Raw genomic sequence first — 141,221 nt, 5'->3', positions numbered from 1 at the left:
GAGAGAAAGAGAGAGAGAGAGAGAGGGAGGGAGAGAGAGTGAGAGAGAAAGAGGGAGTGTGTGACAGAGAGAGAGACATTTTTAAAAAAGAGAGCAAAAGGCCTTTGCAATGCCAATCATCTTCAAGGGGCTGAGAACTGGGTTTATGGCCTGAATATCATTTTACATTTTGACACAACAGAACACACAATTTTTATTTTTTATTTAACCTTCATTCAACTAGGCAAGTCATTTAAGAACAAATTCATATTTACAATGACGGCCTACCGGCCAAACGCTAACCCGGACGGCGCTGGGCTGTCCTATGGGACTCCCAATCACAGCCGGTTGCGATACATCCTGGACTCGAACTAGGGTCTGTAGTGACACCTCTAGCACTGAGATACAGTGCCTTAGACCGCTGCGCCATTCAGGAGCCCATAGTAAAGGACACACTGAGCAGTTAGACCCCTGCGACATTCAGGAGACCATAGTGAAGGACACACTGAGCAAATGTCAACCTACTGCTGTGCACTACTGTCAACTGGCTGGGAGGGTCTACTTGAGGGCATGGGAGCATATACCACATGCACACACACACACTGCACGCATGCACACACACACTGCACGCACACACACACACAATTGATACTCATTCAAAATCCTATTTTACCTAACCCCTAAACATTTTTCCTTGTGGGGACCGGCAGAATGTCCACACATTTTCCTTGTTTTACTATCATTGTGAGGACTCCACAAGGATATTAAAACCAAACATACACACACAGGAGCCAGCAAGGAAGGCTCTCACATACAGTGCATTCAGAAAGTATTCAGACCCCATGACTTTTTCCATATGATATTACATTACAGCCTTATTCTAAAATTAATGTTGTTTTTATTATCCTCAGCAATCTACACACAATACCCCATAATGACATCACACTACCCCATAATGACATCACAATACCTCATAATGACATCACAATACCTCATAATGACATCACAATACCTCATAATGATAAAGCAAAAACAGGTTGTTAGAAATGTTTGCTAATTTATAATACATTTAAAACATGAATACCTGATTTCCATAAGTATTCAGACCCTTTGCTATGAGACTTGAAGTTGAGCTCAGGTGCATCCTGTTTCCATTGATCATCCTTGATGATCTACAACTTGATTGGAGTCCACCTGTGGTAAAATCAATTGATTGGACATGATTTGGAAAGGCACACACCTGTCTATATAAGGTCCCACAGTTGACAGTGCATAAAAGAGAAAAACTAAACCATGAGGTCAAAGGAATCGTCCGTCGAGCTCCGAGACAGGATTGTGTCGAGGCACAGATCTGGGGAAGGCATACAAAAGCTGGCCTCCATCATTCTTAAATGGAAGAAGTTTGGAACCAAGTTTGGTTCTCCCCCTCTCAGTTTGGCCAGGCAGCCAGCTCTAGGAAGAGTGGTCAGGGAGATGACCAAGAGCCTTATGGTCACTAACAGAGCTCTAGAATTCCTCTGTGGATATGGGAGAACCTTCTAAAAGGACAACAACCTCTGCAGCACTCCGCCAATCAGGCCTTTATGTTAAGAGTGGCCTGATGGAAGCCACTCTTCAGTAAAAAGGCATATGACTGCCAACTTGGAGTTTGACAAAAGGCACCTAAATACTCTCAGGCCATGAGAAACAAGATTCTCTGGTCTGAAGAAATCAAGATTGAACTCTTTGGCCTGAATGCCAAGCGTCACGTCTGGAGGAAACCTGGCACCATCCCTACAGTGAAGCATGGTGGTGGCAGCATCATGCTGTGGGGATGTTTTTCAGCAGCAAGGACTTGGAGACTAGTCAGGATCGAAACAAAGATGGACGGAGCAAAGTACAGAGAGATCCTTAATGAAAACCTGCTCCAGAGCTCTCAGAGCCTTGAGTGGCCCAGCCAAAGCCCAGACTTGAACCCGATCGAACATCTCTGGAGAGACCTGAAAATAACTGTGCGGCAACGCTCCCCATCCAACCAGACTGAGCTTGAGACCATCTGCAGAGAAGAATGAGAGAAACTCCCCAAATACAGGTGTGCCAAGCTTGTAGTGTCATACCCAAGACGATTCGATGCTGTAATTGCTGCAAGGTACTTCAACAAAGGGTCTGAATACTTAGGTAAATGTGAAATTTCTGTTTTTATTTTTAATAAAAAATTAAATCTAAAACCCTTTTCTTGCTTTGTCATTATGGGATATTGTTTGTAGATTGATGGGGGGGGGGGGGAATTCAATCAATTTTAGAATAAGGCTGTAACGCAACAAATGTGGGAAAAGTCAGGCACCAAGATATTTCTCTTTTTTTTCATTCCCCTTGTGTTGATGCCAAATACAGCTCAGTTCGTTCCACCATCCGGCTAAAGTAAATGGGTCATTTGAGTTGTAAGTAATATGCTGATAGTAAAATATGTACACTTCCCGGTCTGTATGGTCCAAGTGTCATTCTGGGCCCAATCACACATCTTCGGCTGTCCCCTATTTGGTTCCCTTTTTCTCTAAGAGTGTATACACTTGTGGAGAACTGAGAAGATTTGATTGGTATAAGCATTATGGTAATACCTTCACCTAGCCAATCAGAAGACAAGGGGGGTGTATTATCATATTTGCTTATACCTGTCAAATCCTCTCAGATGTCCACAAGTACATAGGGAGTAGGAAGGATAGTAAGTATAGGGAGTAAGGGTAGATTTGGGATTGGGACATTGTTCCACTGGGAAACTCTGTGGAGTTAAGGTCAAAGGTCAGGCAACTCAAAACTCAATCTTGAGTTTAATACCAGTTGGTCATAGTTGCAGTCAGTGAAAGAGCCCATGCATGCTAAAACAAACTAAAATGGTCTGATTACTCTATCTGCTTCCATGATAATGGTCTGATTACTTTATCTGCGTCCATGATAATGGTCTGATTACTTTATCTGCTTCTAGGATAATGGTCTAATTACTGTATCTGCTTCCAGGATAATGGTGTAATTACTTGATCTGCTTCCAGGATAATGGTGTAATTACTGTCTGCTTCCAGGATAATGGTGTAATTACTTTATCTGCTTCCAGGATAATGGTGTAATTACTGTATCTGCTTCCAGGATTTTTTATTTTATTTTATTTCACCTTTATTTAACCAGGTAGGCTAGTTGAGAGCAAGTTCTCATTTACAACTGCGACCTGGCCAATATAAAGCATAGCAGTGTGAACAGACAACACAGAGTTACACATGGAGTAAACAATTAACAAGTCAATAATAACACAGTAGAGAAAAAAAAGAGTCTATATACATTGTGTGCAAAAGGATAATGGACGAATTACTGTATCTGCTCCCAGGATAATGGACGAATTACTTAACTGCACACAGGATAATGGTTGAATTACTTTATCGGCTTCCAGGGAAATGGTCTGATTACTTTAGCCGGGATGGGCAATTCCAGTCCTCGGGCCTGATTTTTGTCCCACTTTTTCCCCAGCCCTAGCTAACACACCTGACTCCAATAATCGACTAATCATGATCATCAGTTTAGTCCTACTGTTTAGGGGCAGTACTACTGTCCTACTGTTCAGTAGTACTGTCCTACTGTTCAAATCTACTGTCCTACTGTTCAGTTCTACTGTCCTACTGTTCAGTACTACCCTCCTACTGTTCAGTACTACAGTCCTACTGTTCAGGGGCAGTACTACTGTTCAGTACTACTTTCCTACTGTTCAGTCCTACTGTCCCATTGTTCAGTACTACTGTCCTACTGTTCAGTACTACTGTCCTACTGTTCAGGGATAGTACTACTGTTCAGTACTATTGTCCTACTGTTCAGTACTACAGTCCGACTGTTCAGGGGCAGTACTACTGTTCAGTCTTACTGTCCTATTGTTCAGTACTACTGTCCTACTGTTCAGGGGTAGTACTACTGTTCAGTACTATTGTCCTACTGTTCAGTACTACAGTCCGACTGTTCAGGGGCAGTACTACTGTTCAGTCTTACTGTCCTATTGTTCAGTACTACTGTCCTACTGTTCAGGGGTAGTACTACTGTTCAGTACTATTGTCCTACTGTTCAGTCAGTCAGTCAGTCTCACTACTCCCAGACAGTCTCCCTACTGTGAGAGATGTAGACTCAGTCAATCAGTCTCCCTACTGTGAGAGATGTAGACTCAGTCAGTCAGTCTCACTACTCCCAGACAGTCTCCCTACTGTGAGAGATGTAGACTCAGTCAATCAGTCTCCCTACTGTGAGAGATGGCTAAGTATTGTTTGCATATAAAGCATATTTCATGCTTCGTTTCCTCCATCTATTATCTGACCTTCCCAGTCTGAATGGTGAAATGGTTTTCAAAAGGCATCCCATCTGTCCAATATCAGCATGTCTTAAGTAGGGCTCAGTCAAGCCTGAAAAAAAGGAGGGGAACCAACTCATAGCTGGTTTCAGCACCAAGGATAGTGGCTGATGCTGTCGTTATGGATGAAGCCGGAGTGATCAGACCCCGATCAGAGCCTGTTTTCTGAACTGAATGACTATGAGTTAAAGCCTGAATAAAGTTTGTGAGGTGCATTCATGAACATAATCCAATGGTAATTGGTTATTTCACCTCAACATCAGCAAAAGGGAGAGACTTTTTCAGCTCCTAGAATACAAAGCGAAGCAAAACTAGGTGTCAAGCCTGTGGCCAACTATCTAACATTAGCTAGCTTAGCTCACGTTGCTTTCTTCAGCTGGCTAGTTATTCGCTAGTTGTTCCCAATGTGCGTAGCTCTCTAAACACTATATTTCTTAGCATAGTTAGCTAGCTTTCTTGAGTTGTTGTTGTAGGTTGTCTCGATGTCTTGGAGGTTTTTGGACTATTGCCAAACTTGAACTCCACTTGGATTTACTGTTCTGGACTCTGTGTAGCGCTTGCCACGTTCCCAGCTTTCCACCGGCCTGTACTAGAACCTACATCCCCTCCAAGGTGCTTCTCTCCTGGCTATCATACTGGCCCCCAGCATTTAATCTTATTGAGTAAATCACCACTCTCTCCTTGCTGTTGTTATGCTGGTGAGTTTTGTGCCTTGGTTGTGTTAATTGTGGGTCCTAGTGCTGGCTGGATCCTAGTCTCTAACCACCTTCAGAGACTACGGTGAACGATTCATCCCATGTAGGACCTGCACCTATTTTGCACAGTTCCAGGATAATATTGTACGGCCAAAATTCCAATATGGAAACTGTCAGCTTATTGAGGAATATATGTCTGAGCTGGGCGAGTAAGTAAATGGAGACATTGCAGTGTATCCCTGATAGGTCCCACTCTAAGAGCTTTTCCTTCTCTACTCCTCAGCCTGGTTGTCATGCCACTGCCTCAACACCGTGTTGCCACTCTCTGACTGACTGGCCAGGGCTGCCCTGAAAAGACCCCCTCCCTAGTGAAGTCACCTCTCCCCTCCCATCTCACTCATCCCTCCCATCCTACCCAAACCTCCTACCCCTGCCCCCTTTGGCGAATAAGGCAGCAAGGGCACTTTATGAGAGCTGGTGGATGCCATGGTTTTCGATCCTGCATCCCAGTGGAGGCTCGTCACACACCGTAAGCCCAGTGCAGGGCAGAGGCCTTTGGAGAATGGGACTGTAATGGCTTTGGGGCGGGGGGGGGGGATCTCATCCTGCTGACCAACAGTCTCCCCCACCTGCTTTCAGAGATTCCTGCAACCTTCTTCCTCTACCCTGTCTCTTGAGGGTCCAGATCAGGGGATCTCTACCACAAGCCCATAGCTCTCGGGCTCCCTCGCACATCAGGCCTAAGCCCTGCTCAGATAATCCCTACCATTGTGTCGCTGAGTTGTCGTAGTGCTGCAGCAGATGTACATTGTCCCAGGAGCGTTGGAAGTCATACTGTAAGTAACTTAATTTATGTCCCTCTAAGTCCCCTGAATACCTCTGTCGATCCAATAGCTATTATATGCAGTAATCGTGTGTCTATGAACCAGAGTCATACTGTTAGCATTGAGACGGTGTGCCCTAGTAGGAATATCTCTGTGTGTAGCTACAGGTTCATCTGCCTCACCTAAAGCCTGTTCTTGTAGGAAATTGCTATAGACCACCAAGTGCTAACAGTCAGTATCTGGGTAATATGTGTGAAATGCTTGATAATGTATGTGATTTCAACAGAGAGGTATATTTCCTGGATGACCTAAATATTGACTGGCTTTTATCAAGCTGCCCACTCAAGAAAAAGGTTCAAACTGTAACCAGTGCCATAAACCTGGTTCAGGTTATCAGTCAACCTACCAGAGTATTTACAAACAGCACGGGAATGAAATCACATATTTAAAAGAAAATCTGCTGTAAAGTAGTGTCCAATTACATTGGATGTAGTGATCACAATATGGTAGCCATATCTAGGAAAACCAACGTTCCAAAAGCTGGACCTAATATTGTATATAAGAGGTCCTACATGAGGTTTTGTAGTGATTTCTATGTTGATGATATTAGCTGGTCTGTGGTTTTTAATGAGCAACCAGACGCTGCAGTTGACACATTTAGGAAATTGCTTTCTCCAGTTACTAATAAGCACGCACTCATTAATAAAATGACTGTAAAAACGATTAAATCCCTCTGGATTGATGAGGAATTGAAATATGTTATGGTTGAGAGGGATGATGCAAAAGGAAAGCAAATAAGTCTGGCTGGATAACCGATAGCCAAACTGCAAATTGAGAAATCATGTGACTAAACACAGTGAGTGTGTAAGAGGTGAAAAAATATATTTATTGTTGTCACCTGGGTCTGACAACTTGGATGGAAAATGACTGAGGATCATAGTGGAAGATTTTGCCAGCACTATTTGCCATCTCTTCAATGTAAGGTTCAAAAAAGTGTGTGCTCTCAGAACTGGAGGAAAAAAAGTCATTATGTTACCCAAGAATAGTAAAACACCCTTTACTGGCTCAAATATCTGAACAATCAGTCTGTTACCAACACCTAGTAAACTTTTGGAAAAAGTTGTGTTTGACCAAATACAATGTTATTTTACAGTAAATAAATGAATAACAGACTTTCAGCACACTTATAGGGATTCAACATGCACAGCACCTACATAAATGACTGACGAATGGCTGAGAGAAATTGATCATAAAAAGATTGTGGGAGCTCCTTTGTTTGACTTCAGTGCAGCTTTAGACATTATCGATCTTAGTATGCTGCTGTAAAAACATATAGGTTATGGCTTACACCCCCTGCTATACTGTGAATTGAGAGTTACCTGTCTAACCCATCACAGAGGGTGTTCTTTGGGCTCCTGAGTGGCACAGCAGTCTAAGGCACTGCATCTCAGTGCAAGAGGGGTCACTACAGTCCCTGGTTAAAATCCAGGCTGTTTCACATCTGGCCGTGATTGGGAGTCCCATAGGGCGGCGCGCAATTGGCCCAGCGTTGTCTGGGTTTGGCTGGGGTAGGCCGTCATTGTAAATAAGAATTTGTTCTTAATTGACTTGCCTGGTTAAATAAATGTAATGATTTAATGGTAGCCTATACAAAAGAACACAGGTAGAATCAGGAATTCCCCAGGGCAGCTGTCTAGGCCCCTTACTTTTTCCAATCTTTTTCTAATGACCTGTCTGTCACTCACTCCGAGTAAAGCCTGTGTGTCTATGTATGCTGATGACTCAACACTATACACATCAGCTACTACAGCGAGTGAAATCACTGCAACACTTAACAAAGAGCTGCAGTCAGTTCCAGAATGGGAGGCAAGAAATAAGTTAGTCCTAAATATTTCAAAAACTAAAAGCATTTTACTTGGGACAAATCATTCACTAAACCCTAAACCTCAACTCCAATCCTGTAATGACTATTGTGGAGATTGAGCAAATTGAGGAAACTAAACTGCTTGGAGTAACAGTAGCTAAGATGGAGAGAGGTCTGTCCGTAATAAAATGCTGCTCTGCCTTAACAGCATTATTAACAAGGCAGGTCCTACAGGCCCTACTTTTGTCGCACCTGGACTACTTCCCAGTCGTGTGGTCAGGTGCCACAAAGACGGACTTTGATCAAATACAACTGGCTCAGAACAGGGCAGCACAGTTGGCTCTTAAATGTATATGTAGAGCTAACACTAATAATATGCATGTCAATCTCTCATGACTCAAAGTAGAGGACAGATTGACTTCATCACTACTTGTGTTATAAGAAGTATTGACATGTTGAATGCACACAGCTCGGACGCCCATGCATACCACACAAGACATGCCACCAGAGGCCTCTTCACAGTCCCCAGGTCCAGAACAGACTATGGGAGGTGCACAGTACTACATAGAGCCATGACTACATGGAACTCTACTCAACATCAAGTAACTGATGCAAACAGTGAATCTGAAATAAAACCCAGATAAAATAGCGAGGACAGTGAAGAGTCATACACATAGGGACAATCACACACATACAAACACACACCTGGATCACACACTAACATACACTATACATACACTCTACACACTCGTACACCTGGATAGTGTTGTAGTACAGTAGTGGCCAGAGGTTACACACTTAATGTATTATGAAATATGTTGTAAAATGTATTTTAATGTTTCAAAATTGTATTATAATGTATATTACTGCCTTAATTTTCGCTGCACCCCAGGAAGAGTAGCTACTGCCTTGACAGCAGCTAATGGGGAGCCAACATCTCCACCCCGCTGATCCTCAACACTGGGGCCCCACAAGGGTGCGTTCTGAGCCCTCTCCTGTACTCCCTGTTCACCCACGACTGCGTGGCCACGCACGCCTCCAACTCAATCATCAAGTTCGCGGACGACACAACAGTGGTAGGCTTGATTACCAACAACGACGAGACGGCCTACAGGGAGGAGGTGAGGGCCCTCGGAGTGTGGTGTCAGGAAAATAACCTCACACTCAACGTCAACAAAACTAAGGAGATGATTGTGGACTTCAGGAAACAGCAGAGGGAACACCCCCCTATCCACATCGATGGAACAGTAGTGGAGAGGGTAGTAAGTTTTAAGTTCCTCGGCATACACATCACAGACAAACTGAATTGGTCCACCCACACAGACAGCATCGTGAAGAAGGCGCAGCAGCGCCTCTTCAACCTCAGGAGGCTGAAGAAATTCGGCTTGTCACCAAAAGCACTCACAAACTTCTACAGATGCACAATCGAGAGCATCCTGTCGGGCTGTATCACCGCCTGGTACGGCAACTGCTCCGCCCACAACCGTAAGGCTCTCCAGAGGGTAGTGAGGTCTGCACAACAGATCACCGGGGGCAAACTACCTGCCCTCCTGGACACCTACACCACCCGATGTCACAGGAAGACCATAAAGATCATCAAGGACAACAACCACCCGAGCTACTGCCTGTTCACCCCGCTATCATCCAGAAGGCGAGGTCAGTACAGGTGCATCAAAGCTGGGACCGAGAGACTGAAAAACAGCTTCTATCTCAAGGCCATCAGACTGTTAAACAGCCACCACTAACATTGAGTGGCTGCTGCCAACACACTGACTCAACTCCAGCCACTTTAATAATGGGAATTGATGGGAAATTATGTAAAATATATCACTAGCCACTTTAAACAATGCTACCTAATATAATGTTTACATACCCTACATCATTAATCTCATATGTATACGTATATACTGTACTCTATATCATCTACTGCATCTTTATGTAATACATGTATCACTAGCCACTTTAACTATGCCACTTTGTTTACATACTCATCTCATATGTATATACTGCACTCAATAGCATCTACGGTATCTTGCCTATGCCGCTCTGTACCATCACTCATTCATATATCTTTATGTACATATTCTTTATCCCCTTACACTTGTGTCTATAAGGTAGTAGTTTTGGAATTGTTAGCTAGATTACTTGTTGGTTATTACTGCATTGTCGGAACTAGAAGCACAAGCATTTCGCTACACTCGCATTAACATCTGCTAACCATGTGACCATTAACATCTGCTAACCATGTGTACGTGACAAATAAAATAAAATTAGATTTGATTTGGATTTGATAATAAACCCCAGGAAGAGTAGCTACTGCCTTGGCAGCAACTAATGGGGAGCCATAATAAACCCCAGGAAGAGTAGCTATTAGCTGCGTTGGCAGCAGCTAATGGGGAGCCATAATAAACAGCAGGAAGAGTAGCTACTGCCTTGGCAGCAGCTAATGGGGATCCATAATAAACCCCAGGAAGAGTAGCTATTAGCTGCGTTGGCAGCAGCTAATGGGGAGCCATAATAAACCCCAGGAAGAGTAGCTACTAGCTGCCTTGGCAGCAGCTAATGGGGAGCCATAATAAACCCCAGGAAGAGTAGCTACTAGCTGCCTTGGCAGCAGCTAATGGGGAGCCATAATAAATACCAATTGAACAATTCACCCACCAATTAAACCCAGAGATGGCGGCTGGTTTCTGGACCACGGACATCGTCCAATGTTGTCAGTATGGAGGAGTCTGAGTAGATTAGGCCCTTGTTTAGTTATTTTGGAACTGAGTGGGTATTCAGCCCAGGTTGCCCATAAGCCTCTAAACCCCGTTAGCCCACTGAGCTAAAGGCCTCTGTAAATCAGATGAGGAATTTGTAAAGAGATCCTTTGGGTCATGCTTCAATGAGTCATGGTTTGACACCTGTAAATGTTTTTAACTTGTAAGTATCAATACAGATAGACAGATATAAATGATGTTTTTGAATGGTTATTGTCCATAGTTAGGCTATATCAGCTATCAGCCTGCAGATAGGTTGTGTGTTAAAGCTTCCAGTCTGTATGTCAAGGTCACATCATTAATCAAATGTATCATTAGGGGACCTGCAGAGACCTTCAGCATACATTTGCATATTGAATGACTGCAGAAAGCCCTCACACTCAAACACACACAGACACGATTTTAACTGAGCCTCTGCTTTAACTCCCTGAGATATCATGATTGGATTCCACAAAATACTGGTGCAGTGAGTGACTTCTTTCGGGAATTCCAAACAGTGAATAACAACATCAACAGTGTGAAAGTCTGCTTCCACTCAGTAGAAATGAGCTGGAACACTAAATGAGTAGAAATATTAGTTGGATTCATTCAATATCTGTCCAGCATCCTGTTATAGCCTATCGTAAACAGGTGAAAAAAAAGTGGCAGGAATTGTAAACAAAAATAACATGAAGTACACGGGAAAAAAAACTCCAAGCAAAGTTAAATTCTCACCTAGTTGAAAAGCAAAATCCCATCTCAAAGACCTGAAGACCACAGCAAGATCAAAGACAAGAAGAAGCAAATAAAACCACACCAAAATAAGACAAGAGAAAAGGAAAGAAAGAAAGAACGGGGGATAAGAGTGTCGGAGTACAACTGCTTCAAGGATGAAAAATATCAAGAGCTCCGCAAGCACGTATATTCCAGAGGCTGAATTCTGTGCATCCAACATTCCAATCATTGCATTCAGAAAATTAGAACACACCAGTAAAACCAAAATGTCTCATGTCTGAACACCAAGACAAGAAGGAAAAGAGGACAAAAATATGCTTAGGAAAATGCCATGAAGAAGGTACTCACCGAGTGGGAGAAAAATGTTTCAATTAAAAAATAAATTAGGCGTAAAGCGGAGGGAGGATGACGTTGTGTAGGTTTGAGTACCGAATAACTCTGCCTCCCTGGCGCGCGCTCTCGTTCCCTTTGCCGCTAGCTGGTCATGTGATAAGCATCGGCCCGTTTTTTTATTAATCCACTGCATTGGTAGCCTGTAGTTGTCAACTTTTATTGTGTTGTTCATTGCAATTATATATTCCTGAATTTGGAGCTGAACTAGACTCAAGCCAAATGTATTCGTAAAAGTGCCAAATAGTGTGGTTTGTGTTAGCCAAATCCATTGTAATGAACCAATGTCTTTGGAGGCTAAATAAACAGTGGATAACTTCTAAATATGGTTACATCTATCACACTGACCTCGGACTGTCCTTGTCTCCATAGCTCCATCTATGAATTAGAGAGTGGTTACATTCCTCTTGCCCAATTCCTCGACTTTATAACAAACCAAGAGATTGAGGCTGATTTCAGCACCAGAGACAGCAGCCAACACTGTCATTATGAAGGGAGCGTGATAGAAATGGGCTCTATCATTGATAGTCGCTCTCTGTTCAGTGCACACGGTCATTCTATGGTACTGCCTGGCAGGGCTCCTGAGAAATAAACTGATAAATGAATAGTAGCATGTCTGCCAAGCGGGGCTCATACTCTGTCTGACACCACATCAATGGCAATGTATCTAAGAAAGAGGGAGGCAAATCTAGTCTTATAGGGAGCAACAATGTCTGACGGTTTCTTTAAAAGAAAGTAATAATAATAATTTACTACTGATTGATACATGGGAAATAATTCCCTCTTTTCCCTTTCACCAGCCTCCTGTGTGCTGTGTTGTCCACAGAACCAGACACTGCTAAGACAAAATCATTGTAATTTAGATTCAAAGGATCCACTGTTGCCATATAAAGTAATGTTATAGTAAATTCCAGGCAATAACCAGTGGAAACAGGACAGTAAAATAAAGTGTTGCCAAAATGTCTTATTGATAGAATACAATAAAACAATAGAATACAATGCATTATATATGCATTATATACAGCAATAGGACACTTGGGCACTACTCTACTATCCTTGTTCAGTCAGTATGGGCCAGATTCAGATTCAGACTTGAGATAAGTTGACTTAACATGAACTAAAGTAGAACATTTAAAAAGATTTGACTTAAGTCCATTTTAAATCTACTTATCTCAAGTCTGAATCAGGCCCAAATTTTTTTTTAACCTTTATTTAACCAGGCAAGTCAGTTAAGAACATATTCTTATTTTCAATGACGGCCTGGGAACAGTGGGTTAACTGCCTGTTCAGGGGCAGAACGACAGATTTGTACCTTGTCAGCTCGGGGGTTTGAACTCGCAACCTTCCGGTTACTAGTCCAATGCTCTAACCACTAGGCCACCCTGCCGCCCCTATGTGAGGAGAATGGTTGATTCAGAGAGAGTTCAGATAGGTGTCTGGCCTTCTCCTGGTGGTGTGTGCATCCATCTGTTTAATTATTCTGTCGATCTGGTTGCCCATCTGGTCAGAGCTTTTAGTCTGCTCTCACATTAACCTGTTTCGAAACCTGGGTCTGTCACGGATCCAGCACTTACTTCCACCGCTGACACCCCGGTCAACCAGGTATGCGCCCAGGTAGGATGCCAGGTGGCGTCACGCCCTGATCTGTTTCACCTGTCCTTGTGCTTGTCTCCACCCCCCTCCAGGTGTTGCTTATTATCCCCTGTGTTTCCTGTCTCTCTGTGCCAGTTCGTCTTGTTTTGCGGACTTTACCAGCATTTTTCCTAACTCCTATTTTTCCCAGTCTCTGTTATTCTTAGCCCTCCTGGTTTTGGCCCTTGCCTGTCCTGATGCCAAACCCGCCTGCCTGACCACTCTGCTCATTCTGACCTCGAGCCTGTTCTGACCTCGAGCCTGCCTATCCCCTTGAACTGTTTGGACTCGGACCTGATCACTGAACCCCTCCCTGTCCTGACCTCAAGCCTGTCCTGACCTCGAGCCTGCCTATCCCCTTGTACTGTTTGGACTCGGACCTGATCACTGAACCCCTGCCTGTCCTGACCTCGAGCCTGCCTATCTCCTTGTACTGTTTGGACTCTGACCTGGTTTATGAACTCTCGCCTGTCCCCGACCTGCCTTTTGCCTACCCCTTTTTGTTATAATAAATATCGGAGCTCAACCGCCTGTGTCTGCATTTGGGTCTCACCCTTGTGCCGCTCCACAAGACTGTGTTAGCCCTCTGAGATAAAGCCTAGGCCTTCATGAGGATGTCTCCTGAGAGATACACATTTGACCTTGTGTTTGTGCTGTGATTAGAGTGCCAGTGTGTCAGCAGCATGTTGACGTTGCAGCAATCAAAATAATACTGAACCAAGTAAACAATTGAAGTTGCCAACATTCTGAAATAACACTTAAACACAAAATAAAACACATCTGTTCTTTCCTCTTGAGCCGTGTCCTCTTGGTTTTTCATTTGGGAAACGTTCATTCCAACCTCTGAGATATTGTTGTTCTCAATGTAAATCAGGTAGGAGTAGACAGTCTGTGAATCAATACAGTAGCCCAAGCGAAGTGGAATTAGCTGTCATGCCTTAGGGACTCTTAAATTACACTAGTTTATTACAAGAAGGAAGGACAGAGGTGTGGATTTCCTAGTGTCAAACTATTGGCTTGTTAAATTAGTATGCAAAGGACTTGCTTTAAGAGATCATTTGGCCAACTGGCCTTATTTTGCCCCTAGAAATAGTAGTTATAGAACGGATATCTCCATTTTATTTCTATGGTTTTGCCATCCATACCTTTTTAAATGTGTACAAAACAAGATCTTTCTGTACAAATATGCATGCATATTTATGTTGTGGGACATTTTCCTCAGGGAAGGGAAAGTTATTACTTAACTGCGATTCTTTCACCATTATGCATAAGTTTAATGGGGAAAGAGTGTTTAAAGTTCTATATGAAACCCATTGTGCCCCAGGACACATTAGTAGAGATGCACAGAGCTCTGCTCAACCCTGAAGAGTACTTAAGCTCTTGATTAATTTAAGTTCTGTAGAAGTTGGAAAATGAATTTTCTTTGCTTTGGCCTAGATACGAGGGAATTTAACAAAGTACACACATTGTAAAGAGAGAATGTTTTTAATGTTGTTCTTCACTGTGTTAAAGTAGTAACTATGAGCTGAGTAGTGAGTACAGCTATAATTATTTTAATATTAAAATGTTGCAAATGTACTAAAACACTAACAGACACAATGTATAGAATACATTTAAAATATATATGATCAAAGAGGTGGAATATAATGACAAAAACCAGTAGCTTTGAAAATCTGCTACATTCAGTAATTCCCTTCACAACACGCCTATAAAGTCCCAGTGTGTCATGTGACCAGAACAGAGAAAGACTCTTGAGTTCTGTATAAAAGGTGACAAAGTTATCCTGCATCCACTTGTCTGCACTTTGTATCTGCATCTAAAATACCATACAACCATTAGCATACTCTTTCAAAGAGTTTGGGTGTGCATACAGCAAACCATGGTTTCAAATAGTATTTGATTTTTGTTTTTAATATTTTGAGCATTTGATTGAGCATGCCTGGAGTGGCAGATGGGTTTGCAGTTTTTGGGAACTATTCCATTGGATTCCATTAAGCCAGGCAAGCCCAACAAACGCTGATAATGTATTTTCTTTAAATCACATCCTATTTGAACCCAGGTACTTTAAAGTGACCTTACATGTCGTTCTGTACAGGTTAGTATCGGAATTTCACAACCAGAATCTATTATTATTTTCTTCACCTCTTCTTTCCCTCTTGTCTCTCTCTCACTTCTCCTCTCCCATATGTCACAGATGAAAAGAACTGAGTTCATCTTTTATAGATTTCAAAAAGCAGCGAGCTGGAGCTCCATCTTAAATCGAATCTTGAAAATAATCATCTTCTTGGCAGCTGGCTCAATGGAAGTTGAGATGTTGATAGTTTCAGAGTGCTCCTCCATTCAGGGCAGGCTGATTCATGTTCTGTCACCATTCTCTTGAGACCTGTCACACACTGTGGTGTTTTATCAGACCTCAAACCCCACACTAAGTTCAGAACTGCTATACAGTATAACATTGAATATCATTTTCTTACCCATTGTTGAATGGAAATGTATTTTTTGCTGCCACGTTGCAGGCTATATGCAAATTACACACACACACACACACACACACACACACACACACACACACACACACACACACACACACACACACACACACACACACACACACACACACACACACACACACACACACACACAGAAAGATGTTTGTGTGTGTACGCAGTAGTGGTGGTGGGCGCGTCATCCAAACAAAACGCTAGGGACAGGGGCCACAGTTGCATGACCGTCTAGGACACACCTGTTAAAAAGAAAGTGACTTCCTCTGACAGTTGGTCAACGTCAAGAATGTTGTTAGCAGGACATCTGGCAAGCATCTGGTAGTCGATCATGACATCTGATGCTGAGCCTTTGTGCTGGGTAATATGTTTCTGAACAGACTATAAAAACACAGAAACAAACAAAATAACAGTAGGGATCAGTTTGCCTCCCTCCATCGGTGTATTCACAGTTTGTACAGAAAGTTTGTTTCACAGTTTACAACTTTTTTTTTGTGAGTAGCTAAATACACATGAACAAATGGAACATGAGTCAACACAAATTAATGGTAGTCTTCAGAGCAGATTCCACCTGTCCCATGTGGACAATTCTGTTATTATTATAATTTTTGTTGTTGTAATCTTACCCCCTTTTTCATGATTATGATCTTGTCCCATCACTGTAACTTCCCAATGGGAGTTAATCCAGAAGCCAGCTGCACCAATGTGTCGGAGGAAAAAATGTTCAACTGACGACAGATGTCAGCCTGCAGGCAAACGGTCCGCCACAAGGAGTCAGTAGAGTGTGATGAGCCAAGTAAAGCACCCCTGGCCAAACCCTCCCCTAACCCGGATGACGCCGTGCCAATTGTGCGCCGCCCTATGAGACTCCCGGCCTCAGCCGGTTGTGGGATCCAACCCCAGGCTGTAGCGATGCCGCAACACTGAGATGCCTTAGACCGCTGTGCCACTCAGGAGGCCCACTTATGTTACTTTAGATGGAGCTTTGGGAGACAGATAGTTTAGCAGTCTGCTGTCAGACTGTAGCTGTGTTGTTGACAGGCTGAGACAGACAGCTACTGTGAAGCACCGAGAAAACTCTAATCTCGGTCCACATTGACATTCTTGTTCTGTATCTGTTGGGATCCTTCGCTCCAAAAATGTAAACGTTTGAGATTGAAACAGCATCTTGTCAAAGTGAACCAAGAAACTTTGTTCACATTCTCTTGTTGAGGCTATGGGATTTTATCTTGTATTAAACTTTGATGAACAGATTTCTTGCCTTCCTCTACTCTCCACTTATTCGTGTACTGAATGTAAATGTACAGCACTGCATCTCAAACTGCAGAAACATTTAGACAGACACTGTTCAGCTCAAGTTGAAGTTAATATTGCCTTTTGATGAATGTATACAAAGGCTAATTTCAATTGGTTAATGTCACCGACCAGGGTTTGAAACCCAAGTATCCTGCTTTTTTTTTTAACACTGTGTTATCTCTATGAGCTGAAGCCTTTTACTTCCTGTGTTTAGCCTCATTACCAAACCTAGCTAGCCCTGTTTGAGCTAATTATATTCCTATAAGGTCTCATGGGGTGCTGAGGACTTGCAGAGGTAAAGTCAGCACAAATGCAGCCCCAATGCTGACTCAAGCACGCCTGGGCTAACGCTAGGTCTACTCCAGCCTCCAAGGCCATGACTTAGGGAGGAACGACCAATGCAAGTCAGCTAGAATCTGCACCACAATTCTTGATTGGAGTTGCCAAGTGAATAACAAGCTAAATTATTGGTCACACATGCACTAAAACATGCTCGTCCTAATATTTATTTCTATATTTCTTAATTCCATTCTTTTACTTTTTTAGATTTCTGTGTATTGTTGTGAAATTGTTAGATATTACTGCACTGTTGGAGCTAGGAACACAAGCTTTTCACTACACCTGCAATAATAACATGTATGTGACCAATAAAATTTGATTTGACTTGACACACACACATTTTCTTTCCCTCTTTCTCATCTGCTCTTTATACTATCTGATAGTGTTACTGTTACCCCTAAGTTGCCCATCATTGGCAGACAGGCGTACTGAAGTGGGATAGATCGATGACGAGGGCTGTCAGAGCGCCTCAATATTCCTCACAGCTTGATTGTGTTTAAAAGACTCTATGCCACGCAGCTAATGATTTGAAAGAAGTGCACAGTCAAGTCTGATCAGATGTCCTGACAGCCATCATCAATACTGTCTGCTAGAACAGGAGCGCTCCATTGGACAATGTGACGGGTGAGTCATGACAAATAGGTGCATATCTTTCTCATTCATTCTGGAGTTGGACCTACACAACATATTATGTGGGACACGGGACTCATCTCACCATAAGGTTACTGTTTTGGTCTGAAAACATTGGATGAACTTTAATTTTGGGGACTGTCTCAACTATATTTTGACAGACCAGCAACATTTACTCTCTATTATATTATGACAGAACTGCTTGATCTACTGTCTCTATTATATTATGACAGAACTGCTTGATCTACTGTCTCTATTATATTATGACAGACCAGGTATATCTAATGTCTCAATTATATTATGACAGACCAGGCTAGATCTACATTCTCTACTATATGATGACAGACCAGGCTAGATCTACATTCTCTACTATATGATGACAGACCAGCTAGATCTACTGTCTCTATTATAGTATAACAGACCCGCTACAACTACTGCCTCTACGATATTATGACAGAGAAGCTATAACTAGAATCTCTATTATGTTATGACAGAGCAGCTTGATCTACTGTCTATATTATATTATGACATACCAGCTAGATCTACTGTCTCTATTATATTACGACAGGCCAGCTAGATCGACTGTCTCTATTATGTAATGACAGAGCAGCTAGATCTACTTTCTCTACTATATTATGACAGGCCAGCTAAATATACTGTCTCTACTATATTATGACATACCAGCTCGATAAACAGTGTCTATTATATTATGACATACCTGAATGATCTACTGTCTCTATTATATTATGGAAGACCCACTAGATCTACAATCTCAATTATTTTATGACAGATCAGCAAGATCTACTGTCTCTTTTATATTATGACAGACCAGCTAGAGCTACTGTCTCTATTATATTATAACAGACCAGCTATATCTACCTTCTCTACTATAATATGACAGGCAGCCAGCTAGATCTACTGTCTCTATTATGTAATGACAGAACATCGAGATCTACTGTCTCCATAAAATTATGACAGAAAAGCTAGATCTACTGTCTCATTATATTTTGACAGACCAGCTAGATCTAGTGTCTCTATTATATTATGATAGACCAGCTACATCTACTGTCTCTACTATATTATGAAGAACCAGCTACACCTGTTGTCTTTATTATATTATGTCAGACCAGCTAGATCTACCGTCTATATTATATAATGACATACGTCCTAGATTAACTGTACGTTTTACATTATCACAGACAAGCTAGATCTACTATTATCACAGACAAGCTACATCTACTGTCTCTATTATATAATGACAGAGCAGCTACATCTACAGTCTCTACTATATTATGAAATAAAGGCTAGATCTATTATCTCTATAATCTTATGACCAGCTACATCGACTGTCGCTATTATATTATGACATACCTGAATGATCTACTGTCTCTATTATAATATGAAAGACCCACTAGATCTACAATCTCATTTATTTTATGACAGATCAGCAAGATCTACTGTCTCTTTTATATTTTGACAGATCAGCAAGATCTACTGTCTCTTTTATATTATGACAGACCAGCTAGAGCTACTGTCTCTATTATATTATAACAGACCAGCTATATCTACCTTCTCTACTATAATATGACAGGCAGCCAGCTAGATCTACTGTCTCATTATATTTTGACAGACCAGCTAGATCTAGTGTCTCTATTATATTATGATAGACCGGCTACATCTACTGTCTCTACTATATTATGAAGAACCAGCTACACCTGTTGTCTTTATTATATTATGACACACCAGCTAGATCTACTGTCTCTATTATAATATGACAGATCAGCTATCTCTACTGTCTCTATTATAATATGACTGACCAGCTAGCTCTACTGTCTATATTATATTATGACAGATCAGCTAGATCTACTATAATATGACAGACCAGGTAGATATTCTGTCTCTATTATATTATGACAGACCAGCTATATCTATTGTCTCTACTATATTATGACAGACCAGCTATATCTATTGTCTCTACTATATTATGACAGACCAGCTAGATCTACTGTCTCTATTATATTATGACAGACAAGCTAGATCTACTGTCTCTATTATAATATGACAGACCAGCTAGATCTACTGCCTCTATTACATTATGACAGACCAGCTATATCTACAGTCTCTATTATATTATGACAGTCCAGCTACATCTACAGTCTCTATTATATTATGACAGACCAGCTAGATCTAAAGTCTCTATTATATTATGACAGACCAGCTAGATCTACTGTCTCTATTATATTATGACAGACCACCTAGATCTACAGTCTCTATTTTATTATGACAGACCAGCTAGATCTACAGTCTCTATTTTATTATGACAGGCCAGCTAGATCTACTGTCTCTATTTTATTATGACAGGCCAGCTAGATCTACTGTCTCTATTTTATTATGACAGGCCAGCTAGATTTACTGTCTCTATTTTATTATGACAGACCAGCTTGATATACTCTCTCGATTATATTATGACACACCATCTATATCTACAGTCTCCTTTATAATTTGACAGACCAGCTAGATCTACTGTCTCTATTATAATTTGACAGACCAGCTAGATATACTCTCTCGATTATATTATGACACACCATCTATATCTACTGTCTCTATTATAATATGACAGACCAGCTAGATCTATTGTCTCTATTATAATATGACAGACCAGCTAGATCTACTGTCTCTATTATAATATGACAGACCAGCTAGATCTAATGTCTCTATTACATTATGACAGACCAGCTAGATTTTACTGTCTCTATTATATTATGACACACCAGCTAGATCTACTGTCTCTATTATATTGTGACAGACCAGCTATATCTACTGTCTCTATTATATTATGAAGGACCATATAGAACTACTGTCTATATTATATTATTACCGACCAGCTATATCTACTGTCTTTATTATATTATGACAGACCACCTAGATCTACTGTCTCTATTTTTTATGAAGGACCAGCTAGAACTACTGTCTCTATTTTATTATGACAGGCCAGCTAGATCGACTGTCTTTATTATATTATGACAAACCAGCTATATCTACTGTCTCTATTATACTGTGATAGACCAGCTAGATCTACTGTCTCTATTATATTATGACAGACCAGCTAGATCTAAAGTCTCTATTATATTATGACAGACCAGCTAGATCTACTGTCTCTATTATATTATGACAGACCAGCTAGATCTACAGTCTCTATTATATTATGACACACCAGCTAGATCTACTGTCTCCTTTATAATTTGACAGACCAGCTAGATCTTCTGTCTCTATTATAATTTGACAGACCAGCTAGATATACTCTCTCGATTATATTATGACACACCATCTATATCTACTGTCTCTATTATAATATGACAGACCAGCTAGATCTATTGTCTCTATTATATTATGACACACCAGCTAGATCTACTGTCTCTATTATATTATGACAGACCAGCTATATCTACTGTCTCTATTATATTATGAAGGACCATCTAGAACTACTGTCTATATTATATTATTACCGACCAGCTATATCTACTGTCTTTATTATATTATGACAGACCACCTAGATCTACTGTCTCTATTTTTTATGAAGGACCAGCTAGAACTACTGTCTTTATTATATTATGACAAACCAGCTATATCTACTGTCTCTATCATACTGTGATAGACCAGCTAGATCTACTGTCTCTATTAAATTATGACAGACCAGCTAGATTTACAGTCTCTAATATATTATGACAGACCAGCTAGATCTACTGTCTCTATTATATTATGACAGACCAGCCAGATCTACTGTCTCTATGTTATGAAGGTCCAGCTATATCTACTGCCTCTATTATATTATGATAGACCAGCTAAATCTACTGTCTCTATTATATTATGACAGACCAGGCAGATCTACTGTCTCTATGTTATGAAGGTCCAGCTAGATCTACTGTCTCCTTTATAATTTGACAGACCAGCTACAGTGGGGCTAAAAAGTATTTAGTCAGCCACCAATCGTGCAAGTTCTCCCACTTAAAAAGATGAGAGCGGCCTGTAATTTTCATCATAGGTACACTTCAATTATGACAGACAAATTGAGGGACAAAAAAATCCAGAAAATCACATTGTAGGATTTTTATTTATTTTATTTGCAAATTAAGTATTTGGTCACCTACAAACATGCAAGATTTCTGGCTCTCACAGACCTGTAACTTCTTCTTTAAGAGGCTCCTCTGTCCTCCACTCATTACCTGTATTAATGGCACCACAGTATAAAAGACACCTGTCCACAACCTCAAACAGTCACACTCCAAACTCCACATTGGCCAAGACCAAAGAGCTGTCAAAAGACACCAGAAACAAAATTGTAGACCTGCACCAGGCTGGGAAGACTGAATCTGCAATAGGTAAGCAGCTTGGTTTGAAGAAATCAACTGTGGGAGCAATTATTAGGAAATGGAAGACATACAAGACCACTGATAATCTCCCTCGATCTAGGGCTCCACGCAAGATCTCACCCTGTGGGGTCAAAATGATCACAAGAACGGTGAGCAAAAATCCCAGAATCACACGGGGGACCTAGTGAATGACCTGCAGAGAGCTGGGACCAAAGTAACAAAGCCTACCATCAGTAACACACTACGCCGCCAGGGACTCAAATCCTTCAGTGCCAGACGTGTCCCCCTGCTTAAGCCAGTACATGTCCAGGCCCGTCTGAAGTTTGATAGAGAGCATTTGGATGAATCAGAAGAAGATTGGGAGAATGTCATATGGTCAGATGAAACCAAAATATAAGTTTTTGGTAAAAAGTCAACTCGTCGTGTTTGGAGGACAAAGAATGCTGAGTTGCATCCAAAGCACACAATACCTACTGTGAAGCATGGGGGTGGAAACATCATGCTTTGGGGCTGTTTTTCTGCAAAGGGACCAGGACGACTGATCCGTTTAAAGGAAAGAATGAATGGGGCCATGTATCGTGAGATTTTGAGTGAAAACCTCCTTCCATCAGCAAGGGCATTGAAGATGAAACGTTGCTGGGTCTTTCTGCATGACAATGATCCCAAACACACCGCCCGGGCAACAAATGAGTGGCTTCGTAAGAAGCCTTTCAAGGTCCTGGAGTGGCCTAGCCAGTCTCCAGATCTCAACCTCATAGAAAATCTTTGGAGGGAGTTGAAAGTCCGTGTTGCCCAGCAACAGCCCCAAAACATCACTGCTCTAGAGGAGATCTGCATGGAGGAATGGGCCAAAATACCAGCAACAGTGTGTGAAAACCTTGTGAAGACTTACAGAAAACATTTGACCTCTGTCATTGCCAACAAAGGGTAAATAACAAAGTATTGAGATAAAATTTTGTTATTAACCAAATACTTATTTCCACCATAATTTGCAGTAGATATAGCTGGTCTGTCATAATATAAAATAGACCTATATATCTAGCTGGTCTGTCATAATATAATAGAGACAGTAGATCTAGCTGGTCTTTCATAATATAATAGAGACAGTAGATTTAGCTGGTCTGTCATATTATAATAGAGACAGTAGATCTAGCAGGTCTGTCATATTATAATAGAGACAGTAGTTCTAGCGGGTCTGTCATAATATAATAGAGACAGTAGATCTAGCTGGTCTGTCAAATTATAATAGAGACAGTAGATCTAGCTGGCTTGTCATATTATAATAGAGACAGTAGATCTAGCTGGTCTGTCATAATGTAATAGAGACAGTAGTTGTAGCTGGTCTGTTATAATATAATAGACAGTAGATCTAGCCGGCCTGTCATATTATAATAGAGACAGTAGATCTAGCTGGTCTGTCATAATGTAATAGAGACAGTAGATCTAGCTGGTCTGTCATAATATAGTAGAGACAATAGATCTAACTGGTCTGTCATAATATAATAGAGACAGTAGATCTAGCTGGTCTGTCATATTATAATAGAGACAGATCTTGTTGGCCTGTCATAATATAATAGAGACAGTAGATGTAGCTGGTCTGTTATAATATAATAGACAGTAGATCTAGCCGGCCTGTCATATTATAATAGAGACAGTAGATCTAGCTGGTCTGTCATAATATAATAAAGACAGTAGATCTAGCTGGTCTGTCATATTATAATAGAGACAATAGTTCTAGCTGGTCTGTCATATTATAATAGATCTAGCTGATCTGTCATAATATAATATAGACAGTAGCTCTAGCTGGTCTGTCATATTATAATAGAGACAGTAGATCTAGCTGGTCTGTCACAATATAATAGAGACAGTAGATCTAGCTGGTCTGTCATAATATAATAGAGACAACTGATCTAGCTGTTCTGTCAAAATATAATAGAGACAGTAGATCTAGCTGGTCTGTCATAATATAATAGAGACAATTGATCTAGCTGTTCTGTCAAAATATAATAGAGACAGTAGATCTAGCTGGTCTGTTATAATATAATAGACAGTAGATCTAGCCGGCCTGTCATATTATAATAGAGACAGTAGATCTAGCTGGTTTGTCATAATGTAATAGAGACAGTAGATCTAGCTTGTCTGTCATAATATAATAGACAGTAGATCTAGCCGGCTTGTCATATTACAATAGAGACAGTAGATCTAGCTGGTCTGTCATAATATAATAGACAGTAGATCTAGCCGGCTTGTCATATTACAATAGAGACAGTAGATCTAGCTGGTCTGTCATAATGTAATAGAGACAGTAGATCTAGCTTGTCTGTCATAATATAATAGAGACAGTAGATCTAGCTGGTCTGTCATAATGTAATAGAGACAGTAGATCTAGCTGGTCTGTCATAATATAATAGAGACAGTAGATCTAGCTGGTCTGTCATATTATAATAGAGACAGTAGATCTAGCTGGTTTGTCATAATATAATAGAGACAGTAGATCTAGCTGGTCTGTCATAATATAATAGAGACAGTAAATCTAGCTGGTCTGTCATAATGTAATAGAGACAATAGTTCTAGATGGTCTGTCATATTATAATAGAGACAGTGGATCTAGCTGGTTTTCATAATATAATAGAGACAGTAGATCTAGCTGGTCTGTCAAACTATAATAGAGACAGTAGACGTAGCTGGTCTGTCATATTATAATAGAGACAATAGTTCTAGCTAGTCTGACATATTATAATAGAGACAGTAGATCTAGCTGGTTTTCATAATATAATAGCGACATTAGATCTAGCTGGTCTGTCAAAATATAATAGAGACAGTAGGTAGCTGGTCTGTCATAATATAATAGACAGTAGATCTAGCCGGCTTGTCATATTACAATAGAGACAGTAGATCTAGCTGGTCTGTCATAATATAATAGAGACAGTAGATCTAGCTGGTCTGTCATAATATAGTAGAGACAGTAGATCTAGTTGGCCTGTCATAATATAATAGAGACAACAGATCTAACTGGTCTGTCATAATATAATAGAGACAGTAGATCTAGCTGGTCTGTCATAATATAATAGAGACAGTAGATCTAGCTGGTCTGTCATAATATAGTAGAGACAGTAGATCTAGTTGGCCTGTCATAATATAATAGAGACAGTAGATGTAGCTGGTCTGTTATAATATAATAGAGACAGTAGATCTAGCTGGTCTGTCATATTATAATAGAGACAGTAGATCTAGCTGGTCTGTCATAATATAGTAGAGACAGTAGATCTAGCTGGTCTGTCATATTATAATAGAGACAGTAGATGTAGCTGGTCTGTAAAATTATAATTGAGACAGAAGATCTACCCTGGACTGTCATATTATAGTAGATCTAGCTGATCTGTCATGATATAATATAGACAGTAGCTCTAGCTGGTCTGTCGTAGCTCTAGCAGGCTTGTTTTCGAGTTGCTGTGTTTTGCTGTGTTTTGTTGCCAACCTGTTTTGCTACCTGACAACTTTACGGTTTTCACTTTTTAATTACCGTTCATATATTTATTTATTTTTTCCTCAACTTTTTCACTCCGGACGCTTTATCTGGACACGATTCGTCAGGACCTCCAACAGCCGAAGCTAAGTAGTAACATTAACATGATGCCTTCTAATTGCAGCCGCTGTACTCGCCTTACGGCGAGGATAGCTGTGCTGCAAGCCCAGCTTCAGACGCAATCGTTAGGCAAGGGTCATTTCAGTGTAGGAAAGGATGAAACAGCGTCTGTGCCACCAGTAAGTACAGATAGTAGTGTAAATCCCCTGGCACAGTCCCCGCAGCCGGACAACTTTCTCACGGTTTCTGGAAGGAAATGCTGTAGGAACGCTCAACCGGTGTCGCTCATTCAGCCGACAGAAACTTTCAACCGGTTTTCCCCATTAAGCAGCGGGTCGGAGTCAGAGGCCGATTCTTCTCTGGTCTCTACTCCTCCCGTTACGGGGTCTGAGACGCCGAAGCTTCCCACCATTAGCTCTGACAAATTGAAAACTCTAGTCATTGGCGACTCCATTACCCGCAGTATTAGACTTAAAGCGAATCATCCAGCGATCATACACTGTTTACCCGGGGGCAGGGCTACCGACGTTAAGGCTAATCTGAAGATGGTGCTGGCTAAAGCTAAAACTGGCGAGTGTAGAGAGTATAGAGATATTGTTATCCACGTCGGCACCAACGATGTTAGGATGAAACAGTCAGAAATCACCAAGCGCAACATAGCTTCTGCGTGCATATCAGCTAGAAAGATGTGTCGGCATCGAGTAATTGTCTCTGGCCCCCTCCCAGTTAGGGGGAGTGATGAGCTCTACAGCAGAGTCTCACAACTCAATCGCTGGTTGAAAACTGTTTTCTGCCCCTCCCAAAAGTTAGAATTTGTAGATAATTGGCCCTCTTTCTGGGACTCACCCACAAACAGGACCAAGCCTGACCTGCTGAGGAGTGACAGACTCCATCCTAGCTGGAGGGGTGCTCTCATCTTATCTACCAACATAGACAGGGCTCTAACTCCTCTAGCTCCACAATGAAATAGGGTGCAGGCCAGGCAGCAGGCTGTTAGCCAGCCTGCCAGCATAGTGGAGTCTGCCACTAGCACAGTCAGTGTAGTCAGCTCAGCTATCACCATTGAGACCGTGTCTGTGCCTCGACCTAGGTTGGGCAAAACTAAACATGGCGGTGTTCGCCTTAGCAATCTCACTAGGATAAAGACCACCTCCATTCCTGTCATTACTGAAAGAGATTATGATACCTCACATCTCAAAATAGGGCTACTTAATGTTAGATCCCTTACTTCAAAGGCAATTATAGTCAATGAACTAATCACTGATCACAATCTTGATGTGATTGGCCTGACTGAAACATGGCTTAAGCCTGATGAATTTACTGTTTTAAATGAGGCCTCACCTCCTGGCTACACTAGTGACCATATCCCCCGTGCATCCCGCAAAGGCGGAGGTGTTGCTAACATTTACGATAGCAAATTTCAATTTACAAAAAAAAAGAAGACATTTTCGTCTTTTGAGCTTCTAGTCATGAAATCTATGCAGCCTACTCAATCACTTTTTATAGCTACTGTTTACAGGCCTCCTGGGCCATATACAGCGTTTCTCACTGAGTTCCCTGAATTCCTATCGGACCTTGTAGTCATAGCAGATAATATTCTAATCTTTGGTGACTTTAATATTCACATGGAAAAGTCCACAGACCCACTCCAAAAGGCTTTCGGAGCCATCATCGACTCAGTGGGTTTTGTCCAACATGTCTCTGGACCCACTCACTGTCACAGTCATACGCTGGACCTAGTTTTGTCCCATGGAATAAATGTGGTGGATCTTAATGTTTTTCCTCATAATCCTGGACTATCGGACCACCATTTTATTACGTTTGCAATTGCAACAAATAATCTGCTTAGACCCCAACCAAGGAACATCAAAAGTCGTGCTATAAATTCACAGACAACACAAAGATTCCTTGATGCCCTTCCAGACTCCCTCTGCCTACCCAAGGACGCCAGAGGACAAAAATCAGTTAACCACCTAACTGAGGATCTCAATTTAACCTTGCGCAATACCCTAGATGCAGTTGCACCCCTAAAAACTAAAAAAAATTCTCATAAGAAACTAGCTCCCTGGTACACAGAAATACCCGAGCTCTGAAGCAAGCTTCCAGAAAATTGGAACGGAAATGGCGCCACACCAAACTGGAAGTCTTCCGACTAGCTTGGAAGGACGGTACCGTGCAGTACCGTAGAGCCCTTACTGATGCTCGATCATCCTATTTTTCTAACTTAATTGAGGAAAATAAGAACAATCTGAAATTCCTTTTTAATACTGTCGCAAAGCTAACTAAAAAGCAGCATTCCCCAAGAGAGGATGACTTTCACTTTAGAAGTGATAAATTCATGAACTTCTTTGAGGAAAAGATTATGATTATTAGAAAGCAAATTACGGACTCCTCTTTAAACCTGTGTATTCCTCCAAACCTCAGTTGTCCTGAGTCTGCACAACTCTGCCAGGACCTAGGATCAAGAGAGACGCTCAAGTGTTTTAGTACTATATCTCTTGACACAATGATGAAAATAATCATGGCCTCTAAACCTTCAAGCTGCATACTGGACCCTATTCCAACTAAACTACTGAAAGAGCTGCTTCCTGTGCTTGGCCCTCCTATGTTGAACATAATAAACGGCTCTCTATCCACTGGATGTGTACCAAACTCACTAAAAGTGGCAGTAATAAAGCCTCTCTTGAAAAAGCCAAACCTTGACCCAGCAAATATAAAAAACTATCGGCCTATATCGAATCTTCCATTCCTCTCAAAAATGTTAGAGAAGGCTGTTGCGCAGCAACTCACTGCCTTCCTGAAGACAAACAATGTATACGAAATGCTTCAGTCTGGTTTTAGACCCCATCATAGCACTGAGACGGCACTTGTGAAGGTGGTAAATGACATTTTAATGGCATCGGACCGAGGCTCTGCATCTGTCCTCGTGCTCCTAGACCTTAGTGCTGCTTTTGATACCATCGATCACCACATTCTTTTGGAGAGATTGGAAACCCAAATTGGTCTACACGGACATGTTCTGGCCTGGTTTAGATCTTATCTGTCGGAAAGATATCAGTTTGTCTCTGTGAATGGTTTGTCCTCTGACAAATCAACTGTACATTTCGGTGTTCCTCAAGGTTCCGTTTTAGGACCACTATTGTTTTCACTATATATTTTACCTCTTGGGGATGTTATTCGAAAACATAATGTAAACTTTCACTGCTATGCGGATGACACACAGCTGTACATTTCAATGAAACATGGTGAAGCCCCAAAATTGCCCTCGCTAGAAGCATGTGTTTCAGACATAAGGAAGTGGATGGCTGCAAACTTTCTACTATTAAACTCGGACAAAACAGAGATGCTTGTTCTAGGTCCCAAGAAACAAAGAGATCTTCTGTTGAATCTGACAATTAATCTTAATGGTTGTACAGTCGTCTCAAATAAAACTGTGAAGGACCTCGGCGTTACTCTGGACCCTGATCTCTCTTTTGAAGAACATATCAAGACCATTTCGAGGACAGCTTTTTTCCATCTACGTAACATTGCAAAAATCAGAAACTTTCTGTCCAAAAATGATGCAGAAAAATTAATCCATGCTTTTGGCACTTCTAGGTTAGACTACTGCAATGCTCTATTTTCCGGCTACCCGGATAAAGCACTAAATAAACTTCAGTTAGTGCTAAATACGGCTGCTAGAATCCTGACTAGAACCAAAAAATTTGATCATATTACTCCAGTGCTAGCCTCTCTACACTGGTTTCCTGTCAAAGCAAGGGCTGATTTCAAGGTTTTACTGCTAACCTACAAAGCATTACATGGGCTTGCTCCTACCTATCTCTCTGATTTGGTCCTGCCGTACATACCTACACGTACGTTACGGTCACAAGACGCAGGCCTCCTAATTGTCCCTAGAATTTCTAAGCAAACAGCTGGAGGCAGGGCTTTCTCCTATAGAGCTCCATTTTTATGGAACGGTCTGCCTACCCATGTCAGAGACGCAAACTCGGTCTCAACCTTTAAGTCTTTACTGAAGACTCATCTCTTCAGTGGGTCATATGATTGAGTGTAGTCTGGCCCAGGAGTGGGAAGGTGAACGGAAAGGCTCTGGAGCAACGAACCACCCTTGCTGTCTCTGCCTGGCCGGTTCCCCTCTTTCCACTGGGATTCTCTGCCTCTAACCCTATTACAGGGGCTGAGTCACTGGCTTGCTGGGGCTCTCTCATGCCGTCCCTGGAGGGGGTGCGTCACCTGAGTGGGTTGATTCACTGTTGTGGTCATCCTGTCTGGGTTGGCGCCCCCCCCTTGGGTTGTGCCGTGGCGGAGATCTTTGTGGGCTATACTCAGCCTTGTCTCAGGATGGTAAGTTGGTGGTTGAAGATATCCCTCTAGTGGTGTGGGGGCTGTGCTTTGGCAAAGTGGGTGGGGTTATATCCTTCCTGTTTGGCCCTGTCCGGGGGTGTCCTCGGATGGGGCCACAGTGTCTCCTGACCCCTCCTGTCTCAGCCTCCAGTATTTATGCTGCAGTAGTTTATGTGTCGGGGGGCTGGGGTCAGTTATATCTGGAGTACTTCTCCTGTCCTATTCGGTGTCCTGTGTGAATCTAAGTGTGCGTTCTCTAATTCTCTCCTTCTCTCTTTCTTTCTCTCTCTCGGAGGACCTGAGCCCTAGGACCATGCCCCAGGACTACCTGACATGATGACTCCTTGCTGCTCCAGTTTCAACTTCCACCTGACTGTGCTGCTGCTCCAGTTTCAACTGTTCTGCCTTATTATTATTCGACCATGCTGGTCATTTATGAACATTTGAACATCTTGGCCATGTTCTGTTATAATCTCCACCCGGCACAGACAGAAGAGGACTGGCCACCCCACATAGCCTGGTTCCTCTCTAGGTTTCTTCCTAGGTATTGGCCTTTCTAGGGAGTTTTTCCTAGCCACCGTGCTTCTACACCTGCATTGCTTGCTGTTTGGGGTTTTAGGCTGGGTTTCTGTACAGCACTTTGAGATATCAGCTGATGTACGAAGGGCTATATAAATACATTTGATTTGATTTGATTTGTCATAATATAATAGAGACAGTAGATCTAGCTGGTCTGTCATAAAATAATAGAGACAGTAGATCTAGCTGGTCTGTCATATTATAATAGAGACAGTAGATCTAGCTGGTCTGTCATAATATAATAGAGAAGGTAGATTTAGCTGGTCTGTCATAATATAATAGAGACAGTAGATCTAGCTGGTCTGTCATAATATAATAGAGAAGGTAGATTTAGCTGGTCTGTCATAATATAATAGAGACAGTAGATCTAGCTGGTCTGTCACAATATAATAGAGACAGTAGATCTAGCTGGTCTGTCATAAAATAATAGAGACAGTAGATCTAGCTGGTCTGTCATAATATAATAGAGGAGGTAGATATAGCTGGTCTGTCATAATGTAATAGAGACAGTAGATCTAGCTTGTCTGTCATAATATAATAGAGACAGTAGATCTAGCTGGGCTGTCATAATATAGTAGAGACAACAGATCTAACTGGTCTGTCATATTATAATAGAGACAGTAGATCTAGCTGGTCTGTAATAATATAATAGAGACAGTAGATCTAGCTGGACTGTCAAAATATAATAGAGACTGTAGATCTAGCTGGTCTGTCATAATATAATAGAGACAGTAGATTTAGCTGGTCTGTCATAATATAATAGAGACAGTAGATATAGCAGGTCCTTCATAATATAATAGAGACAGTACATCTAGCTGGTCTGCCATAATATAATAGATACAGTAGATATAGCTGGTCTCCCATAATATAAATGAGACAGTAGATGTACCTGGTCTGTCATAATATAATAGAGACAGTAGATATAGCTGGTCTCTCATAATATAAATGAGACAGTAGATGTAGCTGGTCTGTCATAATATAAATGAGACAGTAGATCTAGCTGGTCTGTCATATTATAATAGAGACAGTAAATCTAGCTGGTCTGTCATATTATAATAGAGACAGTAGATCTAGCTGGTCTGTCATAGGATAATAGAGACAGTAGATCTAGCTGGTCTGTCATAGGATAATAGAGACAGAATATCTAGCTGGTGTGCACTGAAAAAACACTAGCAAAACTAATTAGGCTGCTTTCCCCCTCTTCACTGCTGCAGTGAACGTTTATGAGTTTGAAAAGCACTAGCAATAATATGGGAAAATATCCACAGGACCTTCCTACACTGTAATTGTGTTTGCTAGCCTGCTGTTAGGCACCACACACAACCCTTCTACAACCCACAGCCTAACACACAACCCTTCTTCAACCCACAGCCTAATGGACAACCCTTCTACAACCCATGGCCTAATGCACAATTTATCTACAACCCACGGCCTAATGCACAACCCTTCTTCAACGCACAGCCTAATCAACAACCCTTCTACAACCCATGGCCTAACTCTAAACCCTTCTACAACCCACAGCCTAATGAACAACCCTTCTTCAACCCACGGCCTAATACACAACCCTTCTTCAACCCACAGCCTAATGCACAACCCTTCTACAACCCATGGCCTAATGCACAATTTATCTACAACCCACGCGGCCTAACTCACAACACTTCATCAATCACATGGCTTCTTCTGTACTTTCTCCTCTCTCTCCTATTCTCGTTAACAGTGCCCCTGTGTGTAACAACCTCCCCTGGCTCTTTCATATGTAACTATGGCTACTATATCCATATCATTCTCAATGTATAATGTATATCCATAACATTCAACTTGTATCATTGAAAATCTATAGCAGATGGTTTGACAGTGTTCCTGGAGTAGGTGGCAATGTGGTGTGGGTTCTCGGGTCCACCATGGTAGGGATGGACCATTTTATAACAACACTACATAGAGGTATATCCAACATGTAGTATTCCACAAGATATCTAGATTTATTGTTTTGTTAAATACATATTGTGTTTGGCTGGTGTAAGGCTAATCAGAAGTATCGTCTGCCAACTGTGTGTCACTGGGGTCATATCTCTTTATATGGTGTACATGGACACACACCTGCACGAAAACACACGCGCACACACTGGTTATTGTTACAGCTCTAGCAAAACTAAGACAAAGCCCCATTTAACTCAATTTCAATCATCTCAAAAAAGAAATAACACACAGAATGATCTAGGCAACATTAGCTATATTGCTCTGTCTCTGGTGTGATGTCACAAAGGAATGCACTCTAGAGTTTCCCACACTGTTCTACTTCTTCTCTGACAGTGGAATTCCTAAGTGGCAACACACACCCTGCCAGATAGCTGTATTTCCAGCTTCAAGCATTTCCCTTTATACTGTATTTTAAGACGACAATTCATTACCAGCCAAAAATTACTACAAATTACAACAACCATGATGATTAATTACAAATGTTTTTCATTGTGAGCTGCTGCTAGGAACTTATCATAATAATATCGTAATAACATAATTCAGAGCAATTAGTCTTCACAGAAGCGTGAAATTGATTCCAAATATTCTCTGCTCTATTCATAGTATTTTATCTCTGTTCCTCAAAATAAAATATCATTCATTCAACTTTTGGGCTGATTCGGTGAAATGCAGACACCAATATATTGAATTTGGTAGATGACTAAACTGGTTGGTGTCTGAGGCAATGTAAGCATTCTTTAAGTGTCAATAGTCACAACATTTTACTCCAAAATGTAAATGACACCATTTAAAAAGATTTAAAAACATACAGCTGTTTTCCAGATAAAGCCACAGAAAGGTATGGCTTATTATACAAGAGGTATCCCCTTTTATGCAAGAAACAGTTTGTCACTCAAAACATTCAGCACACTACCCAGGTTTCTCTGGTTACTGGTGCCACCTTGTGGAGGAAGCTTTTCATTGTGAAGGTGAGTTTACAGTCTTCATATACTGTACCTGGAGACAGTTTGGTATTCTGTCTTTACAGTTTTGTTTTGCCTAGCCTGATCTACCTGACCAACTCAAATCACTTCAGAGTAACATCAAACCAAGTAATTTAGCGTATTACTTTGATGCGGGATTGGAGATGTGTACAGTATCTGCCCAATATCAATCAAATATAACATTTATTTGAATTATATGTCAAAAAACGATTTGAGTTTTACTATTTTTTTATTTAGTTTAACAATGTTTGCCAAAAGACTCCACTGGAAAGTAGCAGAATGTTTGGTATGTGATTTATTTTTAAAGATATTTAATGGCTAAGTGACCTGGTTTTAATTCAATGAGATGACTTGGTCATGGCTAAATGAGCTGGGTTTAATTCACTGAAATGACTTGGTCATGCAAGTTAAAGTAAGCCAGGTGAAGAACATTCAGTCTTATTGTTATTCTGATTACAAATGCTCAAGTTAGTGGGTTGCAAACAAATTCAACATGTAGATTTCAGTCTCTCCACAACTCCCTTTAACAGGTAGGAACAGGTTGTACTGCAACTTTCACTTTCGTTTATCTGGCCCAGTACAGACATTTGAAGAATGACATGGTGGACGCTGCATCATTCAGAGACAAAGGTAAGAGCAGTAAAACCTTAAAAATATATCTGTTGGCCTGATGTTCATCATTATCTGTAATGTTTCAATCATATTGTTGGCCTAAATGTCTAATTAAATTTACCACACATGAAATATATATATATATATATATATATTTGGGTCTCATCTTGGGAAACTGGTCTTCGTCGAGAGAGGGTCTACCTCAATCTCTATGCTTCAGTGCTCTATCTTTGGAAAATACATTTACAGGAAATATCATAAACAAGGGGTTCTGGAGAAGGCCTTCACCAGGCAGGCACCACAATATTGTTATCCTGTTTATATTTATAAAAATGTAACACCTAAAAAAAAAAATATTTAGGTTTGAAAATTACTTTCAACATTCTACGATTAAGCAACAATGGAATTTGATGTCAGTCGATGAACCAGTAATGCTTCAAAGGCCATAGAAATAGCTGGGAAAATATTGATATATATATAAAAACTAAAAATCTGTAGCCCATTACCTAATACCAGAATTATGATGCACCTGCATATTTATTCATAGAAATATACATATTTTAATGTCTCTGAGTATCCACATGTGATAATGATCAATAGCCGTGACTTGCACTTTACATTTACAACATAGTTGGGAGATAAATTGGTGGCTAAATTTACTTTGTTGCATAATCACTGTTTAAAGATCCATCATGAACACATTTACTGGAGTCGTAATGTAGCTAGCTATTGATTATTTGTTTACTAAAATGACTGTTGCATTTTTGTGTTTTCAACAATGCCAGGTGCCGACCACAATATAGTATAGTAACCGCTGCCTTGCTACAAGCATTTCGCAACACTCGCATTAACATCTGCTAACCATGTGTATGTGACAATTTTTTTTCAAATGATTTGATTTGCTAGTTGACTGTGGCTGCAGCGCTTGAACGTGCCAGAGCCAGTCATAGAAGGGTCTGGAATGTGGAAGAGGCTCACAAGCTGCGTCCTGCCCATAAGATCAGGGGGGTGTTTAATTCAGCTTGGCAGAGATCCTGTATGTGACATAGATATGCATCCAGCCATTACACTAGCTGTCTAACCAGTTTAGCAAGGGCTTTGTTAACTTTTGCCTTGTTCAGACTAGCAGTTTGTGTGACTTCAAAACATCTATGAATGTGATACAAATTCAACCTTTTCCCCTAGGTCTTAAAAGCCAAAAAGCATGTGCTCAAATAAGATTTGTATCACATTCATAGATGTTTTGAAATCAGGTAAAAACGGTCTGAACGGTCAGATCGAATTTATTTGCCCTGACATGTTAATTTTTGTGACTCTCTCTGTGGCACAGTGTTGTCTGACATCATCACTTCGCAACACAAGCAACAAACAAATACAGAGGACAACACAAGTATCTGAGATATATCCACACATATGTGACCGTCTGGCTCGATTTGGTCAGCAAAATGTAAAATATTTTTTTTTTAGAGTGGATAAAAGTAGAGACTCAGAGCTAGAAAATGGTAGATCATACACTACAGTTGAGGAACAATGGGAAAGTAATTCTGTTTTGAAAGTTGATAAACCCCACTTTTGAGAAAATGGCCCTTTTATTTATTTTATTTCACCTTTATTTAACCAGGTAGGCTAGTTGAGAACAAGTTCTCATTTGCAACTGCGACCTGGCCAAGATAAAGCATAGCAATTAGGCACATAGAGTTACACATGGAATAAACAAAACATACAGTCAATAATTCAGTAGAACAAAATAAAAAAAAGTCTATATACAGTGAGTGCAAATGAGGTAAGTTAAGGGAGTTAAGGCAATAAATAGGCCATGGTGGCGAGGTAATTACAATATAGCAATTAAACACTGGAATGGTAGATGTGCAGAAGATGAATGTGCAAGTAGAGATACTGGGGTGCAAAGGAGCAAGATAAATAAATAAATACAGTATGGGGATGAGGTAGGTAGATAGATGGGATGTTTACAGATGGGCTATGTACAGGTGCAGTGATCTGTGAGCTGCTCTGACAGCTGGTGCTTAAAGCTTGTGAGGGAGATGTGAGTCTCCAGCTTCAGAGATGTTTGAATGTTGAATGTTTTGGTACACCTACTGAAGAGCTCTTCTTTGTCTATACCTGCATCATTCACACCCTTTTAAGCCTTAGCCCCACCCATCTATTTAACCTCTCTGGGGAAGTTGGGACGCTACCGGCCAACATCCGGTGAAATTACAGAGCGTGAAATTCAAAAATACCAAATTCAAATATTTAACATTCTTGAAAATATGTGTTATACATGAAAATAAAGCTTAAGGATTCACATGTGAGGCCATGTGCTAAACAGAGTACAGTAGTGTACTAAACAACCAAAAATGTCAAGACTGAAGGCTGGTTTATACTATGTCTATTGACATGTCTGTAGACAGTTGTCGCAGAGACATCATGAACATTCTATTGACATGTCTGTAGACAGTTGTCGCAGTGACATCATGAACATTCTATTGACATGTCTGTAGACAGTTGTCGCAGTGACATCATGAACATTCTATTGACATGTCTGTAGACAGTTGTCGCAGTGACATCATGAACATTCTATTGACATGTCTGTAGACAGTTGTCGCAGTGACATCATGAACATTCTATTGACATGTCTGTAGACAGTTGTCGCAGTGACATCATGAACATTCTATTGACATGTCTGTAGACAGTTGTCGCAGTGACATCATGAACATTCTATTGACATGTCTGTAGACAGTTGTCGCAGTGACATCATGAACATTCTATTGTTATCCGACATCAAACGGAGAAGACCTTCACCAGGCAGGCACCATATTATTGTTTTCCAGTTTATATATAAAAATGTAATCCTAAATGTTTGTAATTTTAAAATTACTTTCAAAATTCAATGAAACAACAATGGAATTTGAGGTGCTACAAAGGCCATAGAAATAACTTGGGGAATAATTTATATTTTTTACATCCCCCCCATTACCTAATACCAAAATTATGATGCACCTGCCTATTTACTCATAGGAATATTTACATATTTTAATGCTGATGAATCAGCAATACTACAAGGGCCGTAGAATGAACTGGAGAAAAATAATAAACATCTGCTTAAAATAGTTTGCTTCCTCTTTTAAAATATAATTTGGAGAATCATAGATGACACCATTTCTTTAGACAGAAACAGATTTTTTATTATTGATGAATATTGAATTGAATGACCTCTGAAGGTACATTTAAAGGTATCCCAAACAATAAAGGGATTTGCTGAACCTACAGTGGGGAGAAGTATTTGATACACTGCCGATTTTGCAGGTTTTCCCTACTTACAAAGCATGTAGAGGTCTGTAATTGTTATCATAGGTACACTTCAACTGTGAGAGATGGAATCTAAAACAAAAATCCAGAAAATTACATTGTATGATTTTTAAGGAATGAATTTGCCTTTTATTGCATGACATAAGTATTTGATACATCAGAAAAGCAGAACTTAATATTTGGTACAGAAACCTTTGTTTGCAATTACAGAGATCATACGTTTCCTGTAGTTCTTGACCAGGTTTGCAGCAGGGATATTGGCCCACTCCTCCATACAGACCTTCTCCAGATCATTCAGGGTTTCGGGGCTGTCGTTGGGCAATACGGACTTTCAGCTCCCTCCAAAGATTTTCTATTGGGTTCAGGTCTGGAGACTGGCTAGGCCACTCCAGGACCTTGAGATGCTTCTTATGGAGCCACTCCTTAGTTGCCCTGGCTGTGTGTTTCGGGTCGTTGTCATTCTGGAAGACCCAGTCACGACCCATCTTCAATGCTCTTACTGAGGGAAGGAGGTTGTTGGCCAAGATCTCGCGATACATGGCCCCATCCATCCTCCCCTCAATACGGTGCAGTCGTCCTGTTGCAGAAAAGTTTCCATGGAGTTTAGACCAAAAAGCTCTATTTTTGTCTCATCAGACCACATGACCTTCCCCCATTCCTCCTCTGGATCATCCAGATGGTCATTGGCAAACTTCAGACGGGCCTGGACATGCGCTGGCTTGAGCAGGGGGACTTTGCGTGCGCTGCAGGATTTTAATCCATGACGGCGTAGTGTGTTACTAATGGTTTTCTTTGAGACTGTGGTCCCAGCTCTCTTCAGGTCATTGACCAGGTCCTGCCGTGTAGTTCTGGGCTGATCCCTCACCTTCGTCATGATCATTGATGCCCCACGAGGTGAGATCTTGCGTGGAGCCCCAGACCGAGGGTTATTGACCGTCATCTTGAACTTCTTCCATTTTCTAATAATTGCGCCAACAGGTGATGCCTTCTCACCAAGCTGCTTGCCTATTGTCCTGTAGCCCATCACAGCCTTGTGCAGGTCTACAATTTTATCGCTGATGTCATTACACAGCTCTCTGGTCTTGGCCATTGTGGAGAGGTTGAAGTCTGTTTGATTGAGTGTATGGACAGGTGTCTTTTATACAGGTAACAAGTTCAAACAGGTGCAGTTAATACAGGTAATGAGTGGAGAACAGGAGGGCTTCTTAAAGAAAAACTAACAGGTCTGTGAGAGCCGGAATTCTTACTGGTTGGTAGGTGATCAAATACTTATGTCATGCAATAAAACGCTAATTAATTACTTAAAAATCATACAATGTGATTTTCTGGATTTTGTTTTAGATTCCGTCTCTCACAGTTGAAGTGTACCTATGATAAAAAAAGTACAGACCTCTACATGCTTTGTAAGTAGGAAAACCTGCAAAATCGGCAGTGTATCAAATACTTGTTCTGTCAGGTTCGTTATAGCGATGAGACCAAGGCGCAGCATGATTGGAATACATCTTTTAATGAAGGAAGAACACTGAACGAACTATACAAAAACAACAAAACGAAAGTGTGGCTATATATAAATAGTGCTGACACAGGCAACTAAACATAGACAATCACCCACGAATACCCAAGGAATATGGCTGCCTAAATATGGTTCCCAATCAGAGACAACGATAAACAGCTGCCTCTAATTGAGAACCAATCTAGGCAACCATAGACATACAAAACACCTAGACTAGTACCAACCCCATAAACATTTTTAAAAACCTAGACAGGACAAAAACACAAACAAACCAAACCTTGTCACACCCTGACCTAACCAAAATAATAAAGAAAACAAAGCTAACTAAGGTCGTGACATGTTCTCCCCACTGATAATTGTACTGAAAAAATTCTGTTATGAAATATTTTGTCCAAGTTAAAAATAAGTTGTCCTCCAGTAGACTTTAATTAAATGTCCGATATCCCCATCCACGTGGATAATCTGTAAGTTATCCACGTTATGTGAGTTATGTGAAGGCCAATTAGATGATGATCCAATCGCATTCTGTCTCTTATCAATACTTTTTGAACCTCTGATGCAAGAGAGAAAGATACAAGAAAGTAGTACTAGCTTGATTAAGTCTCCTCCATGTATATCTTACTAGGTCAGGGATTTTTAGTCTTCAAATATCCACTATTTATCATGTGTCCATAATATTTGTGATTTCCTTAAGAGCACAGTGACGATAGTTTGTAGAGTGCAGGTGTAGGTACTTAACACAGTGTCATAGTCTCCCACCGTAATGATTTGATCGTTTGTTGCGTGTAAGTTCACTTTAATATTCAACAGGATCCACCTTCCTTGCAAATTATTCTTGACTATTTGCACATTCAAATCAACTTCACACCTTTTGAGTTCCATTGTCCATGACAGAAAATTATTTCACCACCCTATTCCTTTTTCAAAGCAAATGAATCTAAGGTGGTACAGTGAGTTTCCTGTAAACAGTATATGTTATATTCCTTTTCTTTAATACACTTAAAGACTGATCTTCTGCTTTTTTGAAATAATCTCCTGAACCGTTACAATTAAAACTGGCCATACTTACCATAACTAGATACTATTCTCAGTCTAAATTGACCATAATTAGGCCTCCCGAGTGGCGCAGCGGTCTAAGGCACTGCATGACAGTGTAGATCTGGGTTCGATCCGGGCCTGTGTTATAGTCAGCCGCCTGGACCTGGAGACCCATGAAGCGGCGCACAATTGACCCAGAGTTCATTGTGGGTTAGGGGACGGTTTGGCCCACTGGTATGTCCTTGTTCCATGCGCTTTAGCGACTCCTAGTGGGGGGGCGGGCGCATGCCTTCGGCCGCTACCTGTACGGTGTTTCCTCCGACACATTGTTGCAGCAGGATTAAGCGAGCAGTGTGTCAAGAAGCAGTGTGGCTTGGCGGGGTCGTGTTTCAGAGGCTGCACGGCTCTCGACCTTCTCCTCTCCCGAGTCCGTAAGGGAGTTGCAGCGATGGGACAAGACTGTAACTACCAATTGGATATCGAGAAAAAGGTGTAAAAAGTACAACAACAAAAAATGTAGTGCTTCTAAAGTTTCTGCCATAAGGAGGTATTATGATGGTCAAAATGTAAGATTTCAAATGTCTGATGTTTAGAATTCAAGAAACAGGTTTTAGCAACATTCGTATTCACAGTCACATTCGGTTAAAGGGCCCCAAAGTACACACATCCCTCAGTCGCTCCTCTTTTCAATTCGCTGCAGCTAGCGACTGCAATGAGCTGCAACAAACACTCAAACGGGACAGTTTTATCTCAATCTCTTCATTCAAAGACTCAATCATGGACACTCTTACTGGATTGTGTCGAGGCACAGATCAGGGGAAGGGTACCCAAAAAATTCTGCAGCATTGAAGGTCCCTGAGAACACAGTGGAAGAAGTTTGGAACCACCAAGACTCTTCCTAGAGCTGGCTGCCCGGCCAAAGTTAGCAATCGGGGGAGAAGGGCCTTGGCAGGGAGGTGACCAAGAACCAGATGGTCACTCTAACAGAGCTCCAGTGTTCCTCTGTGGAGATGGGAGAACCTTCCAGAAGGACAACCATTTCTGCAGCACTCCACCAATCAGGCTTTTATGGTAGAGTGGCCAGACGGAAGCCACTCCTCAGTAAAGGGTGGTTCAGATCCGAAACTAAGTAGTAACAATAACATTATGCCGTCTAATTGCAATCACTGTACTCATAATATACAGGAGAACAATAGCCTTATGGCGAGGATAGCTGAGCTGCAAGTCCAGCTTCAGACGCAATCATTAGGCAAGGGTAATTTCAGTGTAGGAAAGGATGAAACAGCGTCTGTGCAACCAGTAAGTACAGATAGTAGTATAAATCCCCTCGCACAGTCCCCGCTGCCGGACAACTTTCTCATGCTACTGGAAGGAAATGCTGTAGGAATGCTCAACCGGTGTCGCTCATTCAGCCGACATAAACTTTCAACTGGTTCTCCCCATTAAGCAACGGGTCGGAGTCATAGGCCGAGCCTTCTCTGGTCTCTCCTCCTCCCGTTACGGGGTCTGAGATGCCGAAGCCTCCCACCATTAGCTCGGACAAATTGAAAACCCTAGTCATTGGCGACTCCATTACGCGCAGTATTAGACTTAAAACTAATCACCCAGCGATCAAACACTGTTTACCAGGGGGCAAGGCTACCGACGTTAAGGCTAATCTGAACATGGTGCTGGCTAAAACTAAAACTGGCGAGTGTAGAGTATAGGGATATTGTTATCCATGTCGGCACCAACGATGTTAGTATGAAACAGTCAGACGTCACCAAGAACAACATAGCTTCAGCGTGCAAATCAGCTAGAAAGATGTGTCGGCATCGAGTAATTGTCTCTGGCCCTCTCCCAGTTAGGGGGAGTGATGAGCTCTACAGCAGTCTCATAACTCAATCGCTGGTTGAAAACTGTTTTCTGCCCCTCCCAAAAGATAGAATATGTAGATAATTGGCCATCTTTCTGGGACTCACCCACAAACAGGACCAAGCCTGGCCTGCTGAGGAGTGACGGACTCCATCCTAACTGGAGGGGTGCTCTCATCTTATCTACCAACATAGACGAGGCTCTAACTCCCCTTGCTCCACAATGTGATAGGGTGTAGGCCAGGCAGAAGGCTGTTAGCCAGCCTGCCAGTGGAGTCTGCCACTAGCACAGTCAGTGTAGTCAGCTCAGCTCTCTCCATTGAGACCGTGTCTTGTGCCTCGTTCTAGGTTGGGCAAACTAAAAATGGCGGTGTTCGCCTTAGCAATCTCACTGGAATAAAGACCTCCTCCATTCATGTCATTAATGAAAGAGATTGTGATACCTCACATCTCAAAATAGGGCTACTTAATGTTAGATCCCTCACTTCCAAGGCTGTTATAGTCAATGAACTCATCACTGATCATCATCTTGATCTGATTTGCCTGACTGAAACATGGCTTAAGCCTGATGAATTTACTATGTTAAATAAGACCATATCCCCCGCGCATCCTGCAAAGTCAGAGGTGTTGCGAACATTTACGATAGCAAATTTCTATTTACAAAAACAACAACTGCGTTTTCATCTTTTTAACTTTTTATAGCAACTGTTTACAGGCCTCCTGGGCCATATACAGCGTTCCTCACTGAGTTTCCTGAATTCCTATCAGATCATGTAGTCATGGCAGATAATATTCCCATTTTTGGTGACTTTAATATTCACATGGAAAATTCCACAGACCCACTCCAAAAGGCTTTCGGAGCCATCATCGACTCAGTGGGTTTTGTCCAACATGTCTCCGGACCTACTCACTGCCACAGTCAGACTCTGGACCTAGTTTTGTCCCGTGGAATAAATGTTGTGGATCTTAATGTTTTTCCTCATAATCCTGTACTATTGGAACACAATTTTATTACAATCGCAACAAATAATCTGCTCAAACCCCAACCAAGGATCATCAAAAGCCGTGCTATAAATTCTCGGAAAACCCAAAGATTCCTAGATGCCCTTCCAGACTCCCTCCACCTACCCAAGGATGTCAGAGTACAAAAATCAGTTAACCACCTAACTGAGGAACTCAATTTAACCTTAACCTTACCCTAGATGCAGTCGCACCCCTGAAAACAGAAAAAAATTGTCATAAGAAGCTAGCTCCCTGGTATACAGAAAATACCCGAGCTCTGAAGCAAGCTTACAGAAAATTTGAACGGAAATTCTGCGACACCAAACTGGAAGTCTTCCGACTAGCATGGAAAGACAGTACCATGCAGTATCGAAGAGCCCTCCTTGCTGCTCGATCATCCTATTTTTCAAACTTAACAATCCAAAATTTAATTTTGATACTGTCACAAAGCTAACTAAAAAGCAGCATTTCCCAAGAGAGGATGGCTTTCACTTCAGCAGTGAAAAATTCATGAACTTCTTTGAAGAAAAGATTAGAAAGCAAATTACGGACTCCTCTTTAAATCTGCGTATTTCTCCAAAGCTCAGTGTGCCTGAGTCTGCACAACACTGCCAGGACCTAGGATCAAGGGAGACACTCAAGTTTTTAGTACTATATCTCTTGACACATTGATGAAAATAGTCATGGCCTCTAAACCTTCAAGCTGCATACTGGACCCTATTCCAACAAAACTACTGAAAGAGCTGCTTCCTGTACTTGGCCCTCCTATGTTGAACATAATAAACGGCTCTCTATCCACCGGATGTGTACCAAACTCACTAAAAGTGGCAGTAATAAAGCCTCTCTTGAAAAAGCCAAACCTTGACTCAGAAAATATAAATAACTATCGACCTATATCGAATCTCCCATTCCTCTCAAACATTTTTTAAAAAGCTGTTGCGCAGCAACTCACTGCCTTCCTGAAGACAAACAATGTATAAGAAAACTCTTCAGTGTGGTATTAGACCCCTTTCTTGTCCCTAGGAGGGGTACTGCTCCAACTGTTCTGCCTGCGGCTATGGAACCCTGACCTGTTCACCGGATGTGCTACCTTGTTCCAGACCTGCTGTTTCAACCTTCTAGAGACAGCAGGTGCGGTAGAGATACTCTCAATGATTGGCTATGAAAAGCCAACTGACATTTACTCCTGAGGTGCTGACCTGTTGCACCCTCTACAAACACTGTGATTATTATTATCTGACCCTGCTGGTCATCAATGAATATTTGAACAACTGGGCCATATTCTGTTATAATCTCCACCCGGTACAGCCATAAGAGGACTGGCCAATCCTCATAGCCTGGTTCCTCTCTAGGTTTCTTCCTAGGTTCTGGTCTTTCTAGGGAGTTTTTCCTAGCCACCGTGCTTCTACACCTATATTGCTTGTTGTTTGGGGTTTAGGCTGGGTTTCTGTACAGCACTGTGTGACATCAGCTTATGTAAGAAGGGCTTAATAAATGAATTTGATTGATTGACTCTCAGACCATGAGAAACAAGATTCTCTGGTCTGATGAAACCCAAATGGCCCAAATGCCAAGCGTCACTTCTGGAGGAAGCCTGGCACCATCCCTATGGTGAAGCATGGTGGTGGGAGCATCATGCTGTGGGAGTGTTTTTCAGCGGCAGGGACTGGGAGACTAGTCAGGACTGATGGACAGATGAATGGAGCAATGTACAGAGAGATCATTGATGAAAACCTGCTCCAGAGCGCACAGGACCACAGACTGGGGCGAAGGTTCACCTTCCAAAAGGACAACGTCCCTAAGCACACAGCCAAGACAACACAAGAGTGGCTTCGGGACAGGTCTCTGAATGCCCTTGAGTGGCCCAGCCAGAGCCCGGACTTTAACCCAATCGAACATCTCTGTAGAGACCTGAAAATAGCTGTGCAGCGATGCTCCCCATCCAACCTGACAGAGCTTGAGAGCATCTTCAGAGAAGAATGGGAGAAACTCCACAGATACAGATATGCCAAGCTTGTAGCTTCATACCCAAGAAGACTCAAGGCTGTAATCGCTTCCAAATGTGCTTCAACAAAGTACTGAGTAAAGGGTCTGAATACTATGTAAATGTGATATTTCAGTTTCAAAATTTGCAAAAATTTATAAAAACCTGGTTTTGCTTTGTTATTATGGGGTATTGTGTGTAGATTGATGAGGGGAAAAAATATTTCATTAATTTTAGAATAAGGCTGTAACGTAACAAATGTGAAAAAAGTCAAGGGGTCTGAATATTTTTCCGAATGCACCGTATGCCAGGTGGAGAAAATGCAGTCAAATTGTTATTCTGTTTACAAATGTTCAAGTTAGTGGTTTGTAACAAATTCAACATGTAGATTGCAGTCTCTCCGCAACTCCACAAAATGAATTGTCCCTTTAACAGGTAGGAGGAATACGTTTTTCTTGAAGTTTCACTTTCACATTTATCTGTCCAGTGCAGACATTTGAAGGATGAAATGGCGGACGCTGCATCATTCAGAGACGAAGGTAAGAGCAGTAAAACCTCAAGAATATATATATTGGCCTGATGTTCATCAAATCTTGTAACGTATCATTCATATTGCTGGCCGACATTTCTAACTCAATTTGCAGAACGGACTAAATATATATTTTTTGGGCTCATCTTGGGCAACTGCTCTTCGTCTAGTATGGCCTACAACAATCTCTATGCTGTATCTGTGGAAAATCATTTACAGGAAATATCTGAAACATGGGGTTCTGGAGAAATGCCTTCACCAGGCAGGCACCATATTATTGTTATCTGTTTATTTATAAAAATGTAAAACCTGAATGTTAATAATGTAAATGTCACGGGTCTGTGTCGGAAATGATATGACTGTCACAGGTCTCGGGTTTGTGTAATTTTAACTGACTTGTCGGGAAGGGTCCATACAGATCCGGACACGACTGCTGCAGTAGTGAGAGAGAAATGTTTTCATTTATGCAGCCAATCATACATCAAAGCGGCAACAGGCTACAGTCATAGAGCCTCCGCGTGTTGCAAAAGTTAGGAGATATATAATAAATGGAAGATGGAATTAAAATGACGAATGTTGATAAGGCAGCTCCCGCACCTTTCTGATTCAGAGGGGTTGGGTTAAAATGCGGGAAGACACATTTGAATGCATTCAGTTGTGCAACTCCCTATGTCACTTTCTCATAGTACGGCCAAAGACAGTTCAATATAAAGATAGGCTAAAACTCTTTATCCAATAGAAATCCCTGATCACACTTGGAGGAGATGTCATGGCAAGCTAAGCTCATGCTCAGCTCACGTCATTGGGTCCAAAGGTCGTCTGCGTAACGTGTCAGTTTGTCACTTAATAACACGTTCAGCTACTTAAGACGTTCTAGGTTGTGCCTTTAGATTTTGAGAAAATGAACAACTAAGGAATAATCTTTCACGTCTCTTATTAACTTCTCAAACCCCAAACCCCGGCTTGTTCTACATAGTCAAGCTTTCCCCGAAGTCTTGCAATGTTGTATCTCTGGGTTTAGAAACTGTGGTAGGGCCCCTCCCATGCCTGCTAGAGCTGCATCTCTCTCCCTCCTCGTGCTTTATCAGCTATGGTTAATAAAGTGAGTATCCATACGAGTTAATGATCAATAGGCATGAACTTGCACTTCACATTTGCAACATAGTTAGGAGTTAAACTGGTGGCTAAATTTACTTTGTTGGATAATCACTGTCAAAAGATTTATCATTAACTAATTTACTGGAGTGCCGATGACAATATCGTACAGTAACTGTGGTCTAGCTAGTTGGCTGTGGCTGCCGTGCGGTGGTCTGGAATGTGGAAAAGGGTCATGGGTACAGGGTTCGCCTCTCCCGAGTCCGTATGGGAGTTGCAGCGATAGAACAAGACTGAAACTACCAATTGGATATCACGAAATTGGGGAGAAAAAGGGGGTCAAAAGTACCAAAAATAATCATAACAAAAAATAAGAATATGTTGCAAGAGAAAAGATACATTGCCCTTATTAAAGTCTCCTGATCATTTTCCATCAATGGATGTCAATTTAACTTGTTTTGACTGCTATGATTAAGCAATAAGGCCTGAGGAGGTGTGATATATGGCCAATAAACCACGGCTAAGGGCTGTTCTTAGGACATAGCCCTTAGCCGTGGTATATCGGTCATATACCACAAACCCCTGAGGTCCTTTATTGCTATTATAAACTGGTTACCAACATAATTAGAACAGTAAAAAGTATGCAAGTCTGATATACCATGGCTTTCAACCAATCACCATTCATGGCTCAAACCACCCAGTTTATAATTGTGAATAAATCCCTTTTGTGGAAGTGCATAACTATAGATAAATCCGACAGGAGAGTTTGAGTGAAAGTTGGACAGAGGATCTCGAAATCTCTAAAAATGAATGTTGGGCTATTTTCTGCCAATTGTGCAGTTGTAATGTGACAGATGTTAAGACTACAAACCGGTATACAGTAAATGGTCTATTTGCGAGATTGACTTATTTCAATAAGCAAAGAATACTGACTCAAATCGGGGTTTATAATTGCAATTCAATTTTGCCATGGTTTACTGAGCTAGATGCAGGTAGCCTATTACACAAGGCTACAACAACAAACTGAGTTATCGTATTTAATGGTAGGCTACAGTAGCCTGCAATGGCATTGAAATTAATAGCCTACTTCATGGCCAACAGACTCAAATCTAGCCTATCATCCTCCACATTTAATGTCATTTTAATTGTGGACTTTTTCCCATAACACAAGCATGCAAGGGAGGTCCATAACTTCAATTTAAAATGTCCACTCGTGCAGTGCTCCAGACCATAGAACTGAGCATGAGTAAAACCCTTAACCTCAATACTGTTATCCATAAGAAAGTTGACTTAATACTGTTAGCCATAAGAAAGTTGACTTAATACTGTTAGCCATAAGAAAGTTGACTTAATACTGTTAGCCATAAGAAAGTTGACTTAATACTGTTAGCCATAAGAAAAGTTGACTTAATACTGTTAGCCATAAGAAAAGTTGACTTAATACTGTTAGCCATAAGAAAAGTTGACTTAATACTGTTAGCCATAAGAAAAGTTGACTTAATACTGTTAGCCATAAGAAAGTTGACTTAATACTGTTAGCCATAAGAAAAGTTGACTTAATACTGTTAGCCATAAGAAAAGTTGACTTAATACTGTTAGACATAAGAAAAGTTGACTTAATACTGTTAGCCATAAGAAAAGTTGACTTAATACTGTTAGACATAAGAAAAGTTGACTTAATACTGTTAGACATAAGAAAAGTTGACTTAATACTGTTATCCATAAGAAAGTTGACTTAATACTGTTAGCCATAAGAAAGTTGACTTAATACTGTTAGCCATAAGAAAGTTGACTTAATACTGTTAGCCATAAGAAAAGTTGACTTAATACTGTTAGCCATAAGAAAAGTTGACTTAATACTGTTAGCCATAAGAAAAGTTGACTTAATACTGTTAGCCATAAGAAAGTTGACTTAATACTGTTAGCCATAAGAAAGTTGACTTAATACTGTTAGCCATAAGAAAGTTGACTTAATACTGTTAGCCATAAGAAAAGTTGACTTAATACTGTTAGCCATAAGAAAGTTGACTTAATACTGTTAGCCATAAGAAAAGTTGACTTAATACTGTTAGCCATAAGAAAAGTTGACTTAATACTGTTAGCCATAAGAAAGTTGATTTAATACTGTTAGCCATAAGAAAAGTTGACTTAATACTGTTAGCCATAAGAAAAGTTGACTTAATACTGTTAGCCATAAGAAAGTTGGCATTAGAATGCAGTTTACTTTAAACCACCTCTGAGCGAATTTATCTAAAGAGCAAAAGTAGTTTTCCAGAGCTTTGTCTCCGTTATATCAGTTCTAGCACGTTAATATGTTTTATGGAAAAGGGGTGTCTCCATAATGACCCATCTAAATAGCCTACAACCTACAACTGGTAAAAAGTTGTCTACGTGCTCAGGTGCTGTTCTGTCACCGTGACTCAGCTGCCTGTGCTGCAGCACTCTCTTAATCAGTGTAATAAGTGTACTTTGAGCACACACACCCCTCCGGCCCTCCACCTCTCCACCAATCAATCAATCACTCACTCACTCACTAACAGCCTTCTCACTGCCTGATAGTCAGCAGCACAGTGATATACAGTACCAGTCAAATGTTTGGACACACCGACTCATTCCAGGGTCTTTCTTTATTTTACTATGTTCTACATTGTAGAATAATAATGAAGACATCAAAACTATGAAATAACACATATGGAATCATGTAGTAACCAAAAAAGTATTGTATGTAACATATATTCTAAAATTACTTTATGTTACCATGTTGGTACCAACTTTCATTCAGAAATCATGGCTTAGTAATAATAATAAAAATGGTGCTCTGGTAGGCTACCAAAAAAAAAAACACTTCACCACTGGTTATAATAGATGTAAAGGAATTGCCATGTGTGGCCAACTGATTATTAACAGACCGTTTTTATTGGGACAATGTCATTGCGCTGCTTTGAGACAAGCATGGGAACTCATCTTGATAAATTAATCAATGTCCGATTTTTTTTCTCACTGAATCTCCGTTTGGATATTTGGTTACAATTGGAATGGGGAATGTTAGCTAAGTTGAGGTGAGTACTCATGATCATTAGTCAAGCAATTGAAAGCAATGCAGATATTCTCTCTACACACACACTCATACATTAGGCCTATTACATGATGAGCATCCCTGATGTTTTCCTGAACTTTCTAATACTTTTCTGATGCAATTCAGTCACTTAGCCTACTGATGCGAATACACATTTGTACACTTTTCCCATAGGCTATTCAAGTAATATTGTTTAAAAAGGTAATAAGTGTCACTCCCTGACCTGAGATATCTCGGTTTTCTTTATATTTTGGTTAGGTCAGGGTGTGACTAGGGTGGCTACGCTAGTTTTGTATTGTCTAGGGTTTTGTAGGTCTAGGGTTTTTTGTAATTCTATTCTATTGGCCTGACATGGTTCCCAATCAGAGACAGCTGTTTATCGTTGTCTCTGATTTTGGATCATATTTAGGTATCCATTTTCCTCCTTTGTGTTGTGGGATCTTGTCTATGTATAGTTGTTGTTTTGTTCAGTGAGTTTCGATTTATTAAAATGATGTGGAACTCTACTTGGTCCGATCCTTACAACGAACTTGACAGAAACACAGGCTTCCAGGGAGGGTAATTTTGGGGCTTCACCATGTTTCATTGAAATATACAGCTGTGTATCGTCCTTATAGCAGTGAAAGTTAACATTATGTTTCTGAATGACATCACCAAGAGGTAAAATATATAGTGAAAACAATAGTGGTCCTAAAACGGAATCATGAGGAACACCAAAACTTACAATTGATATGTCAGAGGACAAACCATCCACAGAGACGAACTGATATCTTTTCGACAGATAAGATCTAAACCAGGCCAGAACTTATCCGAGTAAACAAATGAGGGTTTCCAGTCTCTCCAAAAGAATGTGGTGATCGATAGTGTCAATAGCTGCAGGACAGATGCCAAACCTTGGTCTGATGGCATTAAAAGGTGATTTACCACCTTCATGAGTGCAGTCTCAGGGCTATGATGGGCTATCAACAGCTTTTACAAACAATTTTGAGAGGAATGGGAGATTCGATATTGGCCAATAAGTTTTTACATTTTCTGGGACAAGGTTTGGCTTTTTCAAGAGAGGCTTTATTACTGCCACATTTGGTACACATCCGGTTTGGTACACATCCGGTGGATAGGGACCCGTTTATTATGTTCAACATTGGAGGGCCAAGCACATGAAGCCGCTCTTTCAGTAGTTTAGTTGGAATAGGCTCCAGTATGCAGCTTGAAGGTTTAGAGGCTATGACTATTTTCATGATTGTTGTGTTGAGATGGGATTTAAAAACTTGAGTGTCTCCTTTGATCCTAGGTCCTGACAGTGTTGTGCAGACTCAGGCACACTTAGCTTTGGAGAAATACGCCGATTTAAAGAGGAGTCCGTAATTTGCTGTCTAATGATCATAATCTTTTCGTCAAGAAAGTTAATGAATTTATCACTGCTGAAGTGGTGAAAGCCATCTTCTCTTTGGGAATGCTACTTTTTAGTTAGCTTTGTGACAGTACCAAAAATACATTTTGGATTGTTTTTAATTCTCCTCAATTAGTTTGAAAAAAATAGGATGATCGAGCAGCAATGAGGGCTCTTCGGTATTGCACGGTACTGTCTTTCCAAGCTAGTCGTAAGACTTACAGTTTTCTGGAAGCTTGATTCAGGTCTCGGGTATTTTCTGTATACCAGGGAGCTAGTTTCTTGTGACAAATGTTTTTTTGTTTTTTTAGGGGTGCGACTGCATCTTGGGTATTACGCAAGATTAAATTTAGTTCCTCAGTTAGGTGGTTAACCGATTTTTGTACTCCGACGTCCTACATAGAAGATCATAAAGAAGTATTGCATTGTGATCATTTCTGATAACTGTCAGACAGATGTGGGAATTGTAATGTGGCACATTTATCAAGACTCGCTAAACTGCCCCCTTCAAATGGGAAGGCATGTCCCTGTGAGTGGGCTAGTCAGTCCCCTCACATGTCCGGGCTGTACGCTCCGATGACCTTACGGCTGTCATTCCACTTCTGACACCAATGTAGCGAACGACAGGGAGGGGAAGGAAGTGAACCTGGGTCACTGGCTAGAAAGGCCAACACTCTATGCAGTGCACCTATACGATTAGTCCACTTGGTGGGAATTGTAAACTGTAAAAACTGTTTTCAGAGGATTGTGGGTAATATATATATATTTTACAGTACAATACTTTACACAATGTTGTATGCATGTTTGAAGAAACAAAAGCACATTTGTATATTAGTATCAAACAGTTTGTTGTGCTATGAGGTGTAATGGATCATGATGAATAGATATCAAAACCGCTGGGAAAGATTAAGTAGATCTAATGTACATTAACAGTTCTGGATTTGATACAATGAAGTTGGATCTTAGCCATTGTTTTATGCTGGACTTAATATATTAGTGTTTGAGAAACATTAAAAGTAAAGTATATTATGCATAAAAATACATCATCTTGAGTATCCCCAAAAAGCTGATGCAAATAGTTGCAATTTGATTTTGAAGTGGAACCAGCACAATATTTGATTTATTATTTGATCAATTGTTCACAATAATGTTGATATGAGATTAAATTAGCTTACCGAAAACCAACATAGCTACTCAACAAAAAAATGATTTCAGAAGAAAGTAGCAGGAGCACTTCAAGTATTCTACAAGAACCACATATGCTCTTAAAGGGGAATCAGGTTGTCAGACCTGATGTGGTATTTTTATGTTTTAGCCCATACATTAGTGGGTTTTTAATTTTCAAAGTCTCATGAGTGCCTGGACTTTGACTTTTTTTTATACCACTTAGCACCTATTTGTGGTTAAAATTGTTCCTATTTGCCTTTCAAAAAATGATTTCAGTTTGTCTTAAAATCGCTCATGTAATACTGCCCTGCATCACACACATTCAACACAAGCCACAATCAACATTAACATCTTTAGAAAATACTGATGCTTGTAAATTGGGTGTGTTTCCAGTCTCGAATCCAAAGGCCCTGAGACGCAACAGTGTGGAACTATTGCCCCCAAAGAGTGAGTGATCAATAAAATATCAAACAGATTTTTAGATTGAAGAGTTGTGCATTTATGTTGTTCTGGTGAAATATGGTGCATAATGTTCTGAAAGAAAAGCAAACCAAAATCTTAGTGTCAACATTTTCAACAATGTTTTCCGGCAGACATTTTAAATAAGGTTGTGGTGTTTATGTTACAGTGTCTGAAAGTCCTACAGAGCTAAGGATTGTGCTGCTCGGAAAGAATGGCTCTAAGAAGAGTGTTGTTGGGAACTTCATCCTGGAAAGAGGGGCATTTGACCCCAACTATGTACAAAACCACTGTGAGAGAGCCAGGGGTCAGGTGGAGGACAAACACATAGCTGTGATCAACACTCCAGACCTGTCACATGACAAACTCTCAGAGGAACTGCGTTGGTGTGTCACTCTGTCTGACCCGGGACCTCATGTGTTCCTGTTGGTGCTGCAGCCTGAGGAGTTCACACAGGAAGAGGGAGACAGAATCAGGAAGATCCTAGACACTCTCAGTGACCGGTCCTTTGACTACTCAATGGTTCTGACAACTCATGAAGACAAGAGGGGACACATGGCTGAGGATCACCCTCTGAATCAGATGGTCAAAGCCTGTAGAGGGAGGCAGCACCTCATGCACCTCAGCGACCACACTCAACTTATAGCAGATGTTGACAAGATTGTAAAGGAGAATGGGGGAGACTATCTCACCTGTGATGTATTTGAAGATACAAGTGGCATTGTACAAGGGAAAGAGGAAATCCACAGGAGTAAAACTGATGGAAGTCTCAAATCTTTCTCTGAGGAAGAACTTGGAAAGGATGTTTTGGAACAAGGCGAATCAGCACAATTGAACAAATGGGAGAACATTAGAGAAACTGGTAAGTATACAGAGAGCACAAAACTTATTGTGAAATGAACATTGAATACCACTGACAATTCACTTTTGTTTCATTATTACTGGTTTAAATGGACTGCTAAGAGGAAGTCACTGAAATTAATAGTGTCAACTTTCTTCAGGATTGGTATCATTTAAGCAAGAAAGACTGAAGCCATCAAGCAGTCATGAAAAATGTGGGTAAAATTCAGTAGTTATACACCCTATTGCAACTATTTGTTATTTAAGAGGGAGGACTACGGCTCAGAAGGATTTGTCATTAGGACACATTTTCATTATTGTTGTTTCTGTTTTCAAAATGTCTATCCTGATAGGCAAATATGGTACAAAAGCTGTGTAGGTAGACGTGACCTATATATATATATATATAAGTTTTATTATTCACTTAAGTCCATTTCAATAGTCTGCCGACCTCCATTCCCAATGTGTTTGTATCTCTGAGGTCCTACTGTACTTTATAGTCTAGTACCATGCTCATGTTATTGTTTTGTTTTAACACTTTTAACGATTAGAATGAGGTATGATTTCACAGCTCATAAACCAACAGTATCTATCAATTTGAGGTTATTGCGCCCTCTGGTGGATACAAAGACAAATACGGATCAAGATTTAGAGATTATTTTTGAGGTGCAGCGATGTGCTGTGTAGATCTCCCCCCCCTTTATCAATATATTTGTCTCTATTTACTCTCAAATTAGAAAATGCTAATTAGCATCAATGTAGATATCATGCAAAACTACAAATCCCTACAAGCTCCTGAATGTCATAGCTTACAACTTTGCTAACAGGTCATTTTAAAACTTGCACAAGACAGTTCACATAATTGTCCAATTAAAGAAATGTTGCCAATTTATTCATTACTACATGTAGATAACATTAGATAGTTAATCCAGAGATTCTTACCTAAGCCTACACGAAACACAGACCTTATTTTAAGTGATTCTAAAATCTCCTATGGGAAAAATGAATGGTGGAAAAACGATAGGAACCATTTCCCTGTTTGACCTCTAGGTTTAATGGGTATTATGATACCTTAAATGCATATCCTTCTATTAATCAATGTGTACATGTGTTTTACAGTGTCTTCACTCAGGATTCTGCTTCTGGGGAAGAGCGACGATAAGAAGAGTACAGTGGGTAACATGATCCTACAGAAAGAGGCTTTTAGGCCTGCTCATTTCTTCAACTATAAACAGCCATGTGAGTCAGCCAGTGGGAAGGTGAATGGCAAGTCTGTTACTGTTGTAAAGACTCCAGACTTCTTTGCTTCACCTCTGACTGTGCGGTCCCTGATGCAGGAGATGGAGAAATGTAAGTCTCTCTCTGCTCCTGGGCCTCATGGGGTCCTGCTGGTGTTGAAGCCTGAGGAGTTCACAGAGGAGAACAGAAACACATTCAAGTTGATCCTGAACATATTTGGTAAAGAGGCCTTCAAGTATTCAATGGTGATTATTACTCACGAGGGACTCACAGGAAATCCTCATCTGAGTCAAATGATTGAAGAATGTGGAGGAAGGCATCATGAAATGTACAAACAAGGATGTGACCACAAAGAGTTAACTGAAACAATAGAAAAGATGGTAGAGGAGAATGAATGGAGATACCTCACCTCCAATGAAGAGACGACACATGATACCATGACACCAAAGGCTCAGAGACTGAACGTGGTGCTGTGTGGCAGAAGAGGAGCTGGGAAGACTTCAATAGCCAATGCCATACTGGGTCAGACAGAGTCCAGTCCAAAGTCCAGCTCCTCCTCAGTGTGTGTGAAGAGAGAAGGAGAGGTGTGTGGTCGGCCGGTCACCCTCATCGAGCTGCCTGCTCTGTTTGGAACACATCTCACTCAGGAGGAAGTGATGCGTGAGACTTTCCACTGTGTCTCTCTCTGTGACTCTGGAGTCCATGCTTTCCTCCTGGTCGTACCTTTGGGTCCAATCACTGACGAAGACAAAGGAGAGCTGGAGACCATCCAGAAGATTCTCAGCTCACGAGTCAATGACTTTGTCATGGTCCTGTTTAGACAGGATAACATTCCAGTTGATAAAACTGCAGTTGACTTTGTGGAACAAAATGCAGACACAAAGCAACTGATCAAGATATGCGGAGGGCGGTATAAAATCTTTGATGCTTCAAAGATTGATAACGCTAAGCAGACGACAGAACTTGTAGCAGAAATAGTGAAGATGATGGATCAAAACAGAACCTGCTACACTCTGTACATGTACATGGAGGCTAAACACCAATCAGAACTGGACCAAAATAACAGAATAATCAAGGATTTAGAGGAGATAATCAGGAACATGTCACAAGGTGAGTTTGTTGAACACAGGGAGGAACAAATATTGGGCAGTGATTGGGAAAGCAATGATTTAACACTATGAACCTTCTGTGTTGATTTCAATATCAATTCATGCAGTAATTAACATTCATATCTTATCATTTATTGTTTAATTTGTAGGTGCTGAAATGGAGTGTTCCAGCACAGAGTGCATAAGGGTGGTGCTGATTGGGAAAACTGGCAACGGGAAGAGCGCCTCGGCAAACACTATCCTGGGCAGAGATGAATTTGAGTCTGAATCCAGCACTGATTCTGTGACAACAGTTTGTAAGAAGGCAGTCGGCAAAGTTGATGGAAGAACAGTTTCTGTGGTGGACACACCTGGTCTTTTTGACACAACATTGTCTAATAAAGATGTTCAGCAAGAGATAGTGAAATGTGTTTCCTTGTCAGCTCCTGGTCCCCATGTGTTTATCATAGTGTTGAGTATCGGGAGAATCACACAAGAGGAGCTGGACACTTTGGACCTCATAGAGACAACCTTTGGTCCACGGGCAGGAATGTTCTGCTTAGTTCTGTTTACTAGAGGAGATGACTTGAAAAAGAAATCAATTCAAGATTACATTGGGAACAGCAAGAGTGCCACACTGAAAAAACTGATCAGAGATTGTGGAGACAGATTCCATGTCTTCAACAACAGAGTTGAAGATGACCGCACACAGGTCACTGAGCTTCTTAAGAAGATTAACGAAATGGTGTCCATGAACAAGGGCAGTTTCTACACCAATGAGATGTTCCAGGAGGCAGAGACAGCCATTAAACACAAACAAGAAGCAATACTGAAGGAGAGAGAGACGGAGATAAAGGCTGACATGGAGAAACTGAAGGTCAGACATGAAACAGACATGGAAAAGATGAAGTCAAAGTTGGAAGAGGAGAGATTTAAAGTTCAGCAGGAAAGACAGCTGAGAGAAAACATGTTGAGAGAGAGAGAAGAAGCTATTAGAAAAGAACATGAAGACAAGGAGAAAGCAGATAAGGAAGAAAGAGAGTTGGAGGACAAAAAAAGGAAAGAAGATGAAAAGTTGAAAAGAGAAATATGGGACACAGAAAAAGAGAAGATGGAAAAAGAGATAAAAACTCAGGAAATAAAGTTGGAAAAACAACAAAGAGAAAAGGAGAGAGAATATCAAATGAGGATGGAAAAACTGAGAAAAGAAGAGAAAGACAGAGAAGAACGGCAAATAAATCAGGAAAGGAAGTTTGATAAACTAAAAAGGAAACAGGAGGAAGAAATTAAAAGGAGAGAGAAAGAAGAGGATGAGAGGAGAAAGAAGGATGAGAAAGAAAGACAAGAGTGGCAAAGCAAAATAGAGGAAGCAGAGAAAGGTCAAACAGAACTCCAAGAGGTCATGCGTAGAGAAAAAGAGGAATGGGAGGAACAATTGAAGAAAGAAAGAGACAGACAACAGGAAGAAGAAAGGCTGAGGAGACAGATGGAGGCAGACACTCTTGTAGAACAAGAGGAAAAACAGAGGAGATTGAGAGAGGAGTTTGAAAGAGAGAGGGAACGAGATAGAATAAAGATGAAGGAATCAGAAGAGCAGAGGAGAGAAACAGAGCAGAAAGAAAGAGAACGAATAGAAAAAGACTTTGAAGAAAAGAGGAGAGATTTGACAGACAAAATGACAACGCAACGAGAGCAATGGGAGAGAGAACGTGGAGAGGAACAGGAAAGAAGATTTCAAGAGGATGTAAACAGAAGAGTGGAGGAGAGACTAAGACTAAGAAAACTGGAAGAAACATTTCAACAAGAACGTGAAGAAGAGAATATGAGGAAAGAGATGGAAGATGAAGTCAGGAGAGAACAAGAAGAGAAGAAATGGAAAGAAATGAAGGCAGATTATGAAAGGAAAACAAAAGAAAATATGGATAAATATGAACAAGAGGCCAGAAGACATGCTGAGGAAATGAATAACTTTAAAGAGAAATATGAAAATGACTTCCAAAAACTATTGGATCAACACGAAGAAGAGAAGGAGAAACTGATATTAAAGCACAAAGGGGAGTATGATCTTTTGAATGCTCTATATGGTCATGATAAAACAAAACTCACTGAGAAAATCAATGAATTGCAAGAGACGCATGAGGAAGAGATAAAGCACCTGTATAAATGTGTTGTACTGTGAGTATCTTGAGCCCTATTTGAATGGGACTGGTATAATTAAGCAATATAAGGCCCAAGCCGGTGTGGTATATGGCCAATATACTGTACCAAGGTGAAGGGTAGTTCTTATGTACGACGGAGCCCCTGGATACAGCACTTAGCCGTGGTATAATGGCCATATGCTACAAACCTCTAAGGTGCCTTATTGCTGTTATAAACTGGTTACCCACACAATTAGAGCAGTAAAAATATTTTTGGGTCATACCTGTGGTATACGGTCTGATTTTCCACGGCTTTCAGCCAATCAGTATTCAGGGCTCAAAGCACCCAATTTATTATAACTAATAAACATTGTAACTTAATATCTGAAATGTAAATATATGTTTAAATAGACTGCGGTGATATGAGCAGCAATGTGAACCAAAGATAATTCAGAGTGAGTGTGATGCAAGAGGTTAGACTCCCACACAGAACATCTGCGGCTGTGTGCTTGTGCATGGGAGTTCACGTCACTCTCCTGTGATGTGAAAGCTGCCTGATACTATTTTGAATAGATTTTGTCTGTCGTAGAACATCAGTGTCGAAAACTCCATTTATGGTTTCTAAACCTATTTGTTTGATTTATTGTTTATTATCCTTGTTCAAAGCCTTTTCCTTGGACAGATCAGACTGGCCATGACTCATGAAGGTAAACATGTTGCTGGATTGTTGGTCATTTTTTATCGATGTGCTAGGGTGTCATTTTCCTAAAGTCTGAAATTAGCATGTTGAGCACTTTAGTTAGTCTCCATTCAAGGACACTGTCAATTTCACTAAATACTACCATCCACAATATACACATGATAAAGCAGCAGTCTATTGAAGCCCTATTTGAATGGGGCCGGTATAATTAAGTAGTAAGGCCAGAGGAGGTGTGGTATATGGCCAATATACCACGGCTAAGGGCTGTTCTTATGATGTCATATGTTTCATTTTTCTATCTGTGACTGTGCTTTATATATTCTGATGCTATTTCTGTCTTTGTGTTGTAACAAACCAGAGAATAAAAGGAGAATCAACAAATGAGTTAAATGTTTCTTTCTTCCTTTCACTTCATAGTTGTTCCCACAGCCTTATTTAAAACACAGCTGAATTCTTTTCAACTCGGAGGAGGTCCCCAGTAGAGATTCTTTTCAACTCGGAGGAGGTCCCCAGTAGAGATTCTTTTCAACTCGGAGGAGGTCCCCAGTAGAGATTCTTTTCAACTCGGAGGAGGTCCCCAGTAGAGATTCTCCATTGAACATGTATTATAGTCCAGGACGAGGCTTAATGTATGTGAGGGAACATGACCCTACATGTATTATAGTCCAGGACGAGGCTTAATGTATGTGAGGGAACATGACCCTACATGTATTATAGACCAGGACGAGGCTTAATGTATGTGAGGGAACATGACCCTACATGTATTATAGTCCAGGACGAGGCTTAATGTATGTGAGGGAACATGACCCTACATGTATTATAGTCCAGGACGAGGCTTAATGTATGTGAGGGAACATGACCCTACATGTATTATAGACCAGGACGAGGCTTAATGTATGTGAGGGAACATGACCCTACATGTATTATAGTCCAGGACGAGGCTTAATGTATGTGAGGGAACATGACCCTACATGTATTATAGTCCAGGACGAGGCTTAATGTATGTGAGGGAACATGACCCTACATGTATTATAGTCCAGGACGAGGCTTAATGTATGTGAGGGAACATGACCCTACATGTATTATAGTCCAGGACGAGGCTTAATGTATGTGAGGGAACTTGACCCTGCATGTATTATAGTCCAGGACGAGGCTTAATGTATGTGAGGGAACATGACCCTACATGTATTATAGTCCAGGACGAGGCTTAATGTATGTGAGGGAACTTGACCCTGCATGTGAAAACTAAGATTAAACTGCAGAGCTGTATTACTCAAAGCTGTTTTATAACCTTTTTGAGGAAATAGATGGTTTCAGTGAGCAGTAAATCTAATTTATCCTCAGTAGTCCTTTCCCTAGTGGAGATGGTCTTAGCTCTCTTCAACCAGCAGAAACACCAGAAACTAAACATTTACAAGACGACACCTGCAATTCAGTGCATATTTCCACAAGTTTTCAGACGCACACTTTGGCCTCAAGGTGTAGCCAACTGCTGGTGACAGTTTTAAAAGCAGGTAGCACCCAGTGCAGAATGTAATGATTAGCTGAACCCAGTGTGTCTGCTCCGTCTGCTGACAGGTTTAAAAGCAGGTAGCACCCAGTGCAGAATGTAATGATTAGCTGAACCCAGCGACTGCTCCGTCTGCTGACAGGTTTAAAAGCAGGTAACACCCAGTGCAGAATGTAATGATTAGCTGAACCCAGCGACTGCTCCGTCTGCTGACAGGTTTAAAAGCAGGTAACACCCAGTGCAGAATGTAATGATTAGCTGAACCCAGCGACTGCTCTGTCTGGTGACAGGTTTTAAAGCAGGGAGCACCCAGTGCAGAATGTAATGATTAGCTGAACCCAGCGACTGCTCTGTCTGGTGACAGGTTTTAAAGCAGGGAGCACCCAGTGCAGAATGTAATGATTAGCTGAACCCAGTGTTTGTGCTCCGTCTGGTGACAGTTGAAAAACAAGAGGCCCCCATCACCAACGGCGGCAGCAAACGCAAACTGATACCTGTGGACCTCAAATGGGGCGGCAGGGTAGCCTAGTGGTTAGCGTGTTGGACTAGTAACCGAAAGTTTGCAAGTTCATATCCCCGAGCTGACAAGGTACAAATCTGTCGTTCTGCCCCTGAACAAGGCAGTTAACCCACTGTTCCTAGGCCGTCATTGAAAATAAGAATTTGTTCTTAACTGACTTGCCTAGTAAAATAAAAACAGCTTCTATGCTTCTCAGTCAGGAGGTAATATACTGTTCAAATACTTCACTATTTTATTTTAAGAAGCCCTATCATGATACTCATTCTGACATCCTGGATACATCTACAATAGCCTTACCACACCCCTGGATTCCACTGCTGGATTCAGGAGATGACCAGGACTGAGTATTCTTACCTCTAAAATGCTGAACATGTTTGCTAATATGACATACATTTCAGACAGAAATGGCTTTTTACTATGTTTTCATATGTTATCAAAACCACTTTGATATGTCATTGTGTACTGTGGGTATTAATTAATGTTTCCATAAGAAAATGGGAGCTTGTTTCAAAATGTTTTATTTGGAAATAAAATTAACAAACTAACGAGCGGAAGGGTTTGAGGTTGACAGGTTTTAGATATACTATGAAAACAACATTAAATTACACTCAGGAGAGACAATGTTCACAAAACACTGGAAATGGACAATGTACAACCACAGAAAACATACCAACATACTGACACATATTTAGATTAGACCATATTCAAGTCTGCTAGCTTCCCCCTATTCTACAAACACAATACAGATTTTTTTCCTACCGACAAACGTAGTATTAAATGCGCAACTTTCACATAGACTTCTATGGGAGCATAAAACCTAGAGGGACTCATGTTGGGTTTCAGGATAGCCAGGATATCACAGTCAGTAAAATGATATACCTTCAGGCACTGTAATTGAGCAAATCAGATTAACTATTGCAGGTCTGGAACTTCCTGTTGATAAGACACTAGTCATCCTGCTTTAGCAGTATTGGACCATGGGAGATATTTTAGTACCTTGGGAGGACCGTGAGAGAGTGTAAAACATGAACTTGTCTCACTTTCTTCCAGTTCTAGCGTTCTAGCGTCTAGTTGACATTTGTGTGACGTGTGTTTTTTTAAATGTACTTCTTCCTGTACTGACCCATGTAACTCCTCAGGAAGTCTTCGAACTGTGGGACAGCGTACCTGGGCCTTGCCTTCTGCTGCACCTGCTCCTTCTTGTGATCCTTGGTCGCTGATTCCATCGCAGCGGGGGAGTCCTCGGCGCGACGAAGGCGGCAGTTGTAGTCGTATTCAGGGTCGCAGTCGGGATCGGGCAAGATCACACCGCTCTTGGGCTTGTTGGCCTCGGCGGTGAGGGTAGCGGGGGCGGACATGCCGTTGCAGGTGAAGTCGTAGGGGTGGCACTGGGGTACAGCGGGGGCCTTGGGTTCGTCGCTGGCCTTCACAGGAGTGCAGTCCTTGTCGTAGTGCACGTAGCAGTCATGGCCCTCCTTGGTCTTCCCGAGGACGCCCAGGCGGGAGCGGATCTGGAACTGAGGCAGCGCTGGGGGGGCCTTATAGAGGGCGGCGGCGGCACCAAGCAGGCAGTATGGGTCGTAGCGCGGGTCACACGCCAAAGGGGCGGGGGCTGGTGCCGGTACGTCTTTTGGCGTGTACTCCAGGACGGGCTTGGTGAGGCCCGCCAGCTTGGTAGCGGTGAGGGGGTTGCAGCCCTTGTCGAAGAGGGGGTTGCAGTGCTGCTCCTTGGGGGTCTCCAGGGGAGTGGGAGGAGGGGTCGCTACGCTAGCCATGCACAGGGGGTCGGTGGCCGGGTCGCAGGTGGGGTACAGGTGGAAGAAGCCGGAGGGGTCCTTCTTCACCAGCTGAGGCCGGCAGTAGGGGTCCTTGGTGGGATTGCAGCCCAGAGCAGCATAGGACGGGGCGGGTCCAGTAGCGGGCCTGTAGCCGTAGGCGGCGCGCAGGTGGTACTGCAGACACTCGGTGTCGTCAGGGTTACAGATACGCTGCAGCTCTGTATTCTGCTCAGCGGTGAGGAAGGGCTCCAGGACTGGGGCGTAGAACCCTGTGGGGGTTTTCTGAGGGTACGGCAGGAAGGGGGTCAGGACAGGCACTGGGGCGGCTTTGACCGGAGTCGGGACAGGCTTTGGGGCAGCCATCTTAGGGGCCATGGGGAAGAGGCAGTAGGGGTCGATATAAGGGTTGCACATTCCGACGGTGGCGGTCTTGATGGGCGAGGGCATCAACACCTTGGCCTTGGGCTTGCTGGTGGACTCGGCGATGCACTCTGGGTCGTCGGATTCGGCGCAGGTCTTGTAGATAGCACTGAGGTGGGTGAGGTAGTGGTTGAAGGTGGGACCCTCCTCGGAGCGGTGCTTGTTCTGCAGGTAGATCATGTACATCTTGTCCAGATCCTCGATCTTTAAGTGAGGGAAGAAGAGACAGACTCCCATCAGATTCAGACATGGGTTCAAATGGTATGTTTTCTTTCAAATACTTTGCACATTTGATTGAGCCTGCCAGAAAAGCCAGATGGGTAAAAGTTTCACTTTTCCCGACTATAACATTGGTTCCAATGTGCCTTGCTCTATCTAGACTGTCGAGGGCTAATGGGGGTGGTGGAGAGGCGCAGTACAAAGTAGCAGTTATCTACAAGTCAATAAACTGAAGTATATGGATTAAGATAAACTGGTAGCTATCAAACCAAAAGTATGTTCACTCAAAACAACGTCTGTGGATTGTTTGACACTCACTCCTTCCTGGTTGCCAGTATCCATGAAGAATCTGTACCATCCCCAGAAGTCAGGGAGCCGCTGGAGGACGGGCATGTGAACAGGAAGACTCCTCTTGCTGCGGACATCCCTGGATACTGAAGATGCTGATACAAGAGAGAGAAAGACAGTATATATTAAGAAGAGAATGTGGACTCAAAAAGAGCCATATTAAATAAAATAAACACATCAACACCTGTACATGAGTATGTGTGAGTACACCACTACATGGCTGTTTGTGTATGTACTGTAAGGATGTATGTATAATGGTATCACAGTAAGTGAGTTAACTGTTTATGCCTGAAAATCTTTTAGTATGACATACTGTCCAGTACACAGTTTGGACACACCTACTCATTCAAGGGTTTTTCTTCATTTGTACTATTTTCTACATTGTAGAATAATAGTGAAGACATCAAAACTATGAAATAACACATATGGAATCGTGAAGCAACCCAAAAAGTGTTATATTTTAGATTCTTCAAAGTAGCCTCCATTTGCACAGTCTTGGCATTCTCTCAACCAGCTTGACTGGTACTGTACATGCTAATATCCATGTTCCCCTTGTAGTCTCATTCAAACCAGTCCCCCTCACTCACCCTCCTCCTCCTCCACATTCTGCCTCACCGGGCCGGCCCCCAGAAACTCTGTAAAACAACGGTAGGGACATGAGTCGACGAGAACCAGATGTTGTGTGGCTCTGCTAATAGATTCCCTGGGAGCACATGGCAGGAGCCTGCACTTAGAGAAACAGGCAGCATCCTGACCATTAACATACACATCCTTTAAACATACACATACTGTACAGACATACCACCTGGAAGTCAGTGGAAACCATAAAACTACAAAGAGAGCCCAGAAGACCCCCCCACCCAATTAAACCCCCACTATAAAGTAAGATGTTTTGGGGGGAGGGAGGGGGTGGAATCTGATGTTCTGGGGGGAGGGAGGGGGTGGAATCTGATGTTCTGTACATTGCGTCTCTGTACGTTAGACACACCAGGGGTTTCCTTCAGAGGTTTATGGCAGAAGGGGAAACTTCTCGTCAACTGGTTATGTTATGGTGAGACGTATACGGTGCCTTACCTTGACTAATGAGACTCAGAGATTTCAGCTCCAAGGCATCAGAGATTTCAGCTCCAAGGCATCAGAGATTTCAGCTCCAAGGCATCAGAGATTTCAGCTCCAAGGCATCAGAGATTCCAGCTCCAAGGCATCAGAGATTCCAGCTCCAAGGCATCAGAGATTCCAGCTCCAAGGCATCAGAGATTCCAGCTCCAAGGCATCAGAGATTCCAGCTCCAAGGCATCAGAGATTCCAGCTCCAAGGCATCAGAGATTCCAGCTCCAAGGCATCAGAGATTCCAGCTCCAAGGCATCAGAGATTCAGCTCCAAGGCATCAGAGATTCAGCTCCAAGGCATCAGAGATTCAGCTCCAAGGCATCAGAGATTTCAGCTCCAAGGCATCAGAGATTTCAGCTCCAAGGCATCAGAGATTTCAGCTCCAAGGCATCAGAGATTCAGCTCCAAGGCATCAGAGATTTCAGCTCCAAGGCATCAGAGATTCAGCTCCAAGGCATTAGAGATTCAGCTCCAAGGCATCAGAGATTCAGTTCCAAGGCATCAGAGATTCAGTTCCAAGGCATCAGAGATTCAGTTCCAAGGCATCAGAGATTCAGTTCCAAGGCATTAGAGATTCAGCTCCAAGGCATCAGAGATTCAGTTCCAAGGCATTAGAGATTCAGTTCCAAGGCATCAGAGATTCAGTTCCAAGGCATCAGAGATTCAGTTCCAAGGCATCAGAGATTCAGTTCCAAGGCATCAGATTCAGTTGGTAACCAGTTTATAATAGCAATAAGGCACCTCGGGTGTTTGTGGTATATGACCAATATATATGACCAATATGTATCCAGGTACTCCACCTTGCGTCGTGCCTAAGAACATCCCTTAGCCGTGGTATATTGCCCATATACCACACCCCTTCCTACCACACCCCTTTTTGCTTAAATAGAGCCGCATGAATGGTTCTGGGGGAGCTGAGCACACCTGATCAATTGAAATAAACTTGCCAACGTTAGAGTTCCTGCCGTCTGTTCAGAAATAAATTCAGAAAAGCCTACTGCACCATGAGAAAGACTATAATTTTGCCACAGAGGGTGAATAGCTTATTAAAAATAGCCAAGCTGTGGAGTGTAGCCCAAAAACAAGGCATAGCATGCAGTTGGAAACACACTATAAATCTGTCAGTGAACGAACAGCATGAAAACAAAAATGGCCTTTCAAAATATTTATACAATTGCGGGAAAACAGGTTGGAAAGCAAATGGCTCCTGCTGAAAAGAGAAGACTATAATCTGTAGGCTACCAAAATATTTTAGCATCTTCCAAATATTCTTTTACAAAGTAAAACGAGAGAGCAAGAGAGAGAGAGAGAGCATGCCAAAACCATTCTCAAAGTAGCCTGCCATTTCGATCATTGTGCGGTATTATGATGCTTTCAAGACAACTTGGAACTCTGAAAAAATGTGGTCGAATCATGATGTCAGTGATCGACAGGTCGAAAAGTCTGAGCACTAGAAAGAGGCCAGAGTTCCCCACTTGGAATTCCAAATTAGATGACCGTTCAAAACTAATTTCTCCAGTCGGAGCTCGTTTTTGTTTTATACAGAATTCCCTGTTGTCTTGAACGCACTGAAGTCGGAAGCTGGAGATTTCCCAGCTCCGAGTTCCCAGTTGTTTTGAATGCAGCATTTAAAGAAGGATTATACCAAAGTCTTCAGTTATGTAGAATGAAAAGCGTTTATAAAAGTCCCAAAAATGTTTCCCTTGTGTGCAACTTCTGCAAGTGCCTCTATCTACTGCTCTATGCCCCTACACAAATGTGATATGAATGCAATGCTTAATTATAAAATATACTTTTTTTTTCCTCTTCTCATGCCTCAGAGCTCAGGTCACCCCCCCTCTCTTGCTCACTTTTTGTTCCGGCACCTTTAGAAATGAAGCACTAGGCTACAGTAAAGCGACTGATATAAAGTGCCAGTCAGTAAATCAGTCAGTCATGTCTTGTAGAAAGTGCTGAGGCACGGCAGTCTCACTCACCTGGTGATAACACTAGGAGGATTCCAGTGTAGATCAGGGAAAACGGTCTTCCTGTCCGTGCCATTTTCAGCTTTGTCTGTCTCCGGAGGGTGAAATTGGGAATATTGAGTATTTTTGGAGAGGAACAGTTAAGAGGGAGTGAGATTTATTCCTGAACATGCTACAATGGGCTAGACTTTATACACGTTTATGTATAAGCATTAACTATGTCTAAGTAGTGTACATACCAATAATAAATGAAGATTTGTTAACATTTCTAAATATGTAGTCTAAAATAATTTATACGTTTCCAATAGTGATCGGCTCCTCTAGCTCACAAAATGTCTGCTTGTGTATGGTCATGTAAATTCATAACCTTTGCAGTAAACAATTGTTTATACAGGCCCAAGTCATTGTCCTGTAAATGGCCAATCAGTCTAATTTGTTTATTCTATCAAAGGTTGAGAACAGCTGACCTTGGAGCAATGCACTAAAGCACCAAAGGCTAGTAACTTCAACAAAAAATATGTTTACTTTCTGCAAAACAATATCATGTAGCCTGCTTATCTTGGTCGGACTAGACTATAGTTTTTTCCTGAGGCAAAGTCTTGAAAAGGCATTAAAATGTAATTCACTGGAATGATGTATTCTTCTATTGGCTTTACCACTGATGGAGGGATTGACTTAACAGAATAGAACTCCTATGTGTTATAATGAAAATGCATTGCCAGGTTTGCTCCCAAACCAACAACTGAATCATTGTAGATTCTGAAATAAACTCTTGCATGTAGTAACTGACTGACACTAGCTTTCCTACCATACAAAGAGCTCGGTACTAAATAAACTCAGCTCTAGCCATGGTTATATAGACAATATACATGAACTGTATATAAAAAGTCACATTAGTGACATCTAGCAAACATTACAAATTTATGTACATCTAGCAAACATTACACATTTATGCATTTTCAGCTTATTCTTGTACAATGAAAAGCGCTTTACAAATGTAATACATTCTGATTATGTATAAGCACACCACTGTAACACACGAAATGCATTATAATCCATGACTTACCTGTTGTTTCGGAGATCCTGAAGGAGCCAGTGGCTCTCTGAGTTGATTGGTTTGGGGGGGGGGGGCGGGGGTATAGCTCACCGAGCTGTGTGCGCACCCTACCTTTCTGCTCCCTTGTATGGGAGAGGAGCGCAGGGCAACATTTTTAAGGAGCTTCTTGATCATTAAAAAACAAAAAGGCATGTCGTATGGCTGGAGCATGCTGTTACAAGCTCCAGTATTGGCTCCTGTACAGCCAGCTGATGGACCAATAGGGGGCCTGTAATTACCCCAACTGAACAGCAAGACCCCTGGGTAGATAAATACCCGATTAACAGGATACCATTTTGATGTACCTTATTTGTTTTACACCGATTAGTAATTTGGGTTTAAGATGGCTATAAATATCAATCAAGACAACAATCATCGTCTCTGGATAGAACAGCCATTATTATGGCTCTTGGAGCGGATTCAGGCAGCATGATTCACTCAGTAAAACCCTAAAAACAGTCAACTTGTCTCTGACTGTGTTGTTTCTCACAGAACATCTAGTGCAGTATAATAGAATGTAAAGATCCCTCACTCAGCCATAGATACAGCCTACCTTCTACCACTATATGTGCAGTGTCTCCAGCAGGTTCATAGAGACAGGCCTGGTCAATAGCTAGTCATATATCTCATAACACATTCCTCTGGTATTTAATTAGAATCCCCATCAGCTGTTGCTATAGCAGCAGCTACTCTTCCTGGTGGTGCACATAAATCATGACATAATACAGAACATTAATAGACAGGAACAGCTCAAGGACAGAATTACACAGATTTAAAATAACCAAAAAAGGGTCCTACAGTTAAACTATGGTCCGTGCGATCCAGAAACGTTTGGACGTCCCTACCCCATTGAAGTTGAAATTTATAATGGTTAAGGTAAGGGATGTCCCAAGAATGCTGAATAATACTGACCGTTACACCATCTTTCCTGGAAACACAACTGAAGAGAGCGACTGTTGTCCAAGCAGAGACCTTTAAGAGCACACTACCAACTGAGGTCTGACTGACACCTGGAAACATGCCAACCGGGACCGGTGGCACTGAGCTGGTTCTGTTGGAATCAACTTGAAAAGCTTTTATGAAGCCTTCAATGACCCTTCATAGGGCTTTCGTAGATGCTTCATCAACCATTTATAAGCAAACGTCATGCTACATGGAAGGTGGGAAAAGGGCTATGCCACATTTGAATAATATGGAGTATAGAATGTATGGATCATGAAATGGACCATGTGCAATGTGAAGACAATACCTCCTCAGTCTTCCATGCACGGAGGCATTCTATAGGTCAATGAACCAGTTGCCTTGACAACAACTCTTAAGTTAATAGTAGCCATCTTGTTAATGTCAAAGTTGTTATACTCATGGAAACATTATGGCGAAGGGAAATTTGTGTGAAAAGCCCATAAAGCGGTTTCTTAACACTTGTGGACCCTGAAAACTCGTAAAAATAAAAACAGACCCTCGCTGTAAAAAACGATGAGGTCCTACCACCACTTTCATGTAAGCAGTTTTGCATGTGTTCTCTTGCGTGTTCGTTTGACGAACTACACGCCACCAACAAGGGAAGAGAACACGTACAGTGGTCAGTCAACGAGGTGAAACATTCGGAAAGATGGTGGGGGTACTGAAACTATTTTTGTCCGCTCACACAGGAGCAATAAAGTCCCAGTGCACAAAAAAAGATCCATCTCAGGGGAACCCTCAGCACCCCTGCATCCCACAGCTATGGGAATGAATAGAGCTGATATCATTATTTAGTCAAGGTCACAAACAAATCTGTTCCACAGAACAGAGTTCTATCTCAATGTTCTGTGACGTATATAATATTAATTTGTATATTAACTTGTTGACATGGAAAGTGCTAATTCTAAAGGCCAGGAATTATTTAAATTTTGGATTTGGAACATTACAATGTGTCCTGAGCAATTAATCATAGCATAGCCTATTACAATGTTTGGTGGAATTGGATCACACCAATAAATCAACAACTCTCCATATCGACATTATACATACTCAAACTTCAGTTGTTTACTTTAGAAAATACAGATTATTCATGTTATTCTTTGTGGAGTGCAATTGACATTTTGCTGTGAGAATGCCAAGAGTGTGCACAAGCCATCATCATATATTAGTTTAACACTTTTTTTGGTTACTACATGATTCCATATGTGTTATTTCATAGTTTTGATGTCTTCACTATTATTCTACAATGTTGAAAATAGTTTTTTTTTTAAATAAACACCCTGGAATGAGTAGGTGTGTCCAAACTTTTGACTGGTACTGTATATACAGTATATATAGCTTTATAATGTACTGTGTCCTGCTCCAGTGTTTCCAAGGTAACCAAATGCATGTAGTGATATATGCATTTTCTCATGTTTCTCCTTAACATTTATGTAACCAATGGAGACCAAATGAAACAGGATATTAATCTAAACCACTATATCCATCAAGCCTCACTGTGCGCATATATGAAACCTAGGAACTACCATTATTGTCAGGCTTTTATTCGTCATTACAAATAATTTAAGCGATTCTTTGCGGCGCCCCATTCATCATCTGCCATCTGCAATCTGACTGCATCGGAGGCTCTGGGATCGTCCCGTATATAATTATGCTCCACATGCCTGAGGAGCAGGTGTTCTCAGAGAGAAGAGGGGAGGGAGAGAGAGAGAGAGAGAAAGAGAGAGAGAAGAGGGGAGAGGAGAGAGAGAGAGAGAGAAGAGGGGAGAGAGAAGAGAGAAGAGGGGAGAGGAGAGAGAGAGAGAGAGAGAAGAGGGGAGAGAGAAGAGAGAAGAGGGGAGAGAGAGAGAGACAGAGACAGAGACAGAGACAGAGACAGAGACAGAGAGAGACACAAACCTACAATCCAGCTTGGAAGTCTGTTGAAGCTATGTTGTCAACTCATAAATTGGAACATTCCACATATTTTGGGAGAATCGTGCAACATCTGGTGGCAGCAGTGGCGATTTTGTTAAAACCTAGAACTGGCTATTTGGCTGAATGTAAATTGTATGTCATTAGAGTTTAAATAGCCAGTTTTCCATGTAGTCCCAGAAAATCATCCACTCTATCATTCAATCACCTTGTAAAAAAATAAAAAAATAAAACCCATAATCTTCCTCACTGGACATCATCATCATCAAAATGGTCTTCAAAATCTGTGAAGAAAAAAACAGATGCATGAATTTAGAATAAACCGTGATCTTCACAAGTCAATCCCCTAAAAGCTGTTATCAGAAACCATACTTTGGCAATACTAACAAGGAAAAGGCAGACAACAGGAAAACATTACTTTAAGCCAAATGAAAGACTCTACCAAACCAACCACTTGTACATTACCTGTACTCTAAGACGGGCTGTTAAAATAGGTACTTGTCTATCTCATATTACATGTTTATAGGGGGGCAGCAGGTAGCCTAGTAGTTCGAGCGTACAGATTAAATCCTCAAGTTGAAAAGGTAAAAATCTGTCGTTCTGCCCCTGAACATTGTAAATAAGAATTTGTTCTTAACTGACTTGCCTACTAGTTAAATAAAAGTCACATAAAATAAATAGGGAGGCATGTCTAAGGGACATAATCTTTGTGCATCTCCTTTGAACTCAATTGGGAAACGTGTAGCCACTTAATGTACCAGACCTGGGTTCAATTAGCCTAACATTTGACATCTTTAAAGAAATGTTGGCCATTTGATTGAGCCTGAAGTGCCAGATGGGTGGGGTTTGCACTTGTGAGACTCTTTGATTGGTTCCATTGTGCCATGCAAGATCAAGCACAGATTAAGACTAAATAAAACATATACCATTTGAATCCAGGTCTGATATGCAGCCTACTGTGTACACGACTGCTGTATTCTACAGTACTGTCTGTAAACGAATGCAAGAATGTTTTTCTAAATCAACCTTTAACCCAGTGATTCACAGAGCTCTCCTTAAATCATCCCCCCCCCCCCCCCCTCAAAAGCCCCTCATTAGTTAAATCAGCTACTGCTAGTTCTGGAATAGATCAAAGATGTGGACTGGCTTGGGGGGGTATTCCAGGAAAGACTGTGATTAGGGAAACAATGCTCTAAACTAATCAAAATGCACACAAAAATAAAAAATTGTGCACTACTTGATTTATTCAAACAATCCACTTTAAGTTTGGGGGAAGCCTCTTCAACTAGACAGTCACATAGAGGAAATGAATACATAAATTCTGTCTCTTATAAACTAACGTCTCCTATAAACAAACAGCCCTGGATGTTCCAGCAGAGCGGGTCTAGGTAGTGAATCAGACTCCATTATTTATGTATTATCATCTGTTTTTCCAGGTTTCCAAAACATTTAATCGAAAAACAAAAATGTGGATGTTCTAAGTCCACAACATTTATCAAAACACACCAGGAGACAATAATTTTTTTAGGTCTGGGAAGAAGAGGTTTATTTCTAATATGACAGTGGACACTACATAGCCGGTTCCAGGCTGCGTCCATCTGCTCCCACTCAAAGGAAACACAACTGAATACTTTGGCTAACAACCAATGAGGGCCTGCCAATAAAACTATGCGCATCCAATCAGATACATATTTCCAATATCACGCGCTGAACACGTGCATACCATTTTAACCAGGTGTGCCTAATAACATGCTGCACATCTCTCAAACAACACAGTTACCCTTTCATTCCAGTGTGTACATAGCAAGAGGATGTTGTTTAGCGGTTTAATATATGTGCTGATAGAGTTGGATTAATGAAAATAGCATTCTGCCAGGTAAGCATAGGCTACTATGCAGTTAACATTTAATTCAGAAGGATTTTGTGAAAGCCTTTCCATCTACCAGGGACCAGTTTTTCATAAGTGATCTATCTGGATTTCATCTACCAGATAGGATTAAACATATAGAAATAGAATGAATAGAACAATGGTCGGTCTGCTCTGTTCATTATATTTCTGTGCATTTTAATCCTACCTGATAGGCGAAATCCCAGATAACTTTTGAAATAAATGGGCCCTGAGGGCTGTTTTCAAAACATCGTCGCTAACGGCTACACAAAGTTCAGAAAGTTGCAGGAAATACAAAATACTTGTGCATTCTGTTCATTATGAAACACTTGGGGAAATATATTTATTTGTAATGTATTTTACTTGATTCCCTATCAATTTCAATACATTGTTGAATATTGTTGTTCTGTTTTAATGTCTGGATTCCGTTGCGTCCGCATTCTCCACATTTTTATAGACATATGGTGAGAAGAAGTCATGTTTGATGTTATTTTGCCTCAAGACAGGGATCACACTACATTATAAAACTAACTTTGTAAAATAAAAAACAGGAATGATGGTTTGAGACCAGTAAAGATGCTTCCTGCTGCTTCAGAAGCCAACAGAGTTCTGAAGAAACAGAATGGAGGTGAGCTGCTGGAGGAAGGCACTAATGGATTCAATCTGCCCTGACGACTCGGCTCCTACGGAACACAGCTCAGCTGGTTAAAGGCAACAACCTCAACCCAGTCAAAGTTCCAATGCCCTACCAAGGCAATGTGTTTAAATTACAGTTGGATTGATGCTGTGAGTGTTAACATGATAGGAGTTTCAGGATTGATATTGTAACAAACCATCTCTACGTTATGCAACTGGAGGATGAATCCTTATTGAATCAGTGGTTAGCTGGTCTGCCTACGGGCTGGGAGACCCTGTATCGAGACGCGGTATCGAGACCCGCAAGGGCCTCAATAACATTATACACCGCTACCGTTCGCAAACAGATCACTACAATATCAAAATTATGCATATATTTGATACTGTTCAGTGATGTTTTAGTAATTTTAGCAGCTAGAACTCTTAATGTTTGAAAAGCACAAAGGTTATCATTGCTATTATTTATTTTGAGTCAGCAACATTGCAAAGTTAACCACACTACAACGTTACAAAGTTACTCTGACTATTCTGGTCAGATTATGTCTGTCCACGGATGCTAAATTTCGCATGGGACGTCAATGTCATTTTGTGCTTGTTGAGACGTCATATTACCATCTTACAACCAGTTTTAAAAAAAAAATTACAAGGACAACATCAATGTGTCTAGGAGAGACATTTTGGTTATCTGGAAAATTAGCCTTTAGGTCACTAAAGATCACTTTCTCGAACTTCATATTTAGTTTGTTATTTTGGACATTTAAAAAAATAAAATACACCTTTTTCTTTTTCAGATCACTAAAAGAGACGTCTAGAAAATATACTTTTATTATCAGTACACAACCTGATCATGACGTCACAAAATATGTCAGAATGACGTCATTGCAACCAGCTTTGTGTACTGGGCATGAGTGAACCTTTATGAATAATGAGTGTCTTCAAAAAGAGTGGTAGCATATAGCAGGGTTTCCTAACCCTGGTCCTGGGGCACCCCACGGAGGCACATTTAGTTGTTGTGTTTCAAATCATCCAAGTTTGATGATGAGTTGGTTATTTGAATCAGCTGTGTAGCGCTAAGGCAAAAAACAACGTTTGAGAAACCCTGGCATATAGGATGCAAGGCGGCCATGGCCCTGACAAACATTCACAAGAATGTAGCAGCAACTCTGTCTCTGACAGGATAGATAGTTCCATATTTACTATGGGAGATGTAGAGTTATCATTTCACCCTAACAGGTGTTCTTAAATCTTACCATTGAAAAAGTCTGCATGAACTGCCTTCTCATTGGTGGCCAGGTCCATGAGCAGTCCTGAACTGCCTTCTCATTGGTGGCCAGGTCCATGAGCAGTCCTGAACTGCCTTCTCATTGGTGGCCAGGTCCATGAGCAGTCCTGAACTGCCTTCTCATTGGTGGCCAGGTCCATGAGCAGTCCTGAACTGCCTTCTCATTGGTGGCCAGGTCCATGAGCAGTCCTGAACTGCCTTCTCATTGGTGGCCAGGTCCATGAGCAGTCCTGAACTGCCTTCTCATTGGTGGCCAGGTCCATGAGCAGTCCTGAACTGCCCCCGGCCTGTCAGGATAGAAAATGCAGCAGGTGATGGAGGTGAACTCAACGAGCACACAGTTAAAGAGATGGGCATCTCTGAGGGTTGCTGGTATTAGCTATTTAAATATCGCCTAGTCAGATCATTACTCTTGTTCCAGCTGGCATTATTAGGTAGGTACCATTGGCGTAGCATAAAGGACTTATGACCAACCTTAATGTGACGATACTTTCAAATCTTCTCTCATTGATTGAGACAGGTGGGTGTTCACCCCAAAGTGCTGCATGTCATGATGACGCTCACCCATCTCGACAAATGAGAGAAGATTTGAAATAGACAAGATGGCGGCGTACACATTGCTGGATTACTTCATGGAGCAAAATATGTTTTATTTAATAACAGAGTGTTTACTAAATTCAAACTAACCACTTGGACACTGACATTTTAGAATAAGATACATGTTTGGCCAAATCTAGAAAGAAGATGATAATCGCCAAGTTAAGGTTTGCTACACCAAACAGGTACCTATCCTCTACCATAACAGGACACTCAGTAATGGATACCAAAACTCTGTGCCTATTTCCCATTATCTGGTGTATAATCTGTAGCTATGTGTGTGTGTTCCTGGGGGTTTCCCTGTGCCAATGGACAAAGTACGACTTCAACAGCTAACGTTAGTTCATCCAACTGCAACTCAAATTAGACAAGACAGCAGTGCTCAAAGTTAGTGGTGAGCTGAACCAGAATCTGGGTTTACAAAGAAGACGTTGAATATGGCGATTCTCCTTTAAGCTCAGGAAGCAGCCATTCAACTTGCCATTCACTAGCTTTTCAAGTTTAATAATGTCCAAATGTGACCCGATTCCTGAAACTAGGCGTATGTCGCAAGTCTTGACTTCACAGGAGAGCCTTTTGAACATAGTTTTTTTTTTTTATCAAAATGTGTTTTTTTTGGGCAGAAATGCCTTCTTGAACATGTGAACTTTCATGTACCTTAATATCAAACTTGTATGTCATCTGTAAATACGAATAAAATAGTTAAATCATGAGCCTAGTTGGTTTAGCCACAGAGAAAGGCAGCAACCTTCCCGCTAGCCATGATTGGCTGAGATTAATGAGTGGGCTGGATTGGTCTGCGGTGTTGCATCTGTGTCTATAAAATTAGCTGCTAGTAATGCAGTTTTTTTAAAGATATAACTTTAGCCATGGAGAACTGCAAATATGTTGCTACTGCTCTCAATAACATTGCTTCCCTGAATTTATCAGGCGCTATCGACAAAGGACTGGGAAAAGGTTGTGATGGACTACTTTCTGGACGACGACGAGTGCCGTGCAATGCTGGCTGACGCACTCTGAAAATAACAGGTCTTGAAATCAGTGGAACACAACGGGCCAAACAAGCTGTGCTAAACTAAACAGAAACAACACAGGATGTCTTGTGAAAGGGGTTGCAGTCTGCCGTGAAGCTTTCATCCATGTATACAGGTAAGAATCTAGCTACAGATTCAGATATTATACGTTTCGGTTTCGTTTTGGTCAGACAGTTGTTTTCATTGCAAACTAAAGCTTGCTGTTAGCTAGCTAGCTGGAGTTCGATGGCTGGCTTGCGAACTAACAATGAAGCTAACGTTATTTGGTTAACTTTAGCTTGCTATGACAATCGGTTTGTATTGCTAGTAACGTGACTCTATGGATTGGGATTATAGTTCTTATTTTAGCTAGCTAACGTTAATGTGACATGTCTAAACAAAAGACCAAGTTAAAGCTTGCTGTTATCTTTGATTTATTTCACCTTTATTTAACCAGGTAGGCTAGTTGAGAACAAGTTCTCATTTACAACTGCGACCTGGCCAAGATAAAGCAAAGCAGTGCGACACAAACAACAACACAGAGTTAAACATAGCGTACAGTCAACACAATAGAAAAAAAGGTCTATATAGTGTGTGCAAATGGAGTGAGAAGGTAAGGCAATAAATAGGCCATGTAGTAGCGAAGTAATTACAATTTAGCAAATTAACACTGGAGTGAAAGATGAGCAGATGGTGATGTGCAAGTAGAAATACTGGTCTGCAAAAGAGCAGAAAAGTAAATTAAAACAATATGGGGATGAGGTAGGTAGATTGGGTGGGCTATTTACAGATGGACTATGTACAGCTGCAGCGATCGTTTAGCTGTTCAGATAGCTGATGTTTAAAGTTGGGTGAAAGCTCTGTAGATAATTTGTGGGCAGAACTGAAAAAGCGTGTGCGACCAAGGAGGCCTACAAACCTGACTCAGTTACATCAACTCTGTCAGGAGGAATTGTGGCAAGCTTGTGGAAGGCTACCCGAAACATTTGACCCAAATTCAACAATTTAAAGGCAATGCTACCAAATACTAATTGAGTGTATGTAAACTTCTGACCCACTGGGAATGTGATGAAAGAAATAAAAGCTGAAATAAATCACTCTACTATTATTCTGACATTTCATATTCTTAAAATAATGTGGTGATCCTAACTGACCTAAGACAGGATTTTTTTACTAGGATTAAATGTCAGGAATTAATAAATAAATGTATTTGGCTAAGGCTAAGGTGTATGTAAACTTCTGACTTCAACTGTAAATGACTATCAGCACTCACTTTTGTCATCATGAAGTGCTTTGAGAGACTAGTCAAGGATCATATCACCTCCACCTTACCTGCCAGCCTAGACCCACTTCAATTTGCATACCGCCCCAATAGGTCTACAGATGATGCAATTGCCATCACACTGCATAATCCCATCTGGACAAGATGAATACCTATGTAAGAATGCTGTTAATTGACTACAGTTCAGCATTCAACACCATAGTACCCTCCAAGCTCATCATTAAGCTTGAGGCCCTGGGTGGTGAAGGTAGGAAACAACATCTCCACTTCGATGATCCTCAACAAGGGTGTGTGCTCAGCCCTCTCCTTTAGTCGCTGTTCTCCCACGAATGCATGGCCATGCACGCCTCCAACTCAATCATCAAGTTTGCAGACGACTCAACAGTAGTGGGCTTGATTACCAACAACGATGAGACAGCCTACAGGGAGGTGGTGAGGGCAATCAGAGTGTGGTGTCAGGAAAACAACCTCTCACTCAACTTCAGGAAACAGCAGAGGGAGCACCCCCCCTATCCACATCAATGGGACAGCAGTGGGGAAGGTGGAAAGTTAAGTTCCTCGGCGTACACATCAAGGACAAACTGAAATGGTCCACCCACACAGACAGTGTGGTGAAGAAGGCACAACCTCAGGAGGCTGAAACAATTTGGCTTGTCACCCAAAACCCTCACATACTTTTACAGATGCACAATTGAGAGCATCCTGTCGGGCTGTATCACCGCCTGGTACGGCAACTGTACCACCCACAACCGCAAGGCTCTCCAGAGGGTGGTGCGGTCTTCACAACCCATCACCGCAGGTAAACTACCTGCCCTCCAGGACACCTACAGCACCCGATGTCACAACAAGAATTAAGGACAACAACCACCCGAGCCACTGCCTGTTCACCCCGCTACCATCCAGAAGGCGAGGTCAGTACAGGTGCATCAAAGCTGGAACCGAGAGACTGATGGCCTTGAGATAGAAGCTGTTTTTCAGACTGTTAAACAGCCATCACTAACACAGAGAGGCTGCTGCCGACATACAGGCTCAAAATCTTTGGCCACTTTAATAAATGGATCACTAGTCAGTTTAATAATGTTTACATGTTACATTACTTATCTCACATATATATACTGTATTTTATACCATCTTGCCTATGCCGCTCGGTCATCCATATATTTATATGTACATATTCTTATTCAATCCCTTTAGATGTGTGTGTATTAGGTAGTTGTTGTGGAACTGTTAGATGACTTGTTAGATGTTGCTGCACTGTCAGAAACTAGAAGCACAAGCATTTCGCTACACTCGCATTAACATCTGCTAACCCTGTGTATGTGACTAATTTAAAAAATGATTTGATGTTTTGCCACAGTGTGGGCAATATCAGAGGGAAAGAGAGAGGCTGAGATCTAGTAAGAGGGAGATGTGGATATAGGAAATTAGTTTAAAGAGTATATTGAGTAGAACGTCATTACATATAGTCTTTAATATTTTTTTAAGAGCAACGGGGCTGGCAGGTAGGATTTAGTTTCTCCCTGTCTCTGGCACACACTCCAGTACAATAGTTGGTGGTAATGCAGCATAACGTTGGATGCCTACCGCCAATAAACCCACACCGAAGACGACAGTGGTGAGCTGGCTAAATTCAATAAAAAGCTCAATTACAATTCCTACAGCCACCTAATAGAGCTTGGTTACTTCTAGTGTGAGTAGTTCATACAGAGGAAATCTAACTAGTTACAGTAGCTCCCTAACAGGTCATGTTAACGTTAGCTAACATAGCTACCTAACTATCAATTCTGAAGCATAACAAGTGTTTGCAAACCTCGTCAAGATCCACGTATGGCCCAGCTCCTTCGCGGAACATCTCATCGACTGCTGGCTTCATCACGGTTGAGTTTTATCGGTCTTTAATTGTCATACGTGAATTAAATAATTGAACGCTTGAATGTGTAGCAAACTAGCCGCTAGCTAGCTGCCGTCGCAGGTTTTGATGCAGTGTCATATACAAATATATCCGATGGGGAGACAAGGAACGCGCATGTTACAGAATAAACGTGCAGGATATACAAGTGTCTCCTAAGGCACATTTACACCAACATTGTGTTTAGTTTAAGACTATGTTAAATGAGACCATATGATGGATTAAAACAACGTTAGGAGTTTTAACATATTAAGACTCATACATTTATCATGCATTCTTATTTTTTACAGTAGCCACAAGGTGGCAGTAAACATCTGTCCAATCAAGCTCACATGATATTGATTTCCTTGTACTTTATTGCCTCTAATGAGAATACTCATGTTTTCAGTTTGCGACAAACATTTTAAATTAGGTCACAACAATTAATTTCCAGTCATAGGATTTAAAATAACGTAATTGTGACTGGAATATATATATATAACTATTTTTTTTCGACAGAAAAGCATAAAACCCAGACAAACTATTACTGTACATTGTTTTCCTCTAACGATTCCTCTGAATAATTAATGAAATGTCACTGAAGTTTGCCCGAGCGAACATATTATTACACAGATGAGGGAAAATATATAACTTGTTTCCATCAACATCATACTTTGCATACTATGTTGTTGCAAACCAAATGTCCCTGTAGGAAAATTCTATTAAGTTCTACTCTACATTACTCTACTCTATCCTATTGAATTGATTGTATTGAATCTTTCAGAGGGTCTAATCACAGCCCTGCTGCCTGCTGGCAACCATCCGACTAACATCAATGTTGCTGCTCGTGAAGATCTCCCTCGCTTTGTTGACGGTGGCGGCAGGGAGGGTGCGTGTGCGCCCCAGGATCCAGGCAAAGTCCATGTGGAACAGACGCAGGACATCGGTGCAGGAATAGATCAGCGCTGAGTTCTCATAGTCAGTTGAGAGGATCCAGTAAGGAGAGTAGGGCAGGACTATTAGAGACACAGAGATGAGAAACAAACAGATGAAGGCAAGACACACAGGATCACATTAGGTTTATTCCACAGATTATAATGTGATTGCAGTCGTGATGACTTCTTCAAATTGCAAGAAATGTAATTATCCCTCTCAAATGGTGTCAAGATCAACATAGTGGGATGAGATGGCCTTCGGTTCTTATTTTATATTATTCTGTTTATATGGGCTAACAGGTCCAACTCATGACATCTCCTGACTTTCAAAAAACAACGCCTACCATTTGAACTGTGGTGAGTGATCTCTACTGCTCAGTTTGTCCTTAAAGGCTAGCATCTTTCTCATATTTGTTGACCATTGAATGTCATTTGTTAGCTGTGAAGTCTACACACATGTTTAGTAGGGCACACTGTAGCAAAAACATTTAGCAACGGAAAACAAACAAGCAAAATCTCATAGGACAATTTCAGGTAGTAGCTACCTCCCTGTTTTATTCAATGGTTTATATATACACTAGATGACTAACAGGGGCCGCTGTTTTGATGCCACCTTGCCCTCCATCTTGGAACTACCCCACCTCTATAAAAAATACTTTAGAAGCTATAGAAAGTAATTTATTAATGTCTACATTCGTTTTTGCCACGTTTATTATATTAGACCTTAATGCATATTTGTTTATAATATTATGTGAGCATGAAAATAAAAATATAAAATATATAAAACATGTTCCTTAAAAGTATATATTTTTTGCAAGTGCTAATGTTACTTTCCCCACTGCAACCATTGAAATACTGTAGAATTCCTATGAACGACTGTTCCTTCTGTGGAGTGCCAATATGATGGCCGGTGGCTTCAGAGCCTCTCATTGGCCAATACAAAGCATCAGCAATCCAGGGTTTATTCCATTTCAAAATGTTTTCTCCCTACTGAACATGACCCTGGTTAAACTTGTAAGAAGAAAAGGGATGGCTTAAACCAGAATAGACTGGAGCTCTTGAGAACTGGAGCTGGGCAGTGGCACTCCTGCCCTAGATGAGGTGTAGGACAAGTTCAGGCAGTACCTCCCTATTTAATGCAGTTTCTCCATACTGAACACAACCCTGGTTGCCCTGCTCTACTGTAGTTATGGTGTAACAGCTGATCATAACACTCACCGTAAGAGTAGCTGATGCCTAACTTGGCTGGGTTCTTCAAGTCCTCTGTGACTCCTGTCCCCTCGATAGTCCTTAGCTCTCCCTTTCTGTCAAAGGTCACCAAAAGGTCAAAAGCACGAGATTCATATCAAAGGATATCAACAGAAAGAACTGTACAGCAACTGAAATTATCTGCATGTCAACAGAAAGAACTGTACAGCAACTGAAATGATCTGCATGTCAACTGAAATTAGCTGATTTTCAACAGAAATGAAATGTGTCACAACTGAAATAAACTGCATGGCTCACTACTTTGAATTTGCGAACAACATTGTTCAGGATAAAAGTGTATGTAATCAAAAGGTGTGTTTTTAGGGTTGAAAAATTCCTGTAACTTTCCCAATGTTGCCTGGTTTTCCCAGAATTATTAGGAAATAAGCAGGAAATCTGGAATCTTCCAACCAGGATTTTTGGAAAACTGGAGAATTTAAATTACCGGAATTTTTCAATCCTAGGTGTACGTAATCTACTCACAATATTTCAGAGCTGACCACTCTAATGGTCTGATCAGCCTTCATGGAGAAGTTGGTCTCAATGCACTTCCCTTTCTCAAACTGGGCAGGCAGTTTGGCGATTTCAAACCATCTACCCATGAACTAGAAATAAATAAACACAAATTCTCAAAATCTCCAACTTAACATGTTGTTGTGCTTGTTGATTCTTTCTGTGATAAAAATGCTACACAAGTTATTTAAATACATGATTATTATCATGAACATATCACAGTGAATGTCATACTAAATATACCTGTCTGACAAGATGAACACTAAAACTACATTAGTCATGGTCTCTTCATTTTCTGATTGACTGGCCATTCATGATTGGCAGGTACAGTAGGTAAATTATCTGTGCCGATTGGTCAGGCAGGGGGTTAGTACCTTTTTCATGCTGAAGGCGGGCTGGACGGCTGGTTCTGGACAAGGCCCCCAGTGGGGAACCTGGGCACTGACGAGGGGCAGGAGGAGGAGAGGCAAGAGGAGGGCAAACAATGGCGTCATGGTCACAGGGGCAGCCGTCACCTGAAAATAATTACTATCAATCAACAGGGAAAACGAAACTTTAAAAAATATATATTTTCTGAGGGACAACAGAGAGGAAGAGGCTAAGCGAGAGGTTTACTCCGCGCAAAATCTGTCCGCGAAAATAAGCCCACGAAGTGAGGAATTTTTGTATGGTGGTTAATGAGAGTGTAGAATTTGGTCAACAAAAAATGTAATCCTAATTTGCCACAAGGCGTATTTGATCGAAAATAAGTTAGTTAGGTTGTTTCAAATCACAGGCAGCCGGTGGCACCCTAAATGGGGAGGACGGGCTGGAATGGAATCATTGGAATGGCATCCAACACATCAAGCACATGGTTTTCATGTGTTTGATACCATTCCATTTACTCCATTCCAGACATTATTATGAGCCGTTCTCCCCTCTGTGGCCTCCCGAGTTTACAAATGCACTGATATAAGTGGACGCACTTGGATTTTGCAACTTTTTTAGTTGTGCCTTTTGCCCTAGAGATATATAGTTTTAGCATGGACATTTGAGTTGAGGACTTCCACCATTTTAAAATAGTAAATTGGGTGGAGATTCCTATGAGTTTGGCGCAATCAGCCAATGAAGAAGAAGGACATTAACTACATTTTAAAATGGTGCTTCCCATGCGGTCACAGATCTATAATGGCAAAGATGAATCCTTTATCAACAGTAGCTCTAGGGCCTGTTGTTCACATGTGTATCTGCCCTCTCATTGGCTAGAATAGTCCCACCTGATCTCGCCTCCTCCCACCTGCCTTCCATCTTTGATGACATGTATTTCCATTGTTAGAGCGGTCACTTGACTATCTTGTCAATATAAGAGAACATTTTTGGGGACAAGAAGTCAGTCCAGGAATTGGTCATAATTGGTGAAACTCGCCTTAGATGTTGTTGTCCATTTTACTAATAGAAAGATGGTTAAAGAGAGCAAACCACAGGAAATTCCATCTCGACAGTGTTTTTTTCATTGTCGATTAAAATAGTAAATGGAGAAAAGGAGGACAGATGACTCATCGGCCATCATTTCCTCAAATGCAAAATATTAACATATAATATTGCCAAAACATACAGTATCTCTATCTGTCTTAAAATGGCTGGCAAATGTCACTCACTTTCTCCTAATTAGTCACATTTTCAAGACAGAAAAAAAAGATTCTTCACAAAGAAAAGAGAAAATCAATATAAATATGTTTCAGCATCAACCATGTAACACACATCAATCATTGGGTTAATTGAAGTGCACTGCTATTTGTAAATAGATATATAGAGATCAGATTTGTTTCCTTTCCCAGTCCCTGCTGTTGGTCTCTTCGTCTCAGATGCCGAAGATATTCAGCAAACTACCTTATTTCTCTTGCTATCGTACCAACCAAAGTTCATTTGAACTCCCCAAACAAGTGTTCTAATTTGAACATTGAGAGCTTACATTAATTCGAAACATTTATCTTTATATGAAATCCCATACAACAGCAAAAAGCACATCTTACCTCTGTCTCTCTGGTCAGGATATCTGGTCAATTCAGGATGTGTATTTATAAGAGAAGCTTCAGTCTCCTGGGTCACGCCACACTGGAGTCTCTCTCATGAATGAACGTCTTTGTTGCACCCCAGGGCTTATTTCTGACATAAAGTAAACCATTAGCAAACTGGAGTCATGGGGACATACCAGGATAAATGTTATAAAACGATCTGGCGGGATGGAATAGAATGGAATAGATAGACTGGGATGGAATAGGATGGAATAGATAGACTGGGATGGAATAGAATGGAATAGATAGACTGGGATGGAATAGGATGGAATAGATAGACTGGGATGGAATAGGATGGAATAGATAGACTGGGATGGAATAGATAGACTGGGATGGAATAGAATGGAATAGATAGACTGGGATGGAATAGGATGCAATAGATAGACTAGGATGGAATAGATAGACTGGGATGGAATAGATGGAATAGATAGACTGGGATGGAATATATGGAATAGATAGACTGGGATGGAATATATGGAATAGATGGAATAGATAGACTGGGATGGAATATAATGGAATAGATAGACTGGGATGGAATAGATAGACTGGGATGGAATATATGGAATAGATGGAATAGATAGACTGGGATGGAATAGATGGAATAGATAGACTGGGATGGAATAGATGGAATAGATAGACTGGGATGGAATAGATGGAATATGATGGACTGGGATGAAATAGGTTGGAATATATGGAATAGATAGACTGGGATGGAATAGAATGGAATAGATAGACTGGTGATGGAATAGATAGACTGGGATGGAATATGATGGACTGGGATGAAATAGGTTGGAATAGATGGAATAGGATGGAGTAGATGGACTGGGATGGAATAGATAGACTGGGATGGAATAGATGGAATAGGAAGGCTGGGATGGAATAGGATGGAGTAGATGGACTGTGATGAAATAGGTTGGAATAGATGGAGTAGATGGAATAGAATGGAATGGGATGGAATATGATGGAGTAGATGGACTGGGAGGAAATAGGATGGAATAGGATGGAATAGATAGACTGGGATGGAATAGAATGGAATAGATGGAATAGATAGACTGGACCTTTATTTCTTACTTCTTACTTACATTGTGTTGTCTGTTCTTGTTGTTGTTGTTGTTGTTGTATGGTCCACTGGGAAATGTTTGAGTGGCACTCTATTTAGCTGTACAGACATTAGTAGGTGTTTACTAAGCAATTTGTTCTAACAAGCTCAGTCCACACAGTCGTATCTGTAATTTAAACAAGACTTTGGAGGATGTCAAACTTTAATATAAGATGTAAGCTATGATTTTCAGGTGTGAATCCCGAAAGAGTAACAAACACACAATTCTTTGTATGCAGGCATGTAATAAAATGACTTAAAGCATCATTCCACCCCCCCCCCCCCCCCCCCCCTAAAACCCCAAACAGCAAGCAATGCAGTTGAATAAGCACTTTGTTTTAAGCTCTTGATTGAGCTTGCCTGGCTCAATTGAACCAATGGAATTGTCCTAAAAGTACAAACCTTGCACATCTGGCTGTCCAGGCAGGCTCAATCAATAGCTCCAAAATATTTGAAATAAAAACTGTTATTTTGGACCCTTGTCTGTACTGACAACTGACAAGTGAGGGAGTTTCATCTGACAACTGAGGGAGTTTCTAACATGGATGCCATACTTTGAGTTTCTTTGTTACTCGGGCATGACAGTGCAGAGTTTGGGGGGTCTCGTCTGGGACGGAACGCTCTCTGCTCAGGATCAAAGTTCACATGGAACAGACTGCCGAGTACACCAGGGTGTAGCTGTCATAGTCAGTGGACAGCACCCAGTAGGGACCAGGGTGTAGCTGTCATAGTCAGTGGACAGCACCCAGTAGGGACCAGGGTGTAGCTGTCATAGTCAGTGGACAGCACCCAATAGCGACCAGGGTGTAGTTGTCATAGTCAGTGGACAGCACCCAGTAGGGACCAGGGAGTAGCTGTCATAGTCAGTGGACAGCACCCAGCAGCGACCAGGGTGTAGTTTTCATAGTCAGTGGACAGCACCCAGTAGGTGTTACTACTACTACAACAGTCACTACTTCCACTACTACTACTTCTACTACTACTGCTACTACAACAGTTACTACTTCCACTACTACAATAATTACTTCTTCCACTACTACAACAGTTACTACTGCTTCTACTACTACAGTTACTACTTCCACTACTACTACTTCTACTACTACTACAACAGTTACTACTGCTACTACTACTGCTTCTACTACTACAGTTACTACTTCCACTACTACTAATACTACTGCTGTTACTACTCCTACTACTACTAGAGTTACTACTTCCACTACTACTACTTCTACTACTACTACTACTACAACAGTTACTACTGCTACTACTACTGCTTCTACTACTACAGTTACTACTTCCACTACTACTAATACTACTGCTGTTACTACTCCTACTACTACTAGAGTTACTACTTCCACTACTACTACTACCAATACTACTACTACTACTACTACAACAACAGTTAATACTACTACAATAGTTACTACCACTACTACTACTTCCAATACTACTACTACTACTACTTCCAATTCTACTACTACTACTACTCCCACTACTAATACTACTACAACAGTTACTACTTCCACTACTACTACAGTTACTACTTCCACTACTACTACAACAGTTACTACTACTACTACTACTACTTCCACTACTACTACAGTTACTACTTCCACTGCTACTACTACTACTTCCAATACTACTACTACTTCCACTACTACTACAGTTACTACTTCCACTGCTACTACTACTACTTCCACTACTACTACTACTACTACTTCCATGCTACTACTACTACCACCAATACTACTACTATTACTACTACTTCCAAAACTACTACTACGTCTACTACTAGTACTAATACTACTACTACTTCCAATACTACTACTACTACTACTTCCGATACTATTACTACAACAGCTACTACTTCCAAAACTACTACTACTTACACTACTACTACAACATATACTACTTTCAATACTACTAATACTATTACTACAACAGCTACTACTTCCAAAACTACTACTACTACTACTTACACTACTACTACAACATATACTACTTTCAATACTGCTAATACTACTACTACAACAGTTACCACTTCCACTACTACTACTACTACTACTACTACTAATAATAATAATAATACTAATACTACTTCCAATACTACTTTTACTACTACTACTACTACTACTACTTCCAATACTACTACCATTACTATTACTACTACTTCCAATACTACTACTACTACTACTACTTCCAATACTATTACTACAACAGCTATTACTTCCAATACTACTACTACTTCCAAAACTACTACTTTCAATACTACTACTACTGCTACTACTATTTCCAATACTACTACAGCTACGACTAATACTACCACTACTAATAGTACTTCCAATACTACTACTACTACTACAACAACAGCGACTACTTTCAATACTACTAATACTACCACTATTACTACTACTACTACTACTACTACTACTACTTCCAATGCTACTACTACTACTACAACAACAGCTACTACTTCTACAGCTACTACTAATACTACCACTACTACTACTACTACAACAGCAACTACTTTCAATACTACTAATACTACCACTATTACTACTACTACTACTACAGCTACCACTAATACTACCACTACTACTAATAATACTACTACTATTACTACTTCCAATACTACTACTACAACAACAACAGCTACTACTTTCAATACTACTACTACTACTACTAATACTACCACTACTACTACTACTACTACTACTACTACTACTACTTCTACACAGGAAGTTCCATTCCTGGTATTGATAATCCCATCAGACCAGCCAACAGCAGAGGGCATGGTCCCTGCTCACAACACATCACCTTTTCAATTTCAATTGTTTTATTTATTCATTCATTAACTTTGTTAACACATCCAACAACATTATACACATAAATCATGAATAAACACAAAGGCGGCAATATTGTTCATTTACACACAGAACCACACACACTTCTCCATCAGGCGTTAGGTTGCAGGTATCCTGTCCACAGCTTCCCTTCTGAAATACGGAAGGCAGCTTCTGTATGTGGTACCACCTGCCCAGGTACTGCAGGAACAACACAGGCTACAACACCACATCAGATCAGCCTCGGTCTCAGCAGGATCTTTTTTCAACATTCAGTAACACTTTACTTGAAGGGGGTATAGACGGTAGTATAAAGGTATTGATGACACTTGTGTAATCTTGACGTTAAAAAGGGCTATAAATGTATACATCAATATATAAACATAGATATGTATAATACATTATAATGCAGTCGTGAAGCGGTTTAAAATTTAAAATTACATGTTCAGTTATGTAGCTATGTTACAATCAAAATCAAATGTTATTTGTCACATGCTCCGAATACGACTGGTGTACCTTACAGTGAAATGCTTACTTATTAGACCCTAATCAACAATTCAGTTTTAAAAAAATACTGATAAGAATAAGAAATAAAAGTAACAAGTAATTAAAGAGCAGCAGTGGAATAACAATAGCAAGACTATATACAGGGGGCTACCTGTACAGAGTCAATGTGGAGACTATATACAGGGGGTACCGATACAGAGTCAATGTGGAGACTATATACAGGGGGCTACCTGTACAGAGTCTATGTGGAGACTATATACAGGGGGCTACCTGTACAGAGTCTATGTGGAGACTATATACAGGGGGCTACCTGTACAGAGTCTATGTGGAGACTATATACAGGGGGCTACCTGTACAGAGTCAATGTGGAGACTATATACAGGGGGCTACCTGTACAGAGTCAATGTGGAGACTATATACAGGGGGCTACCTGTACAGAGTCAATGTGGAGACTATATACAGGGGGCTACCTGTAAAGAGTCTATGTGTGGGGGCACCGGTTAGTTGAGGTAATATGTACATGTAGGTAGAGTTATTAAAGTGACTATGCATAGATGATAACAACAGAAAGTAGCAGTGGTGTAGAAGAGGGGGAGGGGGCAAATAGTCTGGGGAGCCATTTGACAAGATGTTCAAGAGTCTTATGGCTTGGGGGTAGAAGCCTCTTGGACCTAGACTTGGCGCTCTGGTACCGCTTGCCGTGCGATAGCAGAGAGAACAGTCTATGACTAGGGTGGCTGGAGTCTTGACAATTTTTAGGGCCTTCCTCTGACACCGCCTGGTAAAGAGGTCCTGGATGGTAGGAAGCTTTGCGCCAGTGATGTACTGGGCCGGTCGCACTACCCTCTGTAGTGCCTTGCGGTCGGAGGCCAAGCAGTTGCCATACCAGGCAGTGATGCAACCAGTCAGGATGCTCTCGATGTTGCAGCTGTAGAACCTTTTGAGGATCTGAGGACCCATGCAAAATCTTTTCTGTCTCCTGAGGGGGAATAGTTCTTTTTTTCCTGTAGTCCACAATCATCTCATTTGTCTTTATCCCATTGAGGGAAAGGTTGTTGTCCTGGCACCACACGGCCAGGTCTCTGACCTCCTCCCTATAGTCTGTCTCATCGTTGTCGGTGATCAGGCTTACAACTGTTGTGTCATCGGCAAACTTAATGATGGTGTTGGAATCGTGCCTGGCTGTGCAGTCATGAGTGAACAGGGAGTAATTGGATACCTCACCATATGGTGAACTGAGGAACATCTGGTCTTAACTAACATAACTAATTACTGTCAAATGTATGTTGATTCATATCAGTAGTATTGGCAAGTACTGGGAAATCATAATTTGTCATATTTGTTATACTTAATTTTATTGTCTCTTATTTGCATAGTTTATGTGATTTTCTCTCTCTATATATATATATATATATATATATATATATATTATACAAAGTATTTGTTTTGAGAAAGAAGACAATATAAATACACCCCATGTATTTTGACAATTTTATTGATAATAATTGACTAATAATTGAACTTAAACCCAACCAATATTTAGTATGAAGCTCCTTTACGGTACCTGTAATCACACAGCTCCACCGTGTAATGTGAAACAGTTGTCAGTTACATGGATGTAGAACTTGCATAATTATGATTGACAGCCTTATACAACCACTAGACTGTCACGTGCTCACGTGGCAGAACCCAGTGTGTAAGACAGCTGTGTACACAGGGGGGGGGGGGTCCGCTGTGTGAACATGTTTGATGAAGGGGCGAAGGTACCCCCATCCTGGGACACTAGCTCCTGTTGATGGGCTCCAGGGGTCACGTCCTTACTGTTTACGTAAATGGAAAATAAGGCAATGTCATTCACTGGTTTAAGCAGGTAAGTCATTGAGAACACATTCTCTTGAACAATAACACCCTGACAACCGCTATTCCTTTTGACATTAGAGGCTGTATAGTTCGGTGATTACAATGCAGTAATATCTAACAAGTAAGCTAACCTAACAATTTCACAACAACGTCCTTATGCACACAGTGTAAAGGAATGAATAAGAATATGTACATGAAGATATGTGAATGAGTGATGGTACAGAACGGCATAGGCAAGATGCAGTAGATGGTATAGAGTGCAGTATATACATATGAGATGAGTAATGTAGGGTATGAAAACATTATATAAAGTGGCATTGTTTAAAGTGGCTAGTGATACATTTAATTACATCAAGATGGCAAGATGCAGTAAATGGTATAGAGTACAGTATATACATATGAGATGAGTAATGTAGGGTATGTAAAAATTATTTGGCATTGTGGCATTGTTTAAAGTGGCTAGTGATACATTTATTACATGCATTTTTCCATTATTAAAGTGGCTAGAGTTGAGTCAGTATGTTGGCAGTAGCCACTCAATGTTAACAGTCTGATGGCCTTGAGATAGAAGCTATTTTTCAGTCTCTCTGTCCCCACTTTGATGCACCTGTACTGACCTCGCCTTCTGGATGATAGCGGGGTGAACAGGCAGTGGCTCGGGTGGTTGTTGTCCTTGATGATCCTTTTGGCCTTCGTGTGACATCGGGTGGTGTAGGTGTCCTGGAGGGCAGGTAGTTTGCCCCCGGTGATGCGTTGTGCAGACCTCACTACCCTCTGGAGAGCCTTACGGATGTGGGCGGAGCAGTTGCCGTACCAGGCGGTGATACAGCCCGACAGGATGCTCTCGATTGTGCATGTATAAACGTTTGTGAGTGTTTTTGGTGACAAGCCAAACTTCTTCAGCCTCCTGAGGTTGAATAATCTTTAAACTTTATTTAACTAGGCAAGTCAGTTAAAAAACAAATTATTACTTACAATGACGGCCTACTCCAGCCAACCCTGGATGAGGCTGGGCCAATTGTGCACCACCCTATGGGACTCCCAATCACAGTCGGATGTGATACAGCCTGGATTCAAACCAGGGACTGTAGTGACGCCTCCTGCACTGAGAATGCAGTGCCTTAGACCGCTGGTTCACCCAAAAAAAAAGTGTCAAGGGGAAGCCTGCTTGGATTTGGTTTCACTCCTATCACATCTCTTCAAGAGAAATATGTAATTGACAGAAACAACCTCTGGTGGCTAGGTAGCTAAAATTGGCCTTTTCCTAAAAAAAAAGAGCTAGGATTTATGGAGATAGGGATTTGGACTTGTGTTTTTACTTAATTCTCCGTACTGGTCAATGATTATTAAGGCGATTCTGATCCAACCATAAATTCATACACATTGTGGCCCTGGACTGAGAGGATGGATGTTCAGTATGTAGCTTGATGTAGTACGCTACTGTTAACTAGCTGGCGTTGCCCATGAAAGGAAGTTAGGCTAGCGAGCAAGCATTTTAGCCAGGTAGCCTAGGAGAACAAAAACTAAAAGCATGTACAGTATGACAGAGTGATAGACCGTTTCACCAACATGAAAGAGAGGAGGATGGCATTGGCATTTCTCTACATGTAGGGTGAGTCAGCCTAGTGAGTCCTGTGCCTGCTCCCAGAGCCAGGCCTTCTGTGTGTCTCTCCACTCCAGAGATGGCTTCCAGTCCGGAGCCTCCAGAGGCGGCCTCCAGTCCGGAGCCTCCAGAGACGGCCTCCAGTCCGGGGCCCGCAACGAGGGTGCCAAGTCCTGGGCCCGCAAAGAGGGTGCCCAGTCCGGGGTCGGCGGCGAGGGTCCCCACACCAGAGGTGCCACCAAAGTGGGGGGAGCCAGAGGCGGTGGGGGGTCTACGTCCCGCACCAGAGCCGTCGCCGTAAAGGAAGCCCACCCGGACCCTCCCCTTTAGAGTCAGGTTTTGCGGCCGGAGTCCGCACCTTTGGGGGGGGGGGTACTGTCACACCCTAACTAGGGTGGGCATTCTAGTTTCTTTATTTCTATGTTTTCTATTTCTTTGTTTCTTTGTGTTTGGCCGGTTGTGGTTCTCAATCAGAGGCAGCTGTCTACCGTTGTCTCTGATTGAGAATCATACTTAGGCAGCCTTTTTCCCACCTGGGTTTGTGGGTAGTTTTCTGTTTTGTGTTTCTGCACCAGACAGACCTGGTTCGTTTTGTTCCACTTTGTTATTTTGTTTCAGTGTTCAGTTTGAATAAATGATCATGAACACGTACCACGCTGCGCCTTGGTCCTCTTCTTCAGACGAGCGTTAGATTAGTACATTTAAAAAAATATATATATATGGAAATATCACATTTACATAAGTATTCAGACCCTTTACTCAGTATCACATTTATTTATAAAGCCCTTCGTACATCAGCTGATATCTCAAAGTGCTGTACAGAAACCCAGCCTAAAACCACAAAGAGCAAGCAATGCAGGTGTAGAAGCACGGTGGCTAGGAAAAACTCCCTAGAAAGGCCAAAACCTAGAAAGAAACCTAGAGAGGAACCAGGCTATGAGGGGTGGCCAGTCCTCTTCTGGCTGTGCCGGGTAGAGATTATAACAGAACATGGCCAAGATGTTCGAATGTTCATGAATGACCAGCATGGTCAAATAATAATAATCACAGTGGTTGTCGAGGGTGCAACAGGTCAGCACCTCAGGAGTAAATGTCAGTTGGCTTTTCATAGCCGATCATTGAGAGTATCTCTACCGCTCCTGCTGTCTCTAGAGAGTTGAAAACAGCAGGTCAGGGACAGGTAGCACGTCCGGTGAACAGGTCAGGATTCCATAGCAGCAGGCAGAACAGTTGAAACTGTAGCAGCAGCACGGCCAGGTGGACTAGGGACAGCAAGGAGTCATCCTGCCAGGTAGTCTTGAGGCATGGTCCTAGGGCTCAAATCCTCCGAGAGAGAGAAAGAAAGAAAGAGAGAAAGAAAGAGAAAATTAGAGAGAGCATACAGGAAAAATACTCTAGATATAACAGACTGACCCTAGCCCCCCGACAAACTACTGAAGCATAAATACTGGAGGCTGAGACAGGAGGTGTCAGGAGACACTGTGGCCCCATCCGATGACACCCCCGGACAGGGCCAAATAGGTAGGATATAACCCCACCCACTTTGCCAAAGCACAGCCCCCCCCTAGAGGGATTTCTTCAACCACAAACTTACCATCATGAGACAAGGCCGGCTATAGCCCACAAAGATCTCCGCAACGGCACAACCCAAGGGGGGAGGGGGGTGGGGGGGCGCCAACCCAGACAGGAAGACCACGTCAGAGACTCAATCCACTCAAGTGACACACCCCTCCTAGGGACGGCATGGAAGAGCACCAGTAAGCCAGTGACTCAGCCCCTTCACCTTTGTCGAAGCACCTTTGGCAGCGATTACAGCCTTGAGTCTTCTTGGGTAGGACGCTACAAGCTTGGCACACCTGTATTTGGGTAGTTTCTCCCATTCTTCTCTGATGATCCTCTCAAGCTCTGTCAGGTTGGATGGGTGCACAGCTATTTTCAGGTCTCTCCAGAGATGTTCGATCGGGTTCAAGTCCGGGCTCTGGCTGGGCCACTCAAGGACATTCAGAGATTTGTCCAGAAGCCTTCGCCCCAGTCTGAGGTCCTGAGCACTCTGGAGTAGGTTTTCATCTCTCTGTATTTTGCTCCGTTCATCTTTCCCTCGATCCTGACTAGTCTCCCAGTCCCTGCCTCTGAAAATCATCCCCACAGCATGATGCTGCCACCACCATGCTTCACTGTAGTGATGGTGCCAGGTTTCCTCCAGACGTAACGCTTGGCATAAGAAGTCAAGTTACACTTCTACCTGTGTAGAAACACACTGTGTGTTAACATGTTATTACTTAGTACTTTGGTAGAGCATGGCGCTTGCAACGGCACGATTGTGTGGGTTTGATTCCCGCCAGGGTCACCAACACGGAAAATGGATGCACTCACAACTGTAAGTCGGTTTGAATGCATCTTGCATCTGCAAAATGGTGTGTTATTTCACTTGTGTAACAACCGAAACCACTAACATGTCAGTCACTAGCAGAGTCAGACAGGAGTTTGTTTCCTCAAGGTCCATTTGAACAGGTGCCATACTCCCAACGCTAAGACAAACACTAGCACACACACTCTCAATTCTGGAATTCTGAGAACAACCAGTCATGAAAGCGATGCGTCAGCCGCATAACTAATGAGTTTGACATATAAATAGGTGTCTATAACCCACTGAACATCACTGAAACAGGTTGATCTTCTGAACAAGTGCAGGTAAGTGGGACCCATTAACCCCGGTCTGTCTCTCTCTCTCTCTGATGCTTTAAACTCTGCGATTTCACATTGCCTGAAGAATGAAGCTGTGCACACTGTAGGTCTGTTGTTAGGCACAATGCATTGCATTCGTAACATACTTCTGACATAAAATGTACGTATCTTGACCAGTGTCTAGGATAATTGTTTATACAGTATGTTGTTCTGTTTCCTAAATTGTTTGATATTAATTCATCACTGTATACTTGAAGTCAATTTGCATTGTCCTCCAACGGAGTTGGTGAAAATGTCTCTACTTTTCTGCGTGTGTGTCTGTTCCTACCCAGGACCCAAGATGCAGACTCTACACGTTCTCTCTCTGACTCTGCTGTCTATTCTGGCCGCTAACGCCCAAACTTTACGCCCTGGAAAATGCCCCCAACCTCCCGTCCAAGCTAACTTCGACGCCGCCAGGGTGACTATACCTAACTTGTATTACTGTATTTGAAGTGGCTCTTATGCATGTGCAGTAGCATTGTAATTAATTGAGTGATAACATGGAATTGCATGTATTCATGTGTAGTAACAGTGTCATTACTTGCGTGACAATATATTCCACAGCAGGCTGCTGAGGGGAGAAAAGCTCATAATAATGTTCGGAACGGAGCAAATGGAATGGCATCAAATACATAGAAACCATGGAAACCATACAAACCATGTGTTTGATACCATTCCACCAGTTCTGCTCCAGCCATTACCACGAGCCCGTTCTCCCCAATTAAGGTGCTACCAACCTCCTATGTCGCATTCATAAATTGTTACCTATTCATTTAGTAATTGTTTTGTCATTACATAGTAATGCGTTTGAGCATTTGTGTTATTACACAAGTGGAATAGAGATTGTTCCGATTTCCACTTTATTTATTTTTTTAAACACTGAATACAATGATATTACAGCATTACTACACAGGTATACAGCAACCTGTATCTACTTGAAGTGTGACCAAAGTGTCGCCTTCGATCAAACCACTGGCATGTTGTGAGCTGCAGGTATGGATAACGCCATCGCATGTCAAAGTCAGGAAGAGTAGGGTAAAGTTGCCCCAAGATGCTGATCTTGGGTCAGTTTTGCAACCATTCCCAACAAATGGTTAAGTTTAGGATTGGGTCAGGGGAAGCTGATCCTAGATCTGTAACATAGGGGAAACCTAACCCCTGAGCTCTAAGTCATACCGTAGCATCACATTGTCATATAACCTTTGACCTTTGTCTTTGACAACAGTATCTGGGCAAGTGGTACGAGATCAAGAAGCTCCCTGCTGTCTTCCAGAAGGGCGAGTGTACCACAGCTACCTACTCTCTGGAGAGCCCCGGAGTCGTTGGTGTGCTCAACAGGGAGCTGCTGTATGTACAATAAAGAGATCAAGTTAAAAATGTACATTTATTTGTAATGATTTTTTACATTCAACTGAGACTCAGCGATATGACATTCCCAAGAGCAGCAATGCAGATGTAGATGAGTGCAATGCAAGATGATGCACTCGTAGAGTATCACAGACTACCTGTGCATGTGCACGGGTGCGTTTCCATAGCTACGACGTGATAGCTGCCTGATCTGAAGCCACAGAGAAGTTTTGCCTCGTGCTATGAGTTATTGTTGGAAATCATGCATCGCTGACTTCACCGTTAAATATTGAGATACAAAATTCAATGTTTGTATCTCAATCCAGGAGAGCAGACTACCTTTTATTAACCCAAGTCTAAGCCTCCTATTCAATCAAGTACATGTAATGGAAAACCGCGCTATAGGTTTAGTCAGAATGTTAAGGACAGGTGGGATGTGATGTCATTATCCAATGAAAATGTCTGCAGCTTACGTGGTGCTGAGTCGGTTAACAAGGTTAACACCTCAGCTATAGCATAAACATTCCCAGTGGATGTGCAAGTGCTGTTTTCTTTTATCTGCCATTGATTGAGTCGGGACCCATGAGTTAGCAGGCCTCATAAAACGCCATTGTTGAATGTGTTTAACCTCTAACCTCTCTCTCCCTTCTTTTTTTCTCTCTCAGTGCTGATAACACTGTCAGTGCTATTACTGGCTATGCTAAGGCCAAGGACCCCTCTGAGCCCGCCAAGCTGGAAGTCACCTTCTTTGAGGGTAAACACATGTCAAGTCTAATATACTTGTCTCAACATTCTTGTGAGGTAGACCTAAATAAGTCCATTTGACTTCTTAAAGTGGTCTGTTTCTGACCCATGTCTAATCTGACCCTGTATGTGGTATGTATAGCGTTATGTAGTGGGCTGTGTCGTGTTAGCGCACAGTTAGGCAAACATATTGACAGGATACACTTCCACACTCCATCCCCCAGGGGGCAGCAGCAACCTTGTCCAGATGCTGAGCCTTGTTGATAAGCACATCAGGTGCTGCCAATGAAGGTGATGGTCAGTCAGAGTAGCAGCTGGTAAGCTGTAAGGCTGCTTGGTTTGTTTTGGTGGCCATGAGGCCTTTCTTTTGTTTTTGTCTTTAGTTTGGGGCATTCCTTTTATATTTTTCCTTTTTGTACATATTCCTGTTTCGTCATCATCTAAACAAATGATAGTGTACTTGGATGACCAAGAGGAGAGACTGGGCTGTCCCTGGACCAAGGTAAGGTTGCTGTCTCCCTGAGCACATGTACATTTAACACCAAGGCACATACACAGATTTGTCACAGAAATGCACACATTCAGGTTACAGACCATGTAACTAGGCCTAGGACTCCTAGACCGAGCGACTGCAACAATATCCTTAGGCTAGTTATGGGTTTCGTAACAATATTTATATTCATATGGACCTCTGTAGAAAAATGTAAAATTATAATCCATGTATTTATTTTAATTATTCTCGTAAATAAACTACTAAATGTATTTGAATATGTTTTCCTCTCCTGCAGACTCTCCCCCCGGCAACTACTGGGTTCTGTCCACTGACTACGAGGGCCACTCCGTGGTCTACGGCTGCACCGACATCCTGGGCACCTTCCATGCTGACTTTGCCTGGATCCTGAGCAGAGAGTCCACCCTGTCTGAGGAGAAACTGGAGGAGCTGTACCACGTGTTCACCTCCAATGGCATCGACATCGACGTGATGACCGTCACCAACCAGAGCCCAGAGCTGTGCGCCGACATGCCTCTGTGGGCTTAAGAGACCTGATTCTGTCTACAACATACGTATGATTTGCATTCATAGTATGGCTTGCACATAGACTGCTGTACAATGTCCAATGATGGATACCTGCATGGTTGTTTTGTGTTTGGTCTGTTTATGTTAACTTATGAGGAAATGCAATAAAATTATACTAGAAACATTTATCTGGTGTGAATGTGTACTTTTTCTGACTAGTATTTATAATGATTCCAATCACCTCGCTGTTCAGTGAGGTGACTGTATAAAATGGAAGCTTTTGTCACATTCAGCAAGCAAATGTATGATTTCAAAAAGAGAGGAACCAGTCCAATGATGCAACAAAGGCATAAAAAACATTCTCTGTCACCTTATATGACAATATTGCTACCATATGCATTCCATATTGTCTCACAAGTAAATAGGTATTTAGAGTGGAGTGTCCTACTGTGAATTCACATGCTCAGTACAGTGTATATATATATTTTTCTAAACTGATTTTCTGTGAAGCACTAGATGGCACTATGACCGTGGCGGAGTTCAGACTCTGTACCCTTCTCCCTGACGCCTGCACATGCTCCCACCATTATCTGTTGTCCTGTCATACTTGGTTACACGACTAACACGTGGGGGGGGGGGGGCTTTTTTGTACTGTTATCATAGTACAAGTTAAGTAAATATATGATTTATAAGATCCAGATTTTCTATTACAGTAATATAATTAAATATTAGGGGCAATATGTTATGTACAGTAATAGTACTAGTTAAGTACTGTGAGGTGTCCAAACGATGCCTGTTACTTCAGGATTCGGCTCCTAAATATAAAAGTGATTTACTTGTGCTGTATTTATTCTGTTGAAAAACAGAATCTTTTTTTTTTTTAAACATCTAATAATTACAGTGAAATTTGAATTCATTATTGTTTACCTCTTGAAGCATTATAGAGGCTTAGCTCTGTTATTGGACAGCCCTGTCGTGAGCCTTTATCTCATGCTGTCCAGTCTCTGGGAACAAACCATGGAATTTATAGCTAGAGCTCTTTATAAGGCTAAACCCACTTCACAGTGACTACATAATACAGGGTGCAAACAAGCCGAACAGAAATCCCAGCTTACACCAGGGAGATTCTTAAATTAGCGGGTTTAGCTAAGTATCTTAATACTTTGTTTACTTAATTCCTAAGTCTTTTATTAGTGAGTTCCTCTTCTTTTTTGGGGATGAAGTGAGCATTCCCCTCACAATATGGTTGTCTGGTTTGACAGCCCCTCCCCCCAGGCAGACAGAAAGAAACCGTTCACAAACGGCCTTCTCAGGGTCCAGGCCACTCTGTGGAGCCTTCTCAGGGTCCAGGCCACTCTGTGGAGCCTTCTCAGGGTCCAGGCCACTCTGTGGAGCCTTCTCAGGGTCCAGGCCACTCTGTGGAGCCTTCTCAGGGTCCAGGCCACTCTGTGGAGCCTTCTCAGGGTCCAGGCCACTCTGTGGAGCCTTCTCAGGGTCCAGGCCACTCTGTGGAGCCTTCCCAGGGTCCAGGCCACTCTGTGGAGCCTTCCCAGGGTCCAGGCCACTCTGTGGAGCCTTCTCAGGGTCCAGGCCACTCTGTGGAGCCTTCTCAGGGTCCAGGCCACTCTGTGGAGCCTTCTCAGGGTCCAGGCCACTCTGTGGAGCCTTCTCAGGGTCCAGGCCACTCTGTGGAGCCTTCTCAGGGTCCAGGCCACTCTTTTTATATTTTCAAAGTATTGACACAAAAAGGCAAAGCAAACATAATTAAAATACATGTGAGGATCACTCTGACCTGCACTCCTATTGATGTGGTAAAGAGAGATATATCAAATTCTACCAAAAAAAACAATGGAAATGCCACTCACGTGCCCCCCCCCCCCCCCCCCCCCCTTTCAGGAAAGATTCAAAATCTTCTCATTGCCCCCATGAAAATTAGTCTGCATTTAGGCCAGATTTCCCCAAAATCAGTCCTGTGGACCCTAAGGGGGGCACGTTTTGTTTTTGCCATAGCACAACACAGCTGATTAAAATAATTAACTAATCATCAAGCTTGGATTATTTGAATCAGCTGTGTAGTGTTAAAGCAAAAACCAAAATGTACACCCCAGGACCGAGTTTGGGAAACACTGATTTAGGCTATTGTTTATATGTGTTTCACAGCAGGCTGCTGATTGGAGGCTCACAATAACGTCCTGGAACAGAGCGAATGGAATCGGATTAAACTCATGGCAACCATGTTTTTGATGTTTTTGATACCATTCCACTAATTACGCTCCAGCCATTACCACGAGTTGGTCCTCCCTAATTTAGGTTCCACCAACATCCGGTGATATGTATTTCACATTATTTTGGGGTAAAAGCCCGAGTGTAATCTTATTATATATATTTTTAAAAAATTTTAAATTATCCCAGCCAACGTCCCCACAGGAGGGCTTTTGCTTTTTGGTAGGCCGTCATTGTAAATAAGAATTTGTTCTTAATTGACTTGCCTAGTTGAAATAAAGGTAAAAAATACAAATAGATAAAAATGCTTGTATGGATGTCAACCCCAATACATCTTCACGTCATCGTTACTAATCAACTGCATTACAGTTCAAAAACGAATTTAATTACCACCACCCATTTCTAGCTTCAACGAATGGGAGTTAGTATTTAGCAGACAATTGTTCTAATGCTGAAAATGACTATATCTAAATATTATTCTGCGAAAACAGCCAAATATATCCAAATAAGGATTTTAATAACCTCCTTGTGGGCCTGTTAGAACACCAAAATCTTGACAGATTTGACGAATATCCACTCTGTGAGATCAGATTTTTTGAGTTTGCACCAATGCCAGCGTCCTTGTTCTTTCCCCACGTTCTGCATTCCAGTGATCTCATTGGTCCCCCAACGATGAAATCAGAGCGGAATATGGATCTGTATCCATCCGTTCGCTAGTCACACACGATATCTCATACACCACTGGCCCGATTTTGATGAAACTCGGGTGAATGATGCATCTTGTCATATAGATCTGCTATTTACAAAATTGTACTGATTGGCCCAGGGGATGGGGGGGGGCTATAGTAACCAACTGGAATTCCAAACTTTGAACAAGCATATCTCCTGTCCGTTTTGAGCTATATACGGCTCTCTTCACAAGTAACACGGGTGGCAGGTAGCCTAGTGGTTAGAGCGTTGGACTAGTAATTGAGAGGTTGTAAGATCAAATCCCCGAGCTGACAATGTAAAAATCTGTTGTTTGGCCCCTGAACAGGCAGTTAACCCACTGTTCCTAGGATGTCACTGAAAATAAGTATTTGTTCTTAACTGTCTAGTAAAATAAAACACATTTCCCATAAGCTCTGTCCATTCACAAACAGTGAACAACATCTATGGGCCCTGTTATTCCATACAGTTGACATAAAATGTGATTGTTGCCTCATTAATCAGGCCTCCTAATTGTCCCTGTAATTTCTAAGCAAACAGCTGGAGGCAGGGCTTTCTCCTATAGAGCTCCATTTTTATGGAATGGTCTGCCTACCCATGTGAGAGACGCAAACTCAGTCTCAACCTTTAAGTCTTTACTGAAGACTCATCTCTTCAGTGGGTCATATGATTGAGTGTAGTCTGGCCCAGGAGTGTGAAGGTGAACGGAAAGGCTCTGGAGCAACGGACCGCCCTTGCTGTCTCTACCTGGCCGGTTCCCCTCTTTCCACTGGGATTCTCTGCCTCTAACCCTATTACAGGGGCTGAGTCACTGGCTTACTAGGGCTCTTTCATACCGTCCCTAGGAGGTGTGCGTCACTTGAGTGGGTTGAGTCACTGATGTGATCTTCCTGTCTGGGTTGGCACCCCCCCCCCTTGGGTTGTGCCGTGGCGGAGATCTTTGTGGTCTATACTCGGCCTTGTCTCAGGATGGTAAGTTGGTGATTGAAGATATCCCTCTAGTGGTGTGGGGGCTGTGCTTTGGCAAAGTGGGTGGGGTTATATCCTTCCTGTTTGGCCCTGTCCGGGGGTATCATCGGATGGGGCCACAGTGTCTCCTGACCCCTCCTGTCTCCACTTCCAGTATTTATGCTGCAGTAGTTTATGTGTCGGGGGGCTAGGGTCAGTTTGTTATATCTGGAGTACTTCTCCTGTCCTATCCGGTGTCCTGTGTGAATTTAAGTATGCTCTCTCTAATTCTCTCTTTCTCTCTTTCTTTCTCTCTCTCGGGGGACCTGAGCCCTAGGACCATGCCTCAGGACTACTGGGCATGATGACTCCTTGCTGTCCCCAGTCCACCTGGCCGTGCTGCTGCTCCAGTTTCAACTGTTCTGCCTGTGATTATTATTATTTGACCATGCTGGTCATTTATGAACATTTGAACATCTTGGCCATGTTCTGTTATAATCTCTACCCGGCACAGCCAGAAGAGGACTGGCCACTGGCCGCCTGGTTCCTCTCTAGGTTTCTTCCTAGGTTTTGGCCTTTCTAGGGAGTTTTTCCTAGCCACCGTGCTTTTACACCTACACAGCACTTTGAGATATCAGCTGATGTACGAAGGGCTTTATAAATAAATGTGATTTGATTTGATTAATCCATAATAATTGTCACTAATTGGGCCAAGTTGGGGCACTGCATAATTTGTGGGGGATGACATGTTTGCTGTTGACTTGTTACTCTTGGTTAGATACATTGGGGCAAAAAAGTATTTAGTCAGCCACCAATTGTGCAAGTTCTCTCACTTAAAAAGATGAGAGAGGCCTGTCATTTTCATCATAGGTACACTTCAACTATGACAGACAAAATTAGAAACAAAATCCAGAAAATCACATTGTAGGATTTTTTATTAATTTATTTGCAAATTATGGTGGAAAATAAGTATTTGGTCACCTACAAACAAGCAAGATTTCTGGCTCTCACAGACCTGTAACTTCTTCTTTAAGAGGCTCCTCTGTCCTCCACTCGTTACCTGTATTAATGGCACCTTTTTGAACTTGTTATCAGTATAAAAGACACCTGTCCACAACCTCAAACAGTCACACTCCAAACTCCACTATGGCCAAGACCAAAGACCTGTCAAAGGACACCAGAAACAATTAATTAACAGGTGACATCAATAGGGATCATAGCTTTCAGCTGGATTCACCTGGTCAGTGTATGTCATGGAAATTCCAGGTGTTCCTAATGTTTAGTACACTCAGTGTATGCACTCTGCCCATTAGATTTTCTGCAAATTAAACAGATTTTTTAAATAAAATGTGGCTACTCTTCCTTCCTATATGATTTGATGACACTACATAAAGGCCTGGTCTTTTGTCAAGAAAATTTGCACAATGATAGGTCACTCCGATTGACCAAATGTGGCTATGGCATGCTTGGCCCCCGCAATTGCTGCTTGCAGGTATATATTTTTTTATAACCGATATTCCAAGAGGGGGCTCTGCATCATTCGTGGGGGGCGACATGTTTACTGTTTCCTTGTTATCCTTGTATTCCTGTTCAAGAATGTTTGGAATTTTGGAATGTTCAACATTTCAAATCCATGGAAAATTCTTCAGTCAACTGACAGTTGATACAAGTCTCAAAATGACAGTCAAACCTGGAGGTAAGCAAGTTCAGAATAATATTTCTTCGAAGGATCCTTTTCTGTGTTTGCAAACAATTCCAGCACGAGGGTGACGAGCGCAAGTTGATGACAGAACAAGGGTGAGTTCTTATAGAGCGGCAGCAAAAAAAGCCTCTATTTACATGTTGCACGTTACTTTTGGATTAGAATTGGATTTTAAGTCTGTTTAGCTAGCTAGCTAGCTAACAACTGTCATAAGCTCGCTAAATTAGCAAGTAATGTTGTGCCTGCAGTTGAAAAAAAAAACTCTGTGGTTAAATTTCTAAATGCTTGATGCTACATTGTTTCAGTTATCTACGAAGTCCATGGGCAAGTTTCCAGTATTATTAGTTGTATGTACGGGATCACATGGTACACAGCGTCCAATGAAATGCTAACTTCCTTCTCGATCTTCCTTACTTCTCAACAATGTTAAAATCTCAACATCAACGATAGCTCAGCCCCATCACCACCTTCATCTTAAGATATTTTGAGACAAAGTTGATCTACTTTTGCTAAAGAAACGGTTGAGACTGCAATTCTGGTCTTGTGTGTCTGTCTTTCTGTGTGTGTGTTTTTGTGTCTGTCTGTGTATGTGTTTGTGTCTGTCTGTCTGTCTGTCTGTGTGTGTGTGTGTGTGTGTGTGTGTGTGTGTGTGTGTGTGTGTGTGTGTGTGTGTTTGTCTGTGTGATTTTGTGTCAGTCTATGTGTGTCTGTGTGATTTTGTGTGTGTGTGTGTGTGTGTGTGTGTGTGTGTGTTCATGCGTGCACAGTGACTGGAGGGTGCTAGTATGACAAACATGGCAACAGCGTAACGATCCTGAGTACACTTAACCCTGCGGGAGCCTCATGCTCACACCTAAACTGGATAGAGAGAGCGAGAGAGACTGTCCACCACTGTCCCCCATGCAATAACACCCTTAGTTAGCAGAAACACCCTACCCCCCACAATACTGCACACCTAGCTGTAGACTAATCCTACTTTATCCCTCCAGGATAAAAAAGAAGCATAATTCGAGGAACTGCACCAAGGGCCTCTGCTGTAAGCGGCTGGTGAGCACAAACTGTCAGATTAAGACGTCTGAGAGGATGATCCTGGTCACACATTTAGCAGGATTTTATTTCCTACCAAATGACCAGCTTGGATAATTGGCCAGTGTCCCTGTATGGAACTACAGAGAGTCTTAATAAACAAACCCAGACACCTCATCAATACGAAAACAAACAAAAAACACATGGTTGTTCTTCCCACATAACACTGTTCACAAGGCCAACCTTCCCTGTACTGTTAGTGGCCACCGAGTGGTAGTGGTTACCACCGAGTGGTAGTGGTTACCACCGAGTGGTAAAGGCCTCCCCTTTTTCTGCCATCGGAAAAACGGAGCTAAAGCATTTAGGTGTCTTAACCGCGGCCTAAAGTGCTAACAAGGGCTTAGTGAGGTAAATGTTGAAAGAGGTTTAGCCTCCCAACGCTTAATGCAGGACTCTCCTGGGAGTAATTACTGTGAAGCGCCTGGTCCGGCCGGTGCGTAGTTGGATGAGGAGATCACCCCAATGTCAGGAAATAGGGGGGGGGGGGGGGGGGGGGGTGCTTAACTCGGGAGATAAAGCCAGGCTAATAGAGTTGAGGCAAAGCGGTATTTAAAGTTTTTTTTTTTGGTTAAGGCCGTTAGTTAGCTGTTAGCTGCTGACACAGAACAGGGGTGTGGCTGATTGGCTGGTCACCACTTATCAGAGGTGTCAAGCTAGGCTGCTATACCAAGGCCCTGAGGAATCCATCAGCATCATATTCTGTGAACTCCTGACCTGAAGATACAGTGTAGCTTTAAGGTTTTTTATTTTGTTTAACTTCTCGTTCTGTCTACTCTGTTGGGACAAGTCAGTCACAAGCTGTTCTCATTGACAGGAACTTGAAGGTGAGTCAAATTAACTTACCTCTGTCCTCTCCCCCTCACTCTCTCTCTCTCTGTTACTCTTCAACCTTCTTCTCCCTATTCCCTCTCTCATTCATTCTTCATTCTGTGCGTTTCCAAAGCTGAACACTAAAATAAGATGTTATTAAATTGAATAATGCAAAGAGCACAGATCTGTAAAAAATATATATAAAAAAATACAGTGGAACTCCTTAGAATTTGCCGAAGGTTCATTTTAAAAAGTTATTTGACGATTTCCGTTTAGTAAACTTCACAATTTACATGAAGCACATGATGGAAATGTGAGCTGCAGTATTTGGAACATATGATGGATGATGTGATTTCCTATCTAATTTAAATATTATGTTTATTTTGCTCACACCCATTGGTTCATCCACACTGAACAAATAGTGTATGTTAAAACCACATGCACGTAAATTGCATATATATATATCTTGCAGTTATATATATAATTACCGTTATATATATATATATTCTATCTACGTATACTCGACATATTTTAAATTGTATGTATTCAACAAATACACACTGTGAAATGCATTTTACAGTAGTTGCAATCAATTTGTATTCACAAAAGTTGTTCCTTAAAGGGATAGTTCAGTGATTTATTCAAATTCGGGGGGAAAAAAAGAAGAAGCTAATTTTAGCATTTGTTGACTATGTTTAGTCTAACTGTGGATAACTCCCTCCCCAAAAAGTGTGGATTGCAGTCACTCCTTGTCTATAGACAGGGTTGGGAAGGTTACTCATATCATCTTTTTCATTGAAGGCTAAACTGATCCTAGTTCAGCACCAGGGTTGGGTAGGTTTCTCATCTTATTCATTAGGATCTTAAACGCTAAACTGATCCTAGTTCAGCACCAGGGTTGAGTAGGTTTCTCATCTTATTCATTAGGATCTTAAACGCTAAACTGATCCTAGTTCAGCACCAGGGTTGGGTAGGTTTCTCATCTTATTCATTAGGATCTTAAAGGCTAAACTGATCCTAGTTCAGCACCAGGGTTGAGTAGGTTTCTCATCTTATTCATTAGGATCTTAAAGGCTAAACTGATCCTAGTTCAGCACCAGGGTTGAGTAGGTTTCTCATCTTATTCATTAGGATCTTAAACGCTAAACTGATCCTAGTTCAGCACCAGGGTTGGGTAGGTTTCTCATCTTATTCATTATGATGTTAAAGGCTAAACTGATCCTAGTTCAGCACCAGGGTTGAGTAGGTTTCTCATCTTATTTATTATGATGTTAAAGGCTAAACTGATCCTAGTTCAGCACCAGGGTTGAGTAGGTTTCTCATCTTATTCATTATGATGTTAAAGGCTAAACTGATCCTAGTTCAGCACCAGGGTTGGGTAGGTTTCTCATCTTATTCATTATGATGTTAAAGGCTAAACTGATCCTAGTTCAGCACCAGGGTTGAGTAGGTTTCTCATCTTATTCATTATGATGTTAAAGGCTAAACTGATCCTAGTTCAGCACCAGGGTTGGGTAGGTTTCTCATCTTATTCATTAGGATCTTAAAGGCTAAACTGATCCTAGTTCAGCACCAGGGTTGAGTAGGTTTCTCATCTTATTCATTAGGATCTTAAAGGCTAAACTGATCCTAGTTCAGCACCAGGGTTGAGTAGGTTTCTCATCTTATTCATTAGGATCTTAAACGCTAAACTGATCCTAGTTCAGCACCAGGGTTGGGTAGGTTTCTCATCTTATTCATTATGATGTTAAAGGCTAAACTGATCCTAGTTCAGCACCAGGGTTGAGTAGGTTTCTCATCTTATTTATTATGATGTTAAAGGCTAAACTGATCCTAGTTCAGCACCAGGGTTGAGTAGGTTTCTCATCTTATTCATTATGATGTTAAAGGCTAAACTGATCCTAGTTCAGCACCAGGGTTGGGTAGGTTTCTCATCTTATTCATTATGATGTTAAAGGCTAAACTGATCCTAGTTCAGCACCAGGGTTGGGTAGGTTTCTCATCTTATTCATTATGATGTTAAAGGCTAAACTGATCCTAGTTCAGCACCAGGGTTGGGTAGGTTTCTCATCTTATTCATTATGATGTTAAAGGCTAAACTGATCCTAGTTCAGCACCAGGGTTGGGTAGGTTTCTCATCTTATTCATTATGATGTTAAAGGCTAAACTGATCCTAGTTCAGCACCAGGGTTGAGTAGGTTTCTCATCTTATTCATTATGATGTTAAAGGCTAAACTGATCCTAGTTCAGCACCAGGGTTGGGTAGGTTTCTCATCTTATTCATTAGGATCTTAAAGGCTAAACTGATCCTAGTTCAGCACCAGGGTTGAGTAGGTTTCTCATCTTATTCATTAGGATCTTAAAGGCTAAACTGATCCTAGTTCAGCACCAGGGTTGAGTAGGTTTCTCATCTTATTCATTAGGATCTTAAACGCTAAACTGATCCTAGTTCAGCACCAGGGTTGGGTAGGTTTCTCATCTTATTCATTATGATGTTAAAGGCTAAACTGATCCTAGTTCAGCACCAGGGTTGAGTAGGTTTCTCATCTTATTTATTATGATGTTAAAGGCTAAACTGATCCTAGTTCAGCACCAGGGTTGAGTAGGTTTCTCATCTTATTCATTATGATGTTAAAGGCTAAACTGATCCTAGTTCAGCACCAGGGTTGGGTAGGTTTCTCATCTTATTCATTATGATGTTAAAGGCTAAACTGATCCTAGTTCAGCACCAGGGTTGAGTAGGTTTCTCATCTTATTCATTATGATGTTAAAGGCTAAACTGATCCTAGTTCAGCACCAGGGTTGGGTAGGTTTCTCATCTTATTCATTATGATGTTAAAGGCTAAACTGATCCTAGTTCAGCACCAGGGTTGGGTAGGTTTCTCATCTTATTCATTATGATGTTAAAGGCTAAACTGATCCTAGTTCGACACCAGGGTTGGATAGGTTACTTTCTAAATGTTATCCGTTTCAGTTACCTGTCTAAAATGATAATCAGTAATATAACTTTTGGATTACCCAAACTTAGCAACCTAATCTTTTTACTTTCATTTACTTTTTGGATTACTTTCCTTGTTAGAACAAGACAAAAAAGGATCTATCAAACGCATTTGGTGTGTCATCATAGTGGTCTCTGATTGGTGGTCATCATTTGGTGTGTCATCATAGTGGTCTCTGATTGGTGGTCATCATTTGGTGTGTCATCATAGTGGTCTCTGATTGGTGGTCATCATTTGGTGTGTCATCATAGTGGTCTCTGACTTGTGATCAGACTTGCGTCTTTTTTTCAATGCTGATTGTCATTGAGAAAATGGAAAGGTGTCATAATGGTTTTTTTTCTCTCCCTCAAACAATTTCTGAATTTAAAAGTAATCAGAGAACCAATCCATTTGTTTTTCAAAAGTATTTGTAATCTGATTACAATATTTTTGTTTGTAGCGTAACTGATTAGTAACAGGTGTTTTTTGTAACTAGATAACATGTCATTCTTTACTCCCCAACCCGGTCTATAGTCTACTTTCAGGGTAAGGAAATAAATATAAAAATATGTAAAATACTGTAGATGAACTATCCCTTTAACTTTTTGTCTGTTGAGTTATTTTATTTAATTTATGTAAAATATTTAGGTAATGATGCCGTGAACTATGCAGTTGTAGGTAGCACGGACAGTTAAAAACTAATATATATATATATATTTGCATTTAAAAAAAAACTTTACCTCTCAAACCTGGTCTGTACTTACATGTGCTCATCTAATTAAATCAAAATCGAATTAAAATATCAACCTCATCGATATCTAAATCTCGGGTTCATTCAAACATGCTAACAACGTGTTGATGGTCTCAGCAAAAATATGTCTAGCATTTGTTTGTCACTTAAGGGGATTATAACGTTCCAGACGATGCTTCTGTCTTGTCTGATATGACCTCCCCAAATGCAAGGCTTCATGTAAGTCGTCAGCAATTTTCCTTTAATTCATTCTTGTAATGAGATTAGCCCGGGCAGCCGCAAATCCAGGCACCCGGAGCTCTAGTCTTAGATACAGGCTTCCACTTGTCACATGCAGGCCAAAACTCCAGTTGCTGTGTGCAAACATGTCAGATCAAATGTGGAAACTCCTACATCTCACTGTTCCAAAACCTCAAGGTTTTAAGGTTTTTAAAAATGTACATGTTTATCCAAATGAATGGCATTACTTTAGTGGCTTGATTTCAAATGTACCATAGAATCAGCTACAGTAGGAGCTTAGTTAGTAAGTCAGTTAGTGAGGATTGATTAACTGGGTGTCATTAGTCTAATGTTTAGGACTCCATCTAAAGGTCATCTATTACATTTTGGAGGTGACGATAATAGTTCAATATTTGAGTTAACTATCCCTTCAAAATACGCAATGTGGTCATTTGATTGACTTTAGTATATTCCGTAACACTTGACTTGACACCCAGCATCATAACATGTTATGACCCATATATTTACACCTGTTGTGACACCTACATAAGACTGTCAAAACCCCCACAAAACCTACCACACAAGGCAAAACATGCCATTACACCATAGCCTACGTGTCAACAGTATGTTTATGTTTTATCATTTTTGGGAGAAACATATATTAAATTATCGTTGTAATTGCGCACACATTGATATCAGACATACATCTACCGTAATGCTCTGTTGCTGATGACTGGGATGAATGCAGGAGCAGATTTCTGGAGCAGGACAAGACACCCTCTTTTTGACTCATGACTGATATATGTATATATATATATTTTACCTTTATTTAACTAGGCAAGTCAGTTAAGAACAAATTCTTATAAGGCCCTTACTTGATAGGCCTATCTGGCTTATACAGTGGGGCAAAAAAGGATTTAGTCAGCCACCAATTGTGCAAGTTCTCCCACTTAAGATGAGAGAGGCCTGTAATTTTCATCATAGGTACACTTCAACTGTTCAAACAGGTGCCATTAATACAGGTAACGAGTGGAGGACAGAGGAGCCTCTTAAAGAAGACAGGTCTGTCAGAGCCAGAAATCTTGCTTGTTTGTAGGTGACCAAATACTAATTTTCCACCATAATTTGCAAATAAATTCATAAAAAATCCTACAATGTCATTTTCTGGATTTTTTTTCTCATTTTGTCTGTCATAGTTGAAGTGTACCTATGATGAAAATTACAGGCCTCTCTCATCTTTTTAAGTGGGAGAATTTGCACAATTGGTGGCTGACTAAATACTTTTTAGCCCCCCTGTATGATTATGATGGTCATAAAGGGTATTTTCTTAGTCTAAGTAAAGTGACACAGGATGGTCATAATGCTTCATGACAATGTCATAAGGTGAATTTCTACAAGTTATTTAAAATATTAATTAATTAATAGATTAATTACAACATACAATAAAGGATTTATGAAACAAACTTTCAAATGAAAGGAAACTTCTAGGCAGGGAAAAAAATCATTTAAAAAAATGAGTTTAGACACTCTTGTTTAGGTGCCATAGCCAGCCATAAAATAACACAATATATGTCACAACAGGTGTAAATATATGGGTCATGACAGGTTATGACCATATTATGACAAGTTAAGTCAGTTGTTATGACATATTATGACATGGTTATGACATGTTAAGTCAGCTGTTATGACATATTATGACATGGTTATGACAAGTTAAGTCAGTTGTTATGACATATTATGACATGGTTATGACACGTTAAGTCAGTTGTTATGACATATTATGACATGGTTATGACACGTTAAGTCAGTTGTTATGACATATTATGACATGGTTATGACACGTTAAGTCAGTTGTTATGACATATTTTGACATGGTTATGACACGTTAAGTCAGTTGTTATGACATATTATGACATGGTTATGACACGCGTCCTAACGTGTTTTGACACTGGGTATCAAGTGAAGTGTTACCATTTATTCACTGTACATTGTGTGGAGAAGGAGCCTATTCAACCCATCGAAAAAATATGACTAATAAATATTACTGAATCGAATGATACGCTCATTTAACAGACCGTTTCATACAAAGCGATTTACAGCACCCTCAACAGACAGTAATAACGACATATACTCACTATGTGACCCATGTTGGAATCAAACCCACAACACTGGTGTCTCTGCTGCCACCAAACTCTAACAAACTGAGCCATTTGTATTGGTATTGGTATTGGTATTGTATAAGGATCCCCATTAGCCACTGCAAAAGCATCAGCTACTCTTCCTGGGGTCCACATGAACATGACATCATACATAGTACGGAACATTATTAGTCAAGCACTGAAATGGATCATTTCAAAACATTACATATCAGTACACACAATATCTAGGTCTAATACATGGTGCCATTTCAAAACAAGATACATAAAATGGCTGTGTCTCTTCACAGCCCACTTTGTGCAGTTAGTTGTTCTTTTATCTGATTTTTGAAACTGGTTTTATCGCTAGCTTGAGTTACCTGTGGTGGCAGAGAGTTCCATGTAGTAATGAGTTTCCCAGCCTCTGTTCTGGACCTGGGGACTGTGAAGAGACCTCTGGGTGCATGTCTCTTGTTGTACAGATGCTTCTTTTTTCTGGACCAACTGATTGGCTGATTCTGGACCAACTAACAGGCTGATTGGTCGGCTGTTTGAACCATTTCAAGGGTGCTCTGCTATTCTTGGGTAGCGGAATGACCTTTGCCCCCCTCCACATCTGAGGGCACACATCGTCTTCTAGGCTTAAATTGTATTCCGCTACCAACCTCAGCAATGTACCATCCAGGTTGTCGGTAGCAGGTCCTTATTTATAGATAGCAACAATTGGTTCACCTCTTCCACACCTACTTTGTAGAACTCAAAACTACAGTGCTTGACTTTCATTATTTGGTCCATTGTGCATGAAATATGAAGGCTCAGAATTTGTTGTTTGATCAACAAATATTTTTCACATCTTTAATATTGGAGTCATTGTAAAAAAAAAACTATTGTATATAATATTAATTATAATCGTTTAAACACAATTTAAGTCCAGTCTTTGGAACATTGTTTTTTCTAGTTGAGGCTTTAATGATCGCTACATCTGATGGGTGTGGATACTGCTCTAGAGCAGATTTCTGTAACGTTAGTAAAGATGTGGTCAATACACGTGGATGATTTAGTTCCTGTTCTGTTTGTAACTACCCTGGTGGGTTGACTGATAACCGGAACCAGATTACAACAGGCGTTTTACTGAATTCTACAGTAGTTGTTCTGCTGTATGGCACGTCCTAGTGTGTGCTGCAATAGGGGCCAGGCCTCTCTGGCTTCCCTCGGACTCTTCTTGGTTCAAGTTCATACAAGCCCTACTCTTCCTGTAAAAGATTAATTACTGAGTACAAGCTGTTTTTCCAGCTGAGCGCTATACCTCAAAGACTAGTGTCCCCTCTTCTGACTGGTAGTTCAGTGATAATAGTAGGGATAGGCTTGAATGTACAGTAGTCTGTTGTTTTCGTAGCGTTGGTTTGGTCACTAACCGGGTGAGTTTTCATTTATTTATTACACGCATAGACATACTTCTACTCATAGACATACTCACTTTACCGCTACCTACGTGTACAAATGACCTGGACTAACCGGTACCCCCGCACATTGACTCGGTACCGGTACCCCCTGTATATAGCCTCGTTATTGTTATTGTTACTTTTTTAAAAACTTTAGTTTATTTAGTAAATATTTTCTTAACTCTATTTTCTTATAAATGCATTGTTGGGTTAAGGGCTTGTAAGTAAGCATTTCACTGTAATGTCTACTACACCTGTTGTATTCGGCATTTCATGGTGAGGTCTACTACACCTCTTGTATTCGGCATTTCATGGTAAGGTCTACTACACCTGTTGTATTCGGGTCATGTGAGAAATAAAATGTGATTTAATTTATACTGACATTCACACAGGCAAAATGACACTATGATGCAATAGATTTTTCCTTACACTCACATTATGGAGACATTTTACACGCAAACTCTTAGTACACAATATACTGTACTCAACACAGATCCCCCCCCCCCCCACAAAAAACACTTATGTAAATTTACATTCAGGCTACCTGAGGAGGACAGATAAAACCTTGTGCCGTCCATGTATTAATCCACTATGGTGTGTATGTCATCTTTTTAAATGTTCTCTCTTCTTACCTCTATCCGTCCCTTTTGTATATTTGCTGAGTTGAATAGATGAAAGATAAAAGGTTGTGTGGAGAGTGACATTGGTAGCAGGGACCAGGGTGACCATGCTTGCGTGTGGCGCCACATATTTCCCCATAAACCAATTTCCCTCCACCAGATTTATCCCCCAAGGTGTTTTCAGGACATCTCAAGGGGCTGATGGAGGCTAATAAGATTATCACTCAAGGTGTATTGTCTGGTGTGCTTACAGGCAAGGTTTGCTGAGGTAAAACTCCTAAACGCCCGGATTACCTCCAACACATCCCTTTAAAGTGCTGTATAGTCAGGATTTAGCTAATCGGATAGTGGGGGGAGGGAGGGCCAGGTTGGAAGACACACGGGTCAGCAGATGTTCTCGAGGCCTGGCAGACTAGATGGGACTAACAGGAGGATTAGATGGGTCTGTGAGGGAACTTTAGGGGACTGTGGGGTAGTACGGTACACCACTGACTGGGGATAAAGGCTGCTAACGGTTAGGGATAGGCTGGATCTTATGGGGGGGATTATTTACGCAAGTATATTTTGTCAGGGGTGTGTTGTCATAGGTTACCCCATCGGTGTATCTAGACACACACACACACATGCATGCACACACACACACACCATAAAGGAGAGATACCCAGTCATTTCAGTAACGCCATGACCACAGTTATTTCAGAGCCACCTCTGACATAGTCTTTTCCTGTAGTATGTGTTAAAAATGGATATAAATGGATATAAATCTACAGCCCATACTGGTCCTGGATTAAAGCACTGTCCGTGCAGTGTTATATTTATTCATTAGATGCTAATCAGAGGTGTCTAAGTCAATCAGGTGTAATGACAAGCTGCAACGGTGTGTGTGTGTGTGTGTGTGTGTGTGTGTGTGTGTGTGTGTGTGTGTGTGTGTGTGTGTGTGTGTGTGTGTAAAATTGTGATAATTGTTGTTGTAGCAGAGAGAAAGAAGTATATGGAGGCAGAAAGTGTTCCAATGTTCCTTTCTGCTCTGAGGTTAATCTAGAGTCTAGACAGTATTCCTCAATCCTCAATATAGCTTTGGTTGCTCCACCGAAACTTAATTGTCAACTTTTGACAACAGTTTCTTTTTTTTATATCTCAATGTCATCAGTCTTGTCTCTCTCTCTCTCTCTCTCTCTCTCTCTCCCTTAAAGACCATTGATGAAAACATGCTTAGCAACGATTAGTAATCCTCACATGCCTATTAAGTGTACTAGTTATGGTAGTATTGTAACGTAAGGGTTTATTGATAGACAGTACACACGTGATCACTGACGAGTAGTAGCCTAATCTTTTCTGAGTCCTGAGGACTTATGTTGCATCCCTCTTGGGCTATAACTTAGTTAATTGGGCTAACACGGTCTTGAGTCACACCAACCACCCATGTTTGATATTCGTCTGTTCAGTTACATCAGCACACAGTAACTGTGTGCCATCATTTTAATCATAGAGGGCCTTTCAATGTATAGGTCATGGTTGCCTCCTAGTGGTGAAATATGAAAATGACAAGCAATTTAAAGAAGGTTGCTAAAAGGGGACTTAACTAAGACTAATTAACACTAATCTGCTCAACACCACTTTACCTTTTTTTATACTGGGCAAGTGCGGTCTTTCCTGGACCAGGTATATGTAAGCAAGGTTCCTTCCTTCTTAAAGGACCAATTAGATTAAAACAAGTACTTGAAAACAGACTAAATCACTGTTAGCTAACCATCTGAGGGACCAATCAGCAATATCCCAGGGACCAATGCTGATCCACGGGTCACAGGTTGACAAACACTGGTCTTAAATACTAATCTCCTCATCTCGGTTCCACAGAGAGGCAGTTTCCTAGAGCTCAGAGGTCAGGCCATGACCCCGAGGGAGCAGCTGAGAAAGATGTCAGCGATGGGGGAGCAGGGGGCTCTGGATGAGAAACACTGGTACCGCCTGGTCAATGGCATGTCTGCTGGAGGTAAGGCTGATGCACCTGGCTTGAATCTGCATGTCTCGCCGTTTAACTCTGCTGAGTTAAAGTCCTAGGTATTAGCTCGTTCATCCTTGCCTAGAAAATTCCCTCAACCTAACCAAGAGCATTCATACTCTTCCATACCTTAGAACCAGGAGCTTTTCACTGACCTAGGTAATTACTGGGGCCCAGAACTTTACCTGATCAGGTCACATAGTCAGTGGAAGTTTTGGGCCCTAGTTCTGTATCGACTTCTAAATGGCGTGACACATTCACCATCGAAGGCTAGGTATTTCAGAAGGTTAGGTATTTCACTAGTCCTGCATGTTGGAGCTCGAAGCCTAAGATTTTCACTGTACCCTGCAATCACACCTGCAACCCTGTACATGTGACTATTAAACACTCTGAATCTGAATCGTGTTGCTCTGTGTTTCATCGCAGAGCTACGTCAGCGGCAGGAGATGATGATGAGAAACCAGATGACCATGACTCCTCAGATCCTGGCACAGGGACAGCAGAGGCTACAGGGGGTGCCCACCCAGTTTGAGCCCCGCTTCATGGAAAGAGAGCTAGCTCCTCCCTCTGAGATGGTATCTTCTGAGGTCAGGCAGATGCACATGGGGGGTCACCTCGGTCCGCCCATGCCCCCACACCCTGGTATACCTGGCAGGGGCTTCCCTGGAGCTGGTTATAGCTTCATGCCCTCAGAGCCCATGGAGACAGTTGCCCGGCGACAGGAGCTCATCCACAAGCAGAACATCGCCAGGTACGGTCTGACATTGATCTGCAGCTGCATGTTACAGGACATGTCAAAGGACACGTCATGGACTCTAGGGCTTTCATAGCCCTCCCTTTTACGGGCCCCTTCAACTTAATACCAAGAGCCTGTTTCATGCACTACATTACAGAACAGTTGGCAGATATGATTGTGTTACGTCTGATTGGTGTATTGTTACGTCTGATTGGTGTATTGTTATGTCTGATTGGTGTATTGTTACATCTGATTGGTGTATTGTTACATCTGATTGGTATATTGTTACATCGGATTGGTGTATTGTTACATCTGATTGGTGTATTGTTACGTCTGATTGGTGTATTGTTACGTCTGATTGGTGTATTGTTACGTCTGATTGGTGTATTGTTACATCTGATTGGTGTATTGTTACGTCTGATTGGTGTATTGTTACGTCTGATTGGTGTATTGTTACGTCTGATTGGTGTATTGTTACGTCTGATTGGTGTATTGTTACGTCTGATTGGTGTATTGTTACGTCTGATTGGTGTATTGTTACGTCTGATTGGTGTGTTGTTACGTCTGATTGGTGTGTTGTTACGTCTGATTGGTGTGTTGTTACATCTGATTGGTGTATTGTTACGTCTGATTGGTGTATTGTTACGTCTGATTGGTGTGTTGTTACGTCTGATTGGTATATTGTTACGTCTGATTGGTTTGTATTGGTTGTTTTTTCAGGATGGAGATGAATGCCATCCTCCATCAGAAGGAGATGGAGAACGCGCATCAGAAGGGTCTGATGGGTATGGAGGCGCCCATGATGTACCAGTCCAATGCCATGGCGTTCCGAGGGCGCCAACGCCTCCCAGACGGCCACGACGTCTTCGTCCACCGCACCACCCTGGAGGAAATGCAGGCCAACAGCCTCCTGATGTCCTCCAGCCCCTATCCACCAATCAGCACGCTGCAGAGGGAGAGGAGCCGCAGGGTCGGTCGCAGGGCAACTAATCACAAGAGCACAGAGAGCCACGCGTCGGGCCCGAAGGGCCAATCGGAAGACAAGAGCGTGGAGCAGAGTCCCGGCGGTGCCTCGGGAGAGGAGAAAGAGGCGGAGGGGAAAATGGACATGGGAGGGGAGGCGGCCAGCAAACAACATCAAACCAAAATGGACGCACAGCTCTCGGCGGGCAGCAGGAAGAGCTACAAGGAGGAGGAGCAGGGCCTGCGCAAGGCCTGCATAAACAGTCAAGATGGCTGCCCTGATGTTACCAACTGCAACAGTGGCACCAGCGACAAAGACATGCCTGGCCAATGCTCTGCGTTCCAGTATCCCTCCGCCAGTGGGCCTATCCCAGGCATGCCTTACATGTTCCCTCATGGTGGGTCTACTTTCGACAGTCTTATTTTGATCAAAACTCTCAGGGGTTTGTGCTGCTGTCTTTGATTTCATTTGTATCATTTATTTGACCAAGGGATAGATGTGAGCTGTGTGTGTGTTGTTGTGATCAGGGCACCCCAATCTCTTTCTCAACGGAGAAGATATGTCCTCTATCCAAGACCTCAGGAAGTGGACAGTGGACGACGTGTACAACTTCATCAACAACATACCCAGCTGCTCTGAATATGCTCAGGTTGGTGTCTTTTCCTGGTCATCATCAAAACAGTAAAGTGACTTCCTGCTTACAAAAATAAATTACAACAGAATTCAAATCTGCCAGGACTGTCACCATTGTTTCTTAACAGTTTGCACCCTCCCCCGAGACAGTCCCACTTTGCAGGTTTGAATTCTGTTGTTGATGATTTTTGTAAACAGAAAGTTGCCTCGCTGTATATAGTGTCATACTGCTGCACCTACCTTTTAAAGGAAGTTCTTCTACCTGGTTAAACGTTCCTGTATCCCTCCTCCTCATATTACCTGATTATTCCCTGCAGACGTTCAAGGACCACGTGATAGATGGGGAAACGCTGCCGCTCCTGACAGAAGACCATCTACTGGACACCATGGGACTGAAGCTGGGCCCTGCACTCAAGATACGATCACAGGTAGACAAACCATCAAACAAATTCGGACAGCAGACCAAAAGATTTTCAAGTGCTGTCTATTTAATTTTCAATCGATTAAATATTTTGCAAACCATTTTCGGGGAACAAAAAGTATTGATGCACATTGTTTCAGCACATTGTTTATTACAATACCTTTTGGCATCTCTATCTCTGTCCCACCCAGGTGTCTCGACGGCTAGGCAGCATGTTTTATATGATGAACCTGCCGCTCGCCGCCGCCGCTCTGCAGGCCGCCCCTGAGAAGGCAGGAGGAGGCCGATCGTCAGAGATCAGCTCCCCTGTTAACTGTAACAGTGTGGAGATGATGGGCAGCCCGTGCACCAGAGACCCAGAGGGCCTGAAACCAACCGACTCCCTCCCAGAGATTGACAACCCCTCTCCCCCTTCGGCCAGCAGTGGAACTGCCTGAGGCATCAGTGTGTGGGAGAAGAGTCGTCAGCCAGTGGTTCAGATCCAAGTTGACCACTAGCCCCTACCACATACATATAGACACATATCCTCTAAGGACTTCATGTAGATGTTTAAGCATTGGATGGGTATAAGTGATATAGTAACAGCTGCATCTTGCCCTCTGATTGGCTAGATGGAATAGTTGCTGTGTTGGATACACCTGTCCAATCTTCAGAAGTGCACAGGGAGTAGGAAATAGGGTTCGATTAGGAATTCAGCAAGCGTTTCAGCCCAAAGAGCTGCTTTTAAGCTGCTAACCATTTCCGTCAGGCAATGGTGTTCAGTTTTCTAGTGTGTGCCCTGCAGTGTTTAAACTGCTAGGTGTATGATGCCATTTTTGTATGTATTTAGTTACAGTTGAAATGTTTGGTACTGTTTTTCCACCATGTTTCAGATTCAAGATGGAGGCATTAAACCCCAAGCTGTTAGAAATATAGATGGCTTGATGAAGAATGGGAAGAACACTGAATATACACATGACCTCTGTGTTTGGGGGGAAAATAAACTGTATTATGTAAATATGAATGCATTTATTGTGTTTTTGTAGCATAATGCTTTTCAATGAATATGTGTGATATTATCAGTTTTAATTAATATAAATGATTGATTTTAACGTCACAATGTAGCCTACCACAGTTTTTTTAATACGTTTTCTATGTTTTCTGGTTCAGTTTTGAAACATTTTTAATGTAGCAATGTACACTGAACAGCAATCATATAAATAACGTATATGTGCTACACTTTATCTGAAATTGTACAGTTGGCACTCATCCAGTTTATCTACATTCACGGGCGGACTGGGACCAGAAATCGGCCCTAGCATTTCTAAAACACAGGCCTATTTTTTACCTTGAGGTATTTTTTACCTTGATTATTAGCCAGATAATGATCAAGTTAGACAGGCCCACTGGGCACTTTTTTTATCAGCCCATCGGCCCGAAATGCCAGAGGGCCAGTCCACCTGTGTACATTAGAATGAACACCCTTGACCCATTGGAGCACATTAGAATGAACACCCTTGACCCATTGGAGCACATTAGAATGAACACCCTTGACCCATTGGAGCACATTAGAATGAACACACTTTGACCCCGTCGTTTGAGATACCGTGGTGGTAAGGCTATTTCAAATTCAAATCACATGCTTTGATACTAACAGAAGCCAAATATAATTACCATAAGATAACATTATTATTACAAGGTGATTAATTCGATATGATTTCTCGAAGAAGGGTCTCTTGTTGAAGAAACTCACCTTTCAAGATAGAAAAGGGGTATCTGGAATGGTCCATGCTACCCGGGATCCTAGGGACGTCCCTACCCCATTGCAGTTTACATTTTAAAATGGTTAATGGTTAAATGGTTAAAAAGGTTTACGGTTAAGGTTAGGCTACAGTTAGGATTTAAGGTTTACAACCCTTGCCTTTTGGCTGATCCATTTGGGGTTTCAGGTGTGGGAGAAAACCGAGTTGGGTGCTGTGGAATCAGTGAGGTTAACCAGAAGTTGTCTTGTGATAATTGTTTGTGTTTCTGCTGGTCAGAAGGAGCAAGTGCTCCATGTTAAATGAATGGAGGCACCAAGATGTGATTTTGCTCTCAAGAAAAGGGCGCCATTGAAAGGAGTGATTACTGGGGAAGCGGTAAATGTGAAAGATGACCAACTGAGGGGAAGATTCCCGGTGTTTGTGATGCTCGTCGTTTGGTGCGACACAAACAGGGTAGCGTGAGTGGTGGAACAGAAGAGTCATTGTCTGTTCTTTTGAGTTTTGATTTTCAGTTTTAGCCTGACAAATTGATGTTAGGATATATAAGTTATCCTGTACGAGCTTTTGTGCCGAATACATTATGTTGTTACAGGTGTGACGCTGAATATACACTGAATATACACATGACCATGTTGTTATGGGCATGTGGCAACAGTGTGTAGGAGGGAGGTTCCTAGGTGTGATACATGTGCAGAAGGACATGAGACAAATGAATGTGTAGCATTGGGGAAAGTAGTGGTATGTGTTAATTGTAGATGTGCCCATGGGGCTGGGGATCAGAAATGTCCAGTGCGAGAGAGGCAGGTTGAGGTTTCCAGGGTCAGAGTAGTGCAAAAGTTGTCATATGCTGAAGCAGTGAAGAAAGTAGAGTAAGATGAGTCAAGGGGGAGAGATCCTGAGAGGAGTGGTGTGACTAGTAGATCTGTCCCAGTACCGAGGGATAAACCAACAAGTGATATATACACTACCGTTCAAAAGGTTGGGGTCATTTAGAAATGTCCCTGTTTTTGAAAGAAAAGCACGTTTTGTCCAATTAAAATAACATCAAATTGATCAGAAATACATTGTAGACATGTTTAATGTTGTAAATGACTATTGTAGCTGGAAACGGTAGATCTTTAATGAAAAATCTACATAGGCATACAGAGGCCTGTTGTGCTGATTAATGAAGCAATTAAAACTGGCCTTCTTTAGACTAGTTGAGTATCTGGAGCATCAGCATTTGTGGGTTCGATTACAGGCTCAAAATGGACAGAAACAAAGCACTTTCTTCTGAAACTCGTCAGTTTATTCTTGTTCTGAGAAATTAAAGCTATTCCATGCGAGAACTTGCCAACATGCCAAGAAACTGAAGATCTCATACAACGCTGTGTACTACTCCCTTCACAGAACAGCTCAAACTGGCTCTAACTGGAATAGAAAGAGGAGTGGGAGGCCCCGGTGCACAACTGAGCAAGAGGACAAGTATATTAGAGTGTCTAGTTTGAGGAAAACACGCCTCACAAGTCCTCAACTGGCAGCTTCATTAAATAGTACCCGCAAAACACCAGTCTCCACGTCAACACTGAAGAGGCGACTCCGGGATGCTGGCCTTCTAGGCAGAGTTGCAAAGAAAAAGACAGATCTCAGAGTGACTAATAAAAAGAAAGACTAAGATGGGCAAAAGAACACAGACACTGGACAGAGAAACTCTGCCTAGAAGGCTGGCATCCCATCCCTCTTCACTGTTGACCTTAAGACTGGTGTTTTGCGAGTACTATTTAATGAAGCTGCCAGTTGAGGACTTGTGAGGCATCTGTGGGGTGGAGGTGTGGATGAGAGGAGGGATGATAGTGGTAGTGAACTATTATAATCTGTGTCAAGTATTGGACATAGAAGAGTTGGAGAGAGTGGAGGGCCAGGATAGAAGTAAGGTCAGGTGGTGTGGGGATTTTAATGCCCACAACACGCTCTGGGGGGACAGATGGGGGGGATGGATGGATCGAAATGGCCAAATGATGGAAAATCTGATAGAAGTTAAAGATCTGTTGTACCTGAATGATGGCCGAGGGATTGATGTAGACACAGGGAAAGAGTCTGCCTTGCACCTCACTCTGGTATCTAGTGTGATGACAGGAATCTGTTAGTGGGAGTTATGGGAGGAGTTGACAGTAGGGAGTGATCATTACCCCATAGTATGCACAGATGGCCAGAGGGAGGAGGTGTCAGTGGATGGAGTAGGCAGGTGGGTGTTTGAAAGGGCAAAGTGGGATCAGTTTCAGGAGCGAGCAGGTGATGGCTCGGGTGGATATGAGAGGGGAAGTGGATAGTATGAATAACTGGCTGAGAACAGCTTTAGTGCAGGCAGCTACTGAGGTGATACTTAGGAGTTCAGGGGAGTGGAGGAGGAGGAAAGCAGTCCCGTGGTGGACGGAGGAGTGTGGGGAAATGGTGAGGAGCAGGAACAGGGAGTTTAGAGTACTGAAAAGGACACATAACTTCAAACATCTGAGCAGGCCCAGGCTCTGGTGAGGAGAACTATACGTCAGGTAAAAAGGTCATATTGGCGTCGGTTCTGTGACACCATTGGAAGGGCGACACCAGTGGGAGAAGCCCGAGGGATGATTAATAGAATGAGTGGGGTCAGAAGGGAGTGGGATTATCCAGTGTTGACAAGTGGGAAGGATGTGGCAGTAACAGATGAGGAGAAGGCAGAGATGATGGCCAAATCAAATCAAATCAAATCCAATTTTATTTGTCACATACACATGGTTAGCAGATGTTAATGCGAGTGTAGCGAAATGCTTGTGCTTCTAGTTCCGACAATGCAGTAATAACCAACAAGTAATCTAACTAACAATTCCAAAACTACTGTCTTATACACAGTGTAAGGGGATAAAGAATATGTACATAGGGATATATGAATGAGTGATGGTACAGAGCAGCATAGGCAAGATACAGTAGATGGTATCGAGTACAGTATATACATATGAGATGAGTATGTAAACAAAGTGGCATAGTTAAAGTGGCTATTGATACATGTATTACATAAGGATACAGTCGATGATATAGAGTACAGTATATACGTATGCATATGAGATGAATAATGTAGGGTAAGTAACATTATATAAGGTAGCATTGTTTAAAGTGGCTAGTGATATATTTACATCATTTCCCATCAATTCCCATTATTAAAGTGGCTGGAGTTGAGTCAGTGTCAGTGTGTTGGCAGCAACCACTCAATGTTAGTGGTGGCTGTTTAACACATGGCCCCACACGTACCTCTAGGGGTACCATCCCCCACTGCTCAACTGACACAGTGGCGCACAGAACGCAAAAATATTCTTAGAAATATTTAACCTCCACACATTAACAAGTCCAATAGCTCAAATGAAAGATAAACACCTTGTTCATCTAGCCACCAAGTCAGATTTCTAAAATGTTTTACGGCGAAAACATAGCACATATTTATGTCAAACCACCACCAAAAGATAGGCTCATTTACATAGCCATTTTGTAGAACAATAGATGCAATCACAAAAGCAGGATTAAAAGAAAAATAATTCACTAACCTTTTGAAAATCTTCATCAGATGACAGGAATAGGACATGTTATTCAGTACATTTATGTTTTTTTCAATAATATGCAATTTATATCCATAAATCACGGTTTACATTGAAGGTCATGGTCAAAAAATGCTACAACAATGTCCGGAGAAATTATGATAACTCTGCCAGATAACAGAAATACACATCATAAACGTTGACTAAATATACATGTTCTACATATAGTTAGAAAGATACACTTCTTCTTAATAAAACAGCTGTGTTACATTTATTTTTAACGTTACAGAATTCGTTAACTTGTCAATAATATGAGACGGCGCTCATAGATTAGCAATATGGCTTCGCTATTTCGGAGTCCACAGAAACACATAATAACCACATAAATATTCCCTTACCTTTGCCGTTGTTCGATCAGAAGTCGTGGAAGAAGTCATACTTACCAAAACCAGCGTTTGCCTTTCAAATGTGTGTCTTTGGGTTATCAAACGAGACTAATTTCGGCTGAAAAGCACTCAAATCTATGGGTTGCGCATCGAAACTTCAAAATTACATATTATATGTCGACTAAACTGGTCAAACTAAGTTCAGATTCGAGCTAAAACATGTTTTAATCATTTATAAAATATATAAGCTCGAAAGGAGAAGCCTATATCGTTTGGTGGATCTTGGAACAAAGGGAGAAAAATGGCAGAGGCGCGCACGTATTATTGCGTGACCGGAGGGTTTCGTCCCGCCAAAGGGTGAGGGAGCGTGCAATCTTCACAATGAAGCGCCCCATTGAAAGAGGACATCGCGCTGAAGAGATAGAAACTGTTTCCAGATCTGTAGCTGGTTGGGAAGGGTGGGGGCGATGACGTCAAAGTTGGGCCAACTTTTCTGATGACAGAAAGAGTTTGGAAGAATGGCTGCCCTGTGAGTTCTGCTTTACATAGAGACATAATTTGAACGGTTTTAGAAGCTTTAGAGTGTTTTCTATTCAATAATATTTATTATATGCATATATTAGCAATTCTTTACAGATTTTTTGTCAGTTTACTATGGGCACGCATTTCTCCAACGGGGGCAGTATTCTGCCATAGCCTTAACAGGTTTTACAGTCTGATGGCCTTGAGATAGAAGCTGTTTTTCAGTCTCTCGGTCCCAGCTTTGATGCACCTGTACTGACCTCGCCTTCTGGATGATAGCGGGGTGAACAGGCAGTGGCTCGGGTGGTTGATGTCCTTGATGATCTTTATGGCCTTCCTGTAACATCGGGTGGTGTAGGTGTCCTGGAGGGCAGGTAGTTTGCCCCTGGTGATGCGTTGTGCAGACCTCACTACCCTCTGGAGAGCCTTACGGTTGAGGGCGGAGCAGTTGCCGTACCAGGCGGTGATACAGCCCGCCAGGATGCTCTCGATTGTGCATCTGTAGAAGTTTGTGAGTGCTTTTGGTGACAAGCCGAATTTCTTCAGCCTCCTGAGGTTGAAGAGGCGCTGCTGCGCCTTCTTCACGATGCTGTCTGTGTGAGTGGACCAATTCAGTTTGTCTGTGATGTGTATGCCGAGGAACTTAAAACTTGCTACCCTCTCCACTACTGTTCCATCGATGTGGATAGGGGGGTGTTCCCTCTGCTGTTTCCTGAAGTCCACAATCATCTCCTTAGTTTTGTTGACGTTGAGTGTGAGGTTATTTTCCTGACACCACACTCCGAGGGCCCTCACCTCCTCCCTGTAGGCCGTCTCGTCGTTGTTGGTAATCAAGCCTACCACTGTTGTGTTGTCCGCAAACTTGATGATTGAGTTGGAGGCGTGCGTAGCCACGCAGTCGTGGGTGAACAGGGAGTACAGGAGAGGGCTCAGAACGCACCCTTGTGGGGCCCCAGTGTTGAGGATCAGCGGGGAGGAGATGTTGTTGCCTACCCTCACCACCTGGGGGCGGCCCGTCAGGAAGTCCAGTACCCAGTTGCACAGGGCGGGGTCGAGACCCAGGGTCTCGAGCTTGATGACGAGCTTGGAGGGTACTATGGTGTTGAATGCCGAGCTGTAGTCAATGAACAGCATTCTCACATAGGTATTCCTCTTGTCCAGATGGGTTAGGGCAGTGTGCAGTGTGGTTGAGATTGCATCGTCTGTGGACCTATTTGGGCGGTAAGCAAATTGGAGTGGGTCTAGGGTGTCAGGTAGGGTGGAGGTGATATGGTCCTTGACTAGTCTCTCAAAGCACTTCATGATGACGGAAGTGAGTGCTATGGGGCGGTAGTCGTTTAGCTCAGTTACCTTAGCTTTCTTGGGAACAGGAACAATGGTGGCCCTCTTGAAGCATGTGGGAACAGCAGACTGGCATAGGGATTGATTGAATATGTCCGTAAACACACCGGCCAGCTGGTCTGCGCATGCTCTGAGGGCTAACACGTTTAAATGTCTTACTCACCTCGGCTGCAGTGAAGGAGAGACCGCATGTTTTCGTTGCAGGCCGTGTCAGTGGCACTGTATTGTCCTCAAAGCAGGCAAAACAGTTATTTAGTCTGCCTGGGAGAAAGACATCCTGGTCCGTGACTGGGCTGGATTTCTTCCTGTAGTCCGTGATTGACTGTAGACCCTGCCACATGCCTCTTGTGTCTGAGCCGTTGAATTGAGATTCTACTTTGTCTCTGTACTGACGCTTAGCTTGTTTGATAGCCTTGCGGAGGGAATAGCTGCACTGTTTGTATTCGGTCATGTTACCAGACACCTTGCCCTGATTAAAAGCAGTGGTTCGCGCTTTCAGTTTCACACGAATGCTGCCATCAATCCACGGTTTCTGGTTAGGGAATGTTTTAATCGTTGCTATGGGAACGACATCTTCAACGCACGTTCTAATGAACTCGCACACCGAATCAGCATATTCGTCAATATTGTTATCTGACGCAATACGAAACATATCCCAGTCCACGTGATGGAAGCAGTCTTGGAGTGTGGAGTCAGCTTGGTCGGACCAGCGTTGGACAGACCTCAGCGTGGGAGCCTCTTGTTTTAGTTTCTGTCTGTAGGCAATCAAACAAAGCGTTAGTCCAAGTGCGTTGCTCTGCAAATTGGTCAGAGGAGGGGCAGAGGGAATGAGAGAGGAGCATCTTGGAGTGCTGGATAGGGGGAAGGAATTAAAGGATGTGTTGAATGCACCATTTACCATGGCAGAGGTGAAAATGGCAATAGGTAAGGCTGGGTTAACTTCACCTGGGAAAGATGAGGTGTGCTATATTATGTTGGCCCATCTTAGTAATGAGGCACTGGATAAGCTATTGGTGTTGTACAACAGAGTGTGGGAGGAGTGGAAACTACCAGGCAGCTGGAAGGAAGCAGTAGTGTTACCAATCTGGAATCTGCGGAAGGACCCAACGAGGCCAACAAGCTATCGGCCAATAGCTTTAACATCACATGTATGTAAGATTATGGGGCGTATGATAATGGAGCTTGTTAATCAAGCTTGATATTATGGGGATAGGAGGAAGAACGTACAACTGGATAAAGGATTTCCTGTTTGGAAGGTCTGTCCAGGTGAGGGTCAGGAAGTCTCTCTCAGGCAGCTACATGGTGGATAATGGCCCACCACAGGGGAGTGTAACTAGTCCTCTGTTGTTCTCAATCCTGATCAATGATGTTTACTCTCAGGTACAGCCGGATATTGGGAGGTCGTTATTTGCAGATGATGGGGACTTATGGAAAAGAGGAAGAAATGTGCCATATATAGTCAGGAAGGTACAGGAAGCAATTAATAAGGTAGAGCAGTGGGCATTAATGTGGGGATTCAGGTTCTCTGTAGAGAAAACTCAGACAGTGTTCTTTACCAGGAGGAAGGTGGGAGATGAGGTATGCTTGAGGTTATATGGGAGAAACTTGGGGTAAACTTTGACACTAGACTGACCTGAGCAGAACACATTGAGAGAGTGGTAGGAAAGTGTAAGAAGGTGCTAAATGTGATGCGCTGTCTGACAGGGAAGGAGTGCATTGATCTGATCTGTAATAGACTATAGAAGTATAGCGTATAGTTCAGCAGCCCGGACATCATAGGAATGGCTCGATGTCATACAGGGACAAGGACTCAGAATATGTAGTGGGGGCGTGTTGGACGTCCCCAGTGGCTGCACTACAGATGGAGATGGGGGAAATGCCATTGTAGATTAGGAGACAGCAGCTGGCAATGAATTACTGGATCAGGGAGAAAGGGATACAGGAAATGAGTTTAAAGAGTATATTGAGTAGAACATCATTAGATATAGTCTCAAATATTTTGTTATATTTTTTTATGAGCAACGGGGCTGGCAGGTAGGATTTAGTTTCTCCCTGTCTCTGGCACACACTCCAGTACAGTAGGTGGCGGTAATGCACAATAACGTTGGATGTCAACCGCCGATAAACCCCACCGGGGGGGGGGGGGCATTTTGCTCTCGCGATATTCCCCGTACGTACTACGTGATTACACGTCAAAGGAGCTGTGTTGGAGAATCATGGCGGAGCGCAGGAGGCATAAGAAACGGATCCAGGTAAAATCATTTTAACGCTAACTGGAAGAAGATCGTTTTTGCTTGGATGTATTACAGAGAGTTTATTTTCAAGATTGAAATATTTCCCGCAACAGACTAGTTTTCTAATATGGTAATGTTGCTAGCGATTCGATGCTGTTGATAATAGGCGAAAAGCTGTGCTAGCAGCTAACGAATGAAATATTTCGTTTTGCAGGAAGTCATTTTGCATAACATTTATCTGTAACACGAATATTTCAAATAGCAATACCTAGCTATTTCAGAACATTACCTAGCTAGTTAGCGAACGTTACCGGATAATACATTTAGCTGAAGAGGAGGTAGATATTAGGTAGGTCACGTTACAGTAACATTAGGTATGTACAATTTGCTAGTTAGCCAGGATATCTCAGAAACCAGGTAGAGAAAGCTAGCGCAAACCCGTAGCCAACTAGCTTTGCTACCAGCTACTAACAAAACTCGCCAGCTAACGTTACCATCACAATGATAGGAAAGCAAGTTGCGGTTTCATTGCGGGCAACCAGATGTGAAGCCAAGACGTGTTTTGGAATATATAAATAGCTAACTAATGTTACTGTTTTGGCAAGCCAAATGCCTCTGATGCGCAAGCACATCCTCATTAATTGATGTTTGAAGGCCACACGAGAATAGTCTTAATTTAAAACTACGTTGACGTGGTGCATTTGGTCATTGTACAAATTGCAATAGTTTTGCAAGTAATGCTGGACTAGTTTTCTTTGGGGGAAGTCCCTCTCAGTTGTTTGAGACAAACTCCGGGTGGGTATAATTTGTGTTACGTTCCAACAGGAATCTGTTCCAGTAAATAACACGTTTGCCAATAAACAACGCATACAAAGTTGTATAGCGGCAGAAGATGATACCGGGTAGGGAGTGGGCTACTTTGTTTTCACTCACCACGTTTATTCCCGAAAAATGTCTCCGGTAGCCTTTGGACAAACATTAAGAATAAGCTACGTGGTGAGTTGATGCCTATTCGGCATCTAGTTAGTTGAATTGATCATGCAAATTTGTATGGTTGTTTGTTTACAACCTTGTACTTTACCAAGTTTTTGGAACCGATTCCTTTTGGAACATTCTGCAAATTATACCCACCCTCAAAGTCATGCCAACACACGAAATGCAACTCGACAACCTGATGACAATAACATACCTTACTGTAGTGTAATGGAAGTTAATCGAATCGATTACACACAATTCAGGCCTTCTGGTCATTGTCAAATTACGCAACAGGTTCACATCACCTTGACATGCATCAACAACAGCTGATAGGCGACACCTTGGCTGTCAGTGGTAAAAAAATGGCTTAATATTCCATATGTCCTTCTCCTGGCTGCAGGAACAGGGTATGTTATTATGCAATAGTTGAAATTACATCTATTCCTTTATATCCAGTTTGCTCTCTTTTTATTCTCTCAAGCTCTGTCTCATGAGATGGTAAGGGAAAAACACATGTTTTGTATAACTGATTACTATGTTGCTTCATTACTATGATGAGTGATGTGAACTTTCGGTGAGCATAAACATTGAACAAAACACTACCCAGGTTTGATTGCTGGCAGTGGCTATGCTATCCTCATCAACTATTTGACTGTAACCAGATTTGGACTTTAATTTTATTTGGCCACGACGTGGGCAGCTGAGAGAGGGGGCAGCTGTGCCTGAAAGAGTAGGGACTATCAAGACAACGTTGTGAAACGAGGAGATAATCTACTGCCTGATATTTCCAAGAAGAACACAGGTTTTAGTTTGCCTATTGTGTATTGCTTTTGCTACGGTGGGCCCTACTGAACAGAACTGTCTTTCATAGGGGAAGCGAGGGTGGCCTAAGTCCCTCTCCTCATATTCATAGGATGGGGCTCAGGTAAAGATGGGAGTTTTTTCCATTTAGTGGGGCCTCGTGTGTCTATATTTTGTGACTGATGATGCCCATACCTGAACCAAACCCCTGTTTCTAAGCCCTCCTTGCTTCATCACGTACTGTATAGCGCGAAGCCAGCAAGCTGGGCCAGAGGCAGCAGCAGGCAGGACTGAATCTCAGTGTGCTGATGCTCTCTCATTCCCCTCCATGTTAGCAGGCAGTACTGGCTTCAGTGTCGGACCAGGGCCATATTCAGTCAGTAGGCTTGGAGCAGGAGATTATGAAACTGAGCAAAATGGAGGGGGGTGCGAGGAAATTGACCAATGATAGTTTGTGTTCGTTGTCTGTAATGTCCAAAACAAGAACTACAGTCCCATATATCACCATAATACGACTATTTCTGGAATTCCCAGTGAAATAGCCTGTTACATCATTCCGTTTTGTTGATTTTTATAAATGCTTCTTTAGAAATCATATGAAATGCTTCAATTCATGAATGTCATTCAACACCATGTGGTCATATGCTGGATGGCAGCCCCCCTCCCCCCAATTCTAACCTTAACCATTAGTAGGGAAAATGCAAAACTGGCCCAAGATAAGAGTCTAGTTGCAACTTCACCCTAATCCATTTGTCATTTGTAGCTCAGTTTGTAGAGTATGGTGCCCCTGTAACCCAGTTAGTGGTAGAGCATGGTGCTCCTGTAGCCCAGTTGGTAGAGCATGGTGCTCCTGTAGCCCAGTTGGTAGTAGAGCATGGTGCTCCTGTAGCCCAGTTAGTGGTAGAGCATGGTGCTCCTGTAGCCCAGTTAGTGGTAGAGCATGGTACCCCTGTAGCTCAGTTGGTGGTAGAGCATGGTGCCCCTGTAGCTCAGTTGGTGGTAGAGCATGGTGCCCCTGTAGCTCAGTTGGTAGAGCATGGTGCCCCTGTAGCTCAGTTGGTAGAGCATGGTGCCCCTGTAGCTCAGTTGGTAGAGCATGGTGCCTCTGTAGCTCAGTTGGTTGAGCATGGTGCCCCTGTAGCTCAGTTGGTTGAGCATGGTGCCCCATGTAGCTCAGTTGGTAGAGCATGGTGCCCCTGTAGCTCAGTTGATAGAGCATGGTGCCCCTGTAGCTCAGTTGGTAGAGCATGGTGCCCCTGTAGCTCAGTTGGTAGAGCATGGTGCCCCTGTAGCTCAGTTGGTAGAGCATGGTGCCCCTGTAGCTCAGTTGGTAGAGCATGGTGCCCCTGCAGCTCAGTTGGTAGAGCATGGTGCCCCTGTAGCTCAGTTGGTAGAGCATGGTGCCCCTGTAGCTCAGTTGGTAGAGCATGGTGCCCCTGTAGCTCAGTTGGTAGAGCATGGTGCCCCTGTAGCTCAGTTGGTAGAGCATGGTGCCCCTGTAGCTCAGTTGGTAGAGCATGGTGCCCCTGTAGCTCAGTTGGTAGAGCATGGTGCCCCTGTAGCTCAGTTGGTAGAGCATGGTGCCCCTGTAGCTCAGATGGTGGTAGAGCATGGTGCCCTTGTAGCTCAGATGGTGGTAGAGCATGGTGCCCCTGTAGCTCAGATGGTGGTAGAGCATGGTGCCCCTGTAGCTCAGATGGTGGTAGAGCATGGTGCCCCTGTAGCTCAGATGGTGGTAGAGCATGGTGCCCCTGTAGCTCAGTTGGTGGTAGAGCATGGTGCCCCTGTAGCTCAGTTGGTGGTAGAGCATGGTGCCCCTGTAGCTCAGTTGGTGGTAGAGCATGGTGCCCCTGTAGCTCAGTTGGTGGTAGAGCATGGTGCCCCTGTAGCTCAGTTGGTGGTAGAGCATGGTGCCCCTGTAGCTCAGTTGGTGGTAGAGCATGGTGCCCCTGTAGCTCAGTTGGTGGTAGAGCATGGTGCCCCTGTAGCTCAGTTGGTGGTAGAGCATGGTGCCCCTGTAGCTCAGTTGGTGGTAGAGCATGGTGCCCCTGTAGCTCAGTTGGTGGTAGAGCATGGTGCCCCTGTAGCTCAGTTGGTGGTAGAGGATGGTGCCCCGGTAGCTCAGGTGGTGGTAGAGCATGGTGCCCCGGTAGCTCAGGTGGTGGTAGAGCATGGTGCTTGAAACGCCAGGGTATTTGGTTTGATTCCTGGGGCGACCCATGCGTATAAAAAATGCACGCAAGTGCATCTGCTAAATGACATAAAGGGGCATGAGCAGCAGCAAACGTGTCGCAGCAGAAGAGTAAGTATTGACGGTATTCAACTCAACATGGCATTGTAGCACACAGACTTGTGATTTCCCTTTTTCCTCACTGTGTAGGAGGTGAGTGAGCCCACCAAGGAGGAGAAGGCGGTGGCCAAGTACCTCCGCTTCAACTGCCCCACCAAGTCCACCAACATGATGGGCCACCGGGTGGACTACTTCATCGGTCAGTGCTCCGTTCATACGCTCTCGTTCGTTCACTCATTTAGGACATTGATTCTCCAACCAGTCAGCGGCAGTTGGTGCCTGTCCCCACAGCATTTGATCTTTCAGTACTAGCACACAAAGTGCTTAAATTAGTCAACTATCATCAAGCTGTGACTAGGCCTAGTTGAATCAGGTTTGTACTGTTGGAATTAGAGGTCGACCGAATATGATTTTTCGATACTGATTATTGGAGGACCAAAAAAAGCTGATACCAATTAATCTGCCCATTTAAAAACATTTATATATATCAGCAATAATCAGTATCGAAAAATCATATTCGGTCGACCCCTTTTATATATATATATATATATATATATATATATATATATATATATATATATATATATATATATATATATATATATATATATATATATATATATATATATATATATATATATATATATTTTTTTTTAGGTCGACCAATTAATCGGAATGGCAGATTTTAATTAGGGCTGATTGCAAGTTTACATAACAAATCGGAAATCTGTATTTCTAGGAACGGTGGGTTTAGGGGCAGAACGACAGGTTTTCACCTTGTCAGCTCGGGGATTCAGTCTTGCAGCCTTACAGTTAACTAGTCCAACGCTCTCTAACCACCTGATTCCATTGCACTCCACGAGGAGCCTGCCTGTTATGCGAATGCAGTAAGTTAAGTTGCTAGCTAGCATTAAACTTGTCTAAAAAAATCAATCAATCATTATCACTAGTTAACTACACATGGTTGATATTACTAGTTTATCTGGCCTGTCCTGCGTTGCAGATAATCGATGCGGTGCGTATTCGCGAAAAAGGACTGTCCTTGTTCCAATGTGTACCGAACCTTAAACATCAATGCCTTTCTTAAAATCAATACACAGAAGTATATATTTTTAAACCTGCATATTTAGCGAAAAGAAAGCGAGGTTAGCAGGCATAATTAACCAGGTGAAATTGTCACTTCTCTTGCGTTCATTGCCCGCAGAGTCAGGGTATATGCAACAGTTTGGGCGCCTAATTTTCCAGAATGTTACGTAATTATGACATAACATTGAAGGTTGTGCAATGTAACAGGAATATTTAGACTGATGGATGCCACCCGTTAGATACAATACGGAACGGTTCCATATTTCACTGAAAGAATAAACGTCTTGTTTTCGAGGTTATAGTTTCCGGACTCGACCATATTAATGACCTACGGCTCGTATTTCTGTGTGTTATGTTATAATTAAGTTTATGATTTGATATTTGATAGAGCAGTCTGACTGAGCGATGGTAGGCCTCAGCAGGCTCGTAAGCATTCATTCAATCAGCACTTTTGTGTGTTTTGCCAGCAGCTCTTTGCTGTGCTTCAAGCATTGTGCTGTTTATGACTTCAAGCCCATCAACTCCCGAGATTAGGCTGGTGTAACCGATGTGAAATGGCTAGCTAGTTAGCCGGGTGTTCGCGCTAATAGCGTTTCAAACGTCACTCGCTCTGAGACTTGGAGTAGTTATTCCCCTTGCTCTGCATGGGTAACGCTGCTTCGAGGATGGCTGTTGTCGATGTGTCCCTGGTTCGAGCCCAGGTAGGGGCGAGGAGAGGGACGGAAGCTATACTATTACACTGGCAATACTAAAGTGCCTATAAGAACATCCAATAGTCAAAGGTAAATGAAATAGTCCTATAATAACTACAACCTAAAACTTCTACCTGGGAATATTGAAGACTCATGTTAAAAGGAGCCACCAGCTTTCATATGTTCTCATGTTCTGAGCAAGGAAGTTAAACGTTAGCTTTCTTACATGGCACATATTGCACTTTTACATTCTTCTCTAACACCTTTTTTGCATTATTTAAACCAAATTGAACATGTTTCATTATTTATTTGAGGCTAAATTGATTTGATTGATGTATTATATTATGTGTTCATTCCGTATTGTTGTAATTGTCATTATTACAAATCTGCCGATTAATCGGTAGCAGCTTTTTTGGTCCTCCAATAATCGGTATCGGCGTTGAAAAATCATAATCGGTCGACCTCTTATATATATATTTGTAATAATGACAATTACAACAATACTGAATGAACAATGAACACTATTATTTTAACTTAATATAATACATCAATAAAATCAATTTAGTCTCAAATAATTAATGAAACATGTTCAATTTTGTTTAAATAATGCAAAAACAGAGGCCTCCTGGGTGGCGCAGTGGTTAAGGGCGTTCGCGCCCAGGCTCTGGGTTCGCGCCCAGGCTCTGTTGTAACCGGCCGCGACTGGAGGTCCGGGAGGCGACGCACAATTGGCCTAGCGTCGTCCGGGTTAGGGATGGGTTGGCCGGTAGGGATATCCTTGTCTCATCGCGCACCAACGACTCCTGTGCGGCTGGCTTCCGGGTTGGATGCTCGCTGTGTTAAGAAGCAGTGCAGTTTGGTTGGATTGTGTATCGGAGGACGCATGACTTTCAACCTTCGTCTCTCCCGAGCCCGTACGGGAGTTGTAGCGATGAGACAAGATAGCGACTAAACAATTGGATGCCACGAAATTGGGGAGAACTCCAATTCCAAATACTAAATATAAAAATAATGCAAAAACAAAGTGTGGGAGAAGAAAGTAAAAGTGCAATATGTGCCATGTAAGAAAGCTAATGTTTAAGTTCCTTGCTCAGAACATATGAAAGCTGGTGGTTCCTTTTAACACGAGTCTTCAATATTCCCAGGTAAGAAGTTTCAGGTTGTAGTTATTATATGGATTATAGGACTATTTCTCTCTATACCATTTGTATTTCATATACATTTGACTATTGGATGTTCTAATAGGTACTTTAGTATTGCCAGCCTCATCTCGGGAGTAGGCTTTAAGTCATAAACAGCTCAATGCTTAAAGCATTGCGAAGAGCTGCTGGCAAACGCAATAAAGTGCTGTTTGAACGAATGCTTACGAGCCTGCTGCTGCCGACCATCGCTGAGTCAGACTGCTCACTCAAATCATAGACTTAATTCTAATATAATAACACACAGAAATACGAGCCAAAGGTCATTAATATGGTCAAATCCGGTAACTGTAAGTTCAAAAACAAGACGTTTATTCTTTCAGTGAAATACGGAACCGTTCCGTATTTTATCTAACGGGTGGCATCCATAAGTCTAAATATTCCTGTTACATTGCACAACCTTCAATGTTATGTCATAATTCTGTCAAATTAGTTTGCAACGAGCCAGGCGGCCCAAACTGTTGCATATACCCTGACTCTGCGTGCAATGAACGCAAGAGAAGTGACACAATTTCCCTAGTTTAATATTGCCTGCTAACATGAATTTCTTTTAACTAAATATGCAGGCTTAACATTTTTTACTTCTGTGGATTGATTTTAAGAAAGGCATTGATGTTTATGGTTAGGTATATTCATGCAACGATTGTGCTTTTTTCGCAAATGCGCTTTTGTTAAATCATCCCCCGCTTGGCGAAGTTGGCTGTCTTTGTAAGGAAGAAATGGTCTTCACACAGTTTGCAACGAGCCAGGCGACCCAAACTGCTGCATATACCCTGACTCTGTTGCACAGAACGCAAGAGAAGTGACACAATTTCCCTAGCCGGCAATATTAAATAAATATGCTGGTTTAAAAATATATACTTGTGTATTGATTTCAAGAAAGGCGTTGATGTTTATGGTTAGGTACACACTGGTGCAACGACAGTGCTTTTTTCGCGAATGCGATTGTCAAATCACCTGTTTGGCGAAGTAGGCTGTGATTCAATGAGAAATTATAACAGCTAGTCAGCCTGCCACGCAGTCTCCTCGTGGAGTGCAATGTAATCGGTCATGATTGGTGTTCAAACATGCCGATTACCGATTGTTATGAAACCTTGAAGTCGGCCGGCCATTCCGATTAATCGGTCGACCTCTGGTTGGAATATCCCTACTTCAAATAGGCTATCATTGTGGGGACTGGTTTGAGAAACACTTTTTGGGGATTAAATCAGTTTTTTTTTTTTTACCACTTGACAAGGAAAACCCCAATTTTAGACTTTAAAGCTGCAATATATAATTTTTGGACCGACCCAACCCAATTCACATAGAAATATGTTTATTGAATGACAGATATCATTGAATGCAAGTCTAAGAAGCTGTAAATCTGTTCTATGTGCGCAATTTCTATGCTTCCTGTAATTTTCTGCACTATACTTGCTTGTTTTGTCACATAAACTTGGGCAAACTATTAGAATTTAAGCAGCCAGGAAATGGCAGAGCGTTTTCTGCGTAGTGCATCTTTACCTGAGGCCTGAAGTTTTTCTTGGTCAGGATAAATCTGGGCCTTAGTAGTAGTAGGCCTAATGACGACGGTGTCTTAGTAGTAGGCCTAATGACGACGGTGTCTTAGTAGTAGGCCTAATGACGAAGGTGTCTTAGTAGTAGGCCTAATGACGACGGTGTCTTAGTAGTAGGCCTAATGACGACGGTGTCTTAGTAGTAGGCCCAATGACGACGGTGTCTTAGTAGTAAGGTAACTAATGACGACGGTGTCTTAGTAGTAAGGTAACTAATGACGACGGTGTCTTAGTAGTAAGGTAACTAATGACGACGGTGTCTTAGTAGTAAGGTAACTAATGACGACGGTGTCTTAGTAGTAAGGTAACTAATGACGACGGTGTCTTAGTAGTAAGGTAACTAATGACGACGGTGTCTTAGTAGTAAGGTAACTAATGACGACGGTGTCTTAGTAGTAAGGTAACTAATGACGACGGTGTCTTAGTAGTAAGGTAACTAATGACGACGGTGTCTTAGTAGTAAGGTAACTAATGACGACGGTGTCTTAGTAGTAAGGTAACTAATGACGACGGTGTCTTAGTAGTAAGGTAACTAATGACGACGGTGTCTTAGTAGTAAGGTAACTAATGACGACGGTGTCTTGATGTGAGAGACGACAATTGGCGTTTATTTGTTATTTCTTCCGGTCCTGCTGAGTTGCGGGTTGGAATAGAGTTAACCTTTGACCCAGAATCTCTCACTATATCTCATAGTAGTACTGTTGACCTGCCAATGTTTACATTTGCCCAATGACTTTAGCCCCATAGCAGACCTATTCTGTCAACAGTGTCAGTAAATGCTGCACAGTCGTTGTTTTAAATATCTGTGACGTGCTGTCTGTTGGAGAGGAGTTTTTGTACACATCCCCAGGGACCAGGATTACAGAATGTTTTCATAGCATGCTAGTCATTGAGTTTCAACGTACTGTATCACTCTACCATCTTTGATGTCATTTTGAACATGGTTGTCTGTTTCCTTTTGTCAGCCTCCAAGGCGGTGGACTGTCTGCTGGACTCCAAGTGGGCCAAAGCCAAGAAGGGAGAGGAGGCCGTGTTCACCACCAGAGACTCTGTGGTGGACTACTGCAACAAGTTAGTCTAATGTGGGAGTGCTGGATGTTGTCTAACTACTACCCTACACTAGAACAGAAGTTGCTTTCACACTACACATTGTTCACTACAACTTTCATGTGTGTATGTTGTCCCTATGTAATTAGGAAGTTCGAGGCATAAGAATATTGGGGCAAAATGTGTGTAATGTTAAAGGTTCTACAAGGACTTTATACAGGCTCCCAATGGTTTCAGGGGCTCCCAACAACATCTGAAACAATATGATGAAGCACTGAACAATATTTGACCATGGTTGATCTTAATTATGTGTTCCGGTGTTTCTGCTCTCCTCCAGGCTGCTGAAGAAGCAATTCTTCCACCGTGCTCTGAAAGTCATGAAGAAGAAGCCAGAGAAGGACATCAAGAAAGACAAGGAGAAAGAAAAAGAGAAGAAGAAGGATTCCAAGGATGTAGAGGCTTCAGATGTAAAGAAGGAGAAAGAGAAGAAGAAGGATGTAGAGGCTTCAGATGTAAAGAAGGAGAAAGAGAAGAAGAAGGATATAGAGGCTTCAGATGTAAAGAAGGAGAAAGAGAAGAAGAAAGATGCAGAGGCTTCAGATGTAAAGAAGGAGAAAGAGAAGAAGAAGGATGTAGAGGCTTCAGATCTAAAGAAGGAGAAGAGTGTATGTAAATTGAACTGACTATATAGGCCATGAACATGTTGTATAGTTTGTAAGAGGTTAGACCACTGAAGTGGTTTGGTCATAGAATCTAGATAAATCTAGATCTAGATAAATTTTTATTTTATAAAGGCCATATGTCCATACTGTTTCTTTGTGCTCAGGACGATAGCCCCGGAACGCCAAAGAAGAAAAAAGACGTGAAGAAGAAATTCAAACTGGAGCCTCATGAGGATCAGCTCTTCTTGGATGGCAATGAGGTGAGTTGGAACCTGGGAAAAGGGCTCCGCCTCTCCAAAGATTAGGATGGGTAAAAATATGAAAGACTTTCTGGAAAAGTGAGTATGTTTCAGTTGGCGTGTAGCCAGAGGTCATTGTTGTAATATTCACTTTGAAAGACAGTGAAGATTCTGATCTTTGTGGCATGAATTCAGCACATTGGTGTTTGTCTTTCCCTGTGGCATTTTGAGAGAATTCCAGAGCAAACGAGTTTACTTTCACAAGATAACTGTTTGAGGGGGTGCACGTAATGAGGCACATTCTCCATGATGAGAGACCTTCTTTGTGGTGTCAGTTTGCCATGTAAGCATGACATGATGATATGATGGCAAAAGGGTTCAATGTGACTTGCACGGAGTTCACCATGTGATGTGTAAAAAAAAACGGTGAATCGCTGTGATTGATAAATTAAAAACTATTTCTAAGGTGAAATTTAAAATTATCACATTTACTCCACTTTCCAGGTATTTGTTTGGATCTACGACCCAGTCCATTTTAAAACCTTTGCCATGGGACTGATTCTGGGTGAGTGGAATTGTAGCGTTAATTACCTAGAATATTCCATTTTGATAACTGATTAAACTGTCTTTCGCAAATAACTGCTAATTGCGGCTGAATTGGTAGGGATGGTCATGAGTAGTCGGAATGGACGGCAAAACTCCATCTCTAACCAGAGGTCGAAACGTTGTCTTAAAGATTCTAGTGTTTGATTCTAGTGTTCCATTTGTACATGTGCATTTGCGAGGCACAATAAAAAAAGAAGCCAAGCATCACTCCGTCCCTAAATTCCCTTTCCCCTCCGTGTCTCACTAAAGCAATTGCTTTCTGATCACTCCCTCTACACATGCGGGCTAAATGAGCACACAAGCTCCCGTTAGGCCTACAGAAATAAATGCCTATAAAAACATATCTAACTGATGGGATACACAAGCTACATTCCTTGCCAAATGACAACAGTTTTATCGCGTTCAAAATGGACTTGTTTACCGAAGTAAGGGGAATAGGTGGTTCCAGCCACGAGCAGTTTTGGAATAATTGCGTCACGTAATTGTTCCTTCTTAGGCTACTTTGCGAACTGCTTGTGCCATTTAGAATAGATTCGCCTATAACACATTTAAACATAGACAGCGAAAAAAATTCTAAAATGTGAGTTTGAGAAAGACAGCGTGTATTTTCAATCATTAAGCCTATGTCTACTCACCTAACAGATGAGTTTGAGAAAGACAGCGTGTATTTTCAATCATTAAGCCTATGTCTACTCACCTAACAGATGAGTTTGATAAAGACAGCGTGTATTTTCAATCATTAAGCCTATGTCTACTCACCTAACAGATGAGTTTGAGAAAGACAGCGTGTATTTTCAATCATTAAGCCTATGTCTACTCACCTAACAGATGAGTTTGAGAAAGACAGCGTGTATTTTCAATCATTAAGCCTATGTCTACTCACCTAACAGATGAGTTTGAGAAAGACAGCGTGTATTTTCAATCATTAAGCCTATGTCTACTCACCTAACAGATGAGTTTGAGAAAGACAGCGTGTATTTTCAATCATTAAGCCTATGTCTACTCACCTAACAGATGAGTTTGAGAAAGACAGCGTGTATTTTCAATCATTAAGCCTATGTCTACTCACCTAACAGATGAGTTTGATAAAGACAGCGTGTATTTTCAATCATTAAGCCTATGTCTACTCACCTAACAGATGAGTTTGAGAAAGACAGCGTGTATTTTCAATCATTAAGCCTATGTCTACTCACCTAACAGATGAGTTTGATAAAGACAGCGTGTATTTCCAATCATTAAGCCTATGTCTACTCACCTAACAGATGAGTTTGAGAAAGACAGCGTGTATTTTCAATCATTAAGCCTATGTCTACTCACCTAACAGATGTAGTGGCTGCAGTTCATCACCATGCATTGTTCAATGTGGAATTGTTAATACATTTTTTAAATTCAAAAGAATATCAGAATAAACTAAATTGAACGTCTCAATCGAAAATTCTGTTTTGTAACCCAGAATTTTTTTTGCCTCGACATATTGAGCCCAGTTTTAAGTGAGCACTTGGAGAATAACTATTCCAGACGCGCATCAATTAGCACTGGCAAAAAAAAAATCAATTTGGAAAAATATTCTGTTCTATTTTATTCTGTTATGTTACATCATGATTTATACTATAAAATAGGAGCCTCTTGACTGTGCTATGGGCTCGGGAAATTAACTAAACAAAGCTAGGCCGTTGCACAGCCATAAACTTTTACAAGCAAGCGTCACTGTTGATGTTAGTGCCTTTTTTTAAATGATTATTTTCTTTGGAGATTATATATAATATAATTAGTTGATTTTACGGTTTCAATAAATTAATCTTAAAATGGCACTTGTTTTTTTTTTTGACGGGTGTGTGTATATATGGGGCAATTAGGATTTGTTATCTGTCGTGGTTATGATAAATCGGGCATTGTTGCGCAATGTTAGCATACAGATAAATGCTCAATTTTTTCTCCAGTGCATGCCTTGTTCTAAAAGTCACTTTTATTTGACTACGGGGGAAAAATGCTGTTACTCAAACAGTCAACATTTCAGATGACCATCCCTATGAATTGGTAAAGGGAATAACAATGCTTATTTTCCACTGTACTAAGGCCTGCGTCTCTGTTTCCAGTAATTGCAGTGATCGCGGCCACTCTCTTCCCGCTGTGGCCGGCTGAG

At 41.8% G+C, this 141,221-nt stretch overlaps 6 protein-coding genes across 11 annotated transcripts in view; 4 read left to right on the top strand and 2 right to left on the bottom strand.

Annotated features, from left to right (window-relative positions):
* Positions 1-34,398: 34,398 nt before the first annotated feature.
* LOC109871840 (citron Rho-interacting kinase) lies at positions 34,399-59,238 on the top strand. Of its 6 annotated transcripts, XM_031806858.1 has the most exons (8): positions 34,399-34,452; positions 45,621-45,672; positions 52,784-52,837; positions 53,019-53,711; positions 53,851-53,904; positions 54,809-56,038; positions 56,187-57,610; positions 57,644-59,238. In XM_031806858.1, exons 1-8 carry the CDS (start codon positions 34,417-34,419, stop codon positions 58,193-58,195), a joined length of 4,095 nt encoding a protein of 1,364 aa, XP_031662718.1. In that variant the 5' UTR covers positions 34,399-34,416; the 3' UTR covers positions 58,196-59,238. The 6 variants fall into 6 exon arrangements, with proteins under 6 accessions (XP_031662718.1, XP_031662717.1, XP_031662719.1 ...); XM_031806857.1 differs by having other exon boundaries at positions 56,187-59,238; XM_031806859.1 differs by lacking the exon at positions 53,851-53,904 and having other exon boundaries at positions 56,187-59,238.
* A 2,148-nt stretch (positions 59,239-61,386) lies between these two features.
* On the bottom strand, positions 61,387-69,975 carry LOC109872282 (uncharacterized). Its single transcript, XM_031807303.1, has 4 exons — positions 66,736-69,975; positions 64,237-64,284; positions 63,620-63,744; positions 61,387-63,286 (listed from the first exon to the last, which is right to left on the bottom strand). The coding sequence occupies exons 1-4, from the start codon at positions 66,797-66,799 to the stop codon at positions 61,982-61,984; spliced, it is 1,542 nt and encodes a 513-aa protein (XP_031663163.1). The 5' UTR covers positions 66,800-69,975; the 3' UTR covers positions 61,387-61,981.
* Positions 69,976-70,305: 330 nt separating this feature from the next.
* On the bottom strand, positions 70,306-84,092 carry apoda.1 (apolipoprotein Da, duplicate 1). The gene is made up of 7 exons (XM_020462345.2): positions 83,991-84,092; positions 82,353-82,493; positions 81,949-82,070; positions 81,436-81,521; positions 79,205-80,298; positions 74,471-74,789; positions 70,306-70,980 (listed from the first exon to the last, which is right to left on the bottom strand). The coding sequence occupies exons 2-5, from the start codon at positions 82,470-82,472 to the stop codon at positions 80,072-80,074; spliced, it is 555 nt and encodes a 184-aa protein (XP_020317934.1). The 5' UTR covers positions 82,473-82,493; positions 83,991-84,092; the 3' UTR covers positions 70,306-70,980; positions 74,471-74,789; positions 79,205-80,071.
* Positions 84,093-94,499: 10,407 nt separating this feature from the next.
* LOC109872287 (apolipoprotein D) lies at positions 94,500-97,968 on the top strand. Its single transcript, XM_020463471.2, has 5 exons — positions 94,500-94,635; positions 94,962-95,089; positions 95,897-96,018; positions 96,684-96,772; positions 97,551-97,968. The coding sequence occupies exons 2-5, from the start codon at positions 94,970-94,972 to the stop codon at positions 97,799-97,801; spliced, it is 582 nt and encodes a 193-aa protein (XP_020319060.1). The 5' UTR covers positions 94,500-94,635; positions 94,962-94,969; the 3' UTR covers positions 97,802-97,968.
* Positions 97,969-105,009: 7,041 nt separating this feature from the next.
* Positions 105,010-119,254, top strand: samd7 (sterile alpha motif domain containing 7). The gene is made up of 7 exons (XM_031807092.1): positions 105,010-105,271; positions 115,260-115,395; positions 115,831-116,155; positions 116,861-117,501; positions 117,632-117,753; positions 118,055-118,165; positions 118,350-119,254. Exons 2-7 carry the CDS (start codon positions 115,293-115,295, stop codon positions 118,593-118,595), a joined length of 1,548 nt encoding a protein of 515 aa, XP_031662952.1. The 5' UTR covers positions 105,010-105,271; positions 115,260-115,292; the 3' UTR covers positions 118,596-119,254.
* Positions 119,255-127,860: 8,606 nt separating this feature from the next.
* Positions 127,861-141,221, top strand: part of LOC109871585 (translocation protein SEC62-like) — a 19,258-nt gene continuing 5,897 nt past the window's right edge. The window contains exons 1-7 of the mRNA XM_031806737.1: positions 127,861-127,943; positions 132,082-132,190; positions 137,490-137,595; positions 137,909-138,236; positions 138,398-138,493; positions 138,977-139,037; positions 141,175-141,221. The exon at positions 141,175-141,221 is cut by the window's right edge and continues 73 nt beyond it. Coding sequence (XP_031662597.1) covers positions 127,908-127,943; positions 132,082-132,190; positions 137,490-137,595; positions 137,909-138,236; positions 138,398-138,493; positions 138,977-139,037; positions 141,175-141,221 — 783 coding nt within the window. The 5' untranslated portion in view covers positions 127,861-127,907. The remainder of the gene's footprint in view (positions 127,944-132,081; positions 132,191-137,489; positions 137,596-137,908; positions 138,237-138,397; positions 138,494-138,976; positions 139,038-141,174) is intronic.

Source organism: Oncorhynchus kisutch, linkage group LG27, assembly GCF_002021735.2.
Source record: "Oncorhynchus kisutch isolate 150728-3 linkage group LG27, Okis_V2, whole genome shotgun sequence".
In the NCBI taxonomy this organism is placed as follows: domain Eukaryota; kingdom Metazoa; phylum Chordata; class Actinopteri; order Salmoniformes; family Salmonidae; genus Oncorhynchus; species Oncorhynchus kisutch.
Note: the sequence above shows the minus strand (reverse complement) of the source record. Positions and strands in the feature narration are given on the sequence as shown.

Coding starts and splice junctions, on each gene's coding strand:
- LOC109872282 (XM_031807303.1), bottom strand. CDS start 66,799: ATGGCACGGACAGGAAGACCGTTTTCCCTGATCTACACTGGAATCCTC. Junction 64,285..66,735: donor CCTCCTAGTGTTATCACCAG/GTGAGTGAGACT, acceptor GTTGTTTTACAG/AGTTTCTGGGGGCCGGCCCG. Junction 63,287..63,619: donor ATACTGGCAACCAGGAAGGA/GTGAGTGTCAAA, acceptor CCTCACTTAAAG/ATCGAGGATCTGGACAAGAT.
- apoda.1 (XM_020462345.2), bottom strand. CDS start 82,472: ATGACGCCATTGTTTGCCCTCCTCTTGCCTCTCCTCCTCCTGCCCCTC. Junction 82,071..82,352: donor CCGCCTTCAGCATGAAAAAG/GTACTAACCCCC, acceptor ATTTATTTCTAG/TTCATGGGTAGATGGTTTGA. Junction 81,522..81,948: donor GTGGTCAGCTCTGAAATATT/GTGAGTAGATTA, acceptor GACCTTTGACAG/AAAGGGAGAGCTAAGGACTA.
- LOC109871840 (XM_031806857.1), top strand. CDS start 34,417: ATGACATGGTGGACGCTGCATCATTCAGAGACAAAG. Junction 45,673..52,783: donor TGCATCATTCAGAGACGAAG/GTAAGAGCAGTA, acceptor GTGTGTTTCCAG/TCTCGAATCCAAAGGCCCTG. Junction 53,905..54,808: donor ATCAAGCAGTCATGAAAAAT/GTGGGTAAAATT, acceptor TGTGTTTTACAG/TGTCTTCACTCAGGATTCTG.
- samd7 (XM_031807092.1), top strand. CDS start 115,293: ATGACCCCGAGGGAGCAGCTGAGAAAGATGTCAGCGATGGGGGAGCAG. Junction 116,156..116,860: donor CACAAGCAGAACATCGCCAG/GTACGGTCTGAC, acceptor TTGTTTTTTCAG/GATGGAGATGAATGCCATCC. Junction 117,754..118,054: donor GCTGCTCTGAATATGCTCAG/GTTGGTGTCTTT, acceptor TATTCCCTGCAG/ACGTTCAAGGACCACGTGAT.
- LOC109872287 (XM_020463471.2), top strand. CDS start 94,970: ATGCAGACTCTACACGTTCTCTCTCTGACTCTGCTGTCTATTCTGGCC. Junction 95,090..95,896: donor CTAACTTCGACGCCGCCAGG/GTGACTATACCT, acceptor CTTTGACAACAG/TATCTGGGCAAGTGGTACGA. Junction 96,773..97,550: donor GGAAGTCACCTTCTTTGAGG/GTAAACACATGT, acceptor CCTCTCCTGCAG/ACTCTCCCCCCGGCAACTAC.